Genomic DNA, 144,179 nt, shown 5'->3' with positions numbered 1-144,179 from the left:
TCTTTGTCAAAAAGCTACAGTTTAACACTCTCCAAGTCTATTTTCTGCAGATGGGTGGGGAATAGGACCGGACAAACACAATTTAGTTGCATACCCAGAAGGGTCCTTGTGATGTGGGAAAATTCTTAGACAGTAAATTGTACCTGGCAAGCAAGTCAATGGCCAGAATAGGCATGACCCCTGCAAGGGTAGAAATCTGAGATAGTTATCTTCAGAACATATAGAATACTCTCTCTTGGTGCTTGTGCTTTTGCAATCTTGGCACTCTTGCTCTCTTGAGAGCTCTGTTGAAGGGAATAAACTCTCTTGTTTTCCTACATGGCTCCCAGCCATATGGAATACACACAATGGACTGATAGACTTCAAATAGCCTGATGCTATATTGGACTCATCTTTACCATAAAAGAAATCTCTGAACATTGAGCCTAGTTTGAACTCTGTTGAATTGCCCTTTATCCCTTTTCCAGAACTGTTTTAAGGGACATTGGGTTTTGCCAAACAAGAGATATAATTCCGTACAAATAAAAATCATGCATTATCCTATGGGGGTATCTGGAAGTGCTTATTCCAGTGGTACCCCTAGAACTCTACTCTTAGAACAACAAGGCAATACAGAAGAAAAGAAATTCCAGGAGAGAACCTTGTTGAATTCCAATATTTAACTTAAAATTGAATATCAATTTTTATTGGCAAAAGAGAAAGAAAACCTGGTATACCTGGTGGTAGGTAAGCCACTATATGAGTGTTTAAAGAAAGAAAAGGAGACCAATTTTGTTGAACTCTACTGTGAGTGCCAGTAAGAAGTAAGAGAAGTGTCTGTTGTATTTGACAATCTGGACACAACTGGAATAGTGGCACTGACACCAGATCTGAGTGGCTGAAGAATGAACTAGAGGTAAGAAAGAGGTAACCAGCAATACACACAACACACCTGAAGAGTTCTGCTATGAAGGAAAAAAGAGAAGTGCTGTTGGCTGTTAAAATTCCAGATACAAGATGATACTCAACTGCAGCTAGAAAAAGTCCAGTAAAAAAGAGATTAGTAACCCAAATATAAGAGAATCTACATTAAAATATAGAAATGTTATAATTAAAAAAGATAGATTTTACTTTAACTCATGAAAATATTAGCCATTCCTCCTTCAACAAAATGAAGTCAGAACTTAGAGCTAAAAGATGTTTCTAACTTATAGCTATTTTGAAAAGAACAATTTTCCCCCCAAAGTTTTCCATTTGAAATCTAGTGGGCCTCTTGTACATAATTTTGCTGTGTGTTATTTAAATTTACATTCACATGAAAGAAGAGAAAGTATAAACTGAAATGTCAAAAACATTATACCAAACCCCAAAGAAAATCCTCAGAAGTTGTCTTTTTAAAATTTAAAAATATGTAGCTTTTAAAAATCTGTTTTCTTTTTTTCCCCATAAGAATATTTTTGTCCTTCAACCTAGCTTTTTCTGACCCATTGTCATTCCTAATTAATGAGGAAATATGCACAGCAAATGTCATTTTTACAAAGGCAAATTCATAAAAGCAAGTACGGGTCTTTCAATTGTGATATTGGGGCATTAAATTTAGATGTCAAAAATAGCATGCTAGAATCCACAAAGCAGTTGTCTGATATAAAGTATCCTTAAAGAGAAAGACAGATTTTTTCCTATAATATAAATTTTTAGAAAAAAAAATATAGAAAATATAAAGTGTAATATTCTTTACAGGTTATAAATACAGTACAATTAGTAGAAATCTGTATGAGTTCTTATAAATTGATTAAAATTTCCCTATTTTCAGATAGGAAAATGTGAAATGGATTATATTTCAACTGGCACTTAAAAATTGGTTTCATTATCAGATCATTTTAAAATAAGAGTATGTATAAAATGCATGTGCATGTATATGTATGTAAGACATACACATATATAACTATGTATACATATATACACATATATAACTATATCCTATGTAATAAAAGGTAATATGCAGATTGATCATCCCTCCAACACACAGAATGGCTGCCCCTATGTGGACACAAGATGGCTGCCACAAGATGGTTGCTAGGTGAGGGCAGTTGTAGGCGATCAGGCCTGTATGGGAGGGCAGTTGGGAGGGACCAGGCCTGAAAGGGAGGGCAGTTGGGAGCAATCAGCAAGGGAGGGCAGTTTGGGGGACCCTGGCCAGCAGGGGACAGCAGTTAGGGGTGACAAGGCCAGCAGGGGAGGGCAGTTGGGAGTGACCAGGCCTACAAGGCAGGGCAATTAGGGGCAATCTGGCTGACAAGGGAGCAGTGAGGTGTCAATCAGGCTGGCAGGGGAGTGGTTAGAGGGTGATCAGGCTGGCATAACTATATATATACTGCCTAACTACATATATACTAATGTATATATGTAGTTAGGCATATATACATTAGTACAAACACATAAACACACAACTATAAACTTATTTCACACAAATCTACAAACATACATATCATTGTCTTGGGAGGAGAGTAGCCATTATCACTATGAGCACATGTACAATAGCAATTCATTTAGCAATTTTTGAAAATATATTTTATTGATTTCAGAGAGGAAGAGAGAGAAAAGGATAAAAAAAAAATCAATGATAAGAGAGAATCACTGATAGGCTGCCTCCTGCATGCTCCCATCTGTACATCAAGCTTGCAACCTGGGCATTTCCTTTGACTGAAATCGAACCTAGGACTCTTCAGTCCATAGGCTGAAGCTCTATCCACTGACCCAAACTAGTTAGAGATGGCATATATTTTTTAAGGAGTAAGTAATCTAATCTATAATTTTTATATAAATCATTGCTATTTGTGTCTCTTCTACTGCCTTTCTCACCTCTTTTCTTGGATTAGATTTCCATGGATTATATTTAATGTATTGCAATACAAATTAATCATTTAGAAATAATAAGAGTTATTTTGTAAATTATATTCAAACTTATATCCTTCCACATAGAACTAAAAAACAAATTATGATTGGGTGGCTTCTTTATGACATATATCAAAAGGTAAAGGTGTCATAATATTCATGGCATGGTATACTAGGAAAGGGGTTTACAGTTATTTTAACTTTGGAGAGAATAAATTATTTGTGATGATTTTAGAACTTTTGATCTGTTATAATATAAAAACCCCATGGCTTAAGAGGATCATCTGTCCAATAAAAACCTTCTAATACTCTCTAGCAAAATTTTATCAGTCATAATTTTCATTATCCCCACAAAACATTAAAATAGGAGAATAGAGATAGGTCCAGATTTTATAACAAAACAAAACAGTATATTTAAATCAGGCTGGGTGGTAAAGTTTAAACTTTTTTGCCTTACAAAGTGAACATATTGGTGTCTACACGTTATATGAGACCTTTTGGAATCATAAAAATACTGGAATATTGTATTTTATAACAGGGCAATGAGGAAGATAGTATAGAAATTACTTTTTGACTTCATCCATAATAATGGACAGAGCTTCTTGGTAGACTGTATTTCTATCCCACACTTCAAATCTCCTATTATTACATAATCACTACTATCTGATTCAACAGCAGTCATATTTATACCAACATTCTCTTCTGTATCAGATTATCACATGTTCCAAAATTAGGCAATTATAATAATCCAGAAAAAGTTAAAGTTAAGCTATTTTAGCAGAAGATAAAAGTTCTAGTCACTTTTGAATCCTGGAATTTATGTTTGTTAAGGCTTTCATTCTGATATCCATTTAATATCTACTTAGACACATATCCTTTATTGATTGATCCCTGTATTCAAATTCTTTTCTAAGGGGCTTATCTCTTATTAGTTCATGAATTTACTATTTCCCAGTTACATGGCTATTCCCACTACATTTTAATTATCTACTCTGACTCCCAAATTTTCCTCTTTATTCTCAATTTTTCTCTTAGTTTACTCATTAACAGCCAGTATGACTAATACTGATTTAATTATCTTCTTTCCTACTGAATAATCATAACAACATTTTAAAGTCATATCAGATATGATAACTCAACAAGAAAATAGATTGCAATTCAGTCAGAAATAAATGGTAAGATTTTTACCATAATTTTAAAATTTAGCTTGATTAGTCAGGCAGTAAACAAGGAGTGTAGGTAACAAGAGAATAACTACTTTGTTCTTTTTTGTATTTCATTACCCTCATCTTCCAGATTTGTTTATCAATGTGTATTTTAACCTAATGCTTTACCCACTGAATTTATAGACATTGTGACCTCTTCAATGTCATAAAATTATTTACAATAGCACCTCAATGAGATGAAAATTCAATGCTCTCCTGGTAAAATATTATGAAAATGAAATTTAATAAGAAAAATCAAATCCGAGGATTTGAAATCTCCATTTTTACTATAGGGAATTTTTTGGAGAATAATATATGACTATAAACTTCCCTACATATAATTTTAAACCATACAAATCAACCACCAAAAGGCTTTTATATCACAGAATATTTAACTTTAATTTCTCAATGTTTTTATAACTATTAGGCATTGTTTTAATTTGAAATGTTTAGGAAAAGTGAAGAGTTCTCATAAACAAAAAGGTAGAATAAGCTACACTGGATGAAGAGTAAGAGGTAGGCATTATTACTGGGAGGAAATCCATCAACTATCACTAGTAGAAACTATAATATCAACTCCTTATTCTAAAATTAATCATTAAGACCAAAATTTAACCATGCACTATCATTTCTCTTTTGGAGAAACTGAGTTCTATTTCTTATTACAGAAAAATGCCATCCAGTAAAAGCAGGAATAACAGAATTTAAAAAATCACATTTTAAAGCCCTGCTCTCTGTTCTCCCATTATAGCCTAACAAAAGATCCAGCTTGGCCTTCATAAGATGACATGATTTAATTATTATGAGTCAGATTTTCTAGCTTCAGTAACTGTAGTATGAAAAAGTAACTCTTGCAAATCCAAGTCACTGTGAAATGCCACCTGATGTATCACCTAATAATAAGTAAGCTGGTAGCATGAAGGCCTCCTATGAACTCTCCTCAGCTGTTACGATGAAAGAAACAATTTTCATTTTGCAATTTTGCTTGTGATGAGTCAAATATTATTTGAAAAAGTTATTACAGTCAATTGGAATTTAATGAATATTGAAATTATCAAATGTTATTAGTTCTTATATTTACTGATGCCCTTTCCTTGATCTTGGGATAAAAAGTCTCTTATGTTTCATATGAACAGCAGAATAGTGATCTGGGAAGAATGTCAACTGTAGCTCTTTCACACAGTTCTCTCCCTCTGAAAGAAAAATAGCAATGCCTCCCAGGGCCAAGAGAACTCCATACAACCCAGTTCTACATAAATCCACACTGGGCCACATACACAACAAACTCTGCCTTCAATCTGAGATAGGACATTGCCGATTTCAAGACATACCCTACCCCTTTTATTCTCTTTACTCCTTTCCTGAGGATATTTTATCCATTGATTTTCAGAGAGTGGAAGGGAGAGTAGAGAGACAGAGAGAGAAACATTGATATGAGAGAGATAAATTGATTGGTTGCCTCCTGCATGTGGAGACTGGACCTGCAACCTAGGTTTGTGCCCTTGACTAGAATTGAACCCACAACTCTTCAGTCCTCAGTCCATCATTGAACAGGTCCCCTATCACTTTTTAAAATATATTTTTATTGATTTCAAAAAGAAAGAGAGAGAGAAATAGAATCATCAATGATGAGAATCATTGATTGGCTGCCTTCTGCATATCCCATACTGGAGACCAAGCCCTCAACCCAGGCATGTGTCCTTGACCAGAATTGAACCTGGGACCCTTCAGTCCATAGGCTGATACTCTATCCACTGAGCCAAGCTGGCTAGGACCATACCACTTTTAAAAATATATATATATTATTGATTTTTTACAGAGAGGAAGGGAGAGGGATAGCGAGTTAGAACATCAATCAGCTGCCTCCTGCACACCCCCTACTAGGGAAGTACATGCAACCAAGGTACATGCCCTTGACTGGAATCAAACCTGGAACCCTTGAGTCCTCAGGCCAACCTGCTATTCACTGAGCCAAACTTTTAATATTGTTTGAGCAAACTTTTAATATTGAATATGCTTTAACAAAACATGTCTCATGTGCAAAACACAAATATTTTTTTTATTTTGTTTTTTGTTTTAATTACATACTCAAACTGGGGTGTGTGAGTACACACATGCCTGTGTATATGTGTGTATTTTTGTGCATGTATGTGTGTACTGGGTGGCAATGGATATTTGTCACATTAGGGTATAGTCAAAAGTTTTGATAGTTCTAATACTTAACAAGATTAGATCCTTTCTCTATGTTTTTTTTCTGTGCTAAGAAAGGGGAGAGCTTTAGTAAAACCATCTACCAATAAGACTTGAGGTCTATGAAATTTTTAATTGCAACAGTTATGAAGTTCAATAAAATTCATATTATCTTTCATTCACTGGGATGATTGATTAGTAATGATTATTTTCAAAGTTGATTTTTATGGTATATAACATATTTTTGTATTAATACTTATTTTATGTTGTGCCATCCTTCGTATTATTTATAGGATCCTTTTTATCTGTCTCCTGGTTTTAAGACTAAGAGAAATAAATATCTATAACATTAATAACTAGGGAAAAAATCTAGTTTAAACTTGCAATCTAAAATTGAAGAGTGAAACACATTTCTTGGTTAACAACCAATGTTTCCAATTTTGCTTACAACAAAAATGATTAATTGTCTTCTAATGGGTAAGTCAATACTATGCCTAATTGTATCTGTTTCTCAGAATTATATACCTCCAGCTCATTAACTCTTTTAAATAACAACATGCTTTGGAAAATTACACAACACTTGATGTTGCTTTTAAAGTCTTGATAAATCTATTCTTTATGCCTTACTCAGTTCTACCCCAAATCTGTATTAACAATCATAAAAATATGGAGTTTAATCATCCTAACATATTTCATATAAATGATATGAAAAAAATAAAACACTGGGAAGACTCTGTGCTTCTTTAAATCCTTACAATAATGATAGTTAAAAACAGACTCCATCATGCTCTATAGAGTCTAAAACATTGTATATATTTGATGTAAAAAAGTCATGAAGGTTGAAATTATAAATGAAGTCTGCCAGTATGCAGAGACTAGAAGGCTAGTTTCATTCACTTCATAAACATTCAAGGAGCCTAACTACATGACCGGCTTCTATCTGTAGGAAAGGAGGCAAAGCCCCTGGACTCATGGGAATTACTTTCTAGAGGGTGATTTAAACAATAGAAACACAGAAATAAATTAACAAGATAATTTCATTTAGAGTAAGTGCTATCAAGATAGAGTAACTCAGGATAGGAGGCAGGTATAAATTTGGCTTTCAGTCACCGTCTCACTGAGGAGGTGGTATGTGAACTGAATCAGACTCCAATAACAAGGAATCTGCTGTATCCTTCAGGTTGAGGAGACAGCAAGTACAAAGGCCTAACACACAATTATAGTGCAAATAAGAACATAAAGGGGGTAATCTTGCTGGTACATGGCAAATGAGGGGAAGAGGACTAATAATTTATCAATATTATATTATCAAATCTTTAAAATATTATATGCAGAGTAGCTAAAACTACATTTTTTCCCTTTATTATGTGAAATTAAGTGTGACTCCATGTCCCCCCTTGTACCTGGCTGGTGAAAAATTTAGTCTGTCATTATTGAGGTGTCTGATACATTCAGTGAGGTTCTAATACATTCAGTAAATAGCTGGATTCCCAGTGGTTCCACTGGGTTGCAATCGCCCAAGTTGTACGTGGCCCTTTGAGATCTAATGACTAAATCTCTGTCATGTACAGAGCATGGGTGTCTGTTAAGTGTGAAGTCTCAGTGCCTAGGTTACAAGCTCCCCAGGTATTTTGCAGCTGTTTTTGTTAGCCCCAGCCCTAGGTGCCTTAAACTTTGTGGAGTTCAGCAAAAGGCCTATATCACCATCCATCTCAAAATCAGACCTGCCTCTTCTCTCTTGATCTCTGAGCTCTTCCTCTTTTTAAAAATTTTCCCTCTAGGACTTGCCTTAATCTATTTCCTCCTTTTCCACTGCAAACCTATATTAGATACTAAGTCTTCAAAAACAAAAGCAAAGGGTGTAAAGTTAATGCCTTATGTGTCCTAAAAAATATCATTCTCTTAAAGCAACAAAGGGCATAAAGCCTACACAATTTTTAAAAATGAGAGAATAAATAGAAAAAGGAGGAAAGGACAACAGGATAGCAAACGAAAATAAATATCTCAATAGATATTCTTGACAAACACACACAGACATACATTATGCATACACATACATTTTAGGGAATTAAAATATGATTAGTTTAGGAGATAGAAAAAGGTATAAGGCCAGATACTGAAAATTTTACAATTTATTAGGAATATGAAAAGTAGAGTAGATATTACTAGAAAATGTAGAATTAAGCTTTCAGATAAGAAGATGCATTGTACAAATAATCAATGCTTTTATGGCTGAACTTGAGATAGTACAGAATCTTAAAACTGCTTAAGAAATTCAAACATAGAGGAATTTTCTAATGGTGAATATACTTAACATGGAGATTGGTTAATAATTACAACTATGCATTATTTTTCTGGACATATAGAAAAATAGGAGTTCTTCTGTGATGTATTCAGTACTTTCAATCCCCAATTCAAAGATTTACATATAGAGAATTCAAGTTTATTTTTCTTAAGATTTTAAAATAAGTAATGCATACTTTAAAACTGAATTATTTTTTTAGAACTCAAGAATTCATTAGAAAGTATTCTTCCTTTTCTTTCAGATTTCAAATTAAAACAAAACCAACAATATTTGGAAAGCAGGGGGAAAGAATTATAGCTGTATTAGTAGAGACAGACCAAGCCCTCCAAGGAGGATTAGAAATTAAAGAGAATATAATTTGAAATAGAATGAAAAGTTAGACATCAAAAAAATAATACTTAGTGTGGAATGAAGAATTATATTTCAGATGAACTAAAAAAAATGTGTCATGATTAAAGTCTTAGCCATTGTGTACGAAAACCACAAAAACAGATGTAATGCTCAAAACTCATGTGAGAAATTAATGTTGGATGCTTTCAGGACATCCAAACAACACTAAATCTTCTGGTCCATTTCTGACAATGGAAAAAGACAATTACAAATTGCCTTGTGGAAACCTATCCACAAAGTATATTTCTGAAACCAGCTTGTAAACATCCCTATTTTTTGTATAGGTCTTAGTATTCATCAAAGTTACTTTGAGTTGTACCAATTACTCTCATCTAAAAAAGAATAGCCTTGCTATTTCTTAACTAGTCTATCCTTTGCATCTTTATTCATACCTATAAGTTATGCTAATGTTTGAAAAAGCTGTGAGGTTAAAAATCATGCAGGGTCAGTCACATATTTTGAAAATATATACAATATAATAATTTTTGTAAAAATCTTGAGAATTAGAAAAGTTGTATATAACTTTCAGAATTCGTTCTTCTTCTTTTTATTGATAAAGATTTGTTTTGTGAGATATTATCAAAATGTAATTTAGCACCCAACTGGTGTAGCTCAATGATTGAGCATCTACCCATAAACCAAGAGGTCACTGGTTCGATTTCTGGTCAGGGCACATGCCAAGGTTGCTGGCTCATTCCCCGGTGGGAGTAGTCCAGGAAGCAGCCAATTGATTATACTTCTCTTTCATCAAGGTGTCTATCTCTCTATGCTTTTCACTTTCTCTCTAAAATCAACAGAAACATATTTTTAAAATGTAATTTAGTTATCCAAGTATCAATTAATATATATATCTTTCCTCTATGAAGTCAAATATTTAAAATGTTTAAGTGTTTCTACTTAGTGATTTCATTTCCTACATTTCAATGTAGTTGGTAGGTTAATATAGTCAATAGGAACACTACTCACCACAGTCAATAATGGTTTCTGTATTACTAAATTCAGTGGTGTTTTTAAATACTATCATATTGAGCTTTCTTCAATGTTTGTCAAATCAAGTGCCTATTCTGCTCTAGAACACTTCTCTTTGCCTCCATTAAATCATGTCTTTTTAAACATTCCTCTCAAATTCCTAGCTTCTTTGAAAACTAAGTCAAGTTACCCGCCGTTAAATGTTAACATATATATCAAGAAATAATGTAAAAAACATTATATAGAAAAATTTACACACAGTGGTGATGTTTACATAGATATATTTTCAATGCTAGATCTAGTCCAGACTTTTAAACTAGGGAGCAGAATAACCAACTGCCGATTAAACATCACTTTGCATTTGTTAAAATTTCTCCAACTCAATATATATTAAATCAAACACCTAATATATCCTACTTCATGAACTTAACAATCTCCAAGTATTCTCCAATTTGATATGTAGGAGTACTCTGGATTTATTTCCCATAAGATTAAAACATAGGAATCCTATTTGATGACTTTCCCCCCCCCCCAAATTAATCACCAGATCTCTTTGATTTTATTTCTATACTATATCTCACAAATACATCCAAGCAGTCTTCATCTAGATTTTCCTTCCAGTTGTGGCCTTTCAGATGGGCAATGAAACTGCCACCTAATGAACAAATATTCATCCTCTCTGGGCTCCTCCAAATAGTCTGCACCTAGAAATATTTTTGAAGGTGCAAATTTGGACCTGCCACGCCAATTTTTCTTGAATCACACCCCAACAAAATTCTTTCTTTAAAAAAAATATATTTTATTGATATTTTACAGAGAGGAGGAAGGGAGAGAGATATTGAGCTAGAAACGTCGATGAGAGAGAAACATCGACCAGCTGCCTCTTGCACACCCCCTACCGGGGATGTGCCCGCAACCAATGTACATGCCCTTGACCGGAATCGAGCCTGGGACCTTTCAGTCCGCAGACTCATGCTCTACTACTGAGCCAAACCAGTTTCGGCCACAAAATTCTTATAAGAAACTAAGTTTCTACAAGAATAAATATCTGGTTACTACTGCAAACATTCTGAACCTCTTTCCTGATCAATCTCTGTTTCCACCACTATTGCCATAGCTATATTAGTAGAGACAGACCATGCTTCTTCTCACATCAGGACATTTGCATAAATCTTTCCCTTAACTCTAAATATGGCAGTAGCTTTGCCAGAATCCCTTTGCTTTAGCTCAGTGATCCCTTATATAATGTCAACTCTCCTTATAGGATGCTTTATTATATACTCATATTTTCCACTTAAAAATTAATAACATATATTTAATAGTTGGTGATTACTTGATTGACATCTGTCAGGTTCATGATGTTTGTTCATATTTTGTATTCATATCAAACATCAGCATGCTTGGCTCAAAATAGGTAGATAGATATTTTAAATAAATAAATATGTGAAGAATTGTGAGACTAAATGAAGGAACACCAAATTTCAATCCTGTCACAATGTTAGACATATTCATTACATTCCTAAAATTTTAGCTTACTAAATCTCATTGAATTTTCTATCCTCTATGAATTTGATTGCACCACTTAATTTCCTTTCCGATTTTAGGACTCATTAAGCTATTATGATATGGACATAAACTGAACATTTTATAATGCAATATTGCTTAAAGCAAAATACAAAGGCAAAAAGGAATTGGATGTCACCCATTAAAATATATTTACTGTGTTTACATAAATGAGAAAACAAGTCTGTGTGTTAAAAGTTGATTGAAAAACATGTAATAAGTATTAAATAAGCCATACATACCCAATGCTTACTATGATGAATACAGAAAAGAATGTTATCCTATATAATGCAATGTAATAAATATTGCTTCAACGGAAATCATAATAAATCTATAAATATATAAAATTAACACACTGTACACTTTAAATTTACAAAATTGTAACAGTTCTACATTTTTAAAAGTTGCTTAAATACTATTAGAGCTCCCAAATAGGAAAAACAGCTTGAGGCAATATTCCATTCTATTGTGAAGCATAACATAACCTTAGCAAGCACTGGTCTATAATCCAAAAAAACAAAACAAAACAACAAACAAAACAAAACAAAACAATTAGTTAAGGTGAAACACTAAAACTTATTTCCTCAGCTCCAGCTCTAGTATCCTCATCCTTGCAATGTTTACCATCATTGTCTAGGGGCCTTCCTTTCACACCTTCTCTACTGGGGAAAATATTGCAAAGGATGAATTCTGCTTTTATTTGCAAATATATAAAGAAATTGTGCTTATAAACAAAACCATGTATCTGCTCTTTAATAAATTATTAGCGAGTGACACGTTTGTGAAGTGACAAAAATGAGAATGTCAGAACAGTAATCCATTTTGATATATTTTATGTGCCACAAACTAAAGTATAAAACTTGTAGCCCTATGCTTTGTAGTTTCTTCAGCAACAGAAGAATCCTCATGTCCTATATAATGGAAAATAATGTCTCTTCAAAAACACTCTAATTAAATACCAAACAAAGACATATGGTACTTTACTATGCATCATGACTATACAACTTGAGAATATTTTTTAATTGATGTGGGACTTCCATGGACCGTACTATATAAACATTTTCTATTATGAGAAGCACTTCAGTCTCTTAGGTTTCCATGTCTTCGGTTGTACACTGTCAGCACTACACTTTCTCAGATTGGAAGTGTCTGTCTATTCTTACTTGGCTGGTGGCCTCTGTGCAGAATATTTCCTTTGCCTTTCTCCTACCACAGGGCTTACTCTACCCCAGTGCTCTGCTAGATATATTTATATTATATACTCATTATAGAGACACAAAACCTGGCAAACACAGACATACTTTAATGAAATATAATCAAGCCACTTATCTCAGTAGAGTATTGAGAAGGTGGGTTTGAGTGCCAGGTGTTGTTTGATAAACTTAGGAAGTCTGGTCAAAGGTGAGAAAAGATAGAGCCAAATGTTGGATATTTGGCAGCATTATGTCCTATGGCCAACATCACGGACAAAAGAAGTATTTGTCAGGGTTCTGGCAGAAAAGTGCACTCCAACTGGGTAATTTGAGAAAGGTTTAATAAGGATACTACTTAAAAGCTATGGGCAAAGAATAAGAAAGCCACAGGGGAAGCTGCTATACCCTGAAGCTGGTAATGGTGACCCAGTTCTTATCACCTTGCAGCAGATGCAGTTGATGCCAGGTTTTACATCTCCTTAGCTACCTTTGATTCCAGCCTACCGTGGTGGATAAATTGTGCACAATGCCAGCTGTTCTTATTTGGCTTTGAGATATTTTTCTACTGAAGCCAAAGAAGACCTAGGTGGATAGGAGCTTCATGGAAGGAGTTTACATTGTAGGAGCAATGCACTTGGGGTGGGGTTTTAGGGTAAGTATGCAAGCTCTACACCCTTCAAAATCCTGACACACATTCTACATAGTTGCTTATAGGGTCTCCAGAGGGCTTGATCACCAGTTGCTCAAAGTTCTAACAAGCTCAATAATACATTTTTTTAAACTGATTATTCCTCTTGTCTTATCCTGATGATTTGAGGGTAACTCTGATTAAACTACTTATACCTAAATTCTAATTTATAGAAGAAACCAAATTAAGGTAAACTGTCTCGCTGATATGGCTCAGTAGTTGAGTGTCTACCCATGCACCAGGAGGTCACAATTTTATTATGGACATGGCCCATTCCCAGGTTGCTAGCTGAATCCCCAGTGGGGGTTGTGCAGAAGATGGCTGATTGATGATTCTCTCTCATCACTGATGTTTCTCTCTTTACCTCCCCCTTCTTCTCTGAAATCATTAAAAATGTATATTAAAATTAAAATATTTTTAAATGAAAACATTTTTAAAGTGAACTTATAAGCCTTAAAGAGTAAGAAGAGAGAACAGCTATACAAACTCACAGAGAGATAATTAGCTGTGGAAAACTATTATTTAGAAGCTCTCAGATTTAATCAAAGGAGGCATGTCCCTGCGTGTACCACTGGGAGGAAAAAGGAAAAGAAAAACCCTCAACTTCGGTTTTTTCCTTCTCTCTAGTTCTCCATTGGTTGAGTCGAGTGAATTCCCAAAGATCAGAGAACTCATTTATAGTAGTTCCCATAAGTCAGCCACAGAGGCAAAGGGCAAAAGCAATACCTTCAACACAAAGGGAACTTATATTCTAGACCAAAATCAATTATGCCTCATTCTAGGGCTTCTTCTAGCTCTGTTTTCTCTCTAGCCCTCCTAACATAGTTTAACTTAGATGATGACACTAATGGGAATGTACCATATGTCAAAATAGCAATTTGGAAAAATAATACAAGAATCTTTGCATCTATGTACATTTAATATATTTTGCCTGTTTTATGGGTGGACTAAAATTCAATATTCTCTTGAGACTACAGAAGAAAAATAGTAAAATAATAATTGGAAACTTTTCCTCTATAAAAATCACATTTTTTTTTGCCTGACAGGCAAAAAATATGTGTAAACACCCACATATTAATGATAATAACTATTAATTATCATTAATATGTGGGTGTTTACACGTATTGAAATCATATGCATTACTGAATAAGCATGTTCAACAGCTGACCATTCTCATTTGTAGTCAAGAGAATATATTTTGTTTTGTTGTTATTTTTTAAACATATTTTTATCTATTTCAGAGAGGAAAGGGAGGAGAGAGAGAGAGATGGAAACAACATCAATGATAAGGATGAATCATTGATCAGGTGCCTCCTGCACGTCCTACACTGGGGATCCAGCCCGCAATCCCTGCATGTGCCTTTGACCAGAATCAATCCTGGGACCCTTAGGTCCACTGGCCTACACTATATCCACTAAGCCAAACCAGCTAGGGTCAAGAGAAGTTTTTTTTTTTTTTAATAATATGCTTCTGGATCATTTAATAATCAACAAACACTTATTTTGTATCTATAAAATGTATCATGACACTGGGTGGGAGAGTATAAAAATATAACATGAAGAAATTATTAACAGAAAGTTATAGCAGAATAGTGTATGCCAAAGGTCTATATAAGGGAATAAGAACCCATTATTCTATAATCTCAATATTTCAGTGGTTTGATACAGAAAGAAAAAAAATGTTATGGCAACTATCAAGCTTTAATTGTGAATCAGTTGTCAACTCACATTTTTCACTTTGAATTAGTTTATATGTATTGTTATCTGTAATGTAAATTTTAATAGGTAAATTTATAAAAGTAAAAATAAATAAACATCAAAGGAAATACCAATGTAGTATTTTTGTTTTTACTCATACAACAACAGTACAGATTAGAAACTGGGAAACTGGTAACTTAAAATAAGTCTGAGGTAAAAAATAAAAAAAAATTATTTTGAGTAGTGAGAGATAAAATCTTAAGTGTTCATGTTCCAGTGTACAGAAGCCAGGGGAAGCATTTGATGGCATAGAGCACTTCATAGAAAAATGGAAAAGTTAAAGGTTTTCATTAATCTGTAAACTGAAAAGATCCATGTGCAAAAGCTTATCTGTGATGAACTTATAATAGGAAACTATTATAGTAGCTCATAGATAAGAAAATAAATGTGCCTGAAAGAGAACAAGACAGGGGAAAAATAAGATAGCATGCTTTAGGGCCAATCTTTGATTTAATGGAATAATTGTTATTTCTAAAAACTTTAGACTTGGGAATTTTTTTTTCACACAATAGCAATTAAAATAAAATAATAAATACAGCTTGTTTTGCAAGAGCATTCAGGACATTTTGTGGACCATGATGCTAGAATTCAAAACATCAATGATGAGAGATAATCATTGATTGGCTACCTCCTGCATGCCCTACAATGGAATCCAGCCTGCAACTCGGCATGTCCCTGACTGGGAATTGAACTGTGACCTCCTGATTCATGCTCAACCACCTAGGTACCCCATTTTCAAATTGGTTTTCATAGCAATTAGCTCCGTGACAATAGGCAGATATACTTACTTTCCAGTAGAGTAATGATAATATCTCTCTCTGGAACAAAGGAGGGGTTTGCCTGCTACAGGTTATAAAACATTTGGGTTCCCTTAATTCAGTGTTCCTCTCTAATAATATAACTCACTATCCATGCAACAGTCATCTGGGCCTCTTCACATCACCCTCAGGAAATTGGAGATAGGAGAATTAACAAAAAAATGCTAATGCTATTACTATGCTACAGTGAGTGAGAAACAGCCCTTAATCTCTGACCCAGGAATCGAATGTCTGTTACCAGCAACCATGAAACTGCGGCTGACCAACTGGTTAGCTTGAAAGTAGGTTGACCCCTCAGACCTTCATAATTATTTGCATAATTCTAAATTAACCCAGTCTTATATCCTTAAACTAAAATTTATCTATAATAATATGCTGAAGTGAAAGAGTTATTGCTCTGATATTCAATGCAATGTTAATAAAACATATATTAAGAACAAAAAATAACTATAAGGTGAACATCAGATGTGTAACTGGACTATTCTTGCATCACCAGCCACATCAAAGTTATATAAAGAAGTCACAGGAAAAATAACGTAGAAGGTTTGTGGAAGATTTCCCTGGAGAATGCCATGCTTTGACTCAAGAAAAGGATAGTGGATTACTATCTTCTTATTCGATTCTACTGTAAATATGTTTTTTCTTGACTTTCTTGAGAACATTTTCAGAAAGTATTTGGCTCCTGTGTGTAAGACTGAAATCAGTTGAGAAACTAGTAACTATCTGCCTTTTTTGGCAGCGGTAGATTAGCAGTGTACTTCAGGGGTTGCAGAAACAATTGCCTACTTCATAAAATGAGCCTTTCAAAAGCGGAAGCCAGACTGAATATATTTCAATTAAATATTTCCAACAAAACTTCATATTTTTGGACATCTCACCAGTCTTGTTTAATAGTATATACTACCTTACATAACCAGGGGACACCACAACGCCAACAATAACCAACTTTCATTTGTACCTTAATTCAGTCAGGCATTAACTTCCTTTCCTCCTTTCTCCCTACCTCCCTTCTTCCTTCCTTCCCTCTCCCTTCTATACACCCATTTCAATCTACCTAACATTGTAACACTTAATTAATTTGAATAACATTTTTATTCAAGAACTTTAATTGAACTTTTACCGTGCAAAATACTCCATGTAAATGACCTATGAAAACAAAGATAACAAACAACTCCTGTTTTCAAACAGCTGATCAGGGACTCTGGGCATGTTATAAAGATTGCTTGAAATATTCAGTATAATAAGTGCTAAAAGGAAACAAATATTTAGTAATTAGAATGCAACAGAGAGAATGTTTGGTTTCAACTGGAAGATAGGTGCTAATTTTTGAGGTGAGCTTTGAAGGCATTGGTTAGGATTCACATGAGATTGGTGTGATAGGAGAGAAAGAGCCATGAAAGAGAAAACACAAGATCTGAGCTTGGAGGAGCTATTTGATCCCACACTGCTTATACATTTTTCATTTTATCTTTAGATCATTTCTAAAGCTTTTTTTTTTAAAATTGACCATGCTTTATAGCTAATCTTACTTGTACCTCTTAACCTGTTTTATACTAATCCACCTACTTCATCTTCCTGAACATTTTTATAGATTATTTTTCTCCTCAAGACCTTAAAAGAATGCTGCTTGAATGGTAGACATTGTATACTTTTTAGAGGGACATTTAGAACCCCACAAATGCATTCCTGCCTACCTTTCTAACATTACTTCCCGTTATTTTCCAGCATGCATCACTGAATAAGATGGATGAGTTTGAAGGGTGAAAATAAAAAAAAAAAAAATAAGCCAGATTGATGAAAAACAGGGGGTGTTTGAGTAAACTTCTCTCTAATGCTCTTCTGAATTTGACATTTTTTTCCCAGATTTTTCTCAGTACAACATTCCTTGATTTAAAGCGTTCTTGTCTTTAAAAATACTGGCAGAATACAATGAAAATCAATATGTATGTATCAAATTACAGTGTAATTTTTTCCCAATATAATAATATGAAGGTTCTGTTTATCTTACACTTTTCTATAAGTATATGAAACATTTATAATACTTTTTAAAAACTACCTTCGCTGATGAAGAAAAGTACTTTTAGAAAGCATTAACAGGTGTGTTGATTTTCTAAGTGTTTTTATACCACAGTAAGTTAGTTTACATTAATAAGGACTAGCTAGCTTAATTAGGCAGACAGGAAGGGCTGAGGGAGGGGCTGGGGCTACAGGGAGGACAGAGGTATCTCTGGCCTGAGCAATTAAAGCAACCAAGAGTTAGATTTAAAGCAGACCTGACCTGAGCAGCTGGGAAAGCCATAAGGGAGAACAAAGCAACTCCAACCTGAAGAGATGAGATGACCAAAAAGATGTGCGGATCTAGGGACCATGGGAACTGATTACAAGGCTGAAGTCCCAAAGTGGGAAAGGCACAATAAGGGAGAGTGTGGTCTCTAGGATATAATCCCTCAAGACAAAGAGAGCAATGGCCTCCCTGTTTAGGCAACCCTTCTGTCTCTCATTAGGAGACAGAGAGTCTTAGAATGAAAAATTTAAGATTAGGGTTTTAGAGGTAGTATGTGCTTGCTATAAAGTTTCTGTAATTCTCACCTACCACCTTTTGTCCATAGCTTCATTTTTCAAATCTGTCAGGACGAGAACCCAGGAAGAAATAACCCTTGCACCCATGCTCAGCCAAAACAAAACCAAACAAACAAACAAACAACAACAAATCAACCTCAAGTTGTCAGGGCATAGTTTAAAACAACTCCAAAAGGGATTTAAGATTGTTTTGTATTTGATAAACTATTAAATTGTGAATTTTAATATTTCTCTAAACTTTGAGAAAATTATCCAGTTTTTACAGTAGACTTTGTGAGAACTGACTAGAAATAATGGTTATACTATTAATTTCTAATGGATAACTAAGTATATAACACTAGAAAAGTAGGTAGTCACATCAAACAAAAGCAGCATGCATAAAATTCCAATTGCAAAATACCATTTTAAAGACCTTTTAATATTTTATTTTAAAAATAACTTTTGTGTAAAATATTGCATTTTTACACATAAACAATAAATAAATTTCATTATCACAAGAAAATAAGCATATATTATTGAAATATATTTTTGAAAGAATATCCTACATAATAAAAGGCTCAACGGGGAGTTTGGCCAGGGAGTGAGCCGGCCAGACCCCACCTGTGCACGAATTTGTGCACCAGGCCTCTAGTTGTAATATAAACATCCAGGATTAAAACAAAACTAGGTAAACTATTACCGACTCTTGGGCATGAGTGTGTGTGTGCATGTGTGCACAGGTTAACATGCATGCTAAGATTTTATTATTTGAAACTAGAGGACCAGTGCACGAAATTCATGCATGGGTATGGTCCCTAGTGGCAGCTGGCTGCTGGCCAGGGCCTCCCGTATCCCGGCTGACTGGAAGCAGCCGGCTGGGAGAGAGGCCGCAGGCGGTTGGCTGGCCAGCCCTACCCCTTGGTCCAGCTCCTGGTCAAGGGGACAATTTACATTTTAGAGTTTTATTATATAGGATGGAAGAGCTATTTGTTAAAACTAAAATTCTCCAGTTAGATGCATTCATGAACACAGTACCAAATATCCAGTGTGTATATTTCTGTACGTGTGTATAGTCTTTTTCTATGATTCAAATATAAACTACAGACCAACATATCCAAATTTGTATTAGATATTATCACTTACAAATCTCATATGCAAGACAAATTGAACAGGTTTAGAAGTGAAGTCATCTTCCTCTTTTTTTCTTCTTTTATGTACCTGATCTCAAGAAATGTCATTACCATCTATCTATTTGGTCAACTGATCCAAATATCTAGGAACTATTCTTATTCCCTTATTTTCCTTAAAATTCACATCCAACTGGCACCTAATCCCATCAGATCTAACTCTATAAATTTACAAATATGATTTCCACCTGCCATCCCCACTGCTATTGACTCTGCTGTGTTCCAGGCTTTCATTACTTCTAATCGACATTGCAGTGCCAACCTTTTGACTTGGCTGCTTGCCAGCAGTCACAGCTGTTCCTTTTCAATTCATTCACCAGGCTATGGCAAACCTTTTTTTTTTTTTTTTTTTTTTTTTTTTAATAAAAATGAAAATTTTGAAACTCCTCACTGACAGCAGAATCAAATTACATACAACCTATTACTTAAAATCTCGTGTTGGAAACATAAAGCCTTGTATCTCCAAATTGTCTTAACACTCCACTTTTCATGTTATGCTATAGCCGTACTTTATAGAATTACTTTAGTGTGTGTGCTTGCGTGCTTGCGTGTGTGTGTGTGTGTGTGTGTGTGTGTGTGTGTGTGTGTGTGTGTGTGTGAAGAGACAGAAAACACAGCCGATTTTTAGTTTTAGGTACCAAAAGAACATCCAGTTACTAGAATTTTACTACATGAAACTTGAACTTAAGGAAACAGAAGTAGATAGGTTTGAAAGGAAAGGAATGACGGCTTACTATTACACAGTTTAATTCAGGATGCAGAGTTACTGGGATGATAATAAAAACTAATGTAGTTCTAGTATATAAGAGAGAGCACATAACAAACATTTGTGAGCCAAAAATAATGAACTAAGTAACATCTCCATTTGCAGGGGGGAGGTTGGGAGAGGGGAGAGGGAGAGAGAGAGAGAGAGAGGAACCTGGAAGGTGAGTCATAATAGAAACATAATGGGTTAAAGGCTAAATGTTACTAGGGAAACACATAAAGCGAGAAACCTTTTAACAGCTTATAAACCATAGAAAAATGAAGAGGTAATACAATAACTTTAGAGATAAAGTATGAAGAAGGTCACCTTTTTTTTTCCTCAGTATAATTCTGGGTCATGGGCATGTTTTTATGGTTAACTAATAAGTAAATTAGTAATGGGAATATTAAAGATGCAGACAGAAATAAAAGCCAATTGATAGAGAAGGATCCCAGAAGACAAGAGAGTAAATGAGATTGAGGAAAGAGTTGTTGTGTTTTTATTTAAGCAGAGAATCTATACAATTTTCTGAGACAAAGGGGGGTATAAGTAAAGATATACCAGGATAAGGAGGAATGAGACGTTCCTATTGCATGTCATCATCAAATTAGATAGAAATTCCTGACATATGAAGAGAAATAGGGTTGGGTTATCATTGAGGGCTTATTTAAGGGAAAAAATGTGTAAGTTGCATAATGCAAAACGTGGAAAGGAGCCTTCAGAGATGAGTTAAGATATACTACATACTTGAGTCTCATGAACTTTCTCCAGGTCTTTATCCGTATTTAACATGCATAGACCATAGTTATCACAAAGTAAAAGGAATATATTTTAAGAAAGTATTTTCAAACGATCCATAGGCTGTATACTTGTTATGTTTATAATCCTTGCTTAAATTTAATTTGCCATTTGCCATAATACATTCATCATGTAAGAAGCTAAGGGAGGATAATATTATGTCAATATTTGCATATGGTTTTTCAACTTATTGCTTCTTTCAACATGTAATTATTGAATGCATTTATCTGTGTTCACACTTAAAGCATTAAGAATGAAAAAGCAGATGTCTGACATCTTATAATGATTATAAATATCAGCTACATGCTTGAACTCAAAAAAACTCTTATCTGTGCCAGATTTTACTTTAAATCTCTAACTAAAGGCCAATATTTACAAGAGTAATTGAACTCATTTATTGATTACTTACTTGGTGATACATTCTCGGCTGATTATTCTCATTCATTTTCTTATTTAATCCTCAGACTAATTTTATGACGCAGTACTTTTATTTTCCTCATTATATAGATGAGGAAATTTACTTAAAAAGTTAATTGATCAAGATATTTTGGCTAAAGCTGGTGGAACCAGATTGAACCAAGGTCTTTGTGATTCCAAAAGTGGTATATTCCACTAGATAAATACTAAAGAAAATAAAAGGTAAGAAAAGCTAAGGAGAAAAACAATGAATACCTCAAAGAAAAAAAAGATAATATCTGAATTCAACTACATTTCTGAAACTAAATACAAATGAACACGCAAAATGCCCTCAGATCAAAAACACTACCTGAGGAACAGAGTGCTTATACTTTCAGCAAAGACAAATGTTGAGCATTTAGAAGTTCAACCATCTGTTCTGACTTCATAAAAACTGCTATGTTCAATTTTAAATTAAAAAGCAAAAAGTATCCATGTATATAAAAGCCTAAAATGCTCTGTCCAACATTTCATTCAACCAGTCACTATGATGCACACTGATCACGAGTGGGTAGACACTTCCACTGGTAGGTTACTTGCTGCTGGGGTCCAGGTGATCACAACTGGACAAGACGGGCAGGACATGCCCTGGAGCCAATCTTCTGTAGTCCCTCTCAGGCCTCTAAAATATTTCTTCTAATTAATATCCTTTTAGTGTGCATGAATCCTTGCACATGGCCACTAGTTAAACATAAAGGCTAACCAAGGTTATGATTCCTTTTTTTTCTTTTAAATTGTAATCAATATAGATCATCCCCCTGCTGTTCATCTTCCAATATTGTTCATCTGAACATAAAAGGAATTGAATATATATGCAAATGCCACTATACTCATGTTCCAGTTCTTCTAGGATATCATCCTTAACATTCTTTTGATCTGGAATCCTGTGCTGTGTAAAACTTTTCAAGAAGAACCTACATGTTAATCTGCTTCTTGCTATATCTGACTATTTTCACCACAACTTTCATATGTCACACTTGACTAGATTATGAAATACGAATCAATGTTCTCCCTGACACTTGTGCATTTTTTAAGGTAGTCATAGTGAAATACAATACTTACCACCTTAAAGATTTAGTCAAGTAATAGTTAATATTTTAATAAAATTTTAGTCAAGTAATTTTAATAGAACTTGAAAAGCAATGAAGATGGTATTCATATTGTTTTCTAGTGATAAGATTGAGTGTGTAACATCCTCCAAGACCATCATATATATATTTTTTTTTTAATTGGAAGGTGCAATTAAACATCTGGGGCAGCATTATTGCTTGGCAGTAGTGTTCTCCAAATAGAAATTCCTACTAGATTCCTGTCCTTGTGCCTGTCCTTAGAACAAAGATCCACAGGATAAGGATGCTAGGCTGTTCTTCGATGTATTTCAATTACTTCAATTACTTCAATAGTGTCTCCATGTTTATATATAGAACAGTTAAATGTCTCTGCACATCTAGGGTGGTGTGGGGAATCAAGTTTTTAAGAAACAGTGCACAGTATTCTGAAGACAAGCATATTTGAATAAGAACCTTTGTATATTAGATTTAAAAAATCAGTACTTCTGTGCTGAGCTGAACTGGAGTAGAGATAAAACAACAGAGGAAAAACTAGAGAGATAGGGTAAGTTTTGCTAGCAAATAGTATTAAGGGAAGAAAGCTAATGACATAGAAAACACCCTAATGCAGCATTATCCAATAATAAATTATAACTCCTATTCCTATGCCCATTATTTCTGTGTAGTTATAATTCAGTAAGAGCTGTGCCAGATTTTTTCTCCTTTATTTTTGCTGCCACTTTGAGGACAATGGTAGTTAAGGTAACGTGAATGAAAAAACACAAAGAACTAGCCAAAGGACAACAGCTGAAGCAGCTAGTGCCCCAGAGGGATCTAGAAGAGCTTGGCTCTGAGAAAGAGAAGATTGCCAAGAATGATCAACATGAAACGGAACTTTCTTCATCTTAGAACAAGAGAATGATGAGCCAGCTACACACAAGACTTCAAACAAGTGATTGGAAGCCCATATTCAATGCACATTTTTATTATTTTTGGTTCCATTGTTTTTTAAGAAAATTGGGGGATTATGAGTTTGAAATAATTTTCATATAGAAGTTAGGCTGCCCCGCTGTTTAAGATTTTATAATGTTTTGATAACAGAGGAACTAGTAAGTCTCCTTCCAAAAATATAAACCAAATTTGTAGGCAGCTGGAGCAGATTGGCAGGCAAGTGCCAACATGTGTCTCTTTGTATTGTGCAATGCTGTACTGAATGCGAAGGAAAGCACAGAGCAGCCATTCTCACCATGTGCAGGATCGTAAAGGACTGAGGACTGATACAGAGGGCTGAGGACTGATACAGAAATCGGCACTTTCAGGTTCTTCAAATCATCTGTCTGTTTCACCATTTTTTTGAAAGATATCTTAAGGTATAATCTTCAGAAATATAGGGTTGAGGTGGATTTTAAGGTATAATCCCAGAATTCAAATTTAAGCTTTTCTAAGATTAAAACGAAATACAAAGAACCCTTGAATAATAGGGCATGGCAAGCTGAGTTACAACTTACAAGAAGCAAGATGGACTTTGAGCTCAGAAAGAAACTAGGAAAGATGTGGAAAAGTTTATTTGAATAAAACAAAATCTTAAGAAAAAAAATCAACTAAGAAATAGATAAATCATAGTTCTCAAATTTGTATTTTAAAATAAACCATCATATTAAAATTAGTATTTTTTAAATAAAATGTTTGAAATAAATCCCAAATTTCAAAAGGCCGCAATAATGTCCCATTACTTTACAAAGGGATAGATTAAATCCATTGGAAGTAACAGTACCAGCCAAAACCAGTTTGGCTCAGTGGATAGAGTGTTGGTCTGCAGACTGAAAGGTCTCAGGTTCAGTTCCGATCAAGGGCATGTACCTTGGTTGCAGGCACATCCCCAGTAGCGGGTGTGGAGGAGGCAGCTGATTGATGATTCTCTCTCATCGATGTTTCTAACTCTCTACCCCTTTCTCTTTTTTTTCTGTAAAAAAATCAAAAAAATATATTATTTTTAAAAAAGAAGTAACAGTACCAAATCAAATGAATGGATTAAAATTGTCATGTTTGTAAAAAGATAAAATGATGTTCATGTATATGGAAAAATGAATGTTAAAATAAGAAGTAAATTATAAATTTAAACCTCCAAAATAAGGCCAAAGTTGTGCTGTCTGAATACAGTTTAGGCCACTGAGAATCAGGGAAAACTAATGCACACTGTAAAAGAAAGGCAGATTCTTTTTCAGGCACATTTCTTACTTGAAGTAGGCGGTAGGCACATAAACCTTGCCCAGTGGAAGTCCTGCATCTTAAACAAAGTGGTGACATTTTAAGAATTATTTATATTTTCCATTTACAGTTTAGAGGTTAAAGGTAGAGACCAATTTATAAAGCCCCTCCCTTTTCTCTCTCTCTTTCTCTCTCTCTCTTTCTCTCTCTCCCCCCAATCCCCAAACCAACCATCCCTAGTATGTATTTTATTTAAATACTGAATTCTGAATGGGAACATTGATCATAATCTTACTAATTAGAAAAACTGTTTAAAGATTTATCTAAAAATTCACTGTATACATTTCATCACCTCACACATAAACTCAAAATCTAAATAAACTGGATGTAACAGGCACTCTACTAACTATTCCTTGGGAGGGAAATGAGACTCACTGACCAAATTAGTGCAAAATACGGAGAATTCGTTACACCATATGACTGGAAACACGGTGGTAAAAAATTGGTTGTTTCAAAGATCTCATTAAAGGCAAAGTCATTCAACTTTGTTAGGTATGAACCTTAAACTGGCATTAAAATGGTCCTTAGGTCTTGGGTTCATATTCAGGACAAGTGGGGTCCAGAGAAAGAAATAAACTATTTTTTTTTTCCTTAAATTACTTTTTTGGGAAGCAAGATATTTACCCAATTGCCCAATGCCAAACACTGAAGTGCTGTAATGCATAAAAAATAATAAATAATGTTTTTGTTGTGATGTGCCTGTGAGAGAGCGCGAGAGAATAGATTTATTTTGCTGAATGAGAAAACATTTATAACAGGGAGATCTGAATGTTATTTCATGAAATGAGGCAGTTGCACATCACCTGGAATTGATATTTTTTAAGTTACTAATTGCAGATACTGTAGCTGATTTAAAAATATGAGAATGGTACAGCAACCTCCTTATATTACTTTGGCCTATTTTTCCCCTACATAATCTACTATGTATCCAGCAAATATTTATTGACTACCCATTATATACCAAACATTACAAAGACATTTATCTTTAGACATAAACTCAAGATAAACTGTGGGTATATCAATTCCTATTTACAATGTCTAGAATTTGAGGAAAGTGTCAAGTCAAAATATTTCCATTTTCTTTCCTATAATGAAAACAGAAAAAAGGAAAGTTTTACAGAAAACTACAGAGACAAGCTGAGTCTTTTAAAAAGAGAACAAAAGTAATATAAACATCCACTTTAACTGGCCTCTAAAACTCTGGGTCATAGACATTTCAACCTTATTACATGTTTTGTGAGAGCTCACATTAGGCCTACTCTAAAGAAGTAAATGCTCATTTTGTCAAGTGCTTAAAAAACAAGGTTATGAAAAGGCAGAAAATAATTTACATTAATGGTCTAGATCTGAGAAAATTTCCAGACTGCTGACTTCATTGAATTGCACACTCAGCAACACACTGTAATAAGTATCTCCCATAGCAGGCACACTGAGTCATTTCACAAAAGGCAGATGAGGAATTTGAAACCACTTTGGATTTGACATTTTTGTTGAAATTTAATTGAAAAAGTTATGGAAGTGAAGATGGTGGGAGGAAGCAGTACATAAAATCATCTTTTTCTTACTGTTGCATCACATGGCCTTCTGGAAGTACACTGTGATGTCCTGATATCTTATTTGCCTAGGATAACATAGATTACCATATTTTTCCTAGTATAAGATGCTATTTTTTTTTCCTAGAACTGAAAACTGAGGGGCATCTATAAATGGAGATCAGCCAAGGAGGGAGCTGTGCTGGTGTAGCTGCCCATACTTTGTCAAACAGGCTTCCTCCAATCACAAGCCTTATTGTTACTGACATCAGCTGATGCTATAATTGGAGGTAGAGGTGGAGAGTGTGCAGATGCCAACAGGGACTTGAGCATTCTGAGCTATTAAATATGTCAAAAAATAGAAGGATGAATACCTATAAGCAATTGTCTTACTCTGAAAAATTCAAACTGAATGTAATCAGCTAAACAAAAGAGCATGGAAATAGAGCTGCAGAGAGACAATTTGGACCTCTTCCCAATGAGTGTATGACCAGACAGGGGAGGAAACAGGGAGAACAACTCCTTAACATGCCAAAAAAAGAGAGCCTTCACAGGAAAACCAGCAAAATGGGCAACTTGGAGCAGAGGCTTAAGACTTGGATTATGGAGCAGTGCCAGAGTGGTTTATGTGTGTCAACCAAGCTTATCCATAGTCAGGCAAGAATGATTGCAAGTGAAATGAACATTGCTGACTTTACAGGAAATACAAAGCGGTGCTTCAATTTCATGAGGGGAGAAGAGTTGGCCATGAGAACATGAACAAAGTTACCCGTAGCTCAGAAAATGCCACCACTTTACGAGGATGATCTCACACATATAGGCAGCGACTCAGAAGACAGCAGTGATACAAAGAAGTTGAAAATTGTTATGTCTGGAACTAATAGTAATGAAGAAGAGAGCAGTGATGCAACAGAGGCTGAATAAAGTGATAGGCTGCATAATATGATAGCACTGGTATGTAAACATTACCTGCGGTGATTATTAAATAAAAATGTGTTCTGTTTTATGTTTAAATATTGATCTCTTAATTTGGCGTTTTATACACAGAAAATACAGTACTTCTCAATATATTACTAAGTTAAAGTAATGGGGCTGGAAGCAAAAGTGATATCGTCCTGGGACACCAAGGTTGTACCAAGTTGTACCATTAAGGCACCTACAGGAGACAATCAATGAATGCATCAATAAGCAGAACAATAAATCCATGTTTCTTTCTCTATCTCTCTTTGTAATCAAAAATAAAATTAAGATGACAATTTGTATTCAATACTGTCTTTTTAGTAAAAAGGTGACAGCTTGTACCATTGCTTCCTCTCTGTTTTACCTTCTACATAGCCTCATGCTTTGGTTGAATATTTATGATTAATTAGAAATGGTTTAGTAAATTACATGAAAGAACAAAATATTATATAACAAATATTCATCAAAAGTGTCAAGCTCCATTGTCTTTAAAATTGGTAAAGCTAGTCCATCATTAGTATACTTGAAATACTTTAAAAATGCTACTTTCTTACAAGTATATATCAAAGATTCATGCATATGGAGTGAAAGGAAATAGACTAAGTAATTTGATTTTTTTAGCATCCTTAAAATTATCTGTGGGTTGAAGGATCACGCATTTAGAAAAATATACCAATTGCATTGATACTTATAATATATTCTGTATGTATTTTACAACTGTTGTTTAATTATAAAAACTTTTATCAATTTGAATTAACTACCATATAAGATATAAGATATACAGTATAGTATATCTTAATTATATCAGATTATGTCTTAAATTCACATATTATTTGTTATATTTCAAATATTTTATATGGATGAAAATCATTCTACTTTGAAAAACTCACAGTTAAGTGGAAAGAATTATAAGTAAATAATTAATTATATAAAGTTAGAAAATGTAATATTGGTTACATATGCAATGTCCTTTAGGAATAAAAGGGGTAAAGTGACTAGCATCAATGTTTGGAGAGATGCAATATGCACTGAAATGTACAACTAAGAAACAATTATTCATGGAAAATTAGATGGAAAAATGAACTGTAGGTCACATGTTTTTGCATATAATTCCCCTATCCTTCAAAACATAAATATATTCCTTCTCACTTTTTTCTTTTCTCTCTCTCACATTGATGTTTCTGCTCTTCCTTCTCACTTTTAATGAATTCTACTCTAAATCTGCATTTTCTTCTATTTTTTGAGTTTATAATTTTACACTGAAAAATCCAGCATAATTTTAGTTACCAGAACAATCTAATATGAAACTTATTTTTCTAATACTAGAAACTAATTACTGGATAATATACTCATTGTGTTTCCCAGTTGAAAAGTGGTAACCAATGGCTAAATCTTCACCTTACTTACAAGCAACTATTTATCAGTTACAAGGTCATAGTAGAAAAACAGATATTGCACACATTTAATGGAGAAAAGTGTCATAAAACAATAGGTGGTAATTATTATTAGCCTTTTCAATGGTCTGCGACTGATCACACATTTAAGACAAAAGGTGAGAATAATTAAAGGCATAAATTATTCTTTCAAAAGAGAGCCTTTAAAATCGATGAGCTTAAAGATAAAGAAGTAAACACATAGACCACTAAAAGAATATTACATTAAAAGTTAATCTCTCTACCCAAAAACAGCAGGTACTGAGTTTCTCTCTCCAGACTTAACTAATTACTATTTTCACTTCTAAAAGTTTAGGGTAATTGTCTGACTTCAACTAGAAATAAAATCATAGAATTTCAGACCATAAAGAAACTGTAATAATCACTACCTTGCCGCCTTCTGTCAGAGAATACATATGTGTCATAGAAATGTTAAGTGATTTGCCCAAAGTCAGTTGCTGACAAAGCTCAGGGTTTTCCTGAATTTATTCAGTTACTTCTTACACTTGGGTGGGATCATTTTAACAATAAGAGGGATTTAAGCACATGAACAGACACCCAGCATACTTGGTCCTTATTATCTTTCTGGACTTTAGAAATAGACTACTGCCCCAGTCAGCCTGCTTCAGAGATTTATATCTATAGAAAGGATTAAATGGGAATTTTAATGTGAGGGTACCCGGCAGTGTAAGAAAAAAGAAAACACTTAAAGTAAGTCACTGTAATAATGATAAATTGGGTTTAAGAAATCTAGTGAGAAAACATCATACTATCCAATATGAAGTCCTTGGTAGTTCATCACATATAACATTTTAGCCTGTTTACTTATAGTAATTTAAACAGTTCCAGAAAATAGCATAACACCCCCAAATATGATAAAAAGTCAAGTGAATATGGTTGCATTTGCCTTTATAGAAATACCATCGTTTTCTCAGACACCTCAACTGATAATGAAACTTGATATACAATCTCAAAGCTAATTTGAATTATTTTAGGAAGGGGCTGTATCTGAATTCTGACATTCTTTAAATGTAAACTACCAAGTTGGTAAGATATAAAAGGAACATTATCTCAATGGTATAGGATGAGAACCTACCCTGTTTCCCTGAAAATAAGACAGTGTCTTATATTAATTTTTGCTCCCAAAGATGCGCTAGGTCTTATTTTCAGGTGATGTCTTATTTTTCCATGAAGAAGAATACAGTACACATTTATTCTTAAATGAAAATAAAAGAAATTTATTATGGTACGGTAGTACGGTAGTTGTCAACACAAACCAGACAAACTGTGAATCCTACAGTGTCAAGAACGTACTCATTTATTCAATGACAAGCATGTCATCATCTTCTGGAACATCATTATAACAATCCAATTCCTGAATTTCCTAGTGAATTTTTGTGACTCCATTTCTTTCAGAATCAGTAGACCAAATCTCTCATGTTTAGCCTAGGGGGGGCTTTATTTTTGGGGGGATGCCTTATATTTCACTCAGAAGGAAACCTGTAAGTAGGTCTTATTTTCAGAGGATGTCTTATTTTTGGGGAAACACGGTAGTATTCCAACAACATTCATCAAAGGGCATTATAATTCTATTATCAATGGCCGACAAATTCCAAACCTTCTGAGCTATATAATCTACAAGGCAAAAAAATAAAAAATAACAACTCTCTTCAGCATGACTTTTTTTATTCAAGAGTGCATTCACTGCCAGCCTAATTAGATACTACTATAGAAGTTCATCAGATAGAAATCTTAGTTCAAAGCAGTGCTGTGCAGGTCTAGAAGGTATGCAAGTCTCAATTTCATAGTACTTCATTTTCAATTCCTCTTGTATTAGAACATGCTAACCCAGCACTGACAGTCGGAGAGCTACATCAAGACAGTACATGATTCGGATTCAAATAAATCCTCTGACAGGTTAAATCACTGCCTGGTTCAAAGCATTTGTGGGAAGAATTTGACTTCTACATTAACATAAGATGAGGGACAAAAATCTCTTAGTTCAGAAAGAAAGCTGCTGCAATTGTATGTTTGTGTACTAACAGAAACTACATTATCAATACTGAAAGTGCTAAGTTCTCATTTGGTGAGACAATAGACTCTAAATAACATTGGCTTTCTATTATTTGCATTCAAGTGTTGGTTCTGACGTGTTTTTTTTTGTTTGTTTTTTTTGTTTTTTTTTAGCTATTTGATCAATTGAAATATTTTCAATCATTCTTAGCCTAAGTTTCTTTATGTGCAAAGTACACGTGATCATGGTACAAGAAACTCATAGAGTTGATGAGGTTTAAATAAGAAAACACATGCAAAGTGCTCAGCAAACAGAGTTGTTGCCCAGTACAGGTTAACTATTATGAAAACAGGTTAAACTAGGGGTGTCGAACTCAATCAGAGAAGGGGCCAAAATCTAAAATCCAGCCTAAATCGCGGGCCGAATGGTTTACTGAACAGTCATAAACTGACAATGTCATAAACTGACAGCGGAGTGCAGTGATGACAGCGCGGTGCAGGCCACATTGCAAGGCCTGGCAGGCTGGATTTGGCCCGCGGGCCTTGTGTTTGACACATGTGGGTTAAACAATATCAAATAAAAGAACAACCATTGCTTCTATTCAGAACTTGTTTGTTAACTTACCTAGATTAATTTATGTATGTACTATGTATTTATTCATTCATTCACTTATTTACGAGAGGCCCAGTGCATGGATTCATGCACAGGTGGGATCCAGCTGGCCTGGCCCGATTGGGGCCAGTCAGGCTGGGCTGGCCGGGCAGAGGGGCCCTAGGAGGTTGGCCCACCAGCCCTGTCCCAGATCGGTGTGTGGAGTGGGAGAATTGGGACAGGGCTGGCCTTGGGAAGAGGCCATGGGCGGTTGGCAAGCTGGGCCCACTTCCTGGTTGAACTCCCAGTTGAACTCCTGGTTGAGGGGACAATTTGCATATTAGCCTTTTATTTATATAGGGTGTCTTTATAGTCTTTAGAGAAAGGGGGATAAGATTAAACACTATGTGCAATGAGAAAAACACAAAGCTTCTAGTGGTTGATGAGCACTAGTTCAGTTAATTGGAGACATGTGTAAAAGGTAGGAAGCCAAGTGACCACCTAATGTGTACTTGGAGAAGGACCAGTCACTGGATAACATTATTTGCTGGGACAGATTGGGCTTGAACAACAGAAATTACACTATATTTTCTAAATAGTCATTGGATTGTACATATATTGATAGAACACACTGTATATTACTTTTCTTACATGAAAAAAAGGGTGGCCTAGAAATAAAATATATATTTGTAAATATGTTTTGCTTTTATATTTCTCCGGTATAGAAAACCATTTTAACTCATAGGTTTTCAAAACCCTATGGGTATTGTAATTCCTTCTCACTTAGCTGATCTCAACTCATACCACTCTCCTCTTAGTTCATTATAATCCATTACAGTCATTATAATCTAGCTAAATAAGCAGGTCTTTTCATTCCTAGGACTAGCTTCTACACCTCCACACTTTTTCTATCATCTTCCCATGAAAATCATCCCCTCCAAATTCCCATAATTGACTATTGTCATGTAATTTAAGGAAGTATTCTTAATTAAAAAAACAAAACAACTTTTCCTGATTTCCCAATATAATTTTACCTTTTGTGTCTACTCAACAAGATTGTTTATTTTTCATTGTTTTTATCACTATATGAAATGATCATATTCATATAAAACATGTTTATAATGTTTCCTTCATGACATTATACACCTGCACTAGATTATAGCTGTTAAGTAAGGCTGAATTAATATACAATAGAAATATGAATAAACAATAATCTCAAAGAAATGAGCAAAAGAAAAAAAATGTCCATATTCTGTGTTATCATCAGACAAAGACCTACATTATAGATATCCTGTTTGTTATCAAGATCCTAGATCCTTTTTCCCCGTTCCTTTTCTAATTTACCATTTACTAGTCTTTAATCTTTAATCTTTAATATTTTAATCTTTAATTTTTCAGCTATTCCTTTTCTTTAGTGATTCTAATTACCTTTTATTATCTGTGTACTCTGGTATTTCATAGACCCTGGTATTTTTATTCTGATAATACTATTTGGGAATCTGAAGGTTGTCCTTATTTTTATTATTCACTACCATTTTTCAAGTTATTATGAAACTAATGAGTTTTTGGGTCTTTTTTTTAAAATATATTTATATTTTATTGATTTTGTACAGAGAAGAAGGGAGAGAGATAGAGAGTTAGAAACATCGATGAGAGAGAGTCATCGATCAGCCGCCTCTTGCACACCCCCTACTGGGGATATGCCCACAACCAATGTACATGCCCTTGACCAGAATCGAACCCGGGACCTTTCAGTCCCCAAGCCGATGCTTTATCCATTGAGCCAAACCAGTCCCGGCTCTTTTTTAGGTATTATCAGAAATTTGTTTTGACCCACACAACAATCCAAGCACTAATGTTCTTCAAAAGTTTCCTGATAGCATATCTTAAAAGCAGATGTGGGAAATTTGAAGACTAAAATGTGAAAAGAAAAGTAGAAATGTTCTTAGGCCTGAAGGCAAGCCCTTTTTCTTTCTAACCACCTCCCGACCCGAGGTGCTAGATTCTGTTTCTTCTCTCCATTTCCCTTCCAGTCATAATTTAAAGATTTCTCCTACCTCACTCACTAGCCTAATTTACTTCAAGTATCCCTCTCTTTTCTAATTCTTCTACTAGAGAGAGCCAAACAAGCAAACAAACAAAAAGCTGCACCCCCTTGATTGCATATATCTTCTCTTTATATATTTTCTTATTTATTTATTTATTTATTTATTTATTTATTTATTTATTATTTTAATATACTTTAATTGATTTCAGAGAGAAAGGGAGGAGATAGAGAAACCTTCTTCTATCTTCCTGCTCTAGTTAGACAGTCTGTTCGATGCTAAGTGAAATAAGTCAGTCGGTGAAAGATAAATACCACATGATCTCATTCATTTATGGATAATAAAGAACATTACAAACTGTTGAACAAAAACAGTCAGAGGCAAAGAAGCATTGAACAGACTATTGTACATTTTGAATTGTGTGTTTTTTCTTAAATATGTTTTTATTTTTTTTTTAGAGAAGGAAGGAAGAGGAGGGGGAAGAAAGAGAGAAACAGGAATTTTGGAGAGAAACATCAATCGCTGTCTCCTGCAAGCCTCCCATCAGGAATCAAGCCTGCAACCCCAGCCTATGTCCTGACTGGGTATTGAACAGGCAACCTTTCTGTTCACAGGATGATGCTAACTAACTGAGCCACATGGGCCAGGGCCATTATCACTTTTAAAGCACATTGTTTCTGCTTTAATAATAAAAGTTTCTCAAAGATGATCTTTATACATATTTCATTTTTGTGCCTGCCACTAAACTAATCCTGGGCATAGACTATAACAGGTGCCAAATTATGTGACAAAAATAAATCACAGTATACTATTATTTCAATTTTAATCCTTTATAGTTGTCTACTTTGCACTAATCGTAATAAATCAGATGCATGATATGAGGAAGGAAGGAGCCACATGTACAATAGATGGCGTCAGTTAGAATCTAAATATCCCAAGTTACATAGAAGGTTAAGTCTAGGATATGTCTCTAATTAACTGTGTTTTGGCATTGAGGATACTAGAAAATCTGTTTAAGTCTCAAGTATCTGTGCTTATATATATATAATATGGACACTACTCTATACTTAAGAGGACTATAATGATTAAGAGGACAATGAATGTAAAATGCTTAGTTATTCACACAGTAACACCTAATACATGTTGCTGGACATGCAGAGACACCTAATGAATGCTATTTAATGTTTTTTGATACAATTATAATTATATTTTATATAAATATAACATAACTATTTTGAAATTATGTCTCTAATAAAGAAAAATGGAATAATAATATTTATCATAAAGCTATTTTGCACAAGTTCCATTCTGTAAAGTAAATGCTGTGTGTATTATTTAATTCAGTGGCTTATAATAAAATAAAAAAGAATTTGGAAAATTAGAACAATTTATTCCTATCTTCCTCATTTCCAGTCTTCAGCTCAATTGCACATTGTATCACCATAGAGACTGATATAATGATAAAAATAATAGAATTCTCATAAAGTGAAGCACTAATAGTCTCATCTAATTAGTACTTGAGATATCAAGCTTTTGGGAAATTTCCTTCAAGGTGAATAGACATATTTACTGACATCACTACTCAAATAGCATTCTTCCTATACTGACTTGGTTTGTAATATTACAAATTCTCTGAATTTGGGATTTGAAGACTTTGAAGCCATACCTTACTCTTGCCCATTTATTATCTACATAACCTACGATAATGCCTTAGTTGTCATATCTGTAAAATAAAATGCAAAACAACAACAAAAATTAGTTCAGGTTTATATTCAAAGTCAAATGATCCAATTTTGTTTGTTCATTTATTTTGTTTTTTACATTCCACATATAAGTGAAATCATATGGTATCTATCTTTCTCTAAAAACCATTCTTTTAATTATTATGATTTAACATAGAGGTATCAATTTTTATTAAGTAAAAAGGTATATCATTAGGCAATCCTAATAATTTTCTGAATAGACCTTTTTGTAACTCAGGAAATCTGTGTGTTTACAAATACAGTTCTTTCCCTAGTCAATTAACTCATTCTTTTAAGTGATGCCATAGTACATCTGGGCATCTCTAATTCTTCTTTCCTTTTTGTCTTACATTTCAATTCTGAAAAAATGTCTGTCTCTTGTTATGTTAATAGTGAGAATATAATTTCATAGCAACACTGACACTTCCATGCAATAGAATTTTATTGTGCTATTGCTTTCTTTACCTAGTTACAAGGCAGGGAAGATTGGAGATGGGGAGAATTATTACTTTTTTTCTATTAAAAAGGTTATGTGTTTGTTTCTTCTGAAGAAGACATATTTTTGTATTATTAAATTTAATTGGCAGATTTGCAGAAAAACAAAGCCAACATATATGTGTAAACAATATAAATCACATGAAAAGTGTTGAAATCAACCTGTTTACTTCATTTTATAGCATTACAAGTTCAGCTCCCTATAAAACTGTCCAATTTCTCCATTCACACATATTTCATAACCTGACATTCAAGAAGAAGGAATCATGCTTCTGGGACTAACAAAGATATAAGAAGATAAACAGCTGATAAAAACATCACTGTTTTCGCACACAAAAAAGCTGTTGGCTTGAATAGTAGATGTTTTGCTGGCATTGTGAGGAAGTTAAAATATTCTACATTTCATGCATTTTAGAGGGTGTAATTAATACATAATAAAACAAGAATAAACTCTGTATTCCACATACTCACAACTGTAAACTTACTATTGCCCTACCATATATATATTATATATATGTATATATATATATATACATATATATATATATATATATGTAGGATCATTATTAGAGAAATATTCTTGAAAGTAAGGACTCCATCAGAGATTCTTCTTGACTCTTGACATGACACAAACACAATAATCATTAAAAGAAAAAAAAAACATTTATTTGATTGGATTTACCTGTCACAGGATTTGATGGACTGATCTTTGTTTTTAAAGTTAGAGTTAACAGATTACCTAACATCCTATAGACAAAAGCACAGTTTGCCTCTGCTTTTCAGCCATGATGCTGACATGTAAATACTGTGTTTGCAAGCAAACACATTCCCAATGATAATCATCCATATGCTCACACAAACACACACAAGGCAGGAGCATACAATCTCTATCATACTTCTGAGAAAAAATTAAGTTCAGTGTTAACCCGTTAATATGTGCTTAGTTTCTTGGAATCTGTTTCCTAAAATAGAGTCTTTTCCACTGAGTGGATACCTAATAATATGAAAATAAAGCCTCCAGCTGTCAGGAGCATGTTTTTCTCCAAAGGTATTATGGCCCAAAAGATGCAGGATATCAAAAGCAAATCAAGCATAATACAGTAATAAGTTTTCCCTTACTTTTGATTTGCTTCATCAAGAAAGGCTTATGATAATTTTCACACTATCAGTTTATATCTGTGAAGCAGATGTAAATACAAAGGCATTTTAACTGTGAATGAAAATAATAAAGGTGCTAAATAATCCTCATTTGAGACATCACAAGCACAGTGCTTATTTTTGGATGAATTTTTAATAGACTCCCAAATCACTCTTATAATAGACAGACATTTTAAGACATATTTCAAGGAGGCACATTTTCCTTTATCATCACTCATCTTCCTGCATGCCAACAGCAAAACATCTGGATCAAAGTGAAAATATTCAACAAGCTAATGGGAAGGGCTGTCCACAGAAAGCTTAGAAACTGGATATGTCCAACAAATGTAAAAAATTATACTAGAATCATAATTTTAAAATGTAAATGAGACTATATCACTTTCCTGGTTTCTTGCTGCCTTTAAACAAATAGAAATTCCTCACCCTAAAATTCCCTGCCTGACTCTAACTCAGACCTTATCTCCTACCATCCAACTCTACCACCTATTCATTACCTTGTGCCACAGGGGCCTGAACTGCCCCTCAAACTGTCAAGCTTCCTTCACCTTTTCCTGACTAGGAGATGAACACATTTTCTCTCCAATATCTAGCTATCATTTTTGCTCTATAGTTTTGCTTTCTTCAAAAATCCACTTTAAATATATTTTGAATAATTTCAGAGAAGAAGGGCGAGGGAGAGAGAGAGAGAGAAACATCAATAATGAGAGAGAATCATTGACCAGCTGCCTCTTGCACCCTTTCTACTAGGGATCAAGTATGTAACCTGGCATGTGCCCTTACCAGGCATGGAACCGTGACCTCCTGGTTCATAGGTCAATACTCAACCACTGAGAAACACAGGCTGGTTCTAAAGACTACTTTAAAAGTCTTGTTGATGTATCTGTTCATTTATTTATTAACTATTTTACCACTGTATGTTTTCTTACCAATACCTCTCTGCCCAGAACATAGTAAAGAGCCTAGTATTTATAAGAACTCAAAAGTACCTATTAAATAAGGGAAATTTTTAAAATGTAAATTTTAGACTCAAAAATTAAACTCAATGCATGTTGATCAGTTTCTGTACAGTCAATATTATTTATTTGTTTTTAATTAATTATTCAGATCTTTCCTCTCATTCTCATTCTTTAAAATTCTCTAGACTACTATCAAACATACATTGTTTCAGACTAATTTGATCAAATCAAGATTAAAAACAACACTATTGTGATTTTTATTTAATTTTTGTTACTATTATTTATGTATTTTTTTGGGAAAAGGTCACTTTCTACATATGAATCTTAGTATCCAAAAACAATATTTTTTATGATTTATCAGCTTTTATTTACATTTGACAGAAAATATTATATTTTAGCTTTATATATAGGCAAATTATCACAAAATCATCATTTTGTTATGTTTTAAATACATGTAAATTATATTCTTTTTTTATTTAGTCATTTTCTTCTTAAGAGTGGTTCTTTCTTATTTGTCCTCTAATATTCCTTTCTTTTACCAGACTAGAGGTATGCCATTTTATTTTAATTTTTTAATCAAAGCAGTAATTCATGGGTTAATCAGTTCACAGCACCAATTCTTGGGCAGGTGGGAGGGCGGGCGGGTCTTGTGTGAATGGGTGGAGCCACATGATTGTGCATGTTGGGCTTCTATTCTGTGTTGAACTTAAGTTGGCACTCCACAATTCCCCAAGCACAGAACAAAAATACAATTGTGTAAGTGGACCTATCCAGTTCAAATCTCTGCTATTCAAGTGTCTAAGCTGCCAGCACCCAGAGAAGAACTAACAAATATATGGACAGCATATTAAAAGATAAGAAACCAGTCTAGCAACATCCATGCCATTCTGATCAAGTGAAAAGATGTTTCCAGCTAGTAAAAGCCCTCACAAAGACTTGTGTATTAGTTTTCTATTGTTGCCATAATAAGTAACCATTACTGTGTAAGCTAAAAACAATAAAACTGATTCTATTACAGTTTTATAGAAGCCTGGTGCCATTTCACTGGGCTATCCTCAAGGTGTTGAAAAGGCTGTGCTTCTTCCTGGAGGCTCTAGGGAAGAAACATGTATTTGCTGTTGAACAGGCCACTCCCATTCCTTAGGTCAGTGCCCCCTTCCTCTATGTGTAAAGTTAGCAAGGGTTCCCCTAGCTGGTTCAGCTCAGCATGCAGACTAAAGGATCCCAGGTTCAATTCAAGTCAAGGGCACATGCTAAAGGTTATGGGCTCAATCCCCAGTAGGGGGCTTGCAGGAGACAGCCAATCGATGATTCTCTCTTATCATTGACATTTCTAATTCTCTCTCCTTCTCCCTTCCTCTCTGAAATCAACAATATATATATATATATATATATATATATATATATATATATATATATATATATATATATATTTTAAACAAATGTCCCACAGTCAGGTCATTAAATAAATAAATAAATAAATAAATAAATAAATAAATAAAGTCAGCAAGGGCAAGTCAAATCCATTCTACATTTCACATTTCTCCTCCCTCTTCTCCTGTCATTGTATCTCCCTCTCATGGTGGCCAGGACAGGTTCTCTATTTTTAAGGACTCATGTGGGCCTCCCAGATATCCAGGATAAATTCCTCATCTCATTACCTCTATCATTAGTCATACCTGCATAGTCCCTTTGACCATAAAATGTAATATATTCAACACTCCCAAGGATTAGGTTATAGATATCTTCGGGAGTCCATATGGGGTGTGTCCATAAAGGAAGCAAAGGGTCTGCACATTCTAAGGTGAGGCATGATCCACAGAGCATTAGGTATTCTGCTGGACTAAAAGCTAAGAATGCAACCTGCAAGGTATAGGCTTGCTTTGGATTGCTGTTGATATGACAATAGCACAGAGCAGTTACAGTCTGCTATGGTAAGCAGATACTGAGGAGATGAAAGCAGGTGTTGATGACTCTCAAAGGAAAAAGACATAATAAATGTTTAACGCTGCAGTGGCAGAACTAGAAGATATTGATGATTGAGCGAGAATTGTCAGTAGATCACAACAGGGTATGTGAAGTGTTGGAAATCAACAGAGTCTAGCAGTCCAGAAATATTTTGGAGTTGCAGAAAAAAATGAATAAACTCAAGGAGCAATTTTGCTTTCCATGTCTAATTTCAAAAACATAATAGAGCACATGAGTTAATTAGAATAAAATTGGGAAATAAAATATTGGTTTTTATCTATCTATCTATATCTATACCTATACCTATACCTATACCTATATCTATCTATATGTATATGTATATCTATATTTATATCTATATCTATATCTATATCATCTATATCTATATCTATATCTATCTATATATGTAACTGAGCTATTTTATCTCACTGCAATGACACATTTCATAATTATTGCACAAATGTATTAAGAGATTTGACAGTGATTGACAAAATTGCTATAAAAACATTTAAAAATAATTTTGTATAGATGGTGACATACAAACTGTTGTCAGATATTAAACATATTACTAGGGGTTTCCCCTTAAGTATAGTTTGAGGACTGTCACAAAACAAAAGTAATATAAAATTGGGATATATTTATGTATAAATATAGATATGTATGTGACTGTGTATGCTTAGATATCAATTATATGTTTCAAGGTTACATGAATCTATTTAGAGTGTTGAAATATAATGATAACACACCTAACTTAAATAATATATCTATAGATGAGTAATATATTGAACAAAAGAACTCTAATAGTTTTTCATGTCCAAATTCCCAAAGTGGTCACTTTCCATGTTAAAAGTCAACTCATTAATATTCATAATAGTTTGAATTTTAAATAACTATAACCCTAAAATAAGTATTTTAAAATTTGTATGCAAGCCTTAAAACATTTGTTTAGTTTGTATTTTAGAGAAATAGATATATAGAATCAGAATTTAAAAACTCTTCAATTAATAAAATATTTTATGCTATCTTTAGAATATGACTGAAGAGATTAAAAATCTTAAATATAACTACATGACTGAAATTTCAATTTTTCTCAAGTCTCTATGCTATCTGCTAGTGTATTTCTTTACAAAGCCAAATAATCTATTGATATTTCACAAGATTTGAACGTTGAAATATTAAAATATATTATTTGCAACTACAATCAATTGAGTAAAAACTTGACCCTTGTCCACGATGGTGTGACTCAGTTGGGAGGAGCATAACCTCATGAACCAAAGCTAGTGAGTTGGATCCCTGGTCAGAGCATATACCCGGATTGTGGGTTTGATCACTGGTCAGAGTGTGTGCACAAGGCAAACAATCTCTCTCACCTTTTCTTTCTCTAAGTGTCAATTTGGAGTGGAGGAGAACACAGCCACTTGAATCTAGTTGAAAAATAATTTCTGAAAGGACATATGAAGGCCTAAATTTTAATTATTTTGTCACTTTCTATTATTAACACTAAATAACTAATTATCTTAGCAAGTAAAATAAAAAGGCAGAAAAATATTACTTTTTCTTCTTAACATCTACCTGAAGTAGAGCTGCCATATTGTTGTTTCCAAGTATCTAACGAAAGTTCCAATTAAGAAAAAGCACAACTATAATTTGAAACATGAAACTAATCACTAACTCTGAAATCTTATTTTGTATTTCCTTGAGATTGATGATTTTCATTTAAATAAACAAATGCTAAACCTGATATATATAATAATCAAAATAATTTATATCATTCCAAATTGAAAACAATTGGTACTCTGCTTTCCTCACTGGGTTTCTGTGCAAATAAAATGAGAGAATATTTGGAGAAAACCATTAGAAAATACAGTTATTTTATTTCAGAGTTTTGCAACCAGAACTATAAGCAGAGCCCTGATTTGTACTTCTATGGGAAAGCCTTTAGCTTATCAAGAAAAAAAATCCCCCATGCTTTATACAGACATAAGTTCCTTGAAAGCATATTTATGCAAAACATAATGTTCTTCTTATTGCTGGATATTTAAGAATAATAAACCTTTTTCACAACATGACTTTGTAAGTAACTGTTCAAACTTTTAACGAACTCATATCAATGGGGCATTTAATAATTTAGGTCTTATCTTTACTAGAGGGTAGAATCATAAAGATGCATTTAATTGCTGCTAAAAGCTTAAAAAATTATTGACTATTTAAAAAAAATAATTTCTGCTAGAAAATTATGCAACTTCTAATGCTGAGGTCTTCAATATTCTGAATATTTATTTAGGTTTAATTAATTTGAAGAATGTTTCCAATATGAAACATAAATGTTACAGTGAAAATGAAACTTCTAATAGCTGCCATAGAAAAGTATTAAGCTTTTAAAATTTTCCCCAATTCCTCGAGTATTGGGTATGCAACTTTAAAATATATAAAAACATGAAGTGCAATATTCCTTTCAGCCGAGGATAGAGGTTTAGGGAGAAGTTCTGCAATAACATAGTCATATGCGTTGCTTGCCGTTTAAGAAAAAGGATGATGTCTTATACTCCAGCATGCTCTTGACCTCCCCAAGAAGAGGACTAGCATCACAGGCTCCTGCAGATCTTGCCCTGGAGCTAAGGCTGTATTTAATACCTGAGTGAAATTGTTGTGACTGCAGGTAGCAGCTTAAGGGGCACATTAAAGTGATATAGATGTCCTTCCAATAAGCAGCAGGAGGTGAGAACTATTCACCTTCAGGGAGAGATTCTCGCATTTCATGTTCTTAGGGGGAGAGTCTGTCTTATTCCATTATCAGTCAGCTACCTGACCTGACGCACTTCTGTGCATGTATATCAACAAAAACACAATGTGGAAATCACGAAGGAGAAAACAGTCAAAGAAAGGGAAGAAATACAGAGGTCAGCGTTTTCCACATTATTGCAAGTGTATGCTGCTTGCAAAAAATTCTGCAGTAGATTAATTTGGGAAACACTGCATTCTCTATCCCTTATTCTGAGAGCTAGACACTAAAATCCTAAAGGTGCTAAAGTATCTGTGGTATAAAAGCCTTTTTAACCATTTCAAATCTATTTTCCTTATTTTTTTTTTCCAGCACAGTATTCCTTTATAATGGAAATATATACTAGCATCCCACTGAGACGCTCTCCACAGAACAATCTCTGATATAATTATACATGGAGTTTCTTTTATAATATATGATACTATTTCTACTATGGTCTCAAATATTTTAAATGCCATGGATAGTTTCAAGAAATAAAAAAGTATGAGAATATTCCTTAAAAATAGTCATAGTAGGACAGGGTTTTGTAATAAAAATTTTCAAAACATTAAAACCTGCAACTATACTTTAGATGGAAAAACACACACATATACAATGACAGCTATTGATACAATATTTTATTTGCAAGAATTTGTTAATTACATTAAATACTGAAAAATCCCATTTGTTGTGTATAATTCTAAAGAAACAATCTAGGGTTTTTTGGAGGTTTTTTTGTTTTGTTTTGTTTTGTTTTGTTTTTTCATGAAAAGCAGAAAGGGAGAAAATTATGTCTAGTTTCTCATTCTTTTTTAAAAATATATTTTATTGATTTTTTACAGAGGAAGTGACAGGGATAGAGAGAAACATTGATGAGAGAAAAACATTGATCAGCTGCCTCCTGCACACCCCTCACTGGGGATGTGCCCACAACCAAGGTACATGCCCTTGACAGGAATCAAACCTGGGACCCCTCAGTCCATAGGAAGATGCTCTATCCACCTAGCCAAACCAGCTTCGACTAGTTTTTCATTCTATATAGTTTGTTAATAACATTTGACCTCACAATGAGGTCAAATGTTATTAACAAACTATATAGATATAGCTCAAACAAACTATATAGATATAGCTCCCATATCAAAAGTTGCAGTGCACTTTTTAAAAATGCTAATGCTATTATAGAAATCTAAAGTAAAGTAAGTTAATCCTTATGGGTAATACCTTAAGTAGATTATGTACTCAGTGGTGTATATCTTTGGAGAGTTAAAATACAAAGGGTACAATTATTAAAACAAATATAACTTCATTTAAAATGGCAGATTAAAGTACTAAAATCCTCATTTTCCTATTTTTATGAAAGGTAACTCTAATTTAAATATAAGGAGTAGTTAAGCTATTTGGTGAATTTACTATGCAAATTAATCCACTCTTTCAGAACAATTTATTTTACTGCACGTTTTTGGGAATGGTGAGTGGCACAAACAAAATTTAATTATTAAAATTCTTATTTTATCTTCTTTAATTACTTACTTTGGTTCTTAGTCCTTACTGCCCCTCCCCTTCCACCAAAAAGGGGGGGAAAAATTGGGGAGGATATAAGAGAAAGGCACAATGGACAGGCTATCTCACCACTAGGGGTCGGTGTCAGTGCATGCCAGAGCCAGCAAGCCACTGATAAGATATTAGTTTTTGAGGTTGTAATTTTGCACTAAAATGTGAAAATAAAGAATATTTTATTCTACCTTCCCTACTTTCAGGGCATTTTATGTTTAATATGACTCATCAGAGATTCAATATGCAACAGATATTATATAATATGATAGAATAGGATATAATACATAATATACTGTCATATATTATCTCTAGAAAAGCATAGACTAAAATTTCAACATATATCACAGTATAGAATAAGTTTGTCTTAATTATTATTGCATTGTTACTAGCTCAAAAACAGAAACAATGAAGACAAAAATATCAAATGAGTCTTCCCTCCATATGAATACACTCCTCACACTTAATAACAATGTCTTCGTCCATCACCTTTATAACCAGAGACAGTGAAACTGTCTCCTCAAGGTTACAGAGGAACCTCATACACTAACTAAAAGGTGAAAGTCGGTGGTGCACGGGCAGCCTAAATAGCTTTCTTAAACAGTGAATAAAGGAAATTTGATATTTTTTCCCCCAAAGGGGATGGCTACACAGCACTGAGCCAAAGGGTATTGGGTCCATGATGCCAACAAAAATATACTTAGGCCCTAACTGGTTTGGCTCAGTGGATAGAGTGTCGGCCTGGAGACACAAGGGTCCCAGGTTTGATTCCAGTCAAGGGCATGTACCTTGGTTGTGGGCACATCCCCAGTAGGGAGTGTGCAGGAGGCAGCTGATCTATGATTCTCTCATCAATGTGTCTAACACTCTATCTCTTCCTCTCCCTCTCCCTTCCTCTCTGTAAAAAATTATGTGTGTGTGTGTGTACATATATACATACATACACACACATATATGTGTGTATATATATATATATATATATATATATATATATATATATACACGTGTGTGTGTGTGTATATGATATATATGACAGTGAAACAATGAAGGGCATAGAAGAAACAACAGAGAGCCTAGGCTGGACTGCTTTGGCTCACCAGGAAGCAGAGAAAAGGGGCTGCTGCTGCCCATTGCTCCCCTGATTGCAAGTCTCCTGGATTCCCTTGGAGGGAAGGAGGGAGAAGGGAAATGGTGCTGGCAGGCTCTGTAGGTGGAAATCTTAGGGGAGGTCTCAGAGAAGGGGCTTAACATAATATTCTGAATGAGTGGATTAATTTTGCATACTAGATTCAGCTTTCCACGTGTGCTCTTTCAGGGTTATCGTCTCCACTGGTTGGCTAGTGCCCCGAAAGGGGGTCATTAGTCCACGTAGGGGTCCCGAGGCAGCCATAGCATCACTGGATTGGTTTTGCTGCCTTTCTGGGCCTGCCGTTAAAATATAACTGAAGACCAGATGTGATCTTCAAAGGAATAAAAGATCAGGGGATCTGAACCGCATGACCAGTGATATGAAAGCTCAGGAGTACAAACTGATATGCTAGGGGAGGATTGCTTTACCACGAGGGGACGTTCTTGTTGTCCCAGTTTTGCCCCTTGCTAGGCATTCAGGGATTTCTGCTCTGGTGAGTTTCTGTACCCAGTCCATTGTCCTCGCTCCGCTCATGTCTGTATATAAGATAATTTTTTTTAAAGAAAAGGTTGTGAGAATTCACTTAGTTTTTATAGAAACTGGAAGAAAGCATCCTTTTCTTTAAGGAAGTTTAGTATATTACAATCAGAAATATCTTAAATTCCAAATCTGACTTCTAAACAAATAATGAATGAAAAAATGTCTATATTGTATTTAAACAAGCTAATTAGTAGTAGTGATAGTAGTAGTAGTAGTAGAAGTAGTAGTAGTAAGAAAATAAATGTTAAGAAATTAGTAGCAGTATTTTGAATTATAATAACTGCCTGTTTCACCATAGAAGAAAATGGTTCAAGAAGAGCTTAAGTGACTTGAGAAAAAAACAAACCAATTATAAAATGCACATTTGAATGCACCGGTAAAAAAATCTATATCAGGGACTTATTTTAGGAAGTATGTTTATTGGGCTGTGAATTTATACATTCCCATAGTCTATTTAAGTTTAGCTAGGTACTGGAAAAAGCATTCTCTTCTTCAATGCAGATTTTTTTCACTGATAACATAGTATTTGTCTTAATATAGATTAATAGAAATTTAAAATAATGGAAAAGCATTCTTTAGAGATGAGATGCTATTAATAATTGCAATCTTGCACTGAGATAACACAATGAGGAGAAGCTAGTACCAAAGAAAATGCTGCTGAAAAAATGTATTTTATATATTATGCAAATATAAAATGTTAAATGTCCTAACATCTTCAACTATAGTGAAAATAGTGTTTAGTATACATTACAATTAAGTCTGCCAGATTTAGCAAATAAAAATGTTAATACTGGAGACATATTTATACTGAAAAACTTTGTTTTTTATCTAAAATTTAAATTCAGCTGGGTATCTATATTTTATCTGATTCTAGCTACACTATAATGCATGGCAAATTGTAAGTAGATTACATTTTTGTTTGTTTTACATTTCACATATAATCAAATAAGAAGGCTTTGTGATGATAGCAGAAAACACTAAAAAATAAAATTAGTACTGACAAAAGGAAATTAGTATGTTTTATGTTAGAGTTAATGTTTTATTTTGTTATTTGTGAATATTTTCTTTGTTACCTATCATTTAACTTATGGAATAGTATTTTACGGAATATTACACTGTGGCTTACACACACACACACAGACACACACACACACACACACACAAGCTGTAACGTTCTTCAGTGTTTTTAGTGTCTCTGGAGATATTTTACCCTTGGGAATCTACCCAATATTAAAGTCATGTGACTTTTTTATTTAAAAACAAACAAAAAACTCTTGGAATTACATCTGTAAAACAACCATAAGATGGCCAGATAAAATTTTCCATCCTGTCTAAAGAATGCCACTGACAGAAACAAACAACTAAAATAACAAACGAACAAAAAACTCCTTCAAATGGAGAAAAAAAGTTGACTCCCAACATCTCTTAGATTTAAGTGTATTTTCTTAACTCAAACAAATTTTTCTGATTTCTACTCATTAGCTGTAGTTTAGCTATTTGACCGTATTCTTGTTACATTCAGCAAGTATAATTTTAAAACTTACTTGTTTTTAATATTTTGCCTTTCAGTCTAGTACTTTAAAGATATATAAATTCCATAGTGTTAGCAAATGTTCAATATCTGTTTAATCTGTACTTGGAAATACAATGACTATTTCAACTCCTAGTCCATTTATCCCAAGAGAAAAGATGAAAATGCTAGTATTCTATCACATAATAATCTACATTTCATTGCTGTTACTCTAAAAATTGAGCAATTAGTTGATCTGATACAAGGGATGAGTAAATTCTTCATTGTCATATATTTCTTAGAAGAAGAAAAAAAACACCACAATTAACAACTAGTGTGTAAAGTTTTAGTATGTGTCCAATACTATGATAAATAATACAATGAAACACTATATTGGTCTATATACAGTCTAGATACAAATGTGCATATTGACAGTATATGCAGTTTAATTCAAATAACAACACTATGAGGTGGTGTGTTTTTAAGTCGTCATGTTTGATAAGAAACTAAAGCCTAGAAGGTGAGTAACCTGAATTCCAGTGAGTAACATAACTGGGTTTAAGGGGAGCTGGGATATAAAATTGGGTCTTAAACCTCTAGGTCAGGGGTCCTCAAACTTTTTAAAGTGGGGGCCAGATCACGGTCCCTCAGAGAGCTGGAGGGCCGGACTATATGAACTACTAATTCCTACTGTAACACCTCGGCTGCGCTCACTGCCCAAAAAACCTGGCGGGCCAGATCAGACTCCTCTGCGGGCCGCATGTGGCCCACGGGCTGTAGTTTGAAGACCCCTGCGTGCAGGCCAACATGAAACCATTACACTGTAAAGCAAAGCTCGTGCTAAGATCAAGCCATGTGGGAGCCTCTGAGTGGTTCATCTTCTCCGGTGTGAATTTTTTAGTGAGAAAAAATAATATTCCACAAATTAGATGATAGATAACAAAGGACCTATTTTTAGAGTACACCGCCAAAAAGTCACTTTTCTGTAATGTACAAGCCAAAGACCATTTAAGAGGCCGCTTTTCAGAAGAAATGGAAAGTCAGAAAAACAAAAATGAGATACAGCACGATGCTGAGGAGCTAGCTACCTCTGAAAATTTTCCAATGAACTTTATCCTGAATGGAAAATAGATGTTTTTGAACACTTTGTGGTTGAGCGAGGGATGCTTTCTATTTAAAAAAAAATAATAATAATAATAATCTCCATTATTTACAGAGCAATGAAATTCTTGGTAATATGTGTACTAGCAACATCCTAGATATGATATGTGTGTTCAACATCACTCTCAGAAGGAGAACAAGAGAATGGAAGAAGAGAAGGAAGTGTCAAGAAAAGTATAGAGGCATTGCCTGGTCACTCATGATAGAGGATTTTACACAGAACTGTGAGAAAAAAATTACATATTTTTTATACATGGGTTATATTGATACTATCTCTGCATAATTATTTAATACTAGAGGCCTGGTGCATGACATTTGTGCACTGGGGAGGGAGGGTTCCCCTCAGCCCGGCTTGTGCCCTCTCACACTGTGGTTCCCCTCGGGGGATGTCTGACTACTGGCTTAGGCCTGCTTCCCTAGTGCTCCGGTCACCTCTGCTGCACTTGCCAGCCATGAGCCAAGCTTCTGGATGAGCAGTGCTCCCCTATGGGAGCTCACTGACCACCAGAGGGCAACTCCTGCATTGAGTGCCTGCCCCATGGTGGTCAGTGTGTATCATAGTTACCAGTTGTTCTGCCATTTGGTCAATTTGCATATTAGGGCTTTATTATATAATAGGATATGTTGTATATTAAGAATGGTTTAAATAAATAATTTAAACCTCATAAAAACCTGAAGAATATAGTTTGATACTCTTCATCTTCAGATGAAGAAGTTGGAACAATTAGAATTTACTCTGTTAAGTGGCAGAACCAGATTCAACCTCAAGAATTCTTAACAGCTTTTTTATTGTTTCTTCTATGCAAAGACGTGCCATAAATTACCATTCGTTAATTGTTATGGCTTCCTCATATTCCAGATTCATGATTTTCCAAAAAACATACAAGTGGAAATGGTTATTATGTTAATCATTCCTACAATTGCAGGGATTTGGGGAAACATGGTATAGATTGAAGAAATTGGGCTTATCAAAAGCAGCTGCTACGACAATACAATTACTTTTAAAAATGAACTATTCAGGTACAGTCATAGGGAAATAATGAATTCATGCATTTTAATTGTACAATATCTGTCATCCCTGGGTGAATTATTACTACAATGTATTAATCATCTGATACAAAGTGTTTCAATCACAACATGCATCAACTTTTGAAGGCTATATTGTGATATTCTCCCATCTAAGTACTAACCAGGCCGGACACTCTAGCTATGAAGATCAGGCACATTCAGGGCAGTATGCCCTTAGACTGGGGTTTTCTCTTCACTTCATTACAATAAATAAAACTTAGAATACTTCCAATTTATATGCCCTGGTTACATTAATTTTGTATAACAGAACTATGTCCATAATATACATCAACTAGTTTGCTTATAGTGAACATTTTAGTCCATGAGAAAAGTTGCTTTTCAACCAATAAAATAAAGTGGGGAGCAACAGAAAAACAAAACTAATAAACTTGACTGCCAAAAACAAACAAAAAAGCATACAAAAAAAAAAAACACTCAAATGATTATTATCTTTCTCATTATCAACCTTCTTCAGTTACTCAAAGCAATGAGTGTACACAGTTCCCTACAGAAACAAATCCTAAGTGAAATGTAAACCAAATAGTAAAGATAAAATTCACACTCCTCAATTTACAACCCCTTAGAGTAGGGGTGTCGAACTCAATCAGAGAAGGGGCCAAAATCTAAAATCCAGCCTAAATCGCGGGCCGAATGGTTTACAGAACAGTCATAAACTGACAATGTCATAAACTGACAGTGGAGTGCAGTGATGACAGCGAGGTGCGGGCCACATTGCAAGGCCTGGCGGGCTGGATTTGGCCCGCGGGCCTTGTGTTTGACACATGTGCCTTAGAGGAATATCTGCTGTCCTTAATGACTTACAACAGGCAAGGAGCTCAGATTCAATACAATTTCCTAAAAAAAAAAAAAAAAAAAAAAAAAAAAGTTATTTCCCACCCTCTCTCTCTGTCTGTCTGCCTGTCTCTCTCCCCTTTTCTCTCTGAAAGCATGCCCTTGGGTGAGGGGGAAAATAAAACTGGGGGAAAAATAAATAAAAGACATGGGAAAAAGTAGTCTCCAAATCCCCAAGGTAATATATTAATACTTTTAAAAAGCAAGGGAGATTTATTAGCATGGCAAAGGCCTTTAAAGATCCCTCATTTGCATTCTCTCCTTCTGTGTAGAAAAGGGAAAGCCTTGAGTTTTAGCAAAACACAGAACTAACCAGAGAGGGTGTGTATTCTCCAGCCCCTTTGTAGTAGGAAAGGCAATAAGATTGAGTCAGGCTGATCTGGCATGAAAGAAAGCAATTGTGAAACAGTGTCTAGGTCACATCCTTCAAATCCATACTTGGGTGTCTTCTTTCTCCTTTTCGCGAGCTAATGAGCTCGCTGTTCTCACTGTGGATGCCACAAATCTAGGGTATGGAGAAGCTATGGGATTCAAGGAATCTGAATCTTTCAATGTCCGCAGGGAACAAAGCTTATCCCAACTTGCCTTAGACTATTGACCACTGAGCCATTTTAGAAGAAATAAACTTACATATTCTTTATGCCCTTAAAATCATGAACCTCTCTGTTAAAACAATTTATCATGTACCATAACTGATAAACAGCAAAAAAATATGGTTAGATATTCAAATTCTGATGCACAAAATAAATGTTAAATTTAGAAGACTTAGTCACAAACTACCATAATGAAATACTTAGTCACAAACTATCCTATTGATGTTACATCAATAATATGCATATTTTTTAGTGTTCAATTGAAAAATGTCGAAAAACAAATTTAATTTTATGTAGAACACCTCACCTAAATTCATGCAAGTGAGAAATGCTGTACTTGAACTATTTGTTGTTTTCCTTTTCTTATTATAAATGTATAAAACAGATTTATTTTCAAATTAATTCCAATACTGCCTTGCTTTTTAAAATTAATTTGAAATAGTGCTTGTATCTAAATCATTATTTGCCCTACAGTAAAAGGCGCTCTTAGAAAACAAAGATCTTAAAGCAAGAAATACTCATAGAAGAAAAGATCTTCAAAACGAAAAGAAATCTATGCAGCTTTCTGAAGTGAGAGCTCCCTGCTACTTCATTAAATATTTACTTTTCACATATACAGCAGTAGTTGGAAGCATTCAGCCTTGGAACAACATGCATAAAAACATAGAGTGTATTAGACTCTATGTTTTCCACTGTACATTGCAACAGAATCATTTGAAATTCTTCCTTGGTCTGATATTGGTTCTATGCCTGAAGCTACTATGAAGGAAAGGAGCCACATGCTAACCTGACAAGCTCAGGGGAGGCCTGTGTAGCAGTCTTGCAAACTCATAGACCTAAAATAACCACAAAAGATAGTTTGACAATTAAATATTTAAACTACAAACAGGTAATAGTGGGTAGTCATGTCTTAGGCCAATATTTTCCCTGACAAAGATCAACTTAGATCTTCTTTCCAGAGCCCATTTGCCTTTTTGCCTCTAAGATAACATATCTATGGGGTGTCTGGGTAACTTATAACTTCTGTTTATCTGGAGCCCCTGGGGCACAACCAAATGTGGTGTGCTCCAGGACAGATGCCTCAAATACTTTCTTTATCATGTTAATTGTTCCTGCACTCACCTAAATACAAGTCCATCATTTTACTTTTTATCCAATCCCAGGGGTTTCCCACCACTTTGCTTTCTTCTCCCTCCTTAATCCAGCACCAAAGGATTTCATGTAAGCCACCTATGTCCCTCCTTTGATTGCAATGTATAAATAGAAATGTAACCCGCCATTCTTAGGAGCATTATCTCAATCCACTGAGGTTCTGTTTTCTGGCATATGTTGACAGTTTGGCTCAAATAAACTCACTAAAATTCTTTACAGGTTTCAATGTTGTTTTTTCATTAACACTATTTAATGGGTTGCATAACCCAGGTATCAGCAAGGTGGGACATGCTCCTGAAAGAGCCAGTTAAAGTGAGTTTGAAAAACCAACCTGATGGTCTTGTACAAAGCCTTCCCCACAATGTACTTGCTTCTAGGGACATACGATACTGAACCTAATCAGCTTCTATGACTTAATCTTCCACCTGCCATGTCCCCATAACAGGACTCTCAGCCCTTCTTTCCAGTTTTCAAAAGAAATCAATTATATATTATTTTTAGTTTTATCACATTTTTTAAGAGTTGTGGGAACATAAGTAACATAGATCACATAGCAGACTAAATGGCTTTACACAGCAATTGCATTATCCCTTTAACCTCAAGTATATGCAGGGCAGCATAACTTGCACTAGCTCTCAGATTCAATAACCTAACCTCTTCCCTGTTTAAATATATGCAGGGTAAGTTGCAATCTTAAAGGTTTTATTGGTCAGGACCAGTGATTTTAATCAGAGGATAAACAAAACTTATAAACTAGGTGAATAAATTAAAGCAATAATCGTAAGCCAAAATATAACTAGATATGTGGATAAAAAATAATGACTTACAAATTAATAGTTTACTTAGTAAAAAATAACTCTTATCTATCTTGAACTCAGTAGCTAAAATATATTAATACTAGAAGCCTGGTGAACAGGTTTCTGCACCAGTGGGGTCCGTCAACTTGACCTGCACCTTCTCACAATCCAGAACCCCTTGGGAGATGTCAGATAGCCGGTTTCAGCCCCATCCCTGCAGGCCTGATCCAGACAGGAGGGAGCCCAATCCTGTGCTACTGTGCGCTAAGTGTCTGTCCCCTGGTGATCAGTGTGCATCATAGCGAATGGTAGACTCATCTTTCTGTTGCTTCGGCTTTTATATATATGCATTCTTTACAATAAGTACAGTATGTTATTTACTTATTTGAATTTTTTGTTGGCTCATTCAATTCAATCATATTTCCATGTCATTTTAAAATATGTTTTTATTGATTTCAGAGAGGAAAGGAGAGGGAGAGAGATAGAAACATGAATGATGAGAAAGAATCATTGATTGGCTGCTTTCTCCACAGCCCCTACTAGGGATTGAGCCTGCACCCCAGTCATGTGCCCTTGACCAGAATCAAACACAGTACTCTTCAGTCCATAGGCCAACACTCGATCCACTGAGCCAAACCAACTAGGATTCAATGTAATTTTTGATTTCCAAATTTCCTTTCTCTTCTAATCCCTGACTTTTTTTTTCTTATGCTTTTATAAACCTATGTGTATGCTGCTAAGATTCAGTGCCCAAAGTTCAGGGAAAAGATGGACATGAATGTATCAAGAGAAGGTAACAGTCAGGGTTATTATAAAAAAAAACAAAAGAATTCAATGTTGGATGAAGAAAGACATTACAGGCCAAATATACACTATAGTAATTCTGCTGCTAGGATGTCAGATGCTCTGTCTAGCTGTCACAATAGACCCATGGAAAAGGGAAATGCAGGGTCTCCTTTATTTAATATAAAACCATTATTGTTATTGTGATGAATCTATAGAGCAGCCAGTCTTCTACTGTATATAATAAAACCTCCAAACCTGCAATAAATCCTACAACCTTTATCAATATCTGGAGTATTCTTTCAACAGTCAAAGCACCATTAGCATCTATCTTTCCATGGAATTAGCCAATGTTACATTCTACAGGCCAAAGGAAAACAAGGGTCCTTGCAGTCATAGACCAATTACCTTGGCTTAGAGGTACAATTTTCCGGCTGCAAAAAAAAAACAAAGTCCTATCATTCCCAGGTGGTGTGAACAGTTCGTCCAATTGCATTCTGGCAGTGTCCTCATTTGAACCTTGAATGTCCTGAGGGAAACAAAATAGCCATTCCCACTATTTAGATTCAGGAATCAGTCTGAAGCTAACGTCAGTACCTGACACTGGAAAAGGTTTCAAGGGAGATAAAGGGGCTAATTTGTGAAGGCTCTGTAAAGCAACAGAACCTGACAAATAGGGAGAAACAAATGAAAACAGGGCTTCAGCAGATGAAGTCATAAAACACCGCAGCAGGGTGCCATACATGGACTGCTGTGCAGAGGTCAATTTTTACTTTTTGTCTCATATGGCATATGAGTGTTTAGCTGAATTGAGCTCTCAGAAGGAACGAAATCACTTTATAGTAGATTTTCCCAGTGTTTCCTCAAGCTGGGAGGGGAGGGGGGAAATGGGGGGGCAGGGAAGAAAAAAAATCTTGAAGTTTCCTTCAGTTATGCAAATATAGGCCTTGTGAAGTCCATTTATCTGAAAGAAGGCTATAACAAATCCTGATATTCAAGTACCTCTTACCAAATGAAGATGGGTAATAAGAGAAAATTAATTAAAATTATAACCTTCTAGGAAGGAAAAGACTATAATACCCTGGCTCCCATTCTCTGAGATTAGAAGTTGGGGAGCACTGTCTGATAGGCATGCATTGTCTTAACCAAGACCAGAGCACAGAGAAACTAGAGCAGGATAAGCAACAGGGCTGATTCTAGGATGAAATTCCAAAAAGAAAAAGTTTAAATGGAAAAAAATATACTTTTATTTTATTTTTCCCCATCACCATTTCCCCACTCCCCACCCCTGGGAAGTGAGCACACTGTTGTTCCTGTCCATGAGTTGTTCCTTCCCATGGGTTTTTTTTCTCTTTTTTCCTTTTTTTTTTTTTTTTTTTTTAACTCAATCCCTGGACATGTGCTCAGGTGCAACACATAGATATTTGGGTTTAATTAACTAGGTAAGGAATTTTTCCAGATGTATGTTGTGGGAAAATGATTGTAAAAATGACCAGATGTTTTCAAAACAGATGTTTTAATTATGTGTGAAAATCTTAAGTAAGGAGAGAGGTGAGGGCATGATGTGGATTATTGAGAGTAAAATATAATTAGATAGATTATTTCAAGGTCCCCCAAAATGCTGAATTTCAATATTAAATAAGTATAGACCTGAGTGTTAAAGGGCATTTTATATGACTATGTAGATAGCACAGGAATAAGAATAAATACCACTTGAATTGTTAAGATCGATTGATAGATATATCATCTAAGGAATATCGAAGCCCAAAGAAGTCAAGGATAGAAAAAAAATGGTGAAAATTAAGGGAGTGTGTCCCACGTTTAAATTATCCATGAATAAGTGGAATCATAGGGGTTTGGTGGATGATAACCATAAGGGTAATGATAGCTGAACAAATCCCAAGGAATGAAAATAGAAACCATTGTTCTTGGGAGAGAATAGGTGACAAATACACATGCATACACAATTAAATATGCTCAAACACTTGCAGAAAATATCAACTTACAGAAAACTATCCTAAGAAAATATCCAGAAAAATGCATAAAGGTACACTTAAATTTTCATCAAGAATAAAATAATTAAATAAAGTCTGAGGAAAACCATGATGTTGTATACCTAAAATGTATATACTGGTTGATTAGATACACTGCACAATAAATATGCAATGTTACGTGATATACCATAAACATAAGGTACATTCCTGGCTCTGCATTGGAGTTACTGGTGACTTTTTAAAAAATAAATCTATTCAATCAGCTTCCTATATCTATTAGTTTGGCATGTCTGCATTGACCCTGGGTAATTCTGTCATTTGAATGTGCAGCTCAGTGAAGTCTGATGCAAGTAAGGGTTATGGATCATTGCAATGTATTTGTTATAAAGAAAAATCAAGCAGGGTGGGAAAGGTAGAGGAGTTGGGGTTAATGTGGTTATGAAAGTGTGATATGTCAGGCAGGAGGTCAAGGAGACATGAAATGTAAGGAGAATGCTGAAAGGATATGCATGAGCCAATCATGTCCATGTCTGGGGAGGAGCCCTCTAAGCTTAAGGAATAGTTAAAGCAAAAGCTCCAACACAAGGGTGGCCAGAAATATTTGAGAAAGAGCAAGGAGGCCATATATATATATATATATATATATATATATATATATATATATATGAACATAATTCTTGGGTTATACTGAAGTAGGTAGTTATACTTCATTCTGTTGATAAATAATGTTCTAAAATGTTCTAGTCATCTTCATTTTACATCATTTAATTAGATTACAATTGTAAGCATTTAGTTTCCAGAAAGTTCATGCTGTCTGGGAAGACACTAAAAGATTCTTTTAAATTTCTTAATAAGCCCTTGCTGATTTTATTGTGTCATTAGTTATTTGGCTTTAAGTTAAATGTTGATGAGTAAAATAATATGTCATAAAAAACATCTTCTGGGAAAATGTAAAATACTCCGTTTCACTCTTAGAAGATAATTTGGTGTATGAGAAAATCATAGGCTTTGAAAACACATATATCAGGGTTAAATCGATGCTCAATTATTTACTAGCACTGTGTCCTTAAAACCATAAGCCACTGGAGTTTAAGTGTAGTTATCAATAACAGTTGTTAGGAAGATTCAATGAGGTAATGTGTAGAAAAACCCGCCCTGGTCAAGGTCACTGTTTGGGTGAAAATTGCCAATTATTTTCCTATCAAACCCAATGGTAAATTCTCAGTCTTCAATGTATTAAAGTTTCAGTGACTTTTGACACACTTGACCACTCTTTCCTCTCTGAAACCTCTTCTGTATTAGGATTCTAAGAACCTATTCTCTTTGGTTCCCTCAACTCATCTTACCACACCTTCCCTGCTTTTTTATCTGGTGTTTCATCTTGTTAATCAAGGGTTTCTCTTCCATTCCCTAGTGGGAGTCACAGCTCAGCCATCCTGTTGCTTTAAAAACAATCTCTAGCCCTAGCCAGTTTTGCTCAATAGATAAGAGCATCAACCTCCGACTGAAGACTCTGTGGTTCCATTCTGGTCAAAGGCACATGCCTGGGTTGCTGGCTCCATCACCAATTGGGAGTGTGCAAGAGACAATGATTCTTTCCATCATTGATGTTTCTATCTACCTCTTCCTCTCCCTTCCTCTCTGAAAAGAATAAAAATAAAATAGCATAAAAACTATATCTATGCTCATGAATCCTAAATTAACTTTCTATTCCTAACCTCTTTACCAAACTCTAGACTCATCCATATATCACACTGACTTTTATTCATATATAATTTGATGTCTAACAGATATCCAGGAGGTAACGAAAACTCAATATTGAAGAAAAAAAAAACTGAATTACTGATGTTCAAAACAGATTCCACCTGCTGCCTTACTAATCTTAGCTTTGGTCAACTTTAATACTTCAGTTGTTCAAGGGAAAACCTGATAGCTTCTCTTGACACTTCTTCCCCCCTGAAAACATGACATCTAACTCATCAAGAAATCCTGATAAAGCTTACTGACTCTTCAAAATTATCCCAATTCTTACCATTACCTAGCTCCTCCAATGCTGACCTCCTATCCAACCACTGTCATGGTGCCTCTGGATTTCATCATTAACCTCATATCAGGTGTCCCTGCCTCTGCCCTGTTCCCCTTCAGTACATCACCAACACTACAATTAAAATAATGCTTTCAAATTCACATAAGATCATATCACTTTTCTGTTATATATCCTGCAATACATCCACATTTCCTTAAAAGTGAAGACAAGTTCCATGCAATGGCCTATTCATACCTACAGAATGATTTTTTCCAATCCTTTGTCTTTCCTCTACTGGTCTAGCTATAAGGCCTCATAGCTAGAGTTTACACATTATTATTACAATAGTAGGCAAATCATTCTTTCAAAGGAAAAATTACTAGTGTCTGTTAAGGTTACAGAAAGTCAATATCTCAGGCACAGTATGTTGTGCTTAACTTATTTTTTGTTTTTTATCAGCATGCACCTGGGATATTGTGGTGTCCTCTGTAATTAAGAATAATGCAATTCTGTTTGGTTGTTACAAAATAGTCACAAGGATGTAAAATACAGCCTAGGAAATATAGTCAATAGTACTGCAATAACTACATATGGTGCCAGGCCCTGGAAATATTAAGGGAACACTTTGTAAAGTATATGATCGTCTAACTACTATGCTGTTCACCTGGAACAAATATAAATAAAACTGAAAGTAAAACATATTTGGAAAATAAAACAAAATAATGTAATTTTCTAAATATGATTTGATCATCTTTCATTCTCTGAAAGGTAATCTAATTTAGTGGTAGTATTAACTAGGTTGCCATTTTATTATGGTTGGAAGATCTCTTGGGATGCTGCTGTGAAAAGAATTCCCTGAGGCCCTCATGGGAGGATGTGGCTGCATGGAAAGCTTTATTGATGTCAAATTAAGAGAGTTTCCCTCCATGGTCCCATCTCTGTTTGCCTGGCTATGGAAGAAGTCCAGTCTTGTCTTTAGCAGAACTAGGACGAACACCGCTGCAGAGAATTTCCCCTCTATATTAAAATACAGTCCAGTCCAGCATCTGGCTAGTTTAGCTTGTATTCTCAGTTTCAGTCAATTGTGTGTGGGTTTCCCCAGACCATAGGCCATACAGTTATGTAAGGCCATGTGGCAGGCACGGAGCAAGAAAGAGAAAGTGGGAACCAGAAGGCAAGAGAAAGGGAACTCTTTGTCTCAGAGATCTCAACTTTTCAAGATTCCCCATCCTAGCCCATGATCTTTCCCCAGGCTATACTGGCAGACAAGCACCTTCCCTATGTCACCCCTACTTTACTGTACATGCACCCATATACCCCTTCATGGCATCTCGTTCCCCAGTGATTTGCAGGGAATGGACCAGTAATTCCCTGGGGACCATGGAGCTGTGGCTTCCTGGTGAAGAGGTCCCAGATGACCATGCTTATCATGGCTGGCCTCCCCTTTGCTCTCTTCCTGTTATTAACAGTAATAAACTAGCATTTTGTGAGAACTTGAAAACTGTTAGCTACACTCAGCTCTAAGGAGTTTTCCATGATCGTGCTAATGATTGAGTGACTGTTTCTGCTATGCTCATTTTTATTTTTAGACTAACCTTACTTAGAATGGAACTCATGCTGACAAGACCACAGTTAACTTTTGAAAGCTCTCAGGTGTGATACTTATAAAAAAAAAAAAAAGTGAGAAATTTCTTAGGGAGGGCAGATTTGGCATGTTTAGCATTTACTTAGTAAGCTTAATATGGAATATAAGCTTCTACAGGTTGCGAATTAAGAGACAAGATCTTATCTTTATGTGGCCACTCCTATCTTAATGCCTTCAGGAGATGTGGCCTTTATTCTTATAACAATAACAGCTCACTGCTTGGGGAGCAAGGAAAATTGATAAGAACATGACATCCATGCTATTTGTCCTGCTATAAATAGCAAAGCTCTTTGTCTCAAAAAAAATGTACAAAATGCACAACAGTCATTTTAATATTGAGATCATATTTTATCTTCAATGTCACTTAATGTCATGATTATATTGATTTGACAATTAAGTATTTAAAAGTCAAGATAAATGATATTAGCTAAAGTCCACAATAGAGAGGTTCAAAGGTTTAAAATGTGTATGAAACTGTATTAAAAAGATGGTATTTGTAATGCCTTGTGTCACATGAAATAACAAGACAATAACAATTATTTTGAAAAGACAACTAACATATTAACCATTGACTTTCATCCTTTTAGTTTCCTCCTAATTTGCATCTTAAATTTGGCAATATATTATTAAAACATGCATTGTATAATTATTGGTATAGCACTAACCAGTTGCTTAGTGGTTAGAGCATCACCCTGTGGGCTGAAGGGCCATAGGTTTGATTCAAGTTAAGGGCATGTACCTCAATTGCAGGATCAATCCCTGCATGCACGGCACATATGGGAGACAACCAATTACTGTGTCTCTCTCTCAATCGATGTTTCTCTCTGTTTCTTTCCCTTCCACTCTCTCTAAAAAAAAAAATAAAAGAGTAAAGAAATATCCTCGGGTGAGAATTAACTATTTATGTATTAGTTACAGTACCTTAGAGATTGAACAACTAGTACTATAAAAACAAAGACCTATAAAGTATATAATCAGAGTTGTAAAAAAGGATATGAATCCATTTTTTTATTTCTGCTGATCGCTCTCAAGCCCTACCACTCCACCTCCAATTCTGCCTCACATCTGGGAAAGCAGATATGACAACTAGGGGGCTCGCTCCTTTGGGTTTGGCATTAAGTTCAAACCATGAAAACCCTGGCCCACATGCAGATAGGAATCCTTACTCCAGCCCTGCCCCAGCAATAAAAGGGAAGTTGGTATCCTTTCCCTGCTTTCACACAGTGACTTTTGTTGAACCGAGCTTTGGCCTACAAAGAAAAACTGTTTTATTGTCAGAGCTTTCCAATATCCATTAAAATAATTTCAAATGGAAATGCCAAATATCATTGTCCTTTACCCAGAAAGTATGAAAAGTTACTCCAGTGGGAGACAGTTAAATGCTTTCTGTATTTTAATATAGATTCTGAAAATAAAATAACTGTTTAAATAAATTCACTTTAACTGTTAATCCACTGGATTAATTTTTATAAGTCACTCAACATTAAAGGATAAAAACAAATGGTTATGTAATTTAAAAAAAAATGCCTTTGAGCAAAGCTATGCTCATTGAAAGAGCCATATTCCACTTAGAGGAAGCAACTGCTCCCTATAGGAAAAAGGACTATGATTTATTTACATACCCCAGTATTTTTTAAGACATGTCTTTTGTGGACAACAAATCCAGTTTTAATAGCATCACAGAGGCAAGCCATTATTCAAGAAGACCACATTTGACCTTTTATTGTATTCAGAGGATTGATACTTTGCACAGAAACCTAAAACTTCATGCTAAACATGAGAAATGGGCAAATGTGTTAGACTTATGAGAAAGATTACGGAAACAGTCTGTTTGGAAACAATCCCTGTTATTGTAGCCCAGAGTAATGCATGTGAAGAGGAAACCATCTTAAAGTGATTATCTTTGTCTCTTTACCTTGGGGCCTCCTGACTGGTTCGCCCCAAAACCCACCTACTTTCCATCCTTCTAACTCTTGTACTATCTTATAGAAACGAGAGGAACAAAACCTATTGAATTCTCAACTGACCTAAAGTCATCACTAGGAATAGAGAACATTACCAATTTAGGCAGGCTTCAAAATAAATGTAAAATGTAATTTTGTTGTAGATTTTATGAAATACAAAGAATATCTTCTCCCATGATAATTATTACTACAGATATAGGTTCAGATATAGTTATAAATAGATAGATACACGGATAGCTCCTGAAGGAGCACTTATATTAGTAGGCATTTAGTGATTACAACACCCTGGACCTGAGATTATGTGATTTGGACCCACAAACTATGCAGCTGAAGGCAATGATAAACCAAAACTGCATTTTTATTTTCTCCTTAATTTTCCTTCTGTTTGTTTTACCTTGGAAGCTCTATGATGAGAGAGTCTGAAAAGAAATATGAGACAGTGCTCTCAGATGAGACCCCCAGGTCAGAAAGCACCCAGTTACTAGGGAAGAACTGAGAACACGTATGAACAGCATCACTGTTATGACACAACCAGACCAATGCTGAAAGGAAGTGTAGAGGCTGAGGTGGCACAAAGGTGAAAGGAAATTTCAATGATGCACCATATGTACAACCAGAACATGGGAGGAACCAAGAAACAGAAGATTTGAACATTGCAGGGGCTGGTGTTATTGTTGGACCGGGATGGGCCACTCCCAGTCAGGCAACTACAGAGTGTTCTATGCTGGAGAGGCAAGAATACATGGAGTGGGTTAAGTCCTGAGGCTGCACAGGCAGTTAGTTAGCAGCTACAAGGCAAGGTCAGACAGAATAATATCAATCAGACTTTTAGGAAAACTGAATAACATAACCATCAATCAAGCTTATGCTCCAACTGCAGAGGTTAAGAAGATGAAATTGAAAGGTTGTATGCAAGTATCCAAGAAGTTCATCACACACCAAAACAAAACATGTTGATAATCATAGGTGATTGGAATGCCAAAGTGGAAAATGAAGTGAATCAAATGTAAGGAGAAAAATTAGAATAGGGGTTATACATGAAGGGGGTAAGCTCTTGGATTTCTGTGACACCAGCAATCTGTACGTCACAGACACATGTTTCAAACAACCGAACAGATAGATGAATATACACGTGAAAATCACCAGATGGCCAATACAGAAATCAAACAGACTATGCCATTGGAAGCAGGCGATGGAAAAGCAGCATTGTCACTGCCAAAACAAGACCCAAAGCAGATTGTGGTACTGACCACAAATTGTTAACATCAAACATGACAGTGAAGCTAAAAAAAAAAAGGGCTAAAGCAATTGTAGTGCCAAAATGTAGCATAAATAACATCCCTGATGGATTTGAAGCCCACATCAAAATTATCTGCACCGTTAAACTTAACTGACCGAGAACCAGAACAACTCTGGACTGAAACTGAAAATGCTATTATGGAAGAATGTGAAAAGATAATATAAAAAATGAAGAGGAAAAAAATCAATATGTATGGACAGAAGAAATATTAAAACTAGTTAAAGATAGGCAAGAGGTAAAAGTTAAAAGTGACAGAAAAATTAGGATTAGAATCCTGAGTGCAGGTTTTTAATGACTACTATGTAGAGATAAATAAAACTATTATATGGTTAATGTTAAGAGATAGAAGAGAGCAATAGAAAGGAAAAATAGATCTAAACCCAAAGACTCAAGAAATAAAAGGAAAACTTAAACCTAGATTTAAAATGCTGAATGGCCACTAAGGAAACACATTATCTGATCAGAAAAAATAAAAGGAAGGTGGAAACAGTACACTAAAAATATCTATGGAAGAGATGAAAGGATGGCAGAAACCTCTGGAGAAGATTCCTCTGAGGAAGAACCTGTGTCTCTAGAAAGTGAAGTGAAAACTGCCCTGAAAGTATTGAAAGAAATGAATCACCAGAGACAGATGGGAGTTATTTCAATCTAGAGACTGAATCTTTCAAAATCCTAATTTCAGAATCTATACTAAAAAAAAAGAGGAATATGCAAGTTGACTGTCACTTCATGACACCCACCAGCCAATCAGGAATGAGTTTGCAAATTAACATAACAAAGATGGTGGTGGTCCCACCTCCAAGCCACTCTAGGCCTCTGGGCAGCATGCATGCAGGTGCAGAGTGGCTGGGTGGGGCAGGACGCCTACTATGAAGGGGAATGTAGGAGTAGAGTGAGCTACACAAGCAGAGCTCCAGCTGGAGCAAAAACTGAAGGCTCTGGCCACAGCAAACTCTGAAGGCTGCGGCTGCAGTGAAGACTGAAGACTCCAGCCACAGCGAAGATGGAAGGTAGCGGCCTGGGTTTTGGATGCCGGAGGAAAACTGGTGCCAGCAGCAAAGGAAAGGAAGGCCTATTGCAGGAATCTTCATGCAATGGGCCTCTAGTATGTCAATAAATATGAAAAGCAAAACAATGGCCTACAGACTGGAAATGTTAAATAATCACTCCAATTTTTAAGGAAATCAAGGAGTGTAGTAACTATTGCACTATTGTTTTAACTTTCCATGAAAAAAAGCAATGCTCAAGGTGAAGGCACAAATGCTTCTATACTATATGGAACAAGAAATGCCAGATGTTTAAGCTGGCTTCTGAAAAGGAAAGAGGTACTTGAAACATAATTGTGAACATTTACTGGATACTGGAGTGCTACAAAGAATTTTGGAAGAAAGTCAATCTATGTTTTATAGAACATATAAAGCATTTTACTACATGGATCATGAAAAACTATGGGTTGCTTAAAAGAAAAATGGGGGGGAAGGACTTGGCTATTCTAATGTGCAATCTCTAATGCAGAGAGGAAAACACTGTCAGGACAGAATATGGAGAGACAGATGGTTTCCTAAAGGCAAACATGTCAAAAAAGGATGCATTATATTTTCCTACTTGTTTAATCTGTATGCGGAACATATAAAAAAAAAAAAAAAACTGGGCTAGACTCAGAAGAAAGAGGCATGAAAATTGATGGAAGAAATGGGCAAATGATATCAGAGTACTGGCAGAAAAGTTTCAATGATTTGAAACATCTTCTGATGAAAGTGAAAGAAGAATGTGAAAACGTAGGACTGTATTGGAACATCAGGAAGACAAAAATCAAAAAGCTAAAACTAAAAACAAAATGCACAACTTTAACGTAGACAATGAAGAAAACAAACTTATGAAAGGTTTTGCTTACTTTGATTCTGTCATCAATTCAATTGGAGACTGCAGCCAAGAAATCAAAAGAAGGCTGAAACCCAAAAGGACTGTAACAAAAGAATTAGGAAAGATAACCAAGAGCAAAGATGAGTCATTAGAGACCAAGATCAACATCATACACACCCTCAAATTCTCCATGACTATATAGGCATGTGAAAGTTGGACAGTGAAGAAGGCTGGCATTAAAAAATAATCCATTTGAAATATGGTATTAGAGTAGAGCTCTGCAGATATCTTGGATTACAAATCCTAGAGCAAATTAAACTTGAAACATCACTGGAGAGTTCTGATCTCCTTTCTCTAATCTCCAGCCCCCACATACAATCTGCCTCCATTGTTAAGAGGAGTACTGGGTCTTGCTGAATATGTAGAGGACCAGAAGCAGACACAGGAGGAAAGGGAGGGGCTAGGTAAGTTAAGGAGATAGAAATTAGGGTTCTAGGCTACACCCTGGGGACTAAAATTTGCATGTACGAGAGAGAACTATGCAAGGATTAAAATTGAAAATGTGTACAGGTAAGACACATACTGGGAGAAAATATACTTAGCACACATATTTGACAGAAGATCCATCCCAATCATAAAAAATAAATAAAAAATGGGCTGGGCATTCATAAGCACTTCACAATGGAAAATATGTCAATAATCACATGAAAAAGTGGTCACATTTTTCATTATCAGGAAAAAGGAAATGAAAGCCACTATGTCTTCAGTTCCTCTGCCCAGTTATTAATTAGATTGTTTGTTTGCTTTGTGTTGAGATGTATGAGTTGTTTTTTTTTTTTAATATATATATATTTTGGATATTAACCCACTATTGGAATTGTCATTTGCAAATATTTTCTTCTATTTGGGTGGTTTCCTCTTTTGTTTTGTTGGCAGTCTCTTTTGTTGTGGAGAAGCTTTTTTGATATAATTCCATTCATTTAATTTTGATTTTTCTTTTACATTTTTTCTTTATTGATTAAGGTATTACATATGTGGCCTTATCCCCCTTTGCCTCCCTATCCAACTCCCGTTGCCGCCCACAAACCCTGGTGTCTGCATTCATTGGTTATGCTTATATGCATGCATACAAGTCCTTTGGTTTATCTCTCTCTCTTACCCCCACCCTCCCTTACCTTCCCTCTGAGTTTTGAGCATCTGCTCAATGCTTCCCTGTCTATGGGTTTTATCTTTCCACCCGTTGCTTTTGATGTCAGATTCATAAAATCCTCTCTAAGACTAAGGTTCATAATTTAGTACCTATATTTTCTTCTATGTAATTTATTTTTTCAAGTCTTGTATTTCGGTCTTTGATATATTTTGAGCTATTTGTCATGTGTGGAGACAAACTAGATATAGAAAGAGAAGCTCAACTTCACTAGATATTAGGATAATGCAAATCAAAACTACAATAAGATACCACTTCACACCTGTTTAAATGGCTATTATCAACAAGACAAATAATAAGTGTTGAAGAGGTTATAGAGAAAACAGAATCATTATTCACTGCTGTTGGGAATGTAATCTGTTACATTCCACTATGAAAAACAGTATGGAGGCTCCTAAAAAAAAATTGAGAATAGAGTGACTGTATAATCCAGCGACCCTTCTTCTGGGTATCTATCCAAAAACTTGAAAACATTTATTTGCAAAGATATATGAAACCTTCTGCTCACTGCAGCATTATTCATGATTGGCCAAGACCTGGAGGCAACAGAAGTGTCCTTTGATAGATGATTGGATAAAGAAGATGTGTACATATATACAATGGAATACTATTCGGCCATAAGAAAAGATGAATGACTGCCACTTGCAACAACACAGATGGATCCTAAGAACAACATACTAAGTGAAATAAGTCAGAAAGAGTTAAGAACCAGATGATTTCATTCATATGTTAGATATAAATCTGAAAGCAATAAATGGACAAACAAAAACTCATAGACACAGATAACAGTTTGGTAGTTACCAGAGGGAAGGAGGGGGTGGGGAGAGGGAGTAAATAGCAAAGAGGATTAAATAGATGGTGTTGGAAGAAGATTTGATGGGGTGGTGGGTACACAATACAATGCACAGATAATGTAGCATAGATAGTACACTTGGAACACATATAGTTTTATTCACCAATGACACCTCAATAAACTTAATTAAATAAAACCACTCTGTGACCACACTACATAGGCATTAGAATGGCTACAGTTAAAAAGACTAACCTGATAAAGATCGGTAGCAACCTGAACTCTCATAATTCTAATGGGAATGTAAAATGGTACAATCACTTTTAAAAACCTGGCATTTTCATGATTTTAAACATGCATCTACCTTATGACACAATAATTCAAAAAAAAATAGAAGAACATATTTTGAGCCATTTAAATATTTATTTATGAATTTTTACCAGCAATATTTTTAATAATCTCAAACTGGAACAATCAGAATGCTCATCAGCATGAAAATGTATAAACAAATTGTGGCACTATATAGATACAATGGGATTATCATATTAAATAAAAGGGTTATATGCAAAAATTGACCATAATGGCTGAACAACTGGAAATGACCCGTCACTATGATGTTCACTGACCACCAAGGGGCAGACAGTGTAGTAGCTGCCCCCTGGTGGTCAGTGAGCTCCCACAGAGGGAGCTCCACTCAGCCACAAGCCAGGCTGAGGGTTTTGAACGCTGCTAGAGGGAACAGGCCAGGCTGAAGGATCCCTCTAGTGCACAATTTTTTGTCCACTGGGCCTCTAGTACTGTTATAAAAAGAAAGAGATGCCTGATACATGCAGCAAGATGAATGAACCTGAAAAACATGCTGAGAAAAATACTTCAGACCTAAATGAGTATATACTGTTTCCATCTATATATCATCATAATATAGGCAAAACTTATATAACTTGAAAAACCTGCAGTAGCTATTCCCTGGCCAGAAGAGAGTTTTGCTACAGTAATGCTCTGTATTCTTGTAGCAGCATGAGTTCCCGGAGTGATGAAATTACCAAAAGTGATCAAACTATATACTTATGACCTGAGTATTTCACTATATGCAAAATATACATTAATTTAAACAAACAAATAAGCAAACAAAACAAAACAACTGGCTTGTGTGGCTCAAGTGGTTGAGGGTCATTCCATGCACTATTGAAAGGATGCACATTTGATTTCCCAGTCAGGACACATGTCCAGATTGCTAGTTTGGTACCTGGTAGGTGTGTGTATAGAAGGCAACCAATCAATGTTCTTTATCTCTTCCTTTTACCTTCCTCTGTCTTCAGAATCAATAAAATCGTGTGTGTGTGTGTGTGTGTGTGTGTGTGTGTGTGTGTGTATCTGAATAGAAACTATACAATGTTATTATTAATGGTTAGATTTTAAAACTACTCATCTTTTTCTTTCAAATTTTAACCTTGAACATTTCATGGTTAAAACTATATAGCCGAGACCAGTTTGGCTCAGTGGATAGAGCATCAGCCTATGGACTGAAGGGTTGCAGGTTCGATTCTGGTCAAGGGCATGCACCTTGGTTGTTGGTGCATCCCCAGTATGGGGTGTGCAGGAGGCAACTGGTCGATGTTTCTCTCTCATTGATGTTTCTAGCTCTCTGTCACTCTCTCTTCCTCTCTGTAAAAAAAAAAAAATCAATAAAATATATTTAAAAAAGAAAACTATATAAAGCTATATAACAACATATATCTAAATATAGAGTTTGAGTTGTTTTTCATATCAAACTTTTCAACAGGAAATTAAAAATCTCTAATTTATAGATTATATTTAATGATCATATTGTGTTATTAAATATAATCTATAAATATAAGTGTGAGTTACAATAAATTGTTAACATTTTCCTAACTGCAATATGTGATTATGAAAGAATAAAAGACTAGGTTATAAAAAATGTTACTGCTTTTGTACATACTAAATATATTTTGAATCATCAGGATTATGAGAATGCTTTTTTGAAACACATCTGTAAACACTAAACACAAATGAGTCAATAGCTAAAATGAAAATCATCCGTAGTTGGTAACAGAAAAAAAATATTCTGTTTCTTACAGGTAATAACAGGCTCTTCCACTCCCACTCTTCAAATATTGCCAAAAATTCTACTTATCATCCTGTCTCTTCTGCTTCAACATTCTCCCAAACAAAACTATTTATCACATCTTAGGAAAAGAATGGCAAAATACTTCATTTGCGGAGAGATGTTAATGTCTATCTATGCATAGATTGAGATTATGTCAAAATGTCTGAAGAACATTTATGAACTTACCCAAAAGAGAGAAAGTTATAAGCAGTCCCCCATCCAAAAAAATAAATAAATAAAATGAGGTATATAAATAAAGATTATATACTACATTGACAAAAGTACTAACATCTTTCAGACATGGAAAACTAGATCTTACATGATACATCTATTACTCAAGAGATATATATCAACATATTAATTCATTTAAATTAATGGAGAACATTTCAATTTACAACCCAGGGAATAGCTGACCTTCTTGGCAGTTTCAAACCTATGATTTCACAGTAGCTGGTTAAGATTAGTATTAAAATTTAACCTTTCAGATCTACAATTAAAAGCAAATTACCTTCCTTAAATTTGGTAGCATACGAATTCCATTATGGAAAATGCATTTCAACTTTTTATTGGAAAATAAATTTCAGTAAATTGTCTGAAGGACAAAGAAACAGTAACCCCTTTTAAAATTTTATTTCAGCCATTATTTCCTTTAAACACATCTCTGAAGGTCATATAATATATACAAACCATAAAAATATTTATAAAGCAGCCTATTTCAACCAGTTTTTACTAAGACATGTGTGAGAATCCTTGAAAAGGAATTCAAAAGCAGTAAGTTATTGAATTTTAAAGTAAATACTGATCACATTTTAGAAACTAAATAAGAATAAAACTTATGAAAACTTTATTACTGCATCAGTATGAGCTTTGTTATCTCCTATTTGGGAATTCAGGGTTCATTTTAGCTTTTGATCTTAGTATCTCAGAATTAAGAAATAACACAAATCTATAAAATGGGTTGGTTAAAAAATAGGTAATATTGGTCGAATACATTCAGTATAGCTAGCCAGTTGATACTAATTTCAATGACCATAAAATAATGGTTATTTGAAAGTATTAAAAAATGAAGCAGTCTCTCAATTAGTACTTCTTAACTGATTGAAAATAAATGAAAATAAAATTTAAAATACTTAGTATAATTCTAGCACTTAATAATTTTTATGTAAAATTAATTTATTGGTATTCAATAAAAGTCTTAAAATTTTGGCTGTAGATATCACCAAATATATCAAAATGCATACACTTATAATAGAATAGAATCTCAAAATAGGTGATAGAAGCTATAAAAAACAGCTATGAAGTAAAATAATCTTATGAATACTTTGTGAGAAGAATAGACATTAATCAGTGAAAAACTCAACTCTCTCAGTAACAGTTAGGAATCTATACTGAAAGTGACAGAAAGAAACAACTAAAGTTGGTTTACAGTCAAGATCATGCATGGCTTTATATAACTGAAGTTTCCAGATATAAATTATCAGAAGGCTATTTATTGAGTAGTTTCAACATTGTGACCAGGGCAAAGTATCTCTCTCTCTCTCTCTCTCTCTCTCTCTCTCTCTCTCTCTCTCTCTCTCTGTCTCTCTCTCTCTCTCCTTTTTTTCTCCAGATCTGCTTCTGTTATGCTCATGTCCCAGAGAACTTCAACAGTTTCATGTGCCATTATGTTCCAGTCTAGATTCAAAGCCCAGAATTGAGACCAATTGACTCCGACTGACCTGAAAGGCAGCATGTTCTCATTCTTGAATTAGTGCCAAGGGGATGTTATGCACATACTGAATTACATCTATTAGTTAAACCACTCAGGGCCCAAAATGACACTGCAAGAATTTTCATCCAAATTACATGCTGGAAAAGCTGAGTACAATCTGGGCAGCAAAGAGGAAGACAGACAGAGAAGGGCCTGAATGGCTGCCGGAAGCTGTCTACTAAAGCTTGCCAGTCCATAAAAGTTCAGAACAACAGAAAAAGCATTTTAATAACTGAAGAGTTTTAGTTCCTGGAATACAACATTAAGACAATTTTACACAAGATAACTGACCTACTAAAACAAGATTTCAGAAAAAGGTGTCTAATTTTTAAATAGTTTGCCTTTTGGCAGCAGCGAAGTCAAGATAAACAGTAATTTATAGTTTAGCCATTTAAATTCCAAAGTATAATTATAGGTATGCTCCCAAAGAAACACATTGATACTGCATATTTGCACTACACATATTAAATTATATATATTTGTCATAATATCACAGCTGGAGGGGTGAGTTATATATTCTGTTAACCAGCAACAGACAGTAACACAATATTGCTAAGTTGGTATACAACTAAAAATAAGAATGTCATGATATTTCCCTTAAGAAGAATGAGTCCTGGATGGTAAAGAAATAGAAATAAAAGTGAAAATGTTTTTTGGGTTTTTTTTAAAGTTCACTATTACCCAGCCAGTGTGGTTTAGTGATTAAGTGTCAACATATGAACCAAAAGGTCACAGTTCATTTCCTGGTCAGGGCACAAGTCCACACTTCAGGATGGAATCCCAGTGTGGTGCATGCATGACAAATTTGATCAATGATTCTCTCTCATCATTGACATTTCTATCACTTTCTTCTCTCTCCCTCTCTGAAATCAAATTCAAATAAATTTTTTTTAAATGGTTAACTATCATGGGTATCCAAGTTTTACTAGTAGTTGCTCAAAAAGAAAATTCAAGCAGTGAATACAATATTATTAATGTTTTGCACAGCAGGAATGAAAAGCCAAGGGTTTTCAGATATAGTTTGAAGTTGTTGAATAGTAAAATAGGAAAATCAAATGCAATGCATGTTTGAATGGTAACTAAGATTCTTCAGAATTCCAATTTCATATTTTCAGTCAATTTACCTCTTCATACTTCTGAAGTAAATAAATTGAATATCTAACAGCAAATGGTAGGATAGTGCTTTTGAATAAAGCCAAGACTCTCTTAAGCAGACCTACATATGCTGTTTTTGCCTTCCATGAAATCTTACCATTTCTTTTAATAAGAGCTGAAAAACTCAGAAGATACCAATATCAAATTTGCTAGATTTTTTTTCTCTTTCAGTTGCCTTATATGATAGGGAGTAATTTCTATTATATATAAAAATCTAGATATCCAATTTAGTTCTATTAAAATTTTATATTTTAATAATTAAGAATGGAATAATTTTTTCTATAAGAAACAGAAAAATGCTATTTACTAATTTTTTCACAAAGTTTGCATGTATATGTATTTTCGAAATAAAGGTGTATAATTGAGATTTAAGTATTCTGTTAGATGACTTCAAATATGTAAGTAATAAAAATGTAGCCTCTTATCCATATTATCATTATGAATAATAAATGTTGGTAACATAAAAATACACAAGGATATGAATAATAGTCATTAACTACTTCCACTTTGGCGAGTTAGGTAGCTTTTAATAAGCAGGTGGAATATACTGTTAGGTGTTTAACAAAATACCCTATTGTTTGAATTTTTTTTCTGGAATAGTGAGAGTCAAAAGTTTAATATTGACCACCACCATCACAGTGCTCTGTCCCTTAGGTATTTTTGGGAAAAGGTAAAATGCTTATTCTTGTTGACTAACATTATTTCCCATAATGTATTGTTCAACAAATGTTAATCAAAAAGTTCCTAACATCTATCTATATATATATATATATAAAAGCCTAAGCAACCATCTAACTGTTCGACTGGTAGCTATGATGCACAATGAACACCAAGGGCAGACACTCAATGCACTGTCCTGAAAACATGGAACAGACTGATGAATCTCAGCGGGAAGAGGGGAAGAGGGAAGGCAGGAAGAGATTAACCAAATATCTTATATGCATACTAGAGGCCTGGTGCACAGATTTATACACTGGTGGGGTCCCTCAGCCTGGCCTATGGGGATTGGGCCAAATTGGTGCACTGGGCCTGTGACATACCCTGAGGGGTCCTAGATAGCAAGAGGGCACAGGCTAGGCCTAGGGACCCCACCACATACAAATCCGTGCACCAGGCCTCTAGTTTATTAATATAATGCTAAGGACTGATGTTATAAAGACAAAAACCACAATTCTAATTTTCAAAGATTTTAGGATTTAGTGATAAATAGATAAGCAAAATACCTCACACATAAATATAAGCAAAATATCTCATAGTCCATATCAACAAAGATGAGAGGTGAGAGGACAAGCAATAACTGGGGATTCTACTATGTGGATGTGATGGAAGGAGGTGCATTGAGGGTAAGGTAGTGATGGAACCACTCCAACAACAGACAAGTACATAGAGATTTGCCTGTATTTAAAGTTCTTGCAAGTATAAATGCACATCTCTTTTCTCAAAACCTTACTAACATGTGGATACCAAAATGCAGATTTTTTTTTAAAAAAGTAATCTATCCCATACACAGAAAATTACAAAACATCTATTGGAATTGGAAGCTGTACCTTGTAAATCAAATATATTGATATTTTTACAGTGAAACATAAATATCTATGTTGTGTGTAAGTAGCATCAAAATGAGCTTTATGACAGGTCAAGATATATTTTGCTAACCTATGATTTTAAAAAATGTATTCAGCATATACATAATTTTTAAATTTTAAATTTTAAATGAGGATTCTACATCTATAATTCTGCAATTGACTTTTTTATTGGCCTGTGTAACAATGAAACCAGAGAATGACAACCGATAATGACAGCAGAAAGTATAGCAAGTGCTAAAGATCATCAAGTTCATAAATTTGAGAACCAATATTTGAAAATGAACTTGATTAACACTCAACTTCTCTACTAGATGGCATTGGTCTTATATAGAGAATTCCATTAATCTAAAACACCTTTAGGGGATTACTAGAAACAGTTGCAAAGAGAGATAATGAGAATTTGAACTCTGACAGAAAAGAAAGGTTCAAAGAAATAGAAGTTAGATATTATCAATATATATATATATATATATTTCACATGTGCCCTAAGAAAGCAACTAGAACTTAAATTGGTAAAGTAACTGTAACACTTTAACTTAAATTCAGGTTATAATAAAATAAAATTGTGGACCCTTTGTGATTACAACTGTGTGCAGTGTGTGCATGTGTTTCTGTATACACATGTGTACATATACATAGCACATATGCAACACTTATTGGAGTTACTTCCCTTCCACCACCATAACTTTTTTTTATTTTAATAAAAATATTTAATCATATGCTTAGATAAGCACATACTGATAATTAAAATGTATAGAAATGATTTTTTAAAATGGAAATTAGCGTTAAAATACAGAGAAAAGTGAGGTAGGGGTAGTAAAGTTTAAGGGGGTCAAATATATGGTAATAGAAGATTTAACTTTGAGTGGTGGGTACACAATGCAATATATAGATGATATATTATAGAACTGTACACTTGAAACCTATATAATCTTCTTAACCAATACAACTGATTTTACAAAATTGAAAAATAATCAACTATGATTTTAACACTTTACTTTGAAAATATCGATACAGTATAGTTATCTTTAGGTTATGTCATCTCACTTAACTAATTAATCTGATTACCCACATGTATGGTTTTATATCTGAAATGTCTCTATAAATGAAAACAAGATAAACAGAGCAAGATAAACACATACATAAAGGCTAACTGGTTTGGCTCAGTGGATAGAGCATCGGCCTAGGGACTGAAGGGCCCCAGGTTTGATTCCAGTCAAGGGCAGGTAACCAGGTTTGGGCTCAATTTCCAGTAGGGGGCATACAGGAGCCAGTTGATCAATAATTCTCTCTCATCACTGATGTTTCTTTCTCTTTCTCTCTCCCCAGCTTGCTCTCTAAAATCAATAAAATATATATTTAAAGCATACTACAAATAAATAGTATGCTAATTTCTAGTAAACTTATTATACTCTATTCCTTCAAAAGCACTTATATGTAAAATCTTATGTGTGCATATATATGCATGTGTGTGTGTGTGTATGTGTGTGTGTTTTCTAGAGTAAACACTCAAATTCTAGAGTAAAATATATTTTTACTGACTTCAGAGAGAAAGAGAGAGGGAGAGAGATAGAAACATCAGTGAAGGGAGAGAATAATTGATCAGCTGCCTCCTGCACACCCCACACTGGGCATTGAGCCCAAAACCTTGGCATGTGCCCTTAACCAGTATTGAACCCGGGACCTTTCAGTCACAGGCAAATCCTCTATCTACTGAACCAATTCAGCTAGGGCAACACTCAATTTTTAAAATTTGTTAGCTAGTGGTAATGAATTCTGGTTTGGACTTCTGATCTGATATGTTAATACTAATTATTTGGAATTTTATATATATGATGGGTATAAACAGATGTGAGACAAGGGTAAGTTGGAGAGAAGAAGAAATATCATCGACCTTACAAATTCCAAGGAGAAACTCTTCGTATTCTTAATGACCCAAAAGTCATCCCAGCTATTAATTATCTTCCAAGACAAAAGTGCCTCCAATACCAGTATATCTAATTTAGATATAAGCACTCACTGTTCAGACACGGAGAATAATAGCTGATTATATCTGACAGGCTTTCAGAGTGTCCAGGGTCAGAAAGGAAAGCTTTTGAAGTGAGAAATAGATGTAATCATTAAAGAAGTAGCACCTAATGGCGTGACTCAATGTGATCTTCGTAGGAAAAGATCCACCAATAAACTGAGTGACAGAAACCATCAGAGGCCCTGAGTATATCGCTATGATGGCATGCATCATCTCGAGGGGAGAGTTTTGTGTATGAAAATATATGAGAGGGAGGGAAGGGAAAAAAAGGATAGCTCAATGCCTTAGGCTATTTTGCTGTTGATGAAACCATTTTTAAAATATCAGCTCATTTGGGTCTTGCAACAAACCTACACAGTGTGAAGGGCAATTATTATTATCCTCATTTCAGAAATGATGACAGGGAGGCTGATGTCCTGCCTGGCTAAATGACTTCAGTACAGCCAAATTGCTAGTAAATGGTGGACCTGGGATCCCATTTCATATCCTCTCTCTGAAAATCCTCAGAAGTTTTACACCACTTCCATATTATAACTCCACAAATGGCTATTCAATAAAGAGAGATGCTGATGTAGCTTCAAATGGGAAAGCTCTGAATGTTTTGTCACATCCAAGTCTAATAGGTTCCATTTGTATCACTTGGATCTGATGTGTCTTTGTTTATCCTATTTCAAAAGACAGTTTTTCTTTTTCCCCCATCTCAATAAATGTATCGCATTAGAACTATCCATCATGGAAATAAATATAAAATACGCAGCATAACATCAGCTTTTTAAAAAAATTTTTATAAAATACTAAAAATTCCTGTAACTACCTGTGTACATATAGAAAGCCATCTGAATCCTCCTATACCATTTCATTTCCTACATAAAAAAAGAAGAAAGCCAAATCATTGTTTCCTCCATTTTCCTTTCAGCAAAGGGTACCCATTTGGTCCATTTCTGGGGCACAAAATATAAGAGGGAAAACCTGGTCGATGCTCTGGGAGGTTTGGCTGACTTTCCCACAGTAAAGAGGGTTGTTCCAAACCACATGTCGTGCAGATTTCCCCTCTTTCTACATTAAGGTAGGGGCATGATCTTTGCGAAAGCAGTGCCAATCCTACCACCCTGAGGGAAGGTGAAGACAATCAGAGCCGACAGGTCCCGGCCCTGACATGTCTGAACTGCTGAAAGCATGCCAGCGACTGCCAAGCCCCGGATTTGTTATGGGGAAAGGGAATGGGGGAGGAGGTGTTGTAGGCTTTTTTGTTTCCTTTATTCATTCAATCCCAAAATATCCAGATAATGCTTTTCTCCCCCCAGCCTCCTAACTCCCCCTTCCCCCCCCCCCCGACTCTGAAGCTCTCAAAACTATGTAAAGGATGTTAAGGACAATACAAATAGCATCATCAGACAATATAGGCCTGCATCACTCTTGGCAGGGACTGTGCAAATGGGTATCCCTTAATCAAAGAATACATTTGTCTCCACCTTGCTCATATGCTCAGAGGCTTAGTTTTTCTCTTGGTTTGAGTACCCTGTTGACACACTTTTCAGTCTTATGCTGGATGCTCCCTCCACTTGACCATCCTATCTAATAAACAGGGAAAATGCTAATTGACCATCACACCTTCACAAACATGGCAGTGCCCATGGCCCACTGGGGGGGGGAAGATGCGTGGGACAACCAGGCCCAACCCCAGGCAGGTCCAGCCACTCCACCTACCTCCAGAGTCCCCCAGTCCCCTCAGCCCCTTAGTCCCTAAGGGCTGGCCTGAGGCACATCCATGTTTTCCTTCCTTGTTCTATCAATATTACTGTAATTGACAAAACAAACAATGCCCATACATGTAAATATTTCTCTGAATAATTTACCTGGTAAGTATATTTATTTAATATAACACTTGATTACAAAAATTATTTGAAATTGTTAAATAAGATATACATAATGCTTTAGGATAAAACAAATTAAGTAATGAAATCCAAGCAAAGGGAAGACAACATTTTAGAAAACAGGTAGTTGAAATATACATTGAGGAATTTTCTACAAATTTACATATAAGTCCTTTCGAACTTGATTGTATTTCACTAATTTGTTATGTAATAGTACAGAGAGTGTACAGATTGCTCAAGGAGAGAATGAGATTTTTTTTATACTAAAGTCAGGACCAAAACAAATAGAAAAAGAATTATCCTAAAATATCAAAGAAAGGAAACTAAAATGTGTCCTTTTTATTATTTATCTTTATTTTTGAAAGTATTACATATGTCCCATTTCCCCTCCACTGATCCCCTCTACCCCCAGCCCTTTTGTCTGTGCCCATGGGTTATGCATATATGCTTATTAATTCTTTGGGTAATTTCTTCCACAAAACCTCTCCCCACCCCACTTCCTCCTGAGATTAATCAATCTGTTCCATGCTTCCATGTCTCTGGGTCTATTTTGTTCATCAGTTTACTTTGTCATTAAATTCCACATATGCAGGAGATCATGTGATACTTGTCTTTCTTTGACTTATTTCGTTTAGCACAGACTCTTAAAATACGTATAATACTTGTTTAAAGATACTTTTTCCACCTCTAATAAGAGCATAATTTTTATTAACCAGCATTTGAAAACACACCTACAATACAAGTAGTGTGGAATGGATACAAATGGATAATACTTATTTTCACCCTTGAAATAATTTATTATACTGAAAGAGAACAAATAACTTTTGGATATGAAAGCATTTGTGCTGGAAACTTTGATACAGCTTTAGAATTATCTATCTACCTAACCACACATATGTACAATCAGGTGAATCAATATGTTAATAACATATTATAACAAGACTTCAATAATAAGATGGTTACACTTTTTTGAATGGTTCGAGAGGTAAAATGAATTGAAATTTACTTTGACATTTAAATAGAAAATTTTGAACATGAAATTAGTTTTTTTACAATTATCATTTTAATGTTTCCATGCACTCATCAGCAATATAATATTTTTTATTTTTTTTAATTACATGTTGTTTTACATAAAAATTATTATATGGAATATATTGTTCCAAAGAAAATTAAGAATGCATACATGCAGAATAAGGCTATTGATGGAAATATAGGAACTCATATGCATTCAAATATATTTTTTTTAAAAAGTAGAATTTTTTTTAAATTGAGCAAACTGTTTAAAAATGAAATTGTAATTACTGACAAGAGAAAATCACTTCAACTCATCTTCAAAATCCTATACATTTCCAACAAAACTTTTGTCATATTTATAGTAACATAGTAAAAAATATAGCATTCTAAGAATATTGTTATTTTTAATAGTTTACGATATAGAGGCAGCAAATTATGGAGTGCCTCCTATGCCACAGCGTTCTGTTAGATGCTATAAAGTTGATGGTGGACAAAGAAACATTTCTTTATCTTTCTGGAGGCTACATTCGTCTGGGAGTGAGAGTAAGCATAAGTATGCACCCAGTATCTTTTCTTATAAATTGCAGACTACCATTATGCATTTATTCTTTAAAAGCATTTATTTTTCTTAAATACCATGTTCCATGTTTAACTTTAAATATAAATTTCACTGACTTCTAACTCCATTTGGAAGACACTGGCTATTTCTATGCCAACTTCCATGAGTTTCTATTTCTGATTCTACTTCAATGGATTTAAAATATTATCAGGCCACTCAAATATATCTATCCTTGCTTTCACTGATGATAGTATTAGTCAAATTTGATCTTAAGTCCTATTTTGCTATTCCAAACTTCCATAAACCATTTCCTTGGCAATCAAAGCACAAGCCACGTTTCAGTGACACATAAAAAAGAATTGATTTCGTTCTGAAAATGTCAAACTTCTGCTTATAATACTTGGCTACAGTTTTCTGAAACAGCAAAGTTCAAAAAGAGCCATCGACCTGATAGCCCTTTGACACCTGATGATGGATTCAATGCATCCACTTCTTTAACCGCCAGAATGTCCTCCATGAAAAGGAGATAGTCAGTGAAGAATAATAAACTGGGTAGAAAGTTTGCTTGTGTTAAACGTATTAAAGGAGAAAATACTAGTACCTCACTTCTCTAAGAAACTTTTATGAAACTTTTATAACTGTTTTCTTTCTTTCTGCTTAGGTGAATCAGAATACATATACCAACATAAAGCAGTTGAGCAAGACCTTGAAGTTAACCCCATACACAGTTAATGAACTGAATATAAAATACAGATACAATATTATTTTTTCTTCTTCAAAGGAGAAGGCAAATTACTGGTATAAGAATATAATTTTAAGAAAAATGTAACTACTACTCACCCCTGTGTCTTGTCCCTGTGTCAATTACTGGTTCTGGCAACTTCAACTGTTTCTAGAGAACATTATTTCCATTTTCCTATAGAATAGAGATATTGACTCAATGCTACATCAAAAGCAAAGACTGTATTAAAGTGCAGGACATAAGAACAATTCATTTTCTTACAGTTTATACTAATGGTTGTGATGAAGTATTGCAAATTCTGAAACGTAAATCTTTAGTCATAAATGTAAGTTTTGGAAGCAGCCCAGTTCTGATTTAAAACTTAACTCTCAGAATGCTTACTCTCATTCATACTCCAGCTGAATTCTTTACTTAAGAAACAAAGAACACATTCCACCTGGAATGTTTTTTATGTCATTTGACCAGAGTCCTAAGAAGTTCAGTGTAAATTCTCTCTCAAAGACACTTTAAAAATGTGGTGTTTTATATATGGTAAATAGATCCAAGGGAATTAAGAAAAATTATATAGACTAAAGGTTACTTTTGAGGCAACACAATTTTAGATCTCAGAATATTATACCATATCATTATTTCCTTAGGTTCACAAATTCCATATCTGTGCTTTTTCTAATGAGAAATAGATAATATTAAGATAATATAATATAAAATCTTAACACATTTTTGGTATTGCTAATATTCCTACATACTGCTAATAAGTTTTACCTCAGTGTTAAAGAACTTATCTGAATTATTCAAAGCTCTTAGTTTTATACTTAGTACTGCATAAAGTAAATATCAAGAAATAGGTTCAAAAATAGAGGAAAAAGAGTTATTATTTATTTTAAATGCATAAACAGGTTTCCCTGAATCTCTGGAGAATATATGATGTTGACAGATGCACTAAATTTATTAAAAACAAAATAATTATTTGTTTCTCACAACCAAACTCTGTGAACTACTGAATAAATGGAGATAAACATACAAACATTAGAGGCTTGGTGCACAAATTCATGCACAGGTGGGGTTCAGCCAGGCAGCCCCAATCGCGGCTGATCAGGCCAGGCAAGCCAGGGGAAGGGGACGTGGGAGGTTGGCAGGCCTGCCTCCACTTGGTCGATCTCCAGGTCAAATTCATGGTACAGGGGACAATTTGCATAGCAGCCTTTTATTAATAGGATTTTAAAATAGTACTTATAAAATCAAGTAAATAGTATCATTAGAAAGAAGATAATTATAAAAATCTAGAACACACAATTCAAATCTTGAAAATAATATATATATATATATATATATATATATATATATATATATACACACACACACACACACACAAAGTAAAAATCAAAATATGTATAAAAGTAAATTTTATAACTCTTTGGGGTTTAGGAAATATAAAACTAAGAAAAAAAGAAAGGACAGTATTCTAAATTTTTTAAAAAAGTAAGCTGTATATTCCTCTATTTTTTTTTTTCATAATAACATGTAAACTTAACATCTTTATATAAAACATATCAGCTGAACAGTTTCAGGCAAATTATGGAAGGGGTATGGTAGAAGCTTCAAAATGTGCACCATCACCTGTTAAGCCTGCTCTAGCCCCGTGGTACCATCTGGAATATATATATATATATATATATATATATATATATATATATATATATATATATATTATTGATTTTGTACATAGAGGAAGAGAGAGTGATAGAGAGTTAGAAACATCGACGAGAGAGAGTCATCGATCAGCTGCCTCTTGCACACCCACTACTGGCGATATGCCCGCACCAAGGTACATACCCTTGACCAGAATCAAACCCGGGACCTTTCAGTCCCCAAACTGATGCTCTATCCATTTAGCCAAACCGGTTTCGGCCATCTGGGACATTTTTGCACAACTCCAAAACTCCTTGAAACACATTTGAAAACTTTTGTTATTACATACTGTAATAACAGCTATAAAAAGGATATCATAGACTGGATAATATTTCCTCAATTATGTAATCAAAATAACCATAATAAGTAAGAAGATAATTATAAAGTGACTTCTTGATGGGTTCTGAGGATAGCTTCAAAGACAGAAATAGCTAGATTTAACTTAGGAGTTTTTTATATTCCTGAAAAATGATGAACCTGCATTGAGTCCCATTCTAAACAAACCATTCTGCACTATACTTTAGTTCTATCTGGTAATACAGTGGGGTTACTCACCATTATTTCTGAGTAATGATTACATGTGTTACAACATATAGCAGACACTTTGCAAATGATCTAAAAGTATTTAATGGATCCAACGTGAGGAGGCAGAGATCCATGGGAAAGAAGTTTGTATAGATTCAGCATATTATAATTATGGAGAAAATTTAATTTTATATGATTGTGAATATACTTTGTAATTATAGTTCCAAAGACCAAATAATCATTGAAAATTATACTGTTTTTAAAACATCACTAACCCTAGATTTGGGGAATTATAAAGCAGAATTTATGTCTACAGTGTAAGATTTAAGTAAATAGTTTACATAGTTTCAAGATGTGGAAAGGCTGAGTAGTGGTGATTGTATGGCACAACTGTCACATATCTGCAGTACATTTAACCAAACAGGAAAGGATCAGATAAGAACTCAGACATTGAAAAGACCTTCTTGCCGAAACCGGTTTGGCTCAGTGGATAGAGCTTGGGCCTGCGGACTGAAGGGTCCCGGGTTCAATTCCGGTCAAGGGCATGTACCTTGGTTGCGGGTACATCCCCAGTAGGAGGTGTGCAAGAGGCAGCTGATCGATGTCTCTCTCTCATCAATGTTTCTAACTATCTCTCTTTCTCTGTAAAAAATCAATAAAATATATTAAAAAAGAAAAAAAAAAGAAAAGACCTTCTTGAATTAAGAGGTAAAAGCCATTTAAATCTGAGAACCATCTACACTTATAAAAGAGAAAAATGCAAATTGTCCATATCTTCAAGACACCCACCAGCCAATCAGGACTAAGTGTGCAAATTAACCCAAAGATGGTGGGTTAATTTGCATATGTAGACGACTAATTTGCATGATCAGGGCCTCTGGGCAGGGTGGGAATGCAGATCCTAAGCAGAAAGGTGGTGACAGCAGCCAGGGAAAGGAAGGCCCATTCAAACATGGAACTTTATAGCTTCGGGCTTCTAGTCTTAAACATTGCACTTAATTTAACCTTTTAGAAATAATAAAATTAAATTTTCCTGATTGCTATGGAATAGATTTTATGACTACTTATCTTCTTAAAAATCTAGAGATTCTCAAAAGACTAATAAGGTTGTATTTGTTTTCCTTAAAAACCTTAAGAAACTTGATTTATTTTTAGTGACATAAGAGATATAAATGTGCATTTTTTAAAGTATATTTTATTGATTTTTTACAGAGAGGAAGGGAAAGGGAGAGAGAGTTAGAAACATCAATGAGAGAGAAACATTGATCAGCTGCCTCCCTCACACCTCCTACTGGGGATGTGCTCGCAACCAAGGATGTGCCCTTGATCGGAATTGAACCTGGGACCTTCAGTCTGCAGGTCGATGCTCTATCTGCTGAGCCAAATCGGCTTTGGCTATAAATGTGCATTTTCAATCAGAATAAATTTATATTTCAGAAAAAAACACCTGTATTAGTAAACTTTAAGTAACAAAACTATAATGCTTTTTAATGAAAAGAAATTCTAAGACCTTATAATTATTTATAAATAGCATTGCTTAAGCCTAAGTATTCATTTAGTCAAAATGTTATTTTTTTTCTTTCATGATAAGAGAATGAAAATGTTCAAATGAAGGCAAGGTCTTTGATTTTTTTAAATAGCTTTAGCTTAGTAAAGACCGGCATGAAGTCCTCCAGGAAGCCACTAAGAGAACAGGGTTTTATTTGTGACCAAAGTAATTAATATATGACTTTGCAAAAAAAGTTTGTGACTATTTTGCATAACAAAATGTTCAATGAGTGGCCACTTCAGAGAACTTGGATATTATAAATCATTAGAAATATAAAAGGCCTTCTAATACCCAGCATGCTACAGTAACTGCAAGAAATCATTTTCAGCATAGTCCAATAGTATCATTACTTTCTCCTGCTTAGATAGTGTACACATTCTTTAAATTGCATTTTATAGAATATTTATGACATTATAATGTAACAAAAATTCAAACATGCAAAAATGCATTATATACACTATGATATCTCAAAAGTTAAAATTTACTGTTTTTCCTTCTTACATTTTTCACCCAACGTTTCTAGGTTCAAGATGTGTTCTAAAATTTCTAGTAAGTCAAATGTTGTTATTGGTTTCATTTTTCTTACCATCACCCTAATAACTTCATTTAGTTTCATAAAATCTCAACATAACGTAAGCCATGTTCTAATAAAACAGAGTGATACAATGGAGGAGACTTAAGTTTTCTGGGATTTTTGTGTGAATAAGTATATGATTACTGATCTGGGAAAGAATGCTGTACATTCCATTAAATGTTTGTACATTAAAACCAAGGCAGAATTTAAATATATGCACAGTTAAAATATGTTTTTCTTTTAAATAGTCTCTGCTTTAGAAAGCTTTTATTAGAAAAAGGCCTTGCTCTTCTGTAAATTGCAAACAGCTTCACAAATTCTAAAAGCCTTTGAAATATAAAGATCTACAAAAAAAGAGTTTTCTTGTGCAAATTTAAGCAACAGCTAGCTTTGTCAAATGCAGAGACCTGAGGGTGAATACTTTCAGCAAATGAACTGGTGTATCCTATCATTCAGATTCCAGTTCACCCTAGCCCATCCAAACAGCCAGTTAGCTACATTGGAAATTGTGCTTTTAAGTGAAATGCATTACAAAACCAATTTTTACCATGGGGGTAATGCATGTAAACAAAAGTTAAGTTCCTAAATCATATTTCTAGTCACAAAAGATGAGACCAAGAAAATTCCAGAGAGGTGACCTTGTTAAAATCATCAGTTTCTCCCTTTACCCTCATCTCATAGTTACTTTTCCACACTGTCTCTCTTTGCTCAATCTATTGTAAAAGTATGTAGGTTTCTCCTTTTCTTTAGGGTGCTTCATTTCCTTATGAGGGCCACTATGTCATGTAAAACTTATATGAATGTGTATGCTTTACTCCTGTTAACCTGTCTTCTGTCATTTTAATTCTCAGGCCCAGATGAAAACACCCTAAAATGGTAAAGGCAAAGATCTGCCTCTCCTGTTCTTGCATCTTATAGCATTTGACATGGATGTTAAATGACTATCACTAAAAACCTATCTTTTTCATTTGCATTTAATTTTCTCCTTTCAAAATGAAAACTAATTCTTTAGTACAGAGATTAGATATTGATTTCTATTCATTTTTATATTAAGAAAATTTATACCAAATATTTTCATCCATATAGAATTATTTTGATGTAAGTGTTAACAGGTGCAATTATGAATTATTGCATTCAAAATTTTCTTATTTCACATATTGTACTGTAGTTTATCAACATATCATGGAACATCCAACTTTACAAATAGTTTTATATTTGTTACAAAAATAGAATTACGTTCTCAAATCCTCACTAATAATATGTTATTGTGTGACTCCTCTTGAGTACCGTGACATGAAATCTATTTTAAAATTGATACTTGCTCATTTTTATTATTAGAAAGTACAATTTGGTTTGGAATTTAGATGTGAGAAGTGCTATCAATTTCAATTGAATACTGCCTGTCAAAGTATGTCAAAATTGTGGGGGTGAAGGTGAACCACAAAGAATAACAGACACAAATACTTGTCTGGGGGAGTTTGCCAATCTAAGAGATCAGTGGACTCTTGCCCACATATAACTGTAAATTAAGGGAGAATGTAATAAATACACATACTCCTGTGAATCACTGAAGAGATTCAGAGAGTGAAGTAGTCTGGAACAGGTCCTGAGATGGCTTCACAAAATACTGAGAGAGAGAACTAATGGCTACTTACCCAAAAACTAGAATGACAGAAACAATGGGCTCCAACAAATGACAGCAAAGGTCTGTCACCACTAATTGTCTGCAGCCACTAATCACTTTTATCCTCCATGGCAACTAGAACCACCAGTGGCTACACTGGAACCAAACTCCTTACAAATCTTTATAATAATTTAACATCCACAACAGTCAGACCAGACAACAGACAGGTGTTCCTGTTACCTGCAGCTACCTCTCTAACTGGTCCCAGAACATAGCCGGGCTTCACCAGGACAGACCTGATGGCCAGATTCCTAGGAAGACCACAAAATAGCCACAAAGCCCCTGGTCCTGAGACCTCAACCCACCGCACAGTCCACCACAGCCACACACCTCAAAACGAGTGGTCACTTAATAGGACGGATGCTATTAGGTTCTTCTCAGAGGTTTATGGAGCCCATTCTTTCATATTCAATTAGTAGAGGAAAATACACTCAGAAAAAAAAAATAGAGATGAAAAAAAAAATCATTTGAAGGAAGTTAATTGGCTTTTAAGCCATCATGCCTGGGCCTAAATTGGAGACTCTGCTTGGGAATTGGGGCTTACTTCAGATAGTATAGCAAGGCAGAGTGGTCTGCAAGGTGATATTTAAGCTGAGGCCTGACATATGGGAAATGATAGAAGTTGGAGGGAAATAGCATTTTAACCAGCAAGAAAAAGACAAGTTAAAGCCAAGCTGGATTAACAAAAATAGACAGAAATTCTATGATTCACAATGCATTGAGTTTTGTTAAGCATATTTAAATAACTGTTTGCCTTTGTTTTTAATTCTGAAAGTTTAAAATTATTTTGAAAAAATGGCTTCAAAAAGCATTTATATCATAGTGTCTTTGCAGCTATAATGTTTGAAATAGAAAAACCTGATAAGACAAGGTTTTTAACATGTATTTGTGAAAACACGAGAGAAAACAAAAGACATTTCTTTTCTAATATGTTTGGTTTCAAAGTGATGTTTTATATTAATGTTTGTAGTATTTAAGATATTAACACTTGACAATAATGGGTTCACCAGACTATTTAGCTTATATTTAATAAGCAAATGGGTTTTCCAAAGTAATTTAATGAGTTATATTTGAACTGTGTGTTTAATTTGTACTGTCTTATGAAAAGATTCTAATATATAATCCTTTTCTATTTATAGTCCTACTGCATTGCAGGTCTTATATTAGGAAAAAATTGGCATCTTGAACCAAAATTACTACAGACTGGTCTGTCTGCATACACAAGCCCTTGTTTATATGGACATGAACATTAGCCCTTTTCATGTTAGTTTTTAAGAACTATATTTACTTTATTGACAACAATTATCTGTGTATACAAATATTTTAAATAAATAATTGGAACCATTTAAAGAAGAGCAAAATTTGAGGTTCCTAACACCAATGAGGTACTACATTTTCTATAACTGCATACAGGGCATTATAATTATTCCTATATGATACTAGAGGCCCGGTGCATGGGATTTGTGCACTGGTGGGAGCCATGGCCGGCAGGAATCAGGTGCTGTGGGAACACGAATCATCCTGGTCCGAGCAGCTGTTGACCTGCACTTTGGTCAGCTGAGTGGCGCTCCCACAGTGGGATCACACTGATCAGCAGAAGGGAGCTTCTGCATTGAGTGTCTGCCCTCTGATGGTCAGTGCATGTCATAGCAATTGGTTGACCAGTTGTTCTGGTCATCACACCATTCGGTCACTGGGCTTTTATTATATGAAATATTTCATATTGTACTATGTAAAGAAGGGTTGTATGAAATTTAGTTTAAATTATTTTATAATTTTCAGAAGCTGAATATCAATTTAAAGTCTTTTTTTGTTAGGGAAGAAAGTAATGTTTTTATTAAATAGGCATTTAAGCTGTATCCTATCACATTTACAAATTTTAGATGTCATAATAAAATTTTCATATTATTACAAATATTCTAACCACCTCCCACCCCTCACTAGATTTAAATCTGCAATGATCTCACTTTCTTGGCAGGACTGTCCTTCCTTCAGAGGTTATTTGTGATTGAGAGAAGGTCCAGAGTTTTGGCATGATGAAGTGGGTATTATAATGCATAGAAGCATCTGCCAAAGGTCTTTGGCATTACAAGATTCAAGTTTTTCTAATATAGATATACTGAATTCATATGTAGGATGTATATTGCAAAGTTAGTAATTCTATCATGGTCAATATTTTATCATTTTTTGGAAACAAAGCAAAACAAATGACACCAATAAGAAGCAAATAAAAATAATACAAAAAAACCACAACTGATTTTAGGGTGTGAGATTTAGTTCTAATTATCTTTATCTACTATTGAGACACTTGCCTTCTCTTACCACCACAGTGTGTGCATGTGCGTGAGCATGCATACACACACACACACACACACACACACACACACACACACACATATACTGGCACCTGCACACAACAAATTATATTAATTATTAACACAAAATCTGAAATCAGACACTCTGGGATAAATCTTGGTTCTGTCACAAAATAGCTGTAAACTTGGGCAGATTATGTAACGTCTGGTTTTACTTTCTTTATCCATAAACAGATCTATAAAGAGCATCTTACCTCACGCTGTTGTAGTATTAAATGAATTGGGGTATGTCAGTCACTTAGAACAGTGTCCAATAAATAGCTTCTAAGTAAATGTAAAATTATATCATCACTACCACTTTGTTAACGCATAGCAGTAGCAAGTCTGTGTAGATAAGCTAGGAGAAAATGAGGGTTCTATTGGAAGGAAAGAAATTTCATTTTAATTGGTAGAAATGAACTTGTGTTTCCTCAAGTTAGAAAATAATTTGGCAAGACTGCACAATGCAGATAGAGAGAAATATTGTTAAAGATCAATGAACGTTTGGTGGCTAAAGTTTAGAAGCAAAGTGAGGTGGAGCACCACTTTAAGACACTAGATAGCAATGCGCTGGCCCTGATGCCAGGTGCCGAGTGCAGGTTTCTGGGGTGGTGGGAATGTGGGGGGAATGCCTCCATCCTCATCCTCCAGCAGTTTTTTCTCAGGGTATCACAGGGCAGTACTACATCTGGACTCCCTTACCAAGGTTTGGGACCAGTGTAACCACTGTTAGGATCCAGAGTGCCCCTGCTGTGCAAAGTGGGCAGCTGGGCCAGGTGGGTGAGCAATGCCACTATGCCCTTATCTGTTGGAGACTTTGAATGTGTCACTTCTTTTAGGCCTTGTGGGTTTCCTCAGTTGAAATTAAAGGGCTGGAAGCAGATGATTTCTGGGTCATTTCCCACCCACAAACTGAGGCAGCTTCCTCAGGCTTCCAGCAGCTTCAAGATAAAGCCCATCAAAGGAGAAATAGAGAGAGATATATAACTAGGAATTATTGCGACAACTATTTAGGCAGTATGCATATTCTCTTATGTTCTTCATTAATCAGACGTTAGAAATATCTGAGACTTCATCAAAGTGCTTGCTACAACAAATAGAGTAGCATAAAGCAAAGAAAATGAACAAACTATGACTATCTCCAGCAAACAGGTATGAGTTTCACAAATACTGACTGGAAAGAAAAAACTACAAAAAGGAGTTCATACTGTATAATTCCATGTATATAATGTTAAGACAGGTGAAACTAATTTGGGGGGTTAGAAACCAGGAGTCTGGAGAGTAGTGACTCTTATGGAGAGTAGTGACTGAAATGGAGCATCAGAAAGATCCTGGGTGCTTATGAAATTTTGTTTCTTGATCTGGATGTTTACATGAGTTTGTGAATTTTGGTAAATTCAACCTAGCTTCTGATTTATATATTTTTCACTTTGGTGTTACATTTTAACTAAAAGTTTGTATTTTAAAGTTCACTTTAAAAAAAGAGCTTTGATGAAAAATAAATCAGGGAACATTAATCAATAACAACTAGGGGTGCTGTTTAAGGCGGTGTATAAGTTAGGGCATTCTTGGGACTTACACCTGAGCATAAACTTGAAAGAAGTAAGTGTCAGTGCTTTACTATCCAGAGGTAGAGCACTTCTGTCAGAGGGAACATCAAATGCAAAAATGTGATTGAAGTGTAAGTTTGTTTGATCAAAGAACAGTGAGAGGGTGATGTAGCTTGAGGGCAGAGAATGAGGGAACCACACAGAAGATGTCAAAGCAGTAGCCAATTGGATGGGGTCACACAGGACCTTTTGACCACTGTCCAGACTTGGATTTCTTTTACTTGGCCTATGGACCAGTCTATATATGATTTATATTTTAAATATTTGTTTAAAAAAACATTAAAAAAAAAACCAAAAAGTAGATATAGCAGAGATTGTATGAGGACCAAAAGTAAGGATATACTTACTTTCTAGTCATTTCTAGAAGAAAAAAAAATATAAACTCCCCAATTAAAAACTATTAGGAGTTGAGATGTGAAAAATCATTTAATAGGATTTACATTTGATAAAGATTACTGTGATATTTGTGGTGGACATATTCTGCAGGTGGGCAAGAGTGCAAAAAGGAAGGTCTGCTTTGATATCTATCACAGTCCAGGCAACAGATGGTGATGGCTAGGTCTAGGGTGGCAGCCTTAGAAAAGCCAGAAATTGACTGGATAAGAGATACGATTTCAAAGTAAAGCCAGCTGAGTTTGCTGATGGTTTAGTGTCATGGGTCAGCAAACTGCTGCTCAAGAGTTACATGCAGAGCCTTCAGTGTGGCTCTGCCACAAAATACCATGGCCTAGGTCAGTCTATTTTGAAGAAGTGACATTAGAAGAAGTTCAAGTTTAAAAAATTTGGCTCTCAAAAGAAATTTCAGTCATTGTACTGTTGATATCTGGCTCTATTAACTAATAAGTTTGCCAACCACTGGTTTAGTGTATGAGAATAAAGAACAGTCAATAATAAGACCTAAAACTACTATATGTTTTTTGTTTTGTTTTTTTCTGAAAACAGAAAACCCATAGTATATACTTTGGGATAGTGTTCAAATTATAGATGATTTCTTTTCTTCCCATGGAATTAAACTCTTCTCACAGATTCTATTACTTCCTTTAATTTTTTTATTGAAAAGAAAAAAGAAAGCTGCTATAGCAAATAAATGAATCAAACATTAACAGTGATAAAAGTTATCATCTTTCTTAAATACTTTAAAATTTATTTCCATTTTAACCATTGTTTTCATTATTTGACACTAAATACCAAAATAACAGTTTAAGAGTGGTAAATGTATTTTATTAAAGACATGGAAAATAACACAACTACATCCACTTTAAATATATTCTGTCATTTAAAAGACTTACTACATCTGTACTGGAGTTAAGAAACTATTTTTTTATTTATGTGCTTAAGTAGACTATAACATTTTTTCAATTTGGCATGACTAATCTAAAATAATAATTTTTCTATTATATCAATCACTATGAGATAATTTTTGAAGCTGAAATAAAGTCCTTTAATGCTGATACTTCTACTTTCTTTTTAAATATATATATATATATATATATATATATATATATATATATATATTGATCTTTTTAATATATATATATATATATATATATATATATATTGATTTTTTTACAGAGAGGAAGGGAGAGGGATAGTTAGAAACATTGATGAGAGACAAATATCTATCAGCTGCCTCTGCACACCTCCTACTGAATGTGCCTGCAATCAAGGTACATGCCTTTGACAGGAATTTTCATCTGCAAACCGAAGCTCTATCCATTGAGCCAAATCGCTTAGGGGTGATACTTCTACTATCTTAAAAGACTTAGGAATTGTTGCTCTCTGCTCAATTCTTATGTTAACATAATGGAATAAATAAACAAACAAATAAATAAATAAATATTCCCTGGCAGGTGTGGCTCACTTAGTTGGAGGCTCATCTTCTGGGCACATATCTGGGTTTCCACTTCAATCTCCTGGTTGGGGAACTTGTGGGAGGCAGCCAATCAATGTTTCTCCTCTCTCTCTCTCTCTCTGTCTTTCTCTCTCAAAATTAATGCACATGTCCTTCATGAGGATTTTTAAAATTCTAATTTCTCATTATTTCAACATCTCTATTTCTCCTATATTATTGTACTATTAACACATTCAATCATTTGCTTTCTGAAGAAACTTTACATTGGCCAATATTTTAGAAAGAGTTACATGGATATATGATCAACATTTCATCATAATTAACAATTTCAACAAGAACAATCTTAAGAGAAAAACATTAGCTTATAACAAAGTAACCTTCATTATATTGCTGCATAGGCTATTTATCTCCTTTCAGGTGATTATTGTGGTCTCAATATTGAATGGATACCACTAATAGAACACACTATTGCTCCCAAATTTATTGGCCATGTCACAATAGTGGGTGATTGGCTTTATGAGCATGGTCATAATCTCATTATTCATACATGTGCTTTTCCTGGTTATAGGAATGTTTAAATAAGCCTTTTATGATTTATAGCACTTTATTCCTTACCAATAAAGTTATTATTAAAGAATTATCTATAAAATTAATGTTACTATGGGAATCTCTAGTGCTGGATATGAAGGAATGTGTATGAGTATGGAAGGGCAACAGTGGAACACCAATCCTATCCACCTCACTAGAAAGCACAGATGCTACAAATTAGCTGGTTAGCTGTAAAAGAAATAGTTTATCCATTGCTTCCCAAATTTACATTGAGCAAGGCAGTCCTTTTATTGTTTTATCCTAAAACATGACTAGAGAATTTTTTGGTTTCTTGGAATTCATATTAAGAAATTTTGTTATTTATAATCACATGCATGTTATCTTAGAACTAGAGGCCTGATGCACAAAGTTCTTTCAAGGGGCTTGGCCTTCACAGCCCTGCCGTGGCCCTCGCAGCCCCAGCTTCCTCCAGAAGGTAGTCCAGAAGGACATCCGGTCTAATTAGCATACTACACTTTTATTATTATAAATGTATTGCTTAGCAGTTTTGCCAATAAAAAAATATTCTCCTTTCTTTACATAATTTACTAAAATAGCAAAGACCACAACCATTTTTTTGCTATAAAGAAATAATAAAATAGATGTATGTGTTTGTAACTGAAATGAGGTCAGTTAGTACAACCCCTTTATGGAGTATTCAGTGGGATTCTAGTGATAGTATTTCTGCTCTCCAGATTTTGCTTTTGCTTTGATGTAATTAGAAGCTCAATAAGTTAATGTTTAAGAACTTTGTTTCACATAAACTTATATTTAAATCTCAGCTCTATAATTTATTATTTCTATGTAAACATTAATGGAGTGAAGGAACTTCACATATACACATGAATGGATCTCATGGCCTTTATGTGGAGCAAAAGAAAGCAGTTACAAGTGGTGCAGACTTCCTCAATACCTTTGCTTGAAACTCAAGAACAGACAAAACTAATCTATGTTGATAAGAGTCAAAATACTGTTACACATTGGAGTAGTATAATAGCACTGAAGTTATAAAGAAAACTTCTGAGGTCATAAGGAATTTCAATATTTTGATGTGAGTGGTATTTATGGGGATTGATGCATACACAAGAATTTATCCAGGAGTATACACACAAAAATGCAGCACACTGATAATGAAGGGTGATTGTTTTATCGTACTCAAGTAAGGATTCAATAAAAAATGTGTAAAGCAGTTTGCATAGGACCTGGCATATAGTTAAGTGCAAGAGACAATAGTGATTGGTCAAAATAAGTGCCACCTCAACCTTCAGAAATGAATTTCCAGTTACATTTAAGCAGAAGTGAAGATGAATTACAAGAAAAATATTGATTTTAATAATTTAATAATTGGCCTAAAGTTTTGATAATATATGTCCTGTACAGATACTTAGAATATCATCTTCATGCCAATAAAATATTAGTATATATCAGCAATTTTCAATCCATGTGCCACAATAATATTTAAAAGATGCAATACCTGGGACACTGACCTCTTTTCCCTGAGAGTGTCAAATAAAAAATGACAACACCCAACACAACAATAGCAGTCCGGTGTGAGTGGCAAAAAATTATACCTATTTTTGTTGGATCGGCAAAAAATACATATTTTTGATGTGCTACAGAATCTCAGTAGTCAGTGTATGTGTGCCATGAGATGAACAAGGTTGAAAATCGCTGACTTAGAGAGTAGAAAATACCTGCATATTAAATTAAATGTTCAGAAAATTTAAGATAAAAATAAATTATCTTCCATTAATGAGAACGATAAAACTCTTGAAACTTGTTTAGTACCTAAACCTTAAGATTTGATATGGTAAATAATAGGAATTACTCTTTATAAAATAGGTGACCCACTTAACAAAATCAAAGCAAATTGTCTTATTTTTGACATTAATAGAAATGCAAATCAGATGCAATCAGTTGCATTTAATAAACTGATTTAGGTAGGTGTCTTGTACTATATCCATTTCTTCAGAAAAAAATACAGTTTTTAATGAAATAAGTTTCATATTTTCAACCAAATTCATAGTTAATTAACAGGTAAACATTCTGATTTTTGTTATTGTTATTGTTGTTATTGTTGTTTTGATCCAGTCTTGTGTTGAACATTTTAGAGATCAGAAATTGTAATTTTTCATTCACTACTGAACATTATGCCTTAATTACAACTTAAGACTTAAAAAAAATAATTGATTTCAGAAAAGAAGGGAGAAGGAGAGATAGATAGAAATATCAATGAAGAAAGAGAATAATTGATTGGCTGCCTCCTACACACCCCACCCTGGGAATTGAGCCCACAACCCAGGTATGTGTCTGTCCTGGAATTGAACCATGACCTTCTGGTTCATAGGTAGATGCTCAAATACTGAGCCATGCCAGCAAGGCTTAAGATTGTTTTTCATGTTGTGGTATATCCTATCAGTTATAGGTAAAAACAATGCTGCATGCCCAAACTCATGTTATCAACTTTTCTATTAGTACTTACCCAGGTATAGGTATAACTACAAATATTACTTATGTAGACACCACTTACCTCCCTAAATCAATTAGTGTTTTATATATATATTATTTCAGAGAGGAAGAGAGAGGTAAATAGAAACATCAAAGATCGGCTATCTCTTGCAAGTCCCACATTGGGGATTGAACCTGCAACCTGTGCATGTGCTGTGAGCAGGAACTGAACCTTGACCTCCTGCCTCAACCACTGAGCCATGAGAGTTAGGCCGTGCTTTGCTATTTCTAATGAATGTAATATTCCAAATATCTTAATACACAGTTTTCTTTTTGCCTTTTCAAGCATTCCCTTATCATTTTTGATACCTTTACACTGTTTTATTACCTCAGGAATGTAGTATTAGGAAACTAAATGATGTAAGTAAAAGAGCACCTAATTAGGTATTCGGACTAGATTCAAATCTCCGCTCTGCTATTTACTAGAGTTATGTCTTACCCCAGTTATTTGATATCTTCAGGTTTGGTTTAATCCCTTTTACAATGGGAATAATCATACCATTACAGTACACTTGCAATAGTAATGATGAGATCAAGTGGCTAATTATCATCACATAATCCCTTAATAAGTAGTACTTTTATGTAGACTCATTTCTTCTACTGCCTTGGAATCCCAGTAAGTGTAGGAAAAGTGCTCTCCAGCCACAGGTAAACATTTGCTCCTTTTACCACAATTTCCCTCAACAATTTTCATGGGACACATACTGCATCCCCCACCTCCCCCCTCTTCCCCCGTTTATCACAGAATGATACTCTGAACAAGACAGCATGTCACAGAAAATCCCAAATGTTTCGGGATTCTGAGAAAAAATGGTTAAGAAGAGTAGAACAAGCTTTATTAAATAATGTTCTTTCTTCAATGAAATGTTTATCGAATAGTCATGTGTCCTGTAAAAGTTTCATTTTTTTCCTTTATATTGAATATATTGGGGTGGCACTGGTTGACATTATATGGATTTCAGGTGTACAATTGCACAACACATTATGTGTACACTGTATTGTGTGTTCATCACACCAAGTCAAGTCTCCTCCAATCACGACTTATCCCCTGTGTACTCTCTTCCACCTCTTCCCATCCCCCTCTGCATATCTTGTAAATGTTTATCCAAATGCTTATCCAACTGTCATGTTTCTTAGTAGGATAAAGGGATTTTTTTTCATTTAATTGCCATGTCCTTTGGATATTCATTTCACTATCTGAGCAATGAGAAATAAATGTGGAACAAACATCTCTTTTCATTGGCTTGCTAACCCCAATGGGCACCTTAGGATGAAATATGAATTCTTTCAACGACCAGACTAAATTTTTAAACCCTCCCTCTGTCTCTTTGATTGACAAAGACCCTGGGGAGTTACGTATAGTGTCTCTCATCAGCTGACCTATGTTATAATTTATCTTATCTAATAAAAGAGTAATATGCAAATTGACTATACCTCTGATACACCCACAAGCCATGCCCACCAGCCAATCAGAAATGAGTATGCAAATTAACCCAAACAAGATGGCTGTGGCTACGGAGCTGCAGCAAGCAGGAGGCTTGGGTTTCTCCAGGCCTTGGCTTAAGGCTACAAAATTTCAATTATAGAAGATAAATAATTTCCAGATACCAGGACCTTCACTTAAATTACCGGGGGATGTGGCCAGCCTGAAAACCACCACAGGCCCTTCACCCAGGTTGCCCCACTCCAAGGGAACCTCCATCCTGATCTGGGACATCCTTCAGGGCAAACCAGCTTGCCCCCACCCTTGCACCAGGCCTCTATCATATCTAATCCTATATAATAAAAGAATAATATGCAAATTGACCATCACTCTAACACTAGATGGCTGCCCCCATATGGTCAAAGATGACTCATTCCATGTTGACACAAGATGCCCATCACAAGATGGCCAGCAGGGCAAGGCAGTTGGGAGGGACCAAGCTTGGAAGGGAGGGCAGTTGTGAGCGATCAGGCCAGCAGGGGTGGGCAGTTAGGAGGAACAAGGCCTACAAGGGAGGGCGGATGGGGTGATCAAGCCTGTAGGGGAGGGCAGTAAGGGGTGACCAGGCTGGCAGAGGAGGGAACCTGTTGGCAATTGGTCCTGCAGGGAAGAGCAGTTGGGGGGACCAGGCCTGCAAGGGAGAGCAGTTGGGGTCAACCAGACCTACAGAGGAGGGCAGAAAGGGTTGACCAGGCCTGTAGGAGAGGGCAGTTGGGGCAATCAGGCTGGCAGAGGAGAAGTTAGGCATCAATCAGGCTGACAGGGGAGTGGTTAGGGGGTGATCAGGTTGGCAGGCAGAAACAGTTAGGGGCAATCAGGAATGCAGGCAGGTAAGCAGTTGGGAACCACAGTCCTGGGTTGTAAGAGGGATATCCGACTTCCCATTTAGGCCCCATCCTTGAGGAGTCCCAGATTGGAGAGCGTGCAGGCTGGGCTAAGGGACATACACCCCCATACATGAATCATGAATTTTATGCACCAGGCCTCATTATATATATATATATATATATATATATATATATATATATATATATATGTATAAAATCCTAATATGCAAATAGATCAAAGGGCAAAACAACTATACTGAACCAGTCTCTACTATGTGCACTGACCACCAGGGAGCATGCAAGAACATGGAGGGTGTAGGCAGCAGAACACAGAACATGGCAGGCATCAGCCATGGTGGGATGGTGGAGCAGGTATGTGGGGACATTAGACCAAGGCTGGGTGCTGATCACTGTCATCTGGGCAGGCCTCTGGTGGTTACTAAAATTTTTTTGCTCCTTGGCCCTGCAGTCCCGCCCAGCACTCAAGCCTGCTGCCAGCGCAGGCCCCGCTAGCACCCACTGCCAGTGATGGAGCCACCACTCTCACTCACTGACAGTGACTAGCCCAGTGCTGTCAGCTGGTGAGAGTGGTGGCTGCTGGTCCTGATTGCCCTCAGGGATTCTCCACCTCCACCTGCTCCTATGGGATGGTTGGGGCTGGCAGCCATCAGTGGGTGTGAGCAGAGCCATTGCCATCAGCACCCGTGAGTGGGGGCAGCGGGGTCTGCCAGCAGATAGGAGACCAGGGGCTGTGGCAGGAGGATGGACGGAGACCTGCCCCTATGCCTACCAGAGCTGTGTGACCCACAATTCCTTTCAAGGTGCACAAATTCGTGCACTGGGCCCTAGCATTATTTATAAGAGACAGAGATTAAACTAGAAAAACGCATTTACAGTAGCTTAGCAGAAAAATATATATCACATATGTACTCACTTGGCTTCAAAGGAGTGATTACTCCCTTTGCATGGTTATTAAATGCCTGAGAAGCTGACTCAATGCTATTGAAATGGGTAAATTTCAAAGAAGGACTCAAAGGAATCACATTACAGCACATAATTAATCTTGATATCAGGGATTTCCTGATCTGCATATTAAGGTATTGCTTGCTTTTTTCACTAGTCATTTTTCTTGGTGAAAGCAAATAAAATCAACTTTGCACTTTATAAATGATGCCTTATGTCCCCTCACCATGGCTAGGTTGGCTGGACCCCACCCATGCACAAATTCATGCATTGGGCCTCTAATATATATTTAGACTGTATGGGCAGATTATTATCTGTTCAGAGATCATAATAACCTGGCCATGATCATAATATGTGTGTGTGTGTGTGTATACATGAAACAGTTTATTCTTATTATTGTATAATTTCACACACAAACTGTAAACATACTTTTGCCCTACCTTGTATGCACAATGTACATACACACACAGGTATATTTTTATTGCATTACATGAGTTATAATAAGATAAGGAAATAGACATAAAATAAGTCTGTGTAGATTGATTTCACTATCCATCTTCTGAAAACCTTCTTTATTTTTGTAACTTCAATATACTTTTAAAAAGATAAAGTGTGCCTTAGATTATGTGGACACATTGTTACACATTTATTTGCTACATTGTGAGAGGAAAATTGCCTTCAACCTGGCTGGACTGCACTTTTTGGAGTACTGTGTAATATTAACATGTCACAGAGAAACCTCTTTCCCTCAACCAGTGAGGTCAGACAAATCTTGAGCACCCTCTATCAATGTTAGAGATAATCAATATCCACTTACAGTAAACACTAGTCAAAAAGAGTAAAGAATCTGGAGACACTCCATCTTACGTGAAACCATAATACAACCTGCTCATTTACTTTTATTGAATTGAGATTTAAAGCCAGGTTCTGTATCAGAAATACTATTTGGCATCACTGTAAAAATTCATATGTCTAGTTATATTTACTTAGCACACCTACATACAATTATGCTAAAATTAAGGAGGAAAGTTTAGAGATATGATTTTTCATTAATAAAAATAATTTTGAGTGAATTCCGTGCATGGGAACAAACAGTGGTCTACTTTCATTCTTTACACGTGCCTTTTCAATTTTTCCCAGCACCATTTAGTAAAGAGGCTTTCCTTATTCTATTGCATGTTTTTGGCTCCTTTGTGGACAATTATTAGCCCATTTACATTGCATGTGGGTGTATTTCTGGGCTCTTAATTCTGTTCCATCGTATGTGCCTTTTTCCCCCCCATGGCCAGAATCATTCTGTTTTGATTATCATTGCTCTGTAGTATAATTTGAACTCAGGAAGTATGACAAGTGCAGCTCTGTTCTTTTTTTCTCAGAACTGCTTTGTATATTTGGGGTCTTTTCTGCTTCCATATAAATCTGATATATTTTTTTTTAATTCTATTTCCTTTTTAAATGTCATTGGGATTTTAATGGGGATTGCAGTATATCTGTATAACGCTTTGAGTAATATGGACATTTTAATTATTGTATGTTGATTATGCCAATCCATGAGCACAGAATACTCTTTCCACTTCTTTTTCTTTTTCAATCTTTTTTAATAATGCTTTGTTGTTTTCAGTCTATAGATCTTTCCATCCTTTGTTTATGTTTATTCCTAGGTATTTATTATTTTTGTTTCAAGGGCAAAAAGGAACTGTTTTTGTCTATTTCATTTTTTCCCTAAAATTTCATTACTAATGTATAGAAAGAGAATTTCTTGTGCACTGATTTTATATCCTGTAACTTTACTCTGTTTATTGTTTCTAAGAGTTTTGGTGGAGTCTTTAGGGTTTTCTATATAAAATCGTGTTATCTGCCAAAAGTGACAATTTTATTTCTTCATTCCCAATTTGGATGTCTTTTATTCTCTCTCTTGCCTGATGGCTATTGTTAGGACTTATAAAATCATCCAATCAAAAAATGGGCAAAGAACCTAAACAGACACTTTTCAAAAGAGGACATACAGAAGGCCAAGAGACATATGAAAACATACTCAAAGTCACTAATGATCCGAGAGATGCAAATCAAAACAACAATGTGGTACCATCTCACACCTGTCAGAATGGCTGTCATCAACAAATCAACAAATGACAAGTGCTGGCGAGGATGCAGAGAAAAAGGAACTCTCTTGCACTGCAGACTGCTGCAGTCAATATGGCAAACAGTATGGCTTTTCCTCAAAAAATTAAAAATGGAAATTCCACTTTACCCAGCTATCCCTCTTCTAGGAATATGTCCCAAGAAACCAGAAACACCAATCAGAAAGGATATATGCACCCCTTTGTTCATAGGGCACAATTTACCATAGTTAAGATTTGGAAACAGCCTAAGTGCCCATCAGCAGATGAGTGGGAAAACTGGTACAGCTACACAATGGAATACTACACTTCTGTAAAAAAGTGTTACCATTTGTAACAGCATGGATGGAACTGGAGAGTATTATGCTAAGTGAAAAAAGTCAGTCAGAGAAAGATAAATATCACATGGTCTCACTCATTTGTGGAATATAATAAACAACATAGACTGATGAACAAAAATAGAACCAGTCATAGAAGCATTGAACAGACTGTCCAACCTATGAGGGCAGATGGGGGGTGAGAGGGTAAGAGGTCAACCAAAGGACTTATATGCATGCATATGAGCAAAACCAATGGACACAGATGAGGGGGGGCATGTCCTGGGGACAGAGGCAGTCAGGGAGAGGTCAATGGGTGAAAAAGACTTATGTAATACTTTGAACAATAAATATTTTAAATAAAAAATTAAATTTCCATATGCCTTATGAGGTATGTGTTTTCTCTAAGAAGGATGATATCTTTCCACTGTATGTGTTTCACTGTATGTGTTTTACAACTTAATTGTGCATTCAGTACCTGAGATATTTGTCTTGTATGCTTATGTGATAATCATTAAATAGCTGTTTGTATACATAGACGTTCAAACAGCTATTTTTCATATATTTTTTCTTTCAATCTATTGAATATGCCTTTGAGACTATTATAATTATATTGAAAATACTATTGCACTTGACACATAATTAGATAAACTGGGTCCTCTAACTGATGTTAAAACTATAATTCAACAATCCTGGTTTTAAAAATCATTATCTCAATAATGTTAATCCTAGCTAATGTGAGCTGCATGTATGTTTACACTGTGCCAGACCCTGTGCTAAACTGGACTCACACACATATGAACACACATACTATAAACTCACAGTTACACAACATTGAAAATTTAGTAGCGTGGTAGTATTATTTCCACCATTTAGAGATAAAAAAAAAGAAAGTTTGGATAAGTTAAGAATCATGGGGCTTTGGTAAAGGTCTTATATTTCAAAAAAGTGATATTCACTATGACATTCTATTGTTCCCTATAATGATTCATTGCCCTTCTTTTTTGTTCTTTAATAAATAATTACACTAGAAAATTCCAAATGGTTTCAATAACTGATCTTTGTTCTCTGAAACTGAAAATATGCTAGGTATGATAATTAATAATATTTATGTGGCTCTTACCTTATGATAAACTATTGAAGTAACACTATGGTGGAAGACCTATTATCATTTTTTTTTTACAGATAAAGAAACTAAAACATTATTAGGATGAAACTTGCCTTAAATTTCAAGGCTAAAAACTGATGGAGGCATGCTATATGCACCCAGGAAATCTTACTTTACAATCCCAGCTCTCAATTATCACTACGGTTGCTTTCTAAGCAAAGATGAATATGGCAGTCCTTGTTCTCTACCAGATTATTATTATGATGGAGAGGTAAGACACAAACCCATGAAAAATAACTAGCAATATAACACAGAGATGACAAGTAACAGAATAATACACTGCATGGAAGAAAAGTGTGATTGGAATTTAGGAATCTAAAACCTCATCTCTGTCTGCATTTTTGCTTCCTTACAGCATTTGTTTCTCCTTCTTTACGCATTCAAATCCCATTTAACATGTTCAAGATGCTTTAGCAACCCATGCTACCTATAAACTAACTGGCTTTCAGTCACTCACTCTGCTCTGTCTGACAGTACTTAAATCACAAGTACAAGACATACAGGAAGAGAAAAAAAAATTAGCTTACATTATAAATGTAGAAAAGAGAGAAATAATATGCCTGATGTGTTTAAACAAAACTCATACCTGATAGTAATTAAATTATCAGGAGTAAAAAGTATCAATGTAATATTCCCAAATCAGAAAATGTATTCTAGAAATAGCCATTGCTTTCATGGAAGACTAGTGGCCCAATGCACAAAATTTATGCAGGGTGGGGGAGAATGTCCCTCTGCCCATCCTGCACCCTCTCCAATCTGGGATCTCTCAGGGGATAACAGGCAGTTGGACATCCCTCTCAAGATCCAGAACTGCTGGCTCCTAACCTCTCACCTGTCAGCCTGATTGTCCCTAAATGCTCCCCTGCTGGCTTGATTGCCTGCCACTAATCAATCACCTCTGCCTCAGACCCATATCTGGGACCCAAGATTCCCTCCTCTAGCTGACCACAGGCACCCAGGATCTGGGCTTCCCTCCCTCTAATCAGCCATAGGCTCCCAGGCCAGCTGTAGAGGATGTTGGGCGGGTGGCTTCACCTGAGCTGCAGCTGCAAGTGTTGATGCCTGGGACCAAGGGGTGTGCAGGGCTGCCACCATGGTTTCAGGTTAATTTGCATACTCACTCTGATTGGCTATTGCGCATAGGGTAGTGACACTAATTTCTGTTTTATTAGTGTAGATTCTTTTCTTCTTATTGTTTCATTATACATTATATTTTGAGCTTATATTTTAAAATAATACTTGAAATCACATTATCTATCTCACATTGCTTTACCAGTCATGCTCTCTGAAAATAACCAATACACATTCTGGCTCAACAGCACAGAGATGAATTTTTCTTAAGAACTACAGCAAATAATTGCAACAAGAGAAAAACATTTCTTATTTAGCTCCTTACATCATCTCATAGCCTTGACATTATGCCACATCATCAGTGAATGTCCTTCTTTCTTGGTTTTGATGACTCTAACTTTTGAATCTCATTCTGAGGTTTGATGTCACCCTTTCTTCCTAGTTTCCCTCACTTGCTTTGTTTGGTATTTACTGCTCATATGACCTCTTCTACAGGCTTATGTCATTTTTCTTCATTCTAGTAATATCATCCACGCTAGTTATGAGTAAGTAACATTTAGTTACCTCTCTTTCAACATGCTAAAATGTAACTTTTTTCTTTAATCTGGCTTTTTCATGGGGCTTAAACTAGACCCTTATCTTTTAATAGATTCATAACCTGAACTCACTCCCCTGTATCTTGTGCCAAAAGTAAGTAATTTTTCTCTAATAGTTCGCAGACTTTTCTTCTTTCTTTATATTTAATTCCTTCAAGTTAGTTCATATCCTCACAATTTTTTTCTCTATTATAAAAGCCTCTTGGTTATAACCACAGCACAACATGTAACAATCATGAAACAAAATCAGTGACTACTCAATCTCCAATGATAAAATTCAAGGTCAAATACAATTAAATTAAATACTATTAAACATACTGAGATTGCAAAACTCCAGTAAATGTATCTTTTGGTGCTTCCGTAAGCCATCTACATTTATCTGTCAAGAAACAAAAAGTGTTTATATACTTAAAAATCTGTTGATTTGGATTAGCCAGGTCTTAACTAATCACTCATTTATTAGTCTAATTGACTACAGATTTTTAAATTATAAAGATGCTTTGTAGTGATAATGGTGAGGGACAAACAGAAATAGCTACCCTAATTTTTTAAAGAAGATAAACAAAATAGTGTGTGTCCTGGTAATCTTTGAGAAGGAGATAAGCAAATTATTGCTCCAACTGAAGTGATTTCTTCAATTGCCTATATTTCTAATATCCTTTTTGTCAGGATAGCCTTTTTTAAAGTAGTTCCTCTAGAATGCCCATCTTCTTTTTTTCCCAGTGAACCAATCAGTTAAGTAAAAAGGATTACTACTTCTCAGAGATCAGATGAGATAAGAGGATTTCAGGAAAGTGCTGCTCTTCCTATTAGACTCCTAGACTGGTAGAAAGTAAGCCTGGTATTATCTACCTCCATTTGTACCACATATGTTAAAAACGACTGCCCTACTTCCAGAAAATGAAGCTGTCCCTTATTACAAGAACCAATAGCAGGTTGAACCAACATATGTATGTATGTATGTATGTATGTATGTATGTATGTATGAGAGAGAAGAGAGAGAGAGAGAGAGAGAGAGAGAGAGAGAGAGAGAGAGAGAGAGAGAGAGAGAGAGAGAACTGGCAGACTGACAATTTCTAAAATCTATGGTTGGTAATCCAGAGACCCAGAAAAACTAGTAGTATACTTCCAATCTGAGTGAAGGCTGGGGAATATCAGGGGAACAAGTAAGGGAGTTCCACTTCAAAGTCTATGTGCTTAAGACTTGGGGAGAGCTAATGTCTTAATCAGTCTAAACCCCCCAAAACACACACACACACACACACACACACACACACACACACACACAAAATAAATAAATAAATAAATAAATAAATAAATAAATAAATAAATAAATCATAGTTTAGTCAGAAGGAGCTCCCTCTCACTCAGCCTTTGGTCTTTCAGATCTTCAAATGATTGAATGAGGCCTAACACATTAGGGCAAGCGATCTGCTCTAGTTAGTCTACCAATGTAAATATTAAACTCATCCAAAACATCCTCCGAGAAACCATCAGAATAACACACATTTGTTTGCTTGTTTTGTTGTTGTTGTCATCATTGTTGTTGTTAATCTTCACCTTAAGATAACATTTTCATTGGTTTTTAGAAAGAGTGGAAGGGAGAGAGAAAGACACAGAGAGAGAAACATCAACGTGAGAGAGACATCAATTGCTTGTCTCCTGAACATGCTCAGACCAGGGCCAGGGACTGAGCTTGCAACTGAGGCTCTTGACCAAAATTGAACTCAGGACCATTCAGTCTGAGGGCTGGCGCTCTATCCACTAAGCAAAACTGGCTAGGGCCATAATAATGTTTGACCAAATATATGGACACCCCGGGGCCTAGTGAAGTTGACACAAAATTAACCATCATATACCAGAATCATACAGAACCTGAAGATAAATATAAAAATCATAAGGGTGATTGTATAAAATAACTTAAGGATAAAATGATTTTAAACATTAATTTCAGCCAATCCTGAGCCAGTCCAATTGCTAACTGCTTTTGTTTTCGTTTTTTGTCAAAATATATATTTTATTGATTTTAGAGAGGAAGGGAGAGGGGGAGAGATAGAAACCTACCTCCTGCATGCCCTCTACTGGGGATTGAGCTGAAAACCCGGACATGTGACCTGACTAGGAATCAAGCCTGTGACCTTCTGGTCAATGCTCACCCACTGAGCAACACTGGCTAGGAAGTTTACTGTTTTAATCATGGGGACCAGCTGGAGTTGTGCTTCTGTTACTTGCAACTGAAAAATAAAAACAGAGCCTCAAGCAACATAGGAAAGTTTGCTAGTGACTTATCATTTTAAAAACATTACAGACTTAAATTGCATCGTTATTCTCATTTAATTCTTCCCCTGGACATCTGTGTAGACTAGAGAAGATGTAGAGCTCCATGTGTCCCCAGGAATATTTATGGAAGATTGGAATCTGTTCTTTGTGTTTTGGCAGAAGAACATCAGGAACTTTTGCTCCGGCATGGCTGTTGCTACATACTATTGATGTTCATTGATGAAATTCCATCAATAGGTGGACACACAGGAAAAATGACAATTATCAAATGAGGTGCTCACAAACCTAAATATATTCAGTTGACAGATCTTTCTTCTTAGATTATGACTTCCTAACTTTTCAAAATGCTTTTTTCTTTATGTATGCAATGACCATTTTTAATAGATAAGTTTGTTTGTGTGCTCTTCAGTGTCTCTACTTGGCATAATACAAGGTGTTTTTTTGTTTGTTTGTTTGTTTGTTTGTTTGTTTGTTTTTTCCCTCTGCTGCCCCTTCATTGTGCTTTGTGTCTAGTGACACAAAATTCTGAGATCAATGGTTCTTTTTTCATCTCCTTGAAATGTTTTATGGTATTACAGGTGTCACTAGAAATTTCAACCAGCAATGTGAAGTGAGTTCTTTCCTAGAGATAATGCTGAGTACAACTGAGTTATCTTTTGACTCTAGGACAGAGATGTTCTGAAGAGATGAAAGCTACCCATGGACAGTTTCCAGAAGTCAGCACTGCCAGGAGCACTGTCTCTGCTGAAGTAGCTACTGGGATCTACTGATACCTGGAGGCACCCGTAGCCATTCTTACCAACCCTCAGCACAGCGTGAGCAAAAAGTCATCCAGAGGGACATACTTTCACCAGGACGTGTGGCTGCTAGAGCAGGGCCAGCAAATGAAGGACATGCTTTGCTCCTTTCTGTCACCCACGGCACATGCTGTTGATTTTTACAACACTTTTTCCTGCCGAGTACAGGCACAAACTCATAATTTATTTCAATGAAAGTCACTAGATATCACTAGGAAATAAAATAAAACATAAACACTGTTTTTATATTACTGGCCTAAGGCTAATAGAGTGTGTATGGGTAACTAAGCTATTGCCTTTCTGCTGCAAACACTATTATACATTTTGTTGTGATGCTGGAGCTGGAAATTCAGAAATCACATTTTTGCTCAATAGCCTCCATCTATCGTGAGTGAGAGTAGAGAGATGGCAAGATTGAAAGACACAAAGGGGCTCTCTCCCACTTGTTTGCCTTCTGTTCCTCCTATCCATGGCACCTACCTAACAATATTTCCCAAAGATTCTGTTAACATATCCCCAGCTCTCCTAAAGCCAGTCTAACCACCCACCATGGTCACCACACCAGCCTCCCTGACTGTCCTCTTTGAAGGCCTTGGTTATATTTCCTCAGGATGACTTCTCAAAACTGAGAAACATCAAGTGGGCTCCCTCTTTCAAAGGGATGAGATCAGCTATGTAGAACTGTTCATAAATATAAATGAAAGAACACTTACTGGACATTTAAATAAGCACATATTGAAAATATTTGCAAAATTCTTCTGCATAAAAAAGGGGGGGGGAGTCCTCCTTCATCCTTTATTATTTTTTGCTACCACAGTGTTATCTTCAAAGAGTCGGTCTCAGAAAGTGTCATTTTCATATGCAAACCCTTACCACTCAATTCTTATTCTCTCACAAGAGGCCCAGTGCATGAAATCCATGCATGGGTGTGGTCCCTATGCCTGGCTGGAGATCCAAGTGTGAGCATCTGGTGTGGAAGGGCAGGATCCAGCCTAACTCTGGGCCCTGGACAGCACCTGTGTCCCTGGGCTCCTACACACCCACCCCCTTTGCCTGAGTCACATCGCCCAAGTCCCCATGCAGAGATGCAGCAAACACAGCTGGACACTGTGGGCTGGGGCGCACCATGGGCTTCTGGACTACTCAGTGGAGCTTCACGGAAGCCAGGTGGGCAACACGCTCTCTCCCTGCCAGCCTCACAGACCAGCTCCTGCATGAACACATGGAAGCCCAGCTCACCAAGAAGACACCACGAGGGTGTAGGGCAGGCTCTTCGCAGGTGCCTGGCACCTGAGTGTGAGAGCTTCCCCACAGCACAAACCCTGGTATCCCAGGGAAAGTTAGCAGGAGTGAGAGCGAGTTTGGCGGACACCCCACATTCTCAACACATCTCTGTCCCCATCACCCCTTCCGCCAGATAGCCTGCAAGGGGTTGGAGCACTTTGTGGATGCCTGCCATGTTCTGCGCAGCCCCCTGGTGCTCTCCCGCCGGAAGTCCCGCCCTCCACTGGGAGGAGGGAATCACTTCCAGATGATTCCCAATTCCAAAGTATCAGAATGTCTGTTCTGATATATGTTCCCAAATATGTAGTATGTGCATAACAGTCTAGCAAAATGAATTATATAGCCTATTATTTAGTTATTTAACAATATTTATCAACTACCTACTTTGTATTATGTATTATTTTAGGCAGTTTGGATTCAAAGAAGCAGAAAAATAAGGCACACTCTCATGTCAGGGAGTAACAATCTAGTTGGTTACTAATTTAGTAAGCAAAAATCCAATAATGAACTAAATCTGGAATTACAACTGGTAATAACTGTTATAGAGATAAGAAATATAATAGTAACAGATAAATGCATAAGACCAGGACTTCTTCTATTCTGTGATATCACAGAAGACTTAGTATTTGTTTATATCTCACATCAAATATCAGCTATTTGATAAAGCCTGGGATCCCACAGAATAAAAGAAAGAGGTCACTGAGAAGTGTTCAGTGATGATGAAATCGCATAGACAAAGGCCTTGCTGCATTCAGGGAGCAGAAAGAAGTCAGGAGAGAGTGTGGCAATCAGCGAAGAGGATGGGGAGAGAATTGTGACAGCTGGAGAGGGAGCCTGAAATGACATGTTCAGACTCTTAAATGTTTTCTTTATTCTAAGAGGAGGATTTGTCACTCCGAAATTCCTAGCGTGTCACTGTTTTACCATGCAATGACATTGCTGCTGGCTACCCTCAAAAGAACTTACACTTGAGGCATCTTTTTAGGGGATATTAAAAATTAATTTAATTCAATATACACACATTTATTTTCCTTGTTTCTCTGGATAATCAACACATATGCTATGGATTTCTGTCTAACATTTAGGAACAGTCTGTAATGATAAAATATATTAAAGCTAATCGGCTCCTAAATGGCTCAAATGGATGATTTTAGGCTCATTAGCTCAGAGCATGTAAGCAAGAATAATATGGGCACCTTGCTGAGCTCCTGAAAACAGAACTAACTCAAAGAGAGAGAACCAAGAGATGCATCTCTGTAATCTCACCTGATTCCCATTTCTGCCTGCACGGATATCCTGTTCTGTCATTGCAGTTTTCAATTATGGGATTCCCTCCACTTTCTGTGTAAGGAATTTTGGATCTTCCCTCTGTAAACAACAACTGGATCTACATTTTGTTGATTTTCCCTTCACTTATATCTCAGAAGTTTAATATCATTCAAGATAGTGAGATTCCAGGCAGCCACATTTCCTTATAATCCATCATGTGACTTGTTTTCTTAATCCTTATGTTGCACCTCACTCTGGTAGAAAAAAAAAATGAAGCTTGGATCAAAACCCACTTTGGGAGAAAGTCACTTCTGACTAAGCCCAATATAAGTTACCCATGCAATATATCCAAATAAAGTATTTTCATGATTAACCTTACGGAATGATATCTTCCTCTCTATTTCCTGTGTGACCATTCTGGTTTGCTCAGGGAAATTTTAATACACACTTATTTTTCTTTCAAATTACTAATGCATCATTATTTCCCTCTTTATATAGTTCTAGGTTGCAAGAGAAATTGTATATCTGTACTTTTGCTAATAGTTTATCACAGCATTAAATTATTATAATATTAGATTATAATATTAAATTATTAAAATGATGAGCACAGCTACACATATCATTACATATATTACATATATATATATATATATATATATATATACCGATATAATAAAAGGTGTATATGCAAATTGACCAGACAGCAGAATGGTGACCGGTTGCTATGATATGCACTAACCACTAGGGGGCAACCACTCAATACAGGATCTGCCCTCTGGTGGTCAGTGCACTCCCACAGGGGGAGTACCACTCAGCCAGAAGCTGGGCTCATAGCTGGCAAACCCAGCAGCAGTGGCAGGAACCTCTCCCACCTCCACAGTAGCTCTAAGGATATCCTGCTGCCAGCTTAGGCCCACTTCCTGCAGGGAGCAGGCCTAAGCCACCAGCTGGACATCCTAAAAGGGCTTCCAGATTTTCAAGGCTAAGAGATGCCCCCCTACCCCCCTGCCCTTCTAGTGCATGAATTTCATGTACTGGGACTCTCTCTCTCTCTCTCTCTCTCTCTCTCTCTCTCTCTCTCTCTCTCTATATATATATATATATATATATATATATATATATATATTGACTTTCTGTCATATATATATTTGACAGAAAGTCAAATACACACACACACACACACACACACAAGCACAATAGCTATTCATCCAGCCATTATTGGATGAGCTCTACTGTATGTGAGGCAGTGCCACACACAGCATATTATTAATTCCAAGAATAGGCAAAATCCATCTATAATGACAGAATTCAGAATGTGGCTATCTTTAGGGTTGGGTGATGCCAGAAAGAGTGACATAAGTAGTGATGTGCTGGTAAATGCTTAACATTAACAAAATATGCTACCTGTAAGTATAAAGCCCTAGGTACTTCTTCTTGCTCTCTTAGAATCTATTCAGTCAACCAAGTGAATAAACACAGGCTACCCTGCTCCTCGTATGGAGCAGAGACCAGCCATTTCTTCTGAGGCTGTTCTAGTCCAGCTACCTTGAGCTGACCTGACTGTAAACTGCTGATAAATGATGAGCACAGCAGAGACATGCAATGCCTCCTGAGATGTAGCTCTCTTACTGGTACTTACAGTATTGCCTCACATACAGTAGAGCTCATCCAATAATGGCTGGATGAATAGCTATCATTCATTGTTCAATCCTCCCATTCATTGTAGAATAAAATCTAAACCTCACACTGTGGTCTGTAGAGCTTACTAGTATATGAAACGGTTCCCTTTCTCCAAATCACATTTCAACTCAAAGTACATTCTACCACCACTTCATTACCTTTCTACAAAGTGGCTTGGTCATTCTCACTTCTGGATCCCCTTATTGCTTGTTTAACCAGCCTCTTTTTATGGTTGGAACCTTATCATGACCCCACCCTCATCAGGAATATCAGAACCCTTTGGTTACTATCACATTATCATATTTAGTTTTCTTCTTAGCATTTATTCCTAAACGAAATAATTATGTTTCTTACTTCCTTTACTTATTTAGTGTTTGTATCTTTCATTAGAATGTAAGTTCACAAGATGGGTTTTGTAATGCTCAGTTTTATAACCTGCAGTAGCACTGATCCCAGGGAAGAGCACACAGAAGGGGGAAAGTACATAATTGATAAATGAATGAAGAGCATCTTAAGCCCCTAACTGATAAATGAATTAATAAAAACAACAACAAAAATTTCCTTCATTATTTCCTGAATTAATTACTGCACCATCAAAGAATATTTCTGTATTTTGTTTTTAAATGTACTTCTTCCTAATCCTCTCTTAACATTGCAGTAAATAAATTAAATCAAAAATCCCTTTAGAGGAAGGTAGAACTAGAACAGATGAAAGATGTCAACTTAGTTTTGTATAATCAGAAGTAGATGGCCAAGTGGTAATAGCTTAGCAGAAAAAAAAATCTGGCTGTTATGTGGGAAGCCAAAAAACCCTACAAATTTGTACTGAAAAATCCTTTAAAATGTTCTTCACAAACACAGATCCCAGATGCCTTTGAAGAGGGGTGTGTGTGTGTGTGTGTGTGTGTGTGTGACAGAAAAGGAGGGAGGGATAAAAGCAGGAGTATTAATTGACTGTCAGTATGAAGTATAAGAAGCCCTTAGATCCCCAGATTTCCTCTCTGATCTCCCACTCAGGGAATTATCCATACAGCCCAACTAAGTAGGAAAAGGAAGAAAGATTACTCTGCAATGTTGAAACAAGGATTCTCTGGGCTCAGTGGATAATAAGAGTTGCCCTATTTATTGATTGAAAGCACACTAAAGGGTAATAACTCTCCAGTTCATTTCCTCATTGGTTTCCAAAATGCTGAGTTAGAATTCTATTTCTAAGATCAAAGATTAGAGGAGTTCTTTTTTGGAGAAATGTGACTATCATACCAGAAAACAAAACAAAACAGGATAAAATAAAACAAATACAAATATGGAGATTTGCAAGTCCCCTCAATGAAAAATGGAATTCCTCATCAGCTAAACTAATGCTGATGCTCATCAGTTAATAAGGTTTGAACAAACACACAGATTTTCCATTCAGCTTTTCAGTACCTCAGTATGTACACCTTTAGTTTTTATAACTCTTATTTGATTTAAGTCACACACTGTGTTGACAGCATTTCCTTATTACTATTAATGTTACTTAGCAAAAGACAATTAACATGGGCATTTGGTGTTATTTTTTTATGAATTTATGATCCAAAGTGTTAAGTCAGTGATAAGGCAAATATGGAAAAATGAACCAACATGCCAACATTTTATTTAGCTTTAGTTTTCTTTCAAATATTATATAAAACAACCAATCATACAGCAAAATGTGTTTGCAGACTCTTTAGAAAAATGTACTCTTACATGTAAGGGGGCAATTTCCTTTGGAATAATAGCCAGCAAATAAAAGAGCGAGTGATTAAGAATTTTAGCAGATCTGGGTTTGGATCCAATCTTGACCAGTTTCTAGCTGTGTGCACTTATTTCTCAGAACTGGGAGCTCTTATTTCTCAGAACTGAGTGCTATAATTTCTAGCATGTGGAGTATATTAGTAACCTGCTAAACTCCACTCTATTGAAGAACTGTTTTGTGTAGACCTAGTCCACAAACTACAGTGAGGGACAAGTACAGTAATCTATGGAAATAGCTTCTAAGATTGTGTCAATTTCTATAACACAGAACAAAATGAATTTCTCTAATAAAACATTTATTTAATGTTGCTACATATAAACAATGTAGTGTCAACAGATTGCCATTTGCGCCAACTGGAATCTCCAGCTTAGGGAGCTGGGTGGGGCAAGGGTGGTGAAGTAGAAAGCTTAATTTAGTGCAAACAGCTTGACAGCAGCACAGCATGGCTGCGAAGAGAGCATTGCTGTGGAACAACGCCACAGTGCTACAGGGCAGCCATCGCCACTGCTGTGCAAACAGCAGGGCCCCAATGCTGCTCTGCTCCTGGGGCTCTCCTTCCCTAGGCAACCCAACATCTTCAGTGGTTCAGCTCAAGCTGGGAAAACACAGGGTTCAGTCTGGTGGAAAGTGTGCTATGACCCAGTGGGGAACTGGTTTATATAGACAGAAGCCCTCACTTCTAGTCCCTGACTGGTCAGAACAGAGACACTTTGTTTAATCAGAGATGCATAGCTCTGGTTGGATGGGGAAAGTATCAGTCCCACGCCAAGACCGGTTTGGCTCAATGGATAGAGTGTCGGCTTGGGGACTGAAGGGACCCGGGTTCGATTCCAGTCAAGGGCATGTACCTTGGTTGCGGGCATATCCCCAGTAGGGGGTGTGCAAGAGGCAGCTGATCGATGACTCTCTCTCATCGATGTTTCTAGCTCTCTATCTCTCTCCCTTCCTCTCTGTACAAAATCAATAAAATATATTTTTAAAAAAAGAAAGTATCAGTCCTACTGGTTGAACTAGGTGAACTAGGACTCCAGGAACTCCTTTATAATGCAGGCAGGCAGGCAGGCTCTGGAATTGAGCCTGCAACCTAGGTATGTGACCTTCTGGAATCGAACCTGGAATCTTCAGTCCATAGATGCTCTCTATCTATTGAGCAAATCAGCTAGGGTCTAAGAATTGTTCTGAGTGAAGTTAAATACCGAAGATTACTAAACTAATGTTTTAAGGATACACTGTTGCTTATTTATCTTTCAAGTCTGCCCAAAATGGAGATGAGTCTCTAATACAAAATTGGGATTCTATTTATTCTATCTAAAATCGAATTGGGAAGAAGGAAATGGTGCTTGTTGCTAGGAGTGAACAATGTTCTTTAAGAAAGAGAAATTAACTGCACACATTTAAACATTAAAAGGGCATTATCACATTTGTTTTCACAGGTGATCCAGGCAATTAAAGGCTCCCTACCCCCTTCCTATGCTTGGAATGTGCGCTCCAGTTGCCTTCCCAATGCTAGAAGCTGCCCAAGGACACATATTTGAGAAAAATAACATGATAATGAGACCAGCTGGGCTGGGTCCCTGATTAGACCCATTAAGGCCCTCTGCGTATGTGACTGAATCCAGTTAAGGCCTCTGTATAAACTTTTGAGATTCTGATAGGTGGATGCAGGAAACTATTCATTTTATGGCTGCCCAAGACAAGCTTCATGAGTCAGTATGCTTGCTTATTAAAACTGGTTCCTACCAGTCTATCCCTGACCTCCAGGGATAGGGGGCCGACTCAGATTATACCTTGGAGGCTCCCAAAAAGATTGTGACACTAGAAGCCATCTTCTATCAATAGCATCTAATTTTAAAACCCTAAATTAACAATTTTGCATTATACTGTAAGAAGTATTCTCTTCCCAGTAGGTCCAAGGCCTTGATCACACTGGCCAATCTTCAAGTACATGTAGGAACCACAATGAGCAATAAACATATCATTCTGTTTAGAGACTCCCTAGGATTCAGTATTTCAGTGAACTCGAGCTTTGTTATTACATATTTTAAAGTCATGATGCAAAAACAATCTCATTTTTCCTTTTGATTAGAGGTAGGTTTACAATCTGACGTATAGTTTTTGGTGCCCTTTTCTTTCTTTTCTAAAATTTCTGGCAACCCAAAGGTAATAAAAAGAAAATATGCCTCGAGTCCAACAGAGCTCAGTTCCACCTCCTCTATTTTCATCTTTTTTTAGCTTGGGTTTTCTTTTCTCTCTCTCTCTCTCTCTCTCTCTCTCTCTCTCTCTCTCTCTCTCTCTCTCTCTCTCTTTTTCTCTCTCTCTCCCCTAATTTAAAAGACTATTCAGGTTGTTATAATATCAATAGCACGCACTATTGTTGTGGAATTTAACTATAAGGACTCAAAATGAAATTTCTAGCAGATGCTCTGAGATGGTAGCCATTAGCACCACTGATTAAATAAGCACTTTCTTCCTTTGATGGTTCTAGAAAATGTCATTTATAATTACTCAATTCACACAAACTGGAAGAAACATTAGAACGATTATCAAAATATTCCTTGGCACGCAATTGAGAGTGAACTGAGTAGAGCACGACATCTCTCTGACAATCCATCCACCTGCATGCTTCACTATTATAATACAAGTAGCTTAATTCCTAATTGCTAAGTTAATGAGGTGAGCAATAGAAAGCGTATTTTTAATGAGAAATACTAATTTTCAAGTATTGAGCAATTTGTGTCTTATTAAACATTAATAGAAATATCCATATTCCTAATCAAAAGAGATATTACAAAAAGAAATCAAATTCTCCCACAATTAAGTTGCCATTTTATATTTAGAAGGCAGCATTAAGTCCATGTTTTGAAAAAATACTGTACATTCAAAAGTTAACTTTTTTCCATTCTTTAAATAAAGGAATACATTTAACTCTTATTTAAATAGAAACCATAAGTTTGACTGAAATGTTAGCCACCACTGTAAATCAACATTAAGAACATTCTATTTATATAATTAGTAAGCCTTATATATTACTATTGGTTTAAATGTATGCTGTGACTGTGATAAATTATATCATAAGCATCTCAGAAAATTAAATAATCTAATAATTTGTGCAAAACTAATTTTGTATAATAAAATAATATAATTTTATTTAAATTCATATATATATATATATTCAGATATATATCTGGATCACATTACACATGTTTTCATAATATGAAAATTGAGGCTCAAATGTACTACCTCAAATATGCAAATACTTAATACAATTAATATCAAACAAGGAACTGCATTGTTTTTAGAAAATATAAACTTACGTGAATTACTTGCACACATGCAGAATATAGCAAATAAAAATATTTTATTTCTTAACTATTTTTTAACATTAGGAAGTTTAACACACTAATAGGTCCTAAATTTTCAAAATAGGCTTTTAGAGATGAAAGTAGTAATATAATGCAATGTATTGGTACAGCTCTATAAATTTTGTTTATCAGATAACTTTTGTTTGCAAAGAACACAGCAAATTCTAGAATTTCAGACCTTTGAGTTTTTCATTTCACAAGTTTGGGAAATATTTTAAAGAGGTTAATCCTGTTAGCCAAGATTTCTCATCTTCTTGAATAAATATCAATAGATTATTATTTTTGTTCAGTGCTATGATTCTTTCTTAACTAAAAAAAGATGATTCTAAAATTGGATAGTATTAAATTACCTATATTCAGAAATACAACAGCCTACCTAAACATCAAATATGAACCATCACTATTAGACAATCCTAAGGAGAACTAATTTGGATATAAGGAGATCCATCATGCCCTAATTCTTTTCTGTAAAATGCTTATTTAAAACCATAAAAGTAGAAAGACCTTTGCAGATTAAATATGCTCTGCATATATTTAAACTATTAATAGTTTGGAACTTCAACAGCAATGGAAAATAATTAAAATTTATATAAACCATTTATTATCCCATTGATAATAGATGCAACGTTAAACTGGAAATCTGAATTCCTCTTTTAAATTAAAACTAAAAGGCATAATTTAGCTTTATGGTATAACAATACTTTGAGTAAGAGATCACTCAATTCCACCTTGCACATAGACTTTTGTAGTCATTGCAGGGAATCAGATTCCCTTATTTGTAAAGCTTAAGTGCAATGAGGCCATCCAAGATGAGATAATGTTAGCTGCAGAACCCCCACCCTCCCACAGTGAGAAAATGTGTGGCATAATTGTTCATCATTTAGGCATCTAAGAGAGTTGGCCATCTCCTTTTGCCAGGCACAGGGAAAAGAATATTTCTGTGATCAGTCAATATTATGAACTAAATGCTTGTGTACTCCCCAAATTTATATGTTGAAATCCATATGTGATGGTATTAAGAAGTGGTGCCATTAGGAGGTATTAAGTCATGAGTTAGATTTTTTGTGTGTGCTTTTTCAGGCTACCTAGCTACAAAAGGCAGCACTGAAATTAGAACCCAGGACTATTTTACTACTAATCTAAACTTATAAACTCTATATAGTACTGTTAACCATGAGAGACTTGACAATTGTTAGGTTTTGCTTTTTTTTTTTTTAAATTGGGAAGTTTAGAGGAAATTATTCTAGAAAAAAAAATACTTGGTTGTGGAAAATTAAGGATGAATTTTCAGAGGTGGCGAGGAAGAGTCTAGAATTCATCTATAGTGGCCCATACATTGAAAATATATTTTGTATAGAAATGATTAAGCAAAGCTATAGGTCAGTCTTTTGGGCAGGGACGAGATCAGGACTATCGTCATATATAAAGTAGGAATGTATCTACATTCTGAGTATTTAAGACCTGGTAGGATGTCATAAAGGACAAAAACATTGCACATGGCGAGTGAGGTAAGGAGTTAGATAATAATGAAGAGAACAAGGGGAAAATCACTTGGAACTGGGTTAGGGGAGTATGAACAACCTTTCACATGTATTTTTCTGGTGGAAATGGAATACTGGGCTTATAAAGGAAAGCTTATAGAAGACCTTCCTCAAAACAACTACCATTCATGGTAGAAAATAAAACAACCGACGTTGGTGAATGAAAATGAGGAAGCATTGCCTAAAAGGGAGGTTTATTTCCCAGGATAGCCTGTCAGTGAGCAGCTATGTTTACAATGAGAATAATGGAATGTATTTTCCTACTCTATTGTACTCTGCACAGTTTCCCCTAAACACACAACAAATGAACGAGCACAGAACTTCAGGATTTTATTTAATTCAATATTGCATAAATATTAAATGCAGGCTGGGAATTGTAAATGGCAAAAGGAGACTCTGCTGTATTCAAATCATGATGAAAATACCATGGGGAAATCGTGGTCCCAATTTGCTACTTAGGAAGAAAATTTATGTGACTAACAATGCCAGACTCTTTGAAAACATCCACTTCGAAAACATCCACCTAATGATTATCTACCATATTTATTGTTAAAGAGGTTATGCTAATTTTTTTTCTTTTTTACTTTTCCTAGGATGGTCCATGTAGCTATAGCTTATCACAGAAACCCTCATTCTATCCCAGAATGAAAGCTGCAAATCAGTAAGAGCCAGTGCTTTTAAAACCATATTTTGGTCTGTGACGAGCACAATGCTGGGACTCAATAAATGTTAAAATGGATAATTAACTGACAATAATCATCAACATCGAGGCTTTGAGAGGCTCTCTCAAACATGAGCTCTGTGTAAAGTGAGTTCTGAGTGTCTCGTTTATTTCAAATTCATAACAGCCTTCACTCAAATCATTGCACACTGGGCTTGAAGTACCTTTGCAGAATTGAACCCTATACTCCAAAGAAATCAGCCATATCTTACTGTCTCTGAATGTTAAATGTTAATGTTCCTTCTCCCTTCGCCTATCATTTTACTCAGTAAAATGATTTTTAAATAAGGTTAAATATGTTGCTTTAAAACCTGTATAGTCTTAAATATATCTTTAGACCTCAAAACATATTTATTATTTTATTTGCAAAAGATCACTGTCAATTTAATGTATATAAAATGAGATTCTGATAAACTATCCTTAGTTCTCTTTAGAGAATTTCCCCCCTCATTTTATTGAATTTACTGAAGTGACACTGGCTAACAAAATTATACAAGTTTCAGGCGCCCAATTTGACAACACATCAGCTGTACAATATATTGTGTGTTTTCTCCCCAAGTCAAGTCTCCTTCCATCACCATTTATCCCTCTATACTCTTTCACCTCCCCATCCTCCCTCCCCCTGGGAATCTGTGTCTATGAACTGTTTCTTTTTTCTCAAACTCCCAAATCCACCCCCCACTCCCACCCCAATGACAGCTGTCAGAGATTTTTGAACCACATTGCTGTGGACCAAAATGTAATGTCCTCCAGAATATCATAGAGACATTATTCCAGGAAGTAAAACACAATCTTCCATTCCCTGATCCATGTGCTTTCTATACCTCCCACTGGAATTATTCTCTTTTCTCGCCATGAATGCTTTTCACTTAAGCTCATTCTTGGATTAACATGCATGGACCTCTAAAAATAGTAAACACAAGAAAACAATGCTCATTCCACACAGGACAAATATTTTTAAAAGAAGTGTTCACCATACTCATTGATTGAAACTGCGTATTCTAAATCCCAGTTCGGGATTATGAAATATGCACTTTTAGTAGAGGAATAAGAAAATAATATGCAATTCTCTCATCTTTATGGATTATTCTTTGGGCAACAATTGAAAAAAAAGTAAAGTTCACCATCTTCCACCTGAGTGTTCTGTCTTCTAGCCTCCTGATATTTCTGCAAACAACTGAGATCAACGTGTTTAACTATAATCTTAAATTTTACTGACCTGAGCCATGTACTATCAGAATAAGGGAACCAAGGAACTCATTCATTCCTTATGAGAAAGTAATTATATGGAATCTAGGATGTGCAGAAATGTGGTTGTTTATATAAGACAGGCCATCATTTCAAATAAAAAGTCTAAATGAAATACCATGACTTTGGAAGTTAGAGAAATTCAAATATCTGCTTTGGACCAAAGTCCTTTGAGGAATGATACTATTTCCCCCCCCCCCCCATTATTTAATTAAATAAATGGTACACATTTTATTGTGTCTTCTATTCTGAAAGTTTTCCTTTCTTTCAGCTCTTGCACTCTTTCAAATCTAACCAGTTTTGACAAGCCACTCATGCAAGAGATAAAAATCGAAGTAGTTTTGCATGAGTTTAAAACACAATGTGGGCTGTCAAAAAATCAATCACTGTTTAGAGTGTAACATGATGTGTAAAACATAAAAGTCGAAGTTATTACTGTTCTAGTTCTGTTCTTTAGTGGACAAAAACAGGAGTTTAAAGATAAATCCACTTCAATTGTCTGCATCTAGAAACATACACTACAATGTTTTGGAACTTAGGATCTTCAAAACAATTAAAAGGGAACTACTAATATAAATCTGCAACAATTATGGAAAAGTCAAAGCAAAATAAATTAACTCAAAAGAAGCCAAAAAATTCAAAGCACATATGATACAGTGTTAATTTATTATTTACTACAGTTGAGCTGTTCAAGTCATATTTGAAGGTTTTATTTCCAATGTTTTATTCTCACCCCAAACTATAAAATTTTGGGTTTTCCTCAACCAGATTAGAATGGAAAATATTAGGTGTTCTAGTCAGTTTGGGCTGCTTTGATGATTTACTATAGACTTATTTTAATTAAAAAGCATTTACTTCTACATTTCTAGAGCCTAGGAAGTCCAAGACGTTGACATGTCCTGAGTTGGTTAGATCCTGCTTCCTGGTTTGCAGATGGCCGTCTTCTCATTGTATCCTCACACAACAGAGAGTAGACAGCAGGCAAGCAAGCCCACACTCTCTTCTTTTAAGGGCATTAATACCATTGGTGAAGGTAACACCCTCAAAATCTACTCACCCTCTAACATCATCACACCAGGGGTTAGGACTTCAGCAAATGAATGGTGAAGGACACAAGCATTCACTCTATAATACTAGGTGTGATTCATAGGTCAAAATTCCTTACATGTATATTGAAAAATCTATTCTGTTTTTAAAATATTTCAGTGTTGAAATATTACTCTAAGACAAAGGAAGGTACTGGAAATGACTTCATAAACCTGGGTGTCCTAAACATTGTTCAGTATCTCAGGATAAATATCAGAAGGGCTGGCATTCCAGCCATGTGGTCAATACTGTAAGATTCAATGCCTGACCTGGTTATGATTCTTTCCTCTCACACTCCATCATGGATAGCATGAAATGAATTTGTGAAGATAAGTTTTCATTTCTAAAAAAAAACACTTTTGTATCAGTGCAGACAGCAAATTTCTATTAAAGCCTCAGAAAACTAAACCAGAAAGAATTCTATGCTGGCAACCATGCAGAGAAAGCTAACCTTGGTCAGATATAGAGTTGGCAATATGTGCTCTGCAAAAGCAGTTCCTGGAACCATTATAATGACAACATCCTACATGGAACAGCATCTGGAAAACAAATAAGGAAATTCAAAGTTTGCATTGCTGAGCCAGAGATAAGTGTCTTATCAGTACTTCACTGTTCCAGCAGGAAGTTATTCATGGCTCCTTTTTTGATTAACAGGTAAGAGTTAAGACAAGTGCACATTTTACACAAATCACAGTATCAGCCTGTGGATAAATATCACAACAACTGAACTCGCAATGCTTTTATGCATCGGAGTTCTAGAACTTTTTCCACAGTACTTTCAAAGATACCCAATCAGACAGATAGGGATATATTAAATATTGCTATTTGGGGAATGAAAGACAATATGAAAATAAATATCAGTTACCTGTATTGAGCAACATTTGTGAAAAAGGGCCTGCATTAGTGTTATTTTCTCTGGTAATTCTCCAGTACTGAACTGAAGAAGAGAGGCTCTAATTACCGGAGATTAATGTGTAACATTCAAATGAAAAGGCTCTCAGTGATAAGCCCTCTTGGATTTATAACCTACACAGAAATAGAGTACAGTTTAGGAAACTTTTATTTCTAATCTAACTGCCTTCAACAAGAAAAGCAAATATGATTGGATCAATGCAAAAAATGGGGGAGACACACCATCCGCTCAGATGCATGTGCTTTATATATCAGAAATTCTGATAGCTGTGCATTATTTTGCAACAGGCTTTTACAAAGATGAATTTACTGATGAGTTCCATAAATCTCCAGGATTTTGAAGACCTTGCAGTTCTTTCTATTTTGCCTTTTTAGTGATGATTACTTTCAAAGTTAAACTCATAATTTTCCTTACACTGATTAATGCACAAGTGAAAATTGAAGTACAAATAAGCAAAACGTACATGCCACCACATGGATAGGTACGTGTTTTTCACAAATGAGATTCTACTTTCCAGTTATTGTTCTTTTCTTCCTATCATCACTTGATATTGCATCTTGGAATTTTTCCATGAAGTTGAGGAGAGTGCAGTATACAGATTTTTCAACAACCATATTGGACACCCCATTGGAACTTATTTTCAGAATAGTAAAATTAGATTGGTGTAGAAATCCTGTGAAAAAGCAAGAGCTTTCCTTTCAAGAAAATGTGTAGTAGAAATGACCTAGACATAGAGGGCATGTCGACATCAATTTGGAAGGTAGCCAAATTTGCATCTCTATCAAATTTAGATTCTGTCATTTTATACTTTACAAATATTAGAGTGTTAACCATCATATTGTTTACTTTTTTCTTTTTTGCATTTTTGTCAAACGAAAGTGTAACAGTTGTGTAGCTCATTGTATGTATAACACCAATCTAATCTACTTATTTTTTGGGGGATTGTAAGTTTTATTCCTTTCCTATAGAACTGGAGAACTGGAATCTTGACTTTTTTCTATTTGGTTACTATGGTCTTTTTTTTTCCATTTAATAAATGAACACACATTTATTTATATTTACATACGCATATTTATGTTTTATTTATTTTAATTTATTGGGGTGACAATGGTTAATAAAATTACACACACACACACACACACACACACACACACACACATATATATATATATATATATATATATATATAATCAGAATTGTACATCTGATTATATATATATATATATATATATATATATATATATATATATATAATCAGATGTACAATTCTATAAAACATCATCTGTATATTTTATTGTGTTCTGCACCTCTAGTCAAGCATCCTTCCATCAAGATTTATCCCTCCTTTACTCCCTTCTACCTCCTCTGACCCCACCTTTACCCTCTGGTAAATGCTATACTGTTGTCCATGTCTATGGGTTGCTGTGCTTTGCTTAATCCCTTCTCCTTTTTAACTCAGTTCCTTAACCTTACCTTCCCTCTGACAGATGTCAGCCTGTTCTCTGTACCTATGAGTCTGTTTCCATTTTGTTTGTCTTTCAATGACTGGCTATCTCACTTAGCATAACACTCTCTAGGCCCATCCATGCAGTCACAAATAGTAAGATTTTCTTCTTTAATGGCAGAGTAGTTATTCCATTATGTAATACAAATGGCCAATAGACATATGAAAAGATGCTCAGTGTCACCAGTCATCTGAGAAATGCAGATTCAAACCACAATGAGCTATCACCTCACACCTGTCATAATGGCTATCATCAATAAATTTTTTTAAAAAAAAGTATTGACAGGATATGGATAAAAGGAAACCCTCATGCGCTGTTGGTGGGAATGCAGATTGAAGCAGCCACTGTGAATATCTTCTCTTATGAAAAAAGGCTTTAAATATATACAAATACAGGGTGTTTATAAGTAGACAGATATACAAATTACAAACAGGGGGAAAACAGGCATCCGTGTATATGCAAGTTTTTTATGATAGAGGTGGCAAGATGAAGCCCTTGGGAAAGGAGTGTTTTTCCAACCAATGGTGTTGGGAAATATGATTATCTATATGGAAAATAAATAAAGAAATAAAGTACAATGGATCATTTCTTTGCATAATACTCAAAATCTAAATTCTTAATAGAGAATACAGATTAATATCATTCTCATCATGACATTGTAATATACAAATATTTAAGATATTAAAAGCACTAAACAAAGAAAAATATTGGCAATCTGTCTATATTAAATTAAAACTTTTTATTATTTGGTACTTTAAGAAAGGAAAAGATAATGCAAATTGACAGAAGAGATCTGCAATTCATAAAATTTATAAACCAGTTAAGAATAAATAAGAAAAATGACTATTCCAAGGTAGATAAACAAGCATATAATTACATACCATAATATGCACGGACACTTGGATGGTAACACAATAAACACAAGTGCCTACAACCAATATTCCCTTCGACAAAAGAAAAAATAAGTGAGGCATGCATTTATAATTTAGTTATCTTCAGCTAATAAAATACATGAACTACAGTTATATGTGGTACTGTATATAATATTAAAAGTGTATATTGACAAGGTAAAAATATCAAAAAGTATTTTTCTGAATACCATATAGGACAATACCCATTTTATAAAGTTCAAAGTTGGGCAAACAAGCAAGATTTTTTCATACTTATCAGATGGCAGTAGTAGGAGAATTATGCATAGGTGAGTATAAGTTTTAGGTAATGCTATAGTTCTTGAGCTGAAACAGTGATTTCATGGTGTTTATTATATTATCTTAAATTTTTAAATAAAAGAAGTAACATAAAATATATGTAGCCCAAATATTATCAAATATGCTTGATCTAATTATGTTTTTCTGATATCCAAAATCCAAAAATAAAGAAATCTATTTATGTGTTATTTGTCTTAATAATAAATAATTGTCAATCAATATCTACTAAATATACCATATAATAATAATTTTATATGAATGCAATATTCTGATTATCGCCTTATTTATGTGTCATTTGCAACATTCTGGTTAATGGTAATATTGTATTCAATTATTTACATGTTAAATTTAACTTTAACATATTTTATCTTTGGCAGAAATCATGAGGGGGCATTGAGAGAGGGAGAGAGGGAGAGAGAGAGAGAGAGAGAGAGAGAGAGAGAGAGAGAGAGAGAGAATGGATATGAATTTAATCGTAACTCAACCAAATCAATTATTTAGTAAAATGAATTGTTTTCCAAAGCAGCTGAGCTTGATCACATTTATTCTACCTTATCATTTCTCATAGCTATATATTTTAACCCTTATTTTCTAAAATGTCACTGTCTTAGAATCTCATGCCTATAATTTTCTTTGCATTGTATTACTAATTGTTACCATAGTTTAACATAAGCACATACTGAAATTATTAAAACTTATTGAGAATGTAAGTAGCTGTAAAACTGTGAAATAACAGTAAGTCATTGTGCATTTTAAGTGAAGCAGAATAAGGTATTTCTTTTGGCTAAGAGAGTTTGCAGCTGAATTCCAGAAACATATAAAGCTCTTCTTGTAAAGTATATGGCTCATTCAGCAATGCACATAAAACTGAACCATTTAAAGTAGGCTGATTGATCAATAAAGTTTGTGGCTCCATTTGTAGAATGTGCAAAAATTAAATGATTTTACTATTTGGTTCAGTGAGTTAAGTACATAATTGTTCAAACAGTATACTATGCATTTGAAGTCAAGAAAATTGCACATTGCAACAAAGTCAACATGAAAATATGCTATTGTAGTGATTGGCTAAAATATTAAAATTGAAATGAAATTAGTAGTTTGGGCAGAATAGTACACAAAATGCTAATTAGTCACTGAATTTCTTTTATCTATCTTCATCTTTTCAAAACTTTTGATTTATGAGCATTCAGTTAATACATGGCTCTCCTTGGAAAACACCATTCTTTTTATGGCTACCATATGTGAAAATACATTTCACATTTTTAAATGCTGCAATATATATGACAGAAATACATGAATCTAATACATAAGAATGGTTTACTAACTGATATCAAGCTTTAAACATGTTTATTTATAAGTAGGTCCAAGACCAGTAGTTATTTCCCATGCCAAGGAATGCAAACGCGGTGTACTACGGGCCAGTTTTTCCAAAGAAGACAACTTTTTCAGTTGATTTGATATGTGGTAACAGTTATAAAATGGAAGTCTCTTTAAAAATGAGGGTTTTAGAAAATGCTATTTTTTTAGGGACTACAGTTCAGAGAGTTCAGGGCCCCAATTAAAGCAGCATCTGGAAGCCTTGATCCATGTTCCATTTGGAAACCTTTGTAATGAGGGCAAGGTGTCTCCTCTAGAAGCAAGCTGTTTATCGGTGTAACAGTGAGCAACAGATTTAAGGCAGAGGATTCAGTTCAATCGAACAGAGGATTATAATCATCTGCTACTTGGCCAGCACTAGGCTTAAAAGAGAAGAGTAAAACAAGATTTTTTTTTTTTTTTTTCTGCAAGGGACCTACAATTTATTTTTTTTTTTTGGGGGGGGAGGTAAAATTAACCTCACATAGAGAAAATGAAGCAATATGAGAAAAAATTGGAATGTCATATTATATGACAAAGACAACCAGGTTTCGTGATTTTTTGTAAACATTGGCAGCTTTGTGAAATTTGTGGTAATTAAAATATTAGTTGGACTGTGGCCTCAAAATTTACTATGATAGTTCTAAATCTTAACATTGGTAGATCAAGAAGACTGTGATTGATTAAAAGTCAAGTTTATTTAGAAACACTTTAGCCTATTCCACATCTCATGTCATGGCAATTGACTAGAATAATTCAGAAATATAGCTTGAAGCATCCCAATTTATCATGTTTCCTGCAATATGTTGCAGAAAATTAGCAGTTAAGTGGAAGATAGGTAAAATATGCCCAGATTCTGGAATAATCAGAGGAGAGAAAAGCTTGTATTTAATCATCTTGCAGTTGGAATAGGTCATTAGGAAGTATAGGAATATGATAATTACGGTATTTTAGAAAATTATATTTGTTTCTAAGTATGGTTGAGGAAGAAAGAGATTACCAAAAGGAAATTAATTTGTTCTTAAATAGTCCAGTAATGAGCTTATGGAGAACTAGAATTAGCTTATGGAGAGAGAGTGTTCATATAAATAAGAGTGAAGTCTTAATTTAAAGGAACTAGTGAAAGTACTTAATGGCAAATAAAGGAAGGAAGAATATAGAGATTCTAATATGATTCTCAACACTCAATTTTTGAATACTTCATTTTTGAGATAGGTGGTTCAGGCAGAAAGAAAACCTTTTTGAAAAATGAAAAACTGTGCACTGTTTGTGGGACTGAAAAGTGGTGCAGCCATAATGTAAAATATTATGGAAATTCTGCAAAAAAAAAAAAACCTAAAAGTAAATCTACCATATAATGCAGCAATTCCACTTTTGGACATTTATTCCTCAAAACTGAAGTACTATTTTGAAATGATATATGCACCCTTATATTCACTGATACATTAGTCTTCAAAATGTCAACATAAAGGTAATAAGCATGTATATGCCACTTACTGTATTGGACAAGAATATATATCTTAGCAAGAAATTATGAATAGAAAAAAGGAAGGCCAAATACTAAATCCAGTTGTCTCAGAAGAGGAAAAGAAAGGGAGACTGCAAAGGCGAGTCAGATGTGAAGTAAAAAAAATAAAATAATACTTCAAAGAACAGGGGGTAGTCAACTATGCTTTAATATGGCCAGATAGTTGTGTAAGACTGAGAAGTAAAATTATCTGACTTGGCAAATCAGGGATTTATGAAACCTGAATGTCAGGCAGGTGGTAGAATACTGATGGGAGTGAATTAAGACTAGAAGAGCTGAGGACATGGAGACAGCAAGTGCACATTTATTTTGTTTCTAGGAAGAGGAAAGGAAAAGCATAAGACCTAGCGATGGGTGTAATAAAATCTTAGAAGGTGGTTAATAGTATAACTTGTTGTTGGCACAAGTCAAATAATCCAAGAGGAAGTGAATATTGGATGGTGCTGCAAAACTAAGAAATCTTAGCAGGTGAAAATATTTCAGTGGGACATCGTGGGGTCCAGTGACAAATGGGGGAAGTGGAGGCCCTTATAGGTAAGAAAAAGGATTGCTCCTCCACTGCATCTGAAGAGAAGCCAGAGATACCACAGATATTAGGGGACCCCTTGTTTTCCACAGTGGTAAAATAAAGTAGCTCCAATCTGAATATTTCAATTTTCTCACTAAGTATGCAAAAGTCAAAGAGAATGAAAAGAACAGGCAGGAGGAGAGGGGCCAGACAAGGGACACAGTGATCAAAATGACCGTAAGCAAAGAAGCGGTTGCCAACTGGATGTAGAAATGACTTCCACATTATTGTAGAGGAGAAAGCAAATTGAAAAAAAAATCTTGACTGAAATATAACAATTTTAAAACATTAATAAATGGGTTTGAAGCATACAATTTCACTTTTCCTTTTTAAAAATCAATGTTCCCATGGAGTTTAATGCATTAAACCAATTTATACAGCCTCTTAAAAAAAGATTACATTTTACATGTAGCTGACTTCATTAAAATAGTCTTCATACCCATTTGGAAAGCAAACCTCTAGGTAATATCACAGTATATTAAAACAATTTAAATTCAAATGACATAGTCCACATTTGCATTTAACAATCTAACTGGTGCCCATGGTACTACCTGTAGACCTTTAAAAATGTAACAGAAAGAACAGATAAGCGAAATCTTTTTTTTTTTTTTTTTAAGTATTGGGTTTCAATTCTCAAAGAGTAATGAGAGATGTGGAAAGACAAATGCCTCTGCTTTGATCTCTGTAAAAATGTTTGGCTCCAGTCCACAGCTGGAACTGATCGGTATACTGTGTCTTGTCTAATGAACGGTTTCATGGTAAAACCCTTTGGGCTTGTTCTCTGTTTTCTTTTAAACAGTGATGCCTCTGGGATAACTTGACGGTCCACAAACACAATCACTACAGTTGAAATTTTTTAGGTGGTTAAGAAACAAGAAAAAGAGCAGTGAAACAGTGTACCTGGCTATGCTTTTCCTTCCAAGCAACTGATCAAAATTCCTCAGGGTTTAATTAAGCAGCATGAGGCAGCCCAATTAAATCAACATATGCCCCAATAAAGGCTTGGTAGATTCAGGGACATAAAATATGACATGCAATTTTTGTAAATAGAAATGTTTTGTCTTCTTTAAACCTTTTACAATAATTCTACTATTTTAAGGTAACATTTCCTCATAACGCCACCCTACTGAAGAGCGAAGATGTGGACATGAAGATACATGGGCATTAGAAGTCTGGGCACAGTCTGCATGTGTAACCATCCTTGCACTGTTGTTTGTAGGATATTAAAATGTTTATCTATCATGGACACATTTGATGTCCCAGCTGGCTAGCTGCTACTGATACTCCTAAAATTAGTATGTTACATCTACGCTTTAGTACACATTTGCTCATTGCATCTGCCAAAAGCCACCATTAATAGATAGCATGGCCCAGCCAGTGGGGCTCAGCAGTTGAATATCAACCCAGGAACCAATAGGTCACATGTCTCAGTTACAGGCTCAATCCTCAGTAGTAGGCATATAGGAAGAAGCCAACTGATAATGTTTCTCTCCCATCTCATCAATGTTCCTATCTTTCTATTCCTCTCTTTCATCTCCCTCTAAATTTCAATTAAAACATTTTTTTAAAATGATAGCATGTTCATCAACAACACTAGAGTATAAATACACCCACAGATACTTAGCTATGTTTGGAGGAAATGGGACAATGAGGATTGTGATCATAAGAGATCATTATTCCCAGAAGTTTTCTGAATAGCTATGTATAATTTCAATATTTTAATAAGCTTAAAAAAACTCTGTCCTTGAAAGATCAAATCTGAAATGTTTTGTATCTTTTGTAAATGATATTTGAAAAGTAAATTCTACACTGATATCCAAAAAGTATGTGTATCTTATCTCACTACTTGCTAGATGTATCTGTTGTCTGCTTAAAGTCACTGATTATAAGTTACTTTTTTTTCCCCCATTACCAACAAAAGAAACTTTGACCTACAGAATGGCAAAGACAAATAATGACTATGTGCTGATTTCTACATAGCATCCTGTATAAATTTAATGTTCCTGTTGGGAAACAGTATATATAATCTCTGAAGATGAATCCTTAGATATGTCATTGAAATCATTTAAAGTGGTCTGAGAGAGATGACAGAGACAACATTTATATAAAAGACTAAACTTTAAAAGTAAGTAAATCTTTAGTTTGCTAATATAGAAAGAAGAAATATTCACACTTTGGCTAAGAAAATAGAAAAAAAAACTAAATTCTAACCCTGATATAGCTAAATATAAATCACGTAATTCTATTCTGTTACTTTACAGGTCACTATTAAAATATTCCATCCAATTCAGGAGGGATACATAGAAAGCAATTCGAATAAAGAAGAAATCATTTATAAAAACTAAATAACTTCCCACTTAATATCTCAAGTTCATGACTATGTCATTTGTATTCATTATTATATTTCCAGCATGTAAGAAAGTAACTATAACATATTTTCTATCTAATAAATAGTTCTCTAATGAATACATAAATGAATGATTCAATTTATACTTAATCTGCACAATAAAAATTCCTCAAAAACAAAATGACAATTTTTACAATTTTAACACTATAAAATCCTAAGTTTTGAAAAATTTAAAGCCATGACTAAAGTCATACATTTTTGTATTTGACAGAGATTCATTTCTGAGTCCAATTGCAGTGTTCTTTGAATCCTGCTAAAGCTGTGTCTGACTCCTATATGATGAGGTTCCTAAATTCTGACATTAAGAACTTATTCTGCACCAAAAACTCCTCTAAGGATTTCAATGTGCTGATTCCTTGATGTATTATTAGAGCAAAATGTTGACAATATGCTTATAGCATTTCACAAATGGTCATATGAGTGTTAGAGAAAGTACCTAACTTTAAAGAAAAAGTAAGTAGTTTTGCCAGAATTCAGGCTTAGCAATATGACAACAGTTGTTGCCATCTTTTCTTTTCTTTTTTAAGGGTAAATAAGCCATCAATATTTATTTTATTTATTTATTTATTTATTTATTTATTTATTTATTATTTTTATTGATTTCAGAGAGGGAGGGAGAGGGAGAGAGAGATAGAAACATCAATGATGAGAATCATTGATCAGCTGCCTTCTGCATGCCCACCAGGGACTGAGCCCACAACCTGGGCATGTGCCCTGACCAGGAATCGAACCTTGTACTCCTGGCTCATCGGTCAAAGCTCAACCACTGAGCCATGCAGGCCAGGCAATTGTTGACCTTTTAAGAACTATATTATATAGCTAGTCTACTTCATATACTGGTTTCTTAAATAATCCTTTAGGCAGAACAGTAGGGTCTCAGAAGTAAAACACACTGTAACTACAATCTGAACAGATGGGCCTTTTTTGACTTGGCTAAGCAGATGGATGAACAGCAAAGCACATAAGGGATAAATTTCTATTAATCTAAAAAGCTTTTTTTTATATTTGTTTGTTTTTGTTTTGTTTTGCATTTGATGCAAGATTTTAGTTTTGTACACTGCCCTAGCACTGGTAACTAGATCTGTACCTGGCTTGTGAATACTCAAAAGACTATGAATGAATTAATCTCTACTCCTAATTACAGAAGGTATTTGCCAGACTGCTGCTAAGTGGAGACAAGAACTAAAGAAGCAAGAGAAGACTTTCTATATTTTGGAATCAGAGACCTGGATTAAAATGAAACCTTTCTCCCTTCCTAAGTCATGTGCACTTGACAGGTTTCCTCTTTGTGAATTGAGGCAACCATATACTTATACGAGAAAATGAAGTGATAAAATCAAATGACATAATGCAAGTAACATCCTCAAAGCAATTTCTGGCACTCAATTATTTGAAGAGTAATTGGATTAAGGAAAATATATGTCCTAGAATGAAAGGGTTTTTCCCATAGATTTATTTTAAGAGTACTTTCTACCAGTCAAGATAACTAAATGCCAAGTTCATCATAGTAGTAGGTTCTATGACAGAAGACACCAAGTGAAACCCACAGCCTACATTTTGTGAATGTATTATTTCCCTTTGAACCTGCACAAGTATTTACCTTAATGACTAGCACTTCAATTTCAGTTAATTGTATTGTTAATTGGTGCGTTAACTGACTTAAGAGTTCAATTAGTTCTGGTATTTAAGAGAAGTGTATATTAATAAAAAATAAGAATAGTCACCTTTTTTCTCAATGAGAATATCATAAAAATAAGTATATACTTTTATTTAACCCTCTCTTTTCACACTATACTAAATTTATATGAGAAAATGTTGGGGAGAATCTTTCCAAAAGGGTAGAAATGAGTGTTGTCTGGGATATACTGCAATAAAATAATCTTTAGCCGAAACCGGTTTGGCTCAGTGGATAGAGTGTTGGTCTGTGGACTGAAAGGTCCCGGTTTCGATTCAGGTCAAGGGCATGTACCTTGGTTGCGGGCACATCTCCAGTAGGGGGTGTGCTAGAGGCAGCTGATTGATGATTCTCTCTCATCGATGTTCCTAACTCTCTATCCCTCTCTCTTCCTCTCTGTAAAAAAAATCAATAATATATATATATATATATATATATATATATACATATATATATATATATATGTATATATATATATATATATATATAAAGAAAAATAATAATAATCTTTAATAATGTCACTTTGGGTGTTTATTCAGGGAAATGCTTTTGTTGTTGTTGATGTTTTCTTTTGTTATCCCAGAATAGTCAAACAATGTAATTTTCAGAATGCTTATGATTTTCTGAATTATATATATATATATATATATATATATATATATATATATATATATATATTTCCCACACACATATATATCCAAGGACTAGAACTTCAGTATTTAAGACAAATTGGATGGTGAATATAAGTGGTGTATTTTTTTTTGGAAATGTATGAGACAGTTTGAGATATGTTATCATATGGATTGACAATTAAAAGAAGGTTAAACTTTAACCTAGTGTAAATATAGCCACCTATTGTCATGTAGTAATCTTCCTTTTTAAAAATTATTTTAAGCAAATGTAAATGTTTATCCTTTTTCTATTTTTGAAATTGATTATGAATAAACTGAACAACTACATGGTATATCATGCATTAAAAACATTTTACACTCTCACCTAAAGGTATAAATTAAATACCATAAAAGTAATAATAGAAATAAAAAAATTGTAGTATTGCATAAAATTTTTAGTGCCAGTTATTTATATTCACGCAAATACCGTTTGAATTATGTACCACTGTAACTTTCTTGTTGGTGATAATTGGTAGTTTAAAAAGTACACTTTAATTTTTAAAGTAGTTTCAAGTGCAAAGCAAAAGTGAGTGAGAAACACAGATATTTCTCACACATGCATAGCTACCCCATTATCAATATCAATAGTATGTTTACTATAATTAATCCTACAAGGACACATCATTACTACTCAGAATCCACAGTTTACATTACAGTTCACTATTGGTGATGTACATTCTATGGGTTTGGAAATATATCTAATAACAAGTATTTATCATTATAGCATCATAAAGAGAGTCTTTAGTGCCCTAAAAATCAGTTGTGCTTTGTCTATTCATCCAGCCTTCCTTCCTCATCCCTGGCAATCACTGGTGTTGTTACTGTCTCTATTGTTTTGCCTCTTATAGAATACCACATAGTTGGAATCATACAATTCATAGTCTTTTCATATTTTCTTCTTTCACTTAGTAATATGCATTTAAGTTTCCTCCAAGTATTTCCGTGGCTTGATAAGTCATATATATTTAATACTAAATCATAATCCATTGTTTGGATGTACTATCATTTATCAATCCATTCACCTACTGAAAGACATCTTAGTTGCTCCCAACTTTTGACAATTATGATAAAAGCTGTGTGTGCAGGGTTTGTGTGGATCTATTTTTCAACCCTTCTGAGTAAATACTAAGAAGTGCGATAGCTGACTCACATGGGAAAAGTATGGTTAGTCTTGAAAGAAACCTTCAAACTGTCTTCCCAAGGACTTTACCACTGGGTGTTCCCACCAACAGCGAATGACAGTTCCTGTAGCTGCACCTTCTCATCAGCATTCAGAGCTTCCAGGCTCCTTAGCATTATTTTACTTACAAGTTTGAATGATTTGTTCAAGTTCTAATAGATACTAAGTAGTAAAGCTTAATTCAAATGCAATGATGTCTTACTCTTCACTCTCACCAACCTCACATATACACACACATTCACAATCACATTCCAAAATAATTTAAAAAATAAAATGCAGGTGCATATGATATAAACCCATGTGCATAGTTTTCAATGAATTTAATATATTGCTATCTTAAAATAAATGAAATGTTATTTATATTTATTTATATATCCACAATCATATTATTATATTGTTTATAGAGTGCTGGTGAGAATTCCTGGATAATGAACTTTCATATACTGAGGAGAAGTGGGAAAAAAGAGCTTCCACTTATATATTAGGGTAAGGGACTAGCAGTTCTATAAGGCCATTTTCTCTATTTTTCTTAAAAGAATTTGATTCTAAGTATCAAGACAAAAATATGGCAAACATACTTTTGCAGAGTTATTTTATAATTAAGGACACACTATAATATAAATAAATAGTAAAATAAACTACAGTAAATCAACAAAAGAATATTCCAAATTATTTTTGAAATTAGATTACTTTCCAGTTGCTACTTAGAAAATCATCACGACTTAATGTTAATTTTTAAATGCATTCTCACAGAAAATATTTATATAAATATGCTGTTTAAGTATTTGAATAGAGAAAAATGTTCAAATTATTATACATAAGGTTGTTAATAATAGTTGCAAGGAAATGCTAAGGTTTGGAAACAGCCTAAGTGCCCATCAGCAGATGACTGGATTAAAAAAAAACTAAGGAGCATCTAGACAATGGAATACTACCCTGCTATAAAAAAAGAAGGAATTTCTACCATTAGCAACAACATGGATGGACCTGGAGAGCATTATGCTAAGTGAAATAAGCCAGTCAGATAAAGATATTACCACATGATCTCACCAATTTGTGGAATCCAATGCACAACATAAACTGATGAACAAAAACAGATCCAGAGACAGAGAACCATTGATCAGACTGTCTATCCTCAGAGGCAAGGTAGGGGAGGGTGGGGATAAAGGTGATAGATCAACCACAGGACTTGTATGCATGCATATAAGCCTAACCAATGGACAGAGACACCAGGGGGGTGAGGGCATGAGCAAGGGGTTGGAGGGTAATAGGGGGATAAGGATACATATGTAATATATTAATCAATAAAATAAGGGAAATTAATATATATATTATATAAAGGAATGATGATGAAAAGGATGGTTCCTCTTGCTGTATGTATTTCTACATTTATTGAACATTTAAAAGTGTACTGCTTGTGTAAAATAAGTGTACAACAAACTTTTAAAAAAAGAAATATAAGAAGTTTGTTTTTATTTGTTTGTTTTTATTCTGTTGTTTTAGAAATGATCTTGATTATCAAATCAGCCATGACCGGCTGATTTGATAATCTTAAGATTATCAAATCAGTGATAGAGTGTCTGCCTGAGGACGCAAGGGTCCCAAGTTCGATTCCAGTCAAGGGCATGTACCTTGGTTGCGGGCATATCCACAGTAGGGGATGGGGGGGTGTAGAAGGCAGCTGATCGATGATTCTCTCTCATTGATGTTTCTAACTCTCTATCCCTCTTCCTTCCTCTCTGTAAAAAAAATCAATAAAATAGATATTTTAAAAAATTATCAATTCATAAGTCACCGAAATGGAATCTAATACACATTTGAAATAGGATTTGCTGATTCAAGCCTAGTGTCTTGGGAAATAGACCAAGACTCATTACTGTTGCAAAGTTTTTATGGTGACTAGTTATTAAACTATCATATTTTCTCCATTTTATTGTGGGAAGAAAGAACATAAAAATATATGCCAAAGATAATGTTTTAAAAATAATTTAGCCAGTTAAACTTTCAGGTAACATCATGAATTAAATCAATGCTTTTGGCCATGGAGGGGGAAAGAAAGATTATTCTGTAATGGTTGAAACAGATGGTACATGAATTTAGAAGTTTTCATTTCCTTTTTAAACAGTGGAATGTTTATGATGTAAAGAGGAAAGAACTATGAGTGATGAACAAGAATAAACACTATAAAGATATTTTGGAATATTTTTTTTTTCCATTTTGCTGTTAGGTACTTTCACATTTAATTAAAAGGAAAACTAATGAACTACAGGACATGCATTTTACTACTCCAGGCAATTTCAAGGGAAAAAAAAGAAGGACAACTGGAAAGAAAGTGGGTTTTTTGACTGTGAGGATCATACTGATTGAAACAGTGATCACCTCCTGTATGCATCAATGTATGCATTTTCCTGTTTTCCTGACTTCCGCACGCTATGGAAATACGTCTATGTTTTGGCTTCTGGTCTCTAACTTCTTCCATTATGCATAGTTCAACTAAAGCTCAGATGTTGTTGCCTCTATTCTCTTTCCCAAGACTTATCTCTGAATCATGAAACTTTAGCTGTATTGGTTAATAATGCGCTTTTTTTTTTCAGTAAAAGGAGTTACACATGTTGATAGATAAGCTATTTTGTTATATTGACAGCAAGCTTCAAAACTTCATGTCAAATTTGCTAAAGGTGTTAACATCATAGATATTTTTTCGCTTAAATATGTCAAATTTCATGCCAAAAAAGAGCATTTATGGTAAGTTTTAGTTCATTATTTTGAAGAAAAAGTTATCGTACACTTCAGGAAACTTATGGTAAACATGCTCCATCTCAAGATACTTGTGAATGCTGGTTTAAATGCTTTAAAAGTGATGATTTCAAATGTGAAAGACAAAGAACATCCAGGTCAATTGAAAAATTTTGAAAAAAATGCATCCAATTATAAGCATTACTGGATGAAGATGCATGTCAAACTCAAAAACAACTTGCAGAAAGATGAAACGTTGCTCAGCAAACAATTTCTGATCATTTACAAGCAATGGGAAAGATTTTAAAGGAAGGACAATGGGTGTCACATCAACTGAAGGAAAGATAAATGGAAAAGAGAAAAGTCATCAGTAAAATGTTTCTTCAACAGCATGAAAGGAAGTCTTTTTTGCATCAAACTGTGACTGACAATGAAAAATAGATTTATTTCGAGAATCCCAAACCCACAGAATCATGGGTTGATCCAGGTCAACCAGCAAGGTCAAATCGCTTCAGAAAGAAGACAATGAATGTTCTGTGTTTGGTGGGATCAGGAAGGTGTGGTGTATTATGAGTTTCTCAAGCCAGGTGAAACCATTAATACTGATCCCTGCTAACAACAAATAATCAATTTGAACCACACTTTGATCATGAAATGACCATAATGGCCCAGAAGACTCAGCAAATTTTGCTTCATGATGACGCACCATCACACACTTCAAAACCAGTTAAGGACATGTTAAAGATCTTGCCTGGAAAGTATTAACCCACCCACTGTATTCACCGACCTTGCTCCTTCAGATGATCACTTGTTCCAATCAATGGAGCAAGCACTTTCTGAGCAGCACTTCAAAAAGTGCAAAGAAGTGGAAAATTGGGTCTCTGAATGGCTTGCCTCAAAACAAGAAAAGTTCTATCAGGATGGTATTCACAAACTACTGGAAAATGGGGAAAATGTGTAGCTAGTGATAGAAATTACTTTGAATAAAGCACTTTTGATGTTTCTCTTGACCTTATCATGTTTTGATTTAAAAATCTGCATTCATAGCCGATACACCTAGTATCTGTTCCACAAGAGATGTAACATTTCATTCAGTAATTTTGCAATATAACCTAAGTATTGTATACTTAGAAAACTCTAAGAGAAAACACCAAAACCCCTATTATTGTCACAAGAGCTGTTTTGACAGGGATTGTATGTGGAATTGATTCTCTTCTATATAACTCATGAAGTCTTAAAAACAGTGCACTTAGCAGCAATAATAGCATGTAATAGTAGAGAAATCAATAATCATCCTGAAGCTCAAGTCAGTTAGAGGACTAATTAAATGATTTTTTTTAATCTCCCAATCTGTCAGTGAAAATAACCACACGGGGTGAAAACAAAACCGCTCGGAGATAATTTCTCTGAATGTGGTTAAATTGAAAAGAACATCTGCAACATTCTTGTATGCCTTTCATATTACCTCATTCTATAACTCTGAGGTAGAATGCTTTTAGTTATGCCTTATTTTTATTTTTAAAATATATTTTAATGATTTTAGAGGGATAGAAACATCAACGATGAGAATCATTGATTGGCTTCCCCCTGCCTATCCCCCATTGGGGTTCAATCCTGGACATGCACCCTGACCAGGAATTCAACCGTGACCTCCTGGTTTATAGGTCAACTTTGAATCACTGAGCCCAGCATCTGGGCTATGTCTTATTTTTAAACAAAAATTCGAAGTCAGACTCAGAAGGCAGGATGAGTTTGAGTGGGAAAGGACATTAAGAGAAAAAGGGTATTTCATAATTCCCCTACTACTTTACTGGATGGACTTTCCTACTCACCAATTCCTCCAGACCATGATCAGGTTAAACACATTATACTTTGAAATATTTGTTCAGTTATTATTTCCCCAACTTCTAAAATGCTCTGAACATATCTTTATCATAGTTCTTAACATGTCTGTCTCCCTTACGAGACTATGAAACTGAGAACAATAAAACAGAAATCTTCTTTATTCATCTTTTAAGGCCAAAGCAGAATAATTCGAAGTGATTGGTGATACAAATGTTCAATGCTTAATGAAAAAATATAAAATGTATGTTTTATAAATTCATTTCAATCCAGAGTTAGGTCATTTTTATTATGCTAACATTTCTATTGGATAAACTATGTTAAAATCAATCAATAACTTTATTTATGTTTACACAGCTAGGAAGTGGTTGATCAAAGATTCAAATCCTCAGCCCTGTCATTCCAAAAGAAAATAGTGTCATTTCTATTACAACATTATCCTGCACTGTTAAAAGGAATGATGAATAAGTAACAAGCCCCTGAACCAGACTGTGTCAAGCAGTAGTCATTTATTATTAATATTGGCTCTACTTGATTTGGCAAGTGTCTAAATATAGGAAGTAATTAAGAAGTTATTGTCAATCCAGCTGTAAAGGCTTAACACTGAATGAATAAAATATTATGAAATCCATAAATTAGAAGAGGAGTGTGTGTGAGTGTGAGTGTGTGTATAAAAATAAAACTTTTAAACCCATTAAGTTTTTTTAATTGATTTTTTAAAAAGAGGAAGAGAGAGGAATAGAGATTTAAAAACATTGATCAGCTGCCTCCTGCCCTCTCCTGCCACTGGGGATGTGCCCAGAACCAAGGTACATGCCCTTAACAGGAATCAAACCTGGGACCTTTCAGTCCACAGGCAAATACTCTATCCACTGAGCCAAACTGGTTTCGGCTAAACCCAGAGTAAGTCTTTAACACTGCTCAGAAAATGTACTCACTAGGTTCCCTTTTAGAAATTTTTTTGTATTCCAGTCACCCAATTTTTATTTATAGAGAGATGTGGTAATTTAACTTACTATGCTAAGGAGAAGAGTGTGTTCTCAAGTATAGGGAAAGGAGCGAATGAAAATAAAATTTAGTTTTAGTCCAGCCAGAATGACTTAGTGGTTGAGGATTGATCTACAAACCACTGGAGGGTCTTGGTTTGATTCCCTGTCAAGGTCCATCCCTGGGCTGTGGGTTCAATACTGAGTGGGAGGAAAGAGGGTGCAGGAGGTAGCTTATCAATGATTCTCTCTCATGAATGATGTGTCAATCTCTCTCTTCCTCTCTGAATTTTTCCCCCAAAAAATTCACAATCAACTTGTTGCAAGAATTTGGAGAGTATAGGAATCTAGGCTCATGCACCAGTGGGGACCCTTGGTCTGGCCTGTGCCCTCTCACAACCTGGGACCCCTTGGGAGATATTGGAGAGCTGGTTTCTGACTGATAACTGCAGGCCAGGCCAAAAAACTCCACTGGTACACACACACACACACACAGACACATCCAAGTAAAGTTAATATACAATGTGCATGTGTCTGTTTATATGTACATGCACCTATCTAAACAGTGTCTCTGAGTTATTTGAAAATAATTATCTAAGAGCTTCCTCTTCTGCCAGAAAATGTTTAAGAAGATCTAAATTACTTGATAATTCTATTGAGTCATAACTTGCATGTAACAGGTGTTGAAATCTCAACTTGCCGAACACATCTGCAATAGGTCTCCTTGGAAACAGTAATTTAAAAGACCCCTCATGGGATCCAAGAATATACACTGCAGATGACTGCAACATGTGAAACTGGCAGACAATTGAGAATAATACCTAAGGAGTGGATTTTCAGTCATTAAAACTAGGTAGAGAGAAGACCTGTGCTGCCCACTTCCCCCATATATTTAATTCAAGAGAAAAGAATACATTTTTCTATGATACACTTGTTTCTGAGTATTCCATTCTATTTTTTAAACCTTTCATTTATATATACAATTATACTTAGATACTACTATTTATTTATAGTAAGTTTTGAAATCTAGTAAGGTATCTCCCTCTTTCATTTTCTTTTTCAGAGTTTTTTACTTTCTGAATTTCTTTAAACATTTTAAAATCAGCCTGTCAAAATTCATAGAAAATCTGTTGGAATCTAATAGACTGAAATTTCAGTGACTCTCTTAATTGATATAAGAGAAGAGTTGATAACTATATGATCTTGATTCTTTATTTCTACCCCCAAATCAGGTATGTAAGGTGGGGCAAAATAGTTTTATAGATGTTCATATTAAAAATAATATAATAATAAATATAAATAACTATATTTTATATACTCCAAACCAACTCTAAACCTAGTTTTGCCCATCCATTATATTCATAAAACATTTATATCTTCTTAGGTATTTTATGCAAAGGTTTACATTTTTCTTCATAAATGATATTTATTAATTTACATCCTAGTATTTTATTCTATGTTAAAAGGCACCTTTTTATTTAAGCATAAATTCTAACTGTAGTGCTAAAAAATTTTTGTATGATTTAGTTTTGTATTCAGCAATCTAACAAATTACTCATATTAATTCTAAAACCAAATTTTAAATGTACTTTCTAAATTTTTTAATGTAACTTGATGTAGTGAGAATATGAAGTCAGGATAGTGTTCATCTGGATATCAATTGAGTATAGCCTCCTAGAGCAGCAAGGTGGGACATTTCCTAAACACAGGATTTACATGGCAACTCTTAAAAAGACATATGCAATACAATCTCCCAGGAGTTCTTCTTGTAGTTTTGTAAATTTGTGTTCTATATTTTTGAGGCTATGTTAATAATTTATTATATTCAGACAAATTCAAAAGGGTCATACAAAATTTATAAATCTGCATGGTTTGTTGAGATGATCTAAATATGTGTCTTTCAACTTTTCACCTATCCAGGGAAAATTATTTGACACTTGTATGTTGCCTCTTTCTTATTTTCTCTGTTTCTAAAGTAACTCTCATTAGATATTATGTCTTTCATGATCTCTCATCCATAATTTTTATATGAAAATAGTTTATATTTCCACAAAATGATGAGGCATAATGATAGCACAGATTTAAAAATACAGTTTTACCAATCTCTGGCTCTACTGGCTATGCTTTAATTTTGCCTCATTTGCTGTTTAATGTGTCCCCAATTTCTGCATGTATAGCTATTATTTCTATTGTTTGAAAAGTTGACTTTTATTATGCTTTATCATACTACATTGTTCTCTAATTTTTTCTAGCTTATTGATATTTAGAAATATGTCATTGTTGTTTTACGTTTTTTGTATTTTATATATAAAATTTATAACTTATTAAATTTGTTATTAATTATAACATTTTTAAATTTTAATATATGTTATTTCACTCAGTGCTTTATCTTATTGCTATTTTTTTATGTCTTCACTATAAATTATTCAGTTTCAATTGTAGTTTATCTATGGAAATTTTAATCTTGGATTAAAATTGAATTTTTCCACAGATAATTTTAGTGTCTTTCTATCAGACAAATGAGGGCATCATCAATGCGCATACATGTGAAATAATATACATACTTTGAATTTTTTTACAGAACACTATTACTGGAAACGTGCTTATGGGCTACCTTGTGATTCTGAATTTTCAGGGTAATTTTTTTCCCCTCAATCAAAGCCCACTGTCAAGACCAGCAATGCATTTACCTTCTGTAGAAAGAAATACATTTTTAATCCCCCCAAGCCTTGTAGTTATTTGGTTCTTCAATTTTATTCATGTAGACCTATTAATTATCCATTTTGAGAAGGCCCTGAGCAAATTTCTTCCTTCCAAGGCCCCTAGGGTTCTCAAATCAGTGTTTTAGAATCTGAGGGTTTGAAAGAATTCTTCAATAAAGAGTTGACTTTAAAGCTCTCTGGTGTCCCTCATTCCAAATTATTAACTGGATCTACAGATTCCTCATTGTATGTTAGCTCACAAATTTGATTAAATAGATAATATGTTAATTTCATCCATATATATATAGGTATATATATATATATATATATATATATATATATATATATATATATGCATACACATACACACACACACACATACACACACTATTTATTTGTGCAGGGGGGTGAGGGGTTGCAATTGGTGGACCCTTTGGGGGATGTCCGACTGCCAGTTTAGACCCTATCCCACATGGTCAAAGCTCTGCCTTCTAGACAGCCATTGGCTCCTCACAGTTCACACAGATCTGATTCTGATTGGTCAGTTTCTATGCCAGCATCTCCAGACCTATCTGAAGGTCTGATCAGAGAGGCAGGGCTGATCACCAGCCCTTGTGGAGGACTGAGAAGAGAGGCACAGCTACTGGCCAAGCCCAGAGAGAAAGAGAAAGGAAAGGGCTGATCATCAGCTGCCACTGAGGCTACAGATCAGACCCTGTTTCTCTCTCCAGGCCTCTCTCTGGATCTTATCTGCAGCCCCTTCAGCCATGGCAACCTCACACTGACTGCAGGACTGACTTCTAGTAGGTCGAGTCTTTAGTTGTTTTGGTCATTACAAAAATTTCCCCCCCTGATATTCTTACTTGACTTTTTTTTCTCGTTAACTTGACATACATTGCCTTCATTTCAGGTTGACCAGCAGTAAGCAAGAAATCTCAGAACTTCAATATATGCTCCTTTGCAATTCAGTCATTTTTTCATATATATTATGATCTATTAGATACTAATTACATTAAAAAACAAAAACAAAAAACACACTTCTTTTAAAAATAACCCTGTAATGTTATTTTTTGAAAAACAGGAATTCTTCTGAAATGTACACCTGTACACACAGTTTTCAGTTTGGGCATGTTAGATATCTTACCTAGTAATAAACAAACATGTAAAATGACCATACCTCTGCAATGTCAATAGCCAATCAGGACTGGTATGCAAATCAACCCAAAAATATGGTGGTCAATTTGCATACACAGATGCCAAGTGATAGGGCTGGTGGGATACTTGCTTCGTTGCCATGGTAACAATGCAGGTGTTCCTGCCCAACCCCTGTTTTTAAGGGCCTCTGGGCAGCATGGGAAAGTGGGGCTGGAGCATAAAGAGGCAGATCGCTAAGGGGAAAGAGGAGGTTCCTAGAGCAGAAAGAGGCAGCTCTGGGGCCTGAGAGGGACTGGGCTGGAGTGGACAGTGCTGGCTACCAGGGAAAGGAAAGCCCATTCTAGCACAAATCTTCATGTTAACAGGCTTCTAGTTTTATATATTAGTCACACCATAAACTCTAGTAAATAGTTACACGATTCTTTCTTGGTATCTATTTATTCCAAAATATCTCACAGATGGATCCTGTGAAATCCATAATGAAGAAGTGAAAAGCAAACCTTTACCATACTGTGAAAATTCAACCTGGTTTGTTAGAAGCATACAAAACGTGTACAATAGCAGACTGATAAAAATAGATAATGATCCTACTTTTAAAAAATTGTTCAAGATTTGTGGCAATGTGGAACTTGTCAGAGGTATTTATGATGATATTTTTTCACTCCTCAAAATCAGTGTAAATATTTCCTGACTTTGCTTGTGCCTTATAAAGACCATCCCTGTTATGCTATGTCTATGAACAGAATAATTGGAAAGGCTATCATGATTCAAAGGGTGCTAAGTGATGAGACTCCACCAATGAAAATGTTCATCAGAGGACAGATGACCATTTTTTAGAGAAAACAACTTTTCAAAATATATATTCTCCTGCTCTTTTTTGGCAATATCTCATAACTGTTTATGACAACTATACATTATCACTACCACTGGGACTAGTTAAACTTGGAAGTGACAGGTTCTGATATGGTTTTTAGAGCATCAACTTAGCAATAAAAACATATCATTATGACATATGTTTGAATAGACAGGAAAGGATGCACCATTAAATATATACCAATACAATTGTTGACATTGTATTTAACAAGCATAGTTATCTATTTCTGCATATAGTTTTTCAATTTCACTGGCTGGAATGAAACAGAACATATTATATTTGTTGTTGTTATCATTGGGGATGGATATGTATCTCTGAAAATTAAAAGCATAGAGACTAAAAAATTAAAAACCTAGAGGAAATTTAAGTTGTAGCTAGAAAGTTTGCATGTATACAATGTAAACAATGTTTTTACTATGTTAATAAGTAATTACCATAGCCCTCTATTATTTTAATGTCTCTCAAATTTGATTATTTCTTACAAGTTTTGGATTAGCCTTATGTGTGCAGACAATTATTTCTACCCCTCTCAACAATATCACTTTCAATAAATAAAGAGTTGAGTATTAATTAAGATTAATTTAGCCAAAATCAAAGAGAATTTCTAATTTGAATACTTCTTATTTGAAATATATTTGTAAACTTTTCAATAATGTTATTAACAAGTTGACAAGACAAATTAGAAGTACTGTTGAATGAGAGAAACGAGATGTTTCCATGGTTTCTAATTCTTGCCTTCTCTCTTTTCATGTTAAAACATCTTGGACTGGATTCTGCAATTCCTGTCAACCTGAGGAGCATTGAAGTCTGAGCCTTCCTGATAGCATACCAAGCCTGAGGCAAACCCAGGCTCTCATACAGGCTGCTCCAATTTTATACTCCATTTAACTCAATTCTATGCTCAAACTTCATTTCAGTCTG

Source organism: Pipistrellus hanaki (assembly GCF_964339955.1).
Source record: "Pipistrellus hanaki genome assembly, chromosome: 14".
NCBI classification, from domain to species: Eukaryota; Metazoa; Chordata; class Mammalia; order Chiroptera; family Vespertilionidae; genus Pipistrellus; species Pipistrellus hanaki.
This window is presented reverse-complemented; position numbering follows the sequence as displayed.